General features: G+C 37.5%; 9 protein-coding genes across 10 annotated transcripts; 6 read left to right on the forward strand and 3 right to left on the reverse strand.

The window, feature by feature from the left end:
- The first annotated feature begins 1427 nt into the window (after positions 1-1427).
- Positions 1428-9442, forward strand: LOC105446972 (kielin/chordin-like protein). Its single transcript, XM_030999123.1, has 7 exons — positions 1428-1536; positions 2186-2346; positions 3972-4116; positions 7180-7422; positions 8060-8275; positions 8872-9081; positions 9399-9442. The coding sequence occupies exons 1-7, from the start codon at positions 1428-1430 to the stop codon at positions 9440-9442; spliced, it is 1128 nt and encodes a 375-aa protein (XP_030854983.1).
- Positions 9443-9497: 55 nt separating this feature from the next.
- On the forward strand, positions 9498-21801 carry LOC100890745 (putative epidermal cell surface receptor). Its single transcript, XM_011684443.2, has 11 exons — positions 9498-9734; positions 10365-10540; positions 10982-11171; positions 11673-11882; positions 13260-13469; positions 13906-14119; positions 14633-14781; positions 15224-15360; positions 17932-18112; positions 18725-18936; positions 19621-21801. The coding sequence occupies exons 1-11, from the start codon at positions 9512-9514 to the stop codon at positions 19705-19707; spliced, it is 1989 nt and encodes a 662-aa protein (XP_011682745.2). The 5' UTR covers positions 9498-9511; the 3' UTR covers positions 19708-21801.
- A 903-nt stretch (positions 21802-22704) lies between these two features.
- On the forward strand, positions 22705-27431 carry LOC100890825 (gem-associated protein 6-like). Its single transcript, XM_030999588.1, has 2 exons — positions 22705-22878; positions 25756-27431. Exons 1-2 carry the CDS (start codon positions 22712-22714, stop codon positions 26138-26140), a joined length of 552 nt encoding a protein of 183 aa, XP_030855448.1. The 5' UTR covers positions 22705-22711; the 3' UTR covers positions 26141-27431.
- Positions 27432-27828: 397 nt separating this feature from the next.
- On the reverse strand, positions 27829-30822 carry LOC755955 (UDP-glucuronosyltransferase 2B18-like). Its single transcript, XM_030999124.1, has 2 exons — positions 29537-30822; positions 27829-27868 (listed from the first exon to the last, which is right to left on the reverse strand). Exons 1-2 carry the CDS (start codon positions 30820-30822, stop codon positions 27829-27831), a joined length of 1326 nt encoding a protein of 441 aa, XP_030854984.1.
- A 7790-nt stretch (positions 30823-38612) lies between these two features.
- LOC590287 (putative ATP-dependent RNA helicase DHX57) lies at positions 38613-58341 on the reverse strand. Of its 2 annotated transcripts, none has more exons than XM_030999255.1 (26): positions 58128-58341; positions 57097-57481; positions 56115-56342; positions 55375-55566; positions 54596-54717; positions 53228-54072; positions 52279-52400; positions 51600-51795; positions 50998-51122; positions 50401-50534; positions 49848-49902; positions 49143-49357; positions 48586-48692; positions 47693-47799; positions 46619-46792; positions 45938-46101; positions 45516-45592; positions 44899-44994; positions 44255-44395; positions 43777-43872; positions 43395-43478; positions 42530-42667; positions 41812-41988; positions 41228-41317; positions 40591-40734; positions 38613-39256 (listed from the first exon to the last, which is right to left on the reverse strand). In XM_030999255.1, the coding sequence occupies exons 2-26, from the start codon at positions 57408-57410 to the stop codon at positions 39113-39115; spliced, it is 4287 nt and encodes a 1428-aa protein (XP_030855115.1). In that variant the 5' UTR covers positions 57411-57481; positions 58128-58341; the 3' UTR covers positions 38613-39112. The 2 variants fall into 2 exon arrangements, with proteins under 2 accessions (XP_030855115.1, XP_030855114.1); XM_030999254.1 differs by having other exon boundaries at positions 58004-58341.
- A 657-nt stretch (positions 58342-58998) lies between these two features.
- On the forward strand, positions 58999-67392 carry LOC588391. Its single transcript, XM_788077.5, has 12 exons — positions 58999-59192; positions 59876-60034; positions 60446-60839; positions 61230-61476; positions 61988-62107; positions 62597-62784; positions 63112-63250; positions 63962-64019; positions 64485-64576; positions 65087-65141; positions 65679-65776; positions 66339-67392. The coding sequence occupies exons 1-12, from the start codon at positions 59089-59091 to the stop codon at positions 66566-66568; spliced, it is 1884 nt and encodes a 627-aa protein (XP_793170.5). The 5' UTR covers positions 58999-59088; the 3' UTR covers positions 66569-67392.
- A 2163-nt stretch (positions 67393-69555) lies between these two features.
- On the forward strand, positions 69556-75198 carry LOC588368 (exosome complex component RRP46). Its single transcript, XM_030999760.1, has 6 exons — positions 69556-69695; positions 71653-71766; positions 72311-72432; positions 73170-73310; positions 74509-74598; positions 75096-75198. Exons 1-6 carry the CDS (start codon positions 69593-69595, stop codon positions 75186-75188), a joined length of 663 nt encoding a protein of 220 aa, XP_030855620.1. The 5' UTR covers positions 69556-69592; the 3' UTR covers positions 75189-75198.
- Positions 75199-77713: 2515 nt separating this feature from the next.
- Positions 77714-84652, reverse strand: LOC588338 (lactase-phlorizin hydrolase). Its single transcript, XM_030999689.1, has 5 exons — positions 83982-84652; positions 80605-80894; positions 80025-80256; positions 79129-79351; positions 77714-78270 (listed from the first exon to the last, which is right to left on the reverse strand). The coding sequence occupies exons 1-5, from the start codon at positions 84579-84581 to the stop codon at positions 78008-78010; spliced, it is 1608 nt and encodes a 535-aa protein (XP_030855549.1). The 5' UTR covers positions 84582-84652; the 3' UTR covers positions 77714-78007.
- A 5108-nt stretch (positions 84653-89760) lies between these two features.
- On the forward strand, positions 89761-104858 carry LOC115929743 (phosphofurin acidic cluster sorting protein 1-like). The gene is made up of 5 exons (XM_030999681.1): positions 89761-90088; positions 91615-91702; positions 94325-94414; positions 95198-95323; positions 104527-104858. The coding sequence occupies exons 1-5, from the start codon at positions 89982-89984 to the stop codon at positions 104818-104820; spliced, it is 705 nt and encodes a 234-aa protein (XP_030855541.1). The 5' UTR covers positions 89761-89981; the 3' UTR covers positions 104821-104858.
- The last annotated feature ends 28790 nt before the right edge of the window (positions 104859-133648 follow it).

Consider the following 133648-nt stretch of genomic DNA (forward strand, 5'->3'; position numbering starts at 1 on the left):
TCAGGGCACGGGCGTATGGCCGCCGCCCCCCTCCCCAATTATGAACAAGTGCCCATACGCCTGTGCCCTGGCTGAACCCATGGTTCCCGGATGTATACAGTAATGGTGTTTACATCCCAAACCCAAGAAGCTTGACGTGATGACAGGGGCCCGCCATGCTTGACTGGGTCCTTGAGACATGGACGGATGTACCCTGAATCAAGGGATTACTTCAGACCAAGGATTCATAGTATTCCTTGACCCAGCATCTTCTCTTGATGTTGTTGACAACCTCGCACATGGATGGATGGCGAAGAGTAAAGAGCCCAGATTCATGGCCTAATTCATGACGAAAGCGAGGACTCTTTAAGAACATGATCTTATTATGTTACTATTTCTGATTGAATTATATACCCGTGTATTCTCTATGTTCTGATACGATGGATGTTAATGCATTATTGTTTTTGTTTTTTAATGTAAAGAAAATTAAGCTAGTTATTATGCGCTATAATCAATTTCCGTTATTATTATTATTATTACTTATACCGCGCTTTTCCCATGAGGCCCAAAACGCTGACAATAAATTCTTTAAACAAAAATACATATAGTAAGAAGGAAAAAAATCTTAAAACTACAATCTGCAAAAAAGAAGAAGAGTGTTTTCTAGGCCTTTCTGAAGGTAATAACTGATGAAGACTTTCTAATTCTAAGTAATAGATCATTCCCGTATTTTGAAATAGATACAGTAAATTATTATTGTTATGATGATATAAAAAGCATATTCGTTTTTTACACAAGATATCTTGTTTTCGGAAGAGCAGGATTAGAAATGTTGTAACAAATAAAGATATTGACCGATCAGATTCAGTAATATGTGTTTACTATTAGCAGTATGACTAAGTACATCTTCAAGTGGTTTGGTTTTTTTTTTCACCACGTAACTTATAAGACCATAATAGACGAGGCTTTCTTTCTTTCTTCCTTCCTTCCTTCTTTGTATTGTTTTGAATACAATTAATTTAGGCAATTTTACTTAATTGTGAATACGTTAACTTTAAAAACTAATAATGAATAACGTATTAGTAGAAACGTTCATGATTCATCTAATTAAGTCAGATGGATAACTTTACTTTGCCTTTTCTAGAACCCGCTGATATAGGCCTAAAGTAGTTCAAATAGGCAACGGTTGATACCATTATTTTACCATTATAATTAGGATGAAACCACATTGCAATGCAAACTTAATTGAATGCGAATTTTAAGTGAGTTGTGATCTTGCAGAGTGTTTGGAATTAACTAATAGGCCTACAGACCGCAGAAAGCCACCGAACAAAAATCGAAATTATTGAATGAGCATTTTGCATGAATTTATGACTCGAGCTCGCGCTCACTGACTTTTCGCGCCCAGATTATTAGCTCCTTAAACATTGCATTATCGATAGCGCATAATGGCATTGCCGTCTGCCGTCGGCGAGGCGGAACGCGGGAATGTGAGGTTTGAAGACAGCGTTCAAGGCTGCTCGAGCTGGCCAACCATGACGTGGTCGATGGCAGAAAGTCAATCACATCATTCTGATTCACTTGGTCTTGCGGATGCGTTCGCGATGGAGGAAGTATAGAGGAGGGTTAGCATTACCCTCATGATAATAAAGATGCGTATTAATAACGCCACTTAAACTTAAAGAGAAGGATGAGTGCTAGGGAGAGGTGAAAAATAATTTTTGAGCGTTATCATTGTAATTATGCAAGTGTGGAAAAACATCAGAGAAAAAATGTTCCATGAAAAGCATGGCCTTCAAACGCCTTACAAAGGCGTTATTGGTTTATGCCCTTCTCTCCCGGTCCTGCACCCCTCCCCTTTCTCCACCTCAACCACCACCCGCCATAACCAACACTGTTACAACATCCGATCGTATTAGTTTCGCTGGGAAAATAGATTAATCAAAAGAAATTTTTATTCTGATTTATAAAGAGGACTAATCAAAATAATTTATACTGTTGATGATATTTTGCTCAATATAATTATAATGATAGTGAAGTCATTAAAGCTAACGTTCTTAGTTTCCAGAGTCATTTAATTTTTCTCTTACGTTTCTTCAATACCCCCTTTTTTCTCTCCTCTCTATCATTTATTTCTTTCCTCTCTCTCTCTCTCTTTCCCTTTCTCTCTTTCCACCTTTAACCATTGGTCTGTCCATCTATGCAGGTAAAATGAATCTTCAAGTGCGGAGTTCAACGGCCAATTCCATCAATCTGAGCTGGAACTCATTTCTCCCGATCGATGGTACATCCACACAAGGGCATTATGTGGTCTATTATACGACAACATTCTCTAATCATATCCAGAGTTGGCTGGGCCAAATTGAGGTTTGTCGAACTTTGATATTCTTTATGAAGGCTGCCCGATTATTCAAGATGAAAAGATGAAATTACAATCGAGCAGAGTGTGGCTTAGTTACGGGTTGTACGCGGGGGCACCTTACCACCATTTTCTGAAGAAGAAAAAAAGTGGGGAAAGAGGCGGGAAAGGGGGGGGGGGTAAAAGAAAGAGAGGGAGAGGGTGACGAAAGGACGAGAAAAAAGGTAATGTGGAAATGTGGTGATACGACCACTCCAGCACCCTCCCCTTATTCAATATGACCTTATTCTCTTGCATTTCATCCACCTAAAAATTACCGGTGCCCTCCTCCCCCCTCCTGACGCCAGTACCCCTCAATAGGAACCACGGTACGCCATTGCAAGTAGTCGTCGCCGTCATCATATTAGTAGTAGTAGTAGTGGTAGTAAAAGTTAAGAATTAGTTATAGAAGTTGGCATGATAATTACGATCAAAGGATTATCTACGAATCTTGATTTTTAGCTTATTTATGAATTATTATAACGATGACACCCAAACAATAATTTGAAAATAATGTACCAAGGATAAATCGTCCACTCCAATCCTTCAAACAATGACTACATGCCATCGATTTCAATCAAAAGAGCGAGCCATCAGCGATTGGCAACAAGATTGAGCCGCATACCAAGCACCCGATCTCGGTTTCACTTGAAGCAAGGGTCACTGAGAGCATGTAGGGGTCGCGACAAAATGGAGAATCAACGACGAGAGAGTTAATTTCTCAATCATCGTGCAAACACCCTGTTGGTACTCTGATTTCATCCGCCGCGCCCCGGTCCATGCGTTCTGCGTTAATTTTCCTCCCTAAGGTGTCGGGATATACGAGCCCTTCCAACGCTAAAAAATAAAAAACATTATTTTCTCCACTTTTCTGCAAGTATATCATATCGCATTGTAGGTCTCTTGAGCGCGCAGACGATACGAATTTGACAGTGATGGACGAGAAGAAAGCGCGCGAATGATAAGCGTGTTATGGTCATTGGTTTCTGTCTACCCTCCCTCCCGCTCGGAAACGTATATTTCCAAAGTCAACAGGTGACATCAGAAATGTTTGCGGTTTTTGGATGATTTATCTAGTTATTTGTTAGCTCAAATTGTTTCCTTCCGAATCCCTTATAGCATGGCTCTTTTTTCATAACAAATGGTGGTGACGTCATTTATGGCATTTGTTAACAAACTTTAAATGCAGACATGAACAACGGGGGAAGGGGTGGGGTAGACTCATCGCAACTGTTATGTTGGGATAGAGATATAAGTGGTATTAATGCTCAAAGTGCAATGCATGCAGCAAAGTGCCCGTAGAAAGAGAATCATATACGGGCATCACTCTTTGTGGTAAATGGGGAATACCTGAGCCCACTGCCCCCCCCCCCCGCCTCAGTCCCCCTCCCCCAACACACACATGGTACATGTATTACGATCTAGCTTTGGTTTGAATCACGGTGATACAGACTTACAGAGCTCGTGTATGGATTATGTACCCACATTATTCAATAGAATAGAGGGAATTCCAGAAATATATAAAATTGTTCAATTATCTTAATGATGATCATTTTCATTTACATTCTTTCTTACTCTTTGTCTTTCCTTTTAGGCGGGAAACGAAACACACACATCCATTAGAAATTTGAAAGACGGAACCGATTATTACTTCCGGGTGAGCTATCGCATTCCAGGGCGTGGCGTACATTTAGAAGGGCACCTTTCAGAAGTAGCCTTACATCGGACAGGAACGCCAGGTGAGATTTTAGGTCACTTTTCATGCTTTTGACCTTAACTATTTCCGTAGAAATTGAAAATATGCTGTCCCTGTATTGCAAAATAGTACGAGAATAAGATTCCAGGTCATTTGGTGACCCTCTTCTTTTTTTTTTACCATTGCTATTTTTTTGTTACTATTACTATTTTCCTAGAAATTGCAAATATGCTATTCCTTTAATTCTTGTCCAATGTCACCCGTGTTTCTTTTGTAATTTGATTATTTATCAGGATGATGACATCATAATATAAGGGTCTCGTGGTTGAGTGAATTGATGCATGCGAGCGCTAGATGATGTATCCTTGTCCGAATTCCTGCTGCGGCATGATACAGATTTGCCGCTCCACATCCAAGGGGATGTAGAACTTGCAAAACGGGATGACTTCTGCATATCAATTAATTTGTATACCCCCTGACTATATAGGGATCATGTTGGTTGAACTAATCGTTTTAAACCGTTGTTTAAATTCCATGTAAACTTTACTTTACTTCGTTGTGATGTAACAGTTGTAGATTATTTTGTAGTTGACGAGACAAAATTAAACTTGGAAAGAGGTCAAAGACTTTATGCTGCTATATTCATTAACATTATTCCCATTACGATTCCCAAAACAAAAACTTAAGGAAAGTGACCTTCTTGATTTTTCAATATTTTTAAGTGTGCAGCATTTAAAGTAATCTAAATTTCATTGTACAGTAACTCAATTGAAAAGTTATTTCTTAAGCGGGTCAACTTTGGATTGAGTAGTTCTTGACCCAGAATGCGTAGCCTTAACGGTGTTTTTTCCATCCCCAAATCCTCATAATACCCTAAAGACATTTATTGCTTGATGGGCGCTAAACTTAATCTTTCCGAAGGAGAGTAGGACCAACACCGATACAGACCGGCAGGTGCATTTCATCCCCTCAAAGTTTCGATTATTTTTGTTTTCTTTACAATAAGTCAACCCCAAGTTATGATGAGTGCAGACGTCACGAGCCAGATGTGGTATAAACGGGGGAATTAGTAGACTCAAGTATCAAGGCATACCAAACGATCAGGGGTGTTCTGGTCGTGTATAGTCGGTCATATTGTCGTAGCACCGTGAGTCTTTGGGGGAACCCCCCTGCCCTTCTTAGAAAATGACAAAGAAAGGGAAAGGGAAAGAACGAACGCGGGAAGAATCTAGGAATATCAATTATCTTAGCGGTACCTGATTTAGGCGTAGTAGGAACCCATATTCGATTAACTTATTATACCAGTGCCCCCCCCCCCCTCCCCCCTTGTCTTGACCCTCGCTACGCCACTGCTTGGTCAAGATCCTGTCAATAACCGAGACAGGTTCATTAAAAAGTTATGACAGGAAAAGTCGTGACCTACATCGGTCAAGTTATACTCTCTTAGGCCTTAGGGTCTCCAGACTCGCGTTCAGGATCAAAAGCTCTTGATACGTAATGCGTGTCCCTGGCGCGTATATGACAAGCATTTAATGCCATAAAGAATTGTGTTAAAATCGGTCTATAAAAAAAGGAATAAAAATAAGAAAGAAAGAAAGAAAGGAAAGGAAAGGAAAAACAATGGAACAAAGAAATAAAGGGGAAATATGAATATTTCATTTGTATTGAAGACAGTTTTGACCAAAAAGAAGGCGATCAAACCCTGCAATCCAGCAACTGTATTTCGTGGTCTATATGGCAATCCAGAGAACTTCCAGGAACTACTCCTGAGGCATGTAATGCCCTTGTCCCACTACTAGTATCCCATTCACACCGCTTGCAATCTTTAGTTCATCTTCGTGATATGCTGTAGAAGGAGAAGACTTTAAACTTCTATCAAATGTTTTTTTTAAGGATCTTCAATAGATGTTTTGGTTACATAGGGACGGCTGACTTGTTTTATTTTATTTTGTCAGCACGCTGTCTGATGTTTTTTCTTAAACAGCAGATTTTTGTTTGATCAATACTCAAAATATGGAGCTATTATGTGTAATTGTTATCAAAGACTGATCAGATTAATGAATCTGACAAAAAGATACATATTTCGTTATGGCATTGAGTGCCTGCCATAAACGTGCCGGTCAGTTTGTGTCGTGTCTAGAGGCTGTGGGATCATGGTCAGTGATTGGTCTCTCTGACCTCAAGTCCAGGGCTAAAAATTTGAAACGTTTGGGTCAAGTCTTCCCGCTGTGATTGCCTCTGGTGATCGGTCAGTGGGGCTGGCCTGGCATGTGGGTCCGCTTAACGACTGGCTGATGCAATGACGGCTACTGGTCATTGGTTTGATGAAAACAAGGATTATTTTCAGGACTGGCCCTGATTTTGGCACCTCAGTTTTATCCCGCAGTTATGCCTTGTGACCCAACCGCGATATGATATGACTTAGGATAATATTGCCACAAATATTTTGAACTTTAATTATTTACGATATTTTTGGTTAGAGTACATATTATTTCATTTGAGATTTACGAAAAACTCGTTTCTGGATTTCTTATGAGAGTGATTTTATTCATGTTTGGGTTGGATTATGGGAATGTTCATGAACAATCACTTGGACCAGCAAAAAGACATGTACGTATTGTATTGTACCGACAAATTTTGATAGTCACCAAAAAATTTCAAAATGTAAAGTATTGGGAGTACTACCTCCCCCCCCCCCCCCCCCATAAAAAAATCCCTACTACACCTCTAACCATGTCACTGGTTGATCCCATTTATTCAGACAATCAAGAAGGTGAACCTAACGGACAGCTTCTTTATCAAGCATGGTAGCCTTTTTATACAAGACAAGAACAATCCAAATTCGATTGCAGACATTGATAACACTAAAAACGTTTTTTTCGGTACACCGCTATCACTAATAGTAATACGATTGCGAAGTCCCTCGAAAAATCGACTCAAGGCAAACAAAATCATGTTCAGGACAAGGCTAGTAAGATTGTTTGATTTTATTTTTCGAAAGTCTTTATGATCATGATTACGTTCCCAAAGGTTTACCATCATTAAACCGACATTTCTTAACCTTTATATCAACCTCCACTCGCCATCTTTTGCAATCCGTTTACAGCTCCACTAGGTGGCTGCGAACACGACAGCAGGCATTATGACGAAGGCATGACAATCCACCAGTCCTGTGACTCGGTCTGTGACTGTCTCCTGGGTTCCTGGATCTGTAGGCCAAGGGGTTGTCCACCTAAACCCGATGTCCGTATCAACCCCGTGAACTGCCGAGAGGAACCCCACCCGGATGACCCGGAGTGCTGTACCATGATCAAGTGCGAAGAGGGTTCCAACGATTCCATTCAACCAGGTATAGGACGTTTTTGTAATGTGCTTTTTGTAAATAAATATTTCTGCACCGAAACTATCTCGCTGTCACTGCATAGTTTTCGAATGTCATTCTCTTTCCTTGGCAGAAAGCTTTCATAGATGTATGTTTCCTTACGTTGGCCACCAGAATAAAAGTGGTAAAGTAGAATAAATTAATTGACTAAGTTTTGAGTTGTTCAAGAGGCGGTGTGGTGCAATCGGGTCGTCGGTCTGACTTTCATGACCTTTGTCACACCCGTAGATTCGAGTCCCGCGCTTAGCAGACAAAGATGCAAAAATATTAATGTCGCCTTTGAAGATGAACAGAGGAAGAGAAGAAATTCATGGATTACCTCCCTTACATCAGTAAAATTCATAAAATATTATAAATACCTTATAAAATATTAACATTATATCAATATCTCATTTTCTGCCAACCCCTTTGTAATCAAGTTAAGAATTTTCAGAATTCCATCTCACAGAAGTTACGAAAGACGAATACTACACGATAATAGCTTTTAGATAATGTGTGTGACACTGATGTTCTGGTGAGACAATGTTGTCAGGTTACAAACAATCAATATTCAACCCGCATGACTTTTATATTAGTTTCCTACAATTATTGTTCATTTTACCAGCCGATTGCAACGATGGTGGTGTGCTCCGAGTCCACGGGGAGACCTACTACCACGAATGTGATGAAGTATGCTTCTGCGACAACGGGGTATCAGACTGCACCCGTAGGTGTCCTGATGCGGGCCAGATGATACCAGACCTCCAGACGTGCCCCCATCCCACGCTCCTTGAGCCGCCAGAAGGGGAATGCTGCCCCCATTGGTCGTGCCCTCCTCCGCGTAAGTAGAAAGTAAAGATTAAATTACTCGACTGAACGTTCCGAGTTGAAGATATTCTTTTTGTCTAAAAACTGTAAAACGTCGAAAATCTACTCACATGTTCTGTACCGGGTATTTGATTCAATTCCTGTCAATTTTACTCAGGTTAAAGTGTAGAAGAGATTTTTAAAATACTGTATTAAATACTGGATGGGTTTTGTCTTACTTCGTCACCAGTTCACCAATTGTTGGATTGCTAATGGTTTGGAAGATTTATGTCATAATGATTATTTTAAAAACCGTGGATCGAACAAAAAATTTGCCGAGTCCAAAAAAGCTGAGCAATCTGTGACATGTTTAATGAGCTCGACGTTATCGATCTCCTTCAAATCTTCTGCCAACAAACCAACAATATAACTTGTGAATGTCAGGACGTTTCTTTTTTCCCCTAAGGCTGATGGAAAAAGAAGATCTGGGAACTTGTTTCTTGCTCGTCGGAAAACTGACAACACCTTGTTTAGAACTGGTCCATGGACGTTTGTGATGTCGATGCATATGATAAGTTGAATAATTCTGAATTAAAAAAGCAAACCTATTTCTTCCTTACAAAATAATAGCCAACTCATGTGAGCTGAATGGCAACACCTACGAAGACGGGGAGTATTTCGACGTGGATTGCAGCATGCGGTGTCAGTGCCTTGGCGGGAGTGTGCGCTGCGTCCCTAGATGTCCGGTCAGCTTTGCCGTGTCCACTGTGAACTGTCCTAACCCCACGCGCGTTCAGCTACCAGGCGAGTGCTGTCTGCAGTGGGAGTGTGAACAGCCCGGTAAGAAAAGTCTTTTTTCTAGCGGAGGTCCTCCGATCATATCGAAATGAGTTAATTGATGGAACGCAGGATTAAATATAGGAGAGCCCGTCCAGGAAATAAAGTGCGCTCAGAACAGTGAAATGTTTCCTTCTGTGAGTTACTGACCACCTTTAACAAGGACAGAAGAGCGAAAAGTCTCTACTAATTTATTCTTTGTTATATCAGGAAACCATATTTCTACTGGATTTCTCATTTTTGTCATGAAAAGTCAATCATTGATTTACAAATACAATCCCGTTGTAAGTGCATATCGCATTGTATGCGTCTATGAACAGCTGAGCAGGTTTGTATCCACAACGGAGAATTTCCAAGACATTAAAGGAGGTTTCTTTTTACAATTCTCTCCATTTCTATCTGTTCCTATTCGAAACCAGCGGCTCCCGGATGCATGTACCGCGGTGCCTCAGGGAACATCAGCATGGCTGACGGTGACTGGATAGATGAAGGCTGTAAAAACCGCTGCCTCTGTGACCGGGGTACCCTGATGTGCATGCCCATGTGTGCCGAACCATCGCCGCCATCACCGACCCCACTCTGTCCCCGTCCTGTTGTTACCAAGCTGAGGGAGACCGACTGCTGCCGGGTCATTGCGTGTCACGATCCGAAAGCAGGTAGGTTTTAGGCTCCGAACTCTGCAGTGGTTTTCTCACTTTTATGTTTGCCACATCTGGACCAAACGGTGCCCCAAATATACAAGTATGGCACCAAGAGGTAGCTGGACTGTACAGCTCTATTGTTCATTTCATAACACTCTTGTAACAACTGTCCATCCATGACTCTCCTTACTCGCGTAACGACTGTTCGTCAGATGTTACTCTTTCTCACGTATTCTATCGGTTGTCCAATTTTTTGATAATTCTTTAAAGCTTTTGTAATGTAAAAATTCGGAAGTAGAGCAGTAATAATGCGATTCTGACACTAAGGTCCCTTTCAAGTGTGGTGCCAGCTTCTTCTTCTAGTAAGTCGTGGATTGTTTTAACACAAACTTTCGGATTGTTTATAGCTTTGGTAGCAGTAAATTTAATGACCCACTAACTTTGAAAACACATTCAAAATACCCAAAATGTCTTTTGCCGAGTTTCTCGGCACCCAACTTGGCCAACTATGAGAAGGGCATGCGGTAGCTAGCGCTCGCACCGCATTCCCGAGATTTGTTCTATAGCTTTATAACCAATTAGATTGTCTTTTAACTCCTGATGGAGCTAATATGTTTTTCAAATATTGCCCCCACCCCCTTGCAGACAGTCCTAACGTTGTCCAGGATGTATCGGTCCTCGCCTTCAACATGACGGCCGTTACTGTCGGGTTCACGCCGCCTGCCAACACGGACCTGAGAGCAATGACCGATGGCTACATCATTTACTACACCAATAGGTCTGAAAACGTCACGCTTGATGACTGGCGAGTACTACGAAAGGTGGGCAAAAACTTGAAGGAATCGTCTCTGTATCTGATAAGGAAATGTTGTTAGTGGCTCGATTAACTACCCGGTCTCTATCAAGAGGCATCTGAGTTACATCTGAATATAGTTGCCGGCAAATAAAGCAACCTATGTCTTTAAATTGGGAAAAAGCTGAAGATGTTTTTGTTTCGGGAAACTGGTCAGCAAACTTTGTGCGCCCTCCTCCCCCATAAAATTTGGTCCAATGCACTCTAACAGTGTCAACAATGGTTGAATGCGGGAAAGAAGGAATTTCTGCCGCAAATGATCATTGAAGTTAAGGGCTAAGAGTACATAATAAATTTATCTAATAATGTTTAAAAATGCCTTTTCAACAACTTTTAAGTGCCTCTCAACAAATTTAACGGGAAAGCTTTTTACTTGAATCACACCATTCATGTGATTTTGATTTTGTAGGATTTCCCTATTGGCGTGGAGATTCGCGGCCACATCATGATGGAGATTAATAACCTGATGCAAGAGACGACATATTACCTGAAGATCAGGGTCAGTATCCCAGACGATGGGGACTCTCAGCCGGCCCCTCGATGGCCAAACACTCTACCCAGTACGGATATCTTCCTTGTTACTACATCAGAAAATGAACGTAAGTTTATCCGCACTGATCCTTCTGACAGTCAATATTATTGTAGTGTCCAAATTATGTCGTAACGACGTTACCGCACTGCGATTGTTCCATTCGTTCGTAATGGTAGGTAGCCCTGTATAATGAAGCAAAATGTCATTGATTTTACGATGACACTTTGGAGTCCGTAAAAATTTGTCGGATGCGGACATTTATTTTTATATTCTTTTCAAGATGGTTTATATATTGATTCTCTTTTAGTCCCTGACACTTGCAATAGTAACGATGTGATGTATAATATACGTTGGCGTGCCAAATTGCAAGATTCTATTTTAGTCCCTGACACTTGCAATAGTAACGATGTGATGTATAATATACGTTGGCGTGCCAAATTGCAAGAGGCGGCAGTCATTTCGGGAAACTGAATCACTTCTATTTTATCCAACTAACAATATTTGTCGTCAAAATATGCTGAAATGTTCAATGATTAGAATTTTGCTCGTTCACTTCTGCTCTTTACAGCACAACCATGTACTTACAAAGATGCCGTTTACAAACATGGCGAGCGTTTCAATGATGGCTGCGAGTCAGCGTGTGAGTGTCGAGCCGGTAGAACCATCTGTCGCGAACTTTGCCCCAAGACGGAAGTGATTGCATCTGACCTTTGTCCCAATCCTCGACAGGTCATCATCAAGGGCGAATGTTGTCCGGAGTGGCGATGTTTTCCAAACGGTAGGCAAATAGTATTCGTTTTATAAACGCGTACCTTTCTATCAGTTGTAATAATTTGTAATAATTCAGTGGAAACATTACGTATATTTAAACTTATCTATGTGCCATTGTAGAGTAACATCGTAATCACAATGAACGCAGAAGAAAACTATGCAAGTAAAGTTTTATTATGCCTCCGTTACGAAGTAGCCGGAGGCATTATGTTTTCGGGTTGTCCGTCCGTCCGTCCGTACGTCCGTACGTCCGTCCGTCCGTCCGTACGTCCCGTTCTCGTGATCGCGTTATCTGAAGAACCGATTGATGGATTCCTGCCAAACTTTGGTCATGTATGTTACTTGCAGAGCCGATGAACTGATTAGATTTTGGGGTCACAAGGTCAAAGGTCAAAGGTCACAGGGCTCATTATGTATGCAAAAACAGCTCGTGATCGCGTTATCTGAAGAACCGATTGATGGATTCCTGCCAAACTTTGGTCTTGTATGTATCTTGCAGAGCCGATGAACTGATTAGATTTTGGGGTCACAAGGTCAAAGGTCACAGGTCACAGGGCTCATTAGGTATGCGAAAAGAGCTCGTGATCGCATTATCTCAAGAACCGATCGATGGATTCCTGCCAAACTTTGGTCATGTATGTATCTTGCAGAGCCGATGAACTGAATAGATGTTGGGGTCACGAGGTCAAAGGTCAAAGGTCACAGGGCTCATTATGTATGCAAAAATAGCTTGTGATCGCATTCTCATTAGAACAGATTGATGGATTCCTGCCAAATTTCGATCATGTATGTATCTTGCAGAGCCAATGAACTGAGTAGATTCATGGGTCATGAGGTCAAAGGTCATGGGCTCATTATGTATCCAAAAATAACTTGTGAACGCATTCTCATTAGAACTGACAGATGGATTACTATTTAACTCAGGACATCTTGCAGAGCCAATGAACTGAGTAGATTTTAGGGTCATCAGGTCAAAGATCAAAGGGTCATATATGTATATGAGAAATTGCTTGTAATCACGATATTCTGAGAACCTCTTAATGGATTACAATTGAACTTGAATTTGAAAAATTTCTTCTGTTTTGGTTTGTAAAATTGCTCTATGACGGAGGCATCATTTTCGACTGCGCGCAGTCGAAGTTCCATCTAGTTAGATACAGAAATAACGCAATCAAAGTGACACCTCTTTTGTAATGGGTATTATAATCCTGGTCTGTGAATTCTAGTAACCTACCACTTTGTTGATTGAAACTGATGAATAACAAACAAATAAGAATCTGAGATACCCAAACGAACTTCCAGTAACTTGATACTCTTTGATAATGTGGGTCCTGGGACGAAGCTGTTGATGTATTTGATATCACATTCCATTTCCATTTTACAGACGGTGACTGCAGCCATAGCAACAAGATTTACCAGAACGGAATGGAATGGCGGGAAGGATGTGACCTGCGTTGCCGCTGTGACGACGGGACAGTGTCATGCCGTAATGTATGTAACAGCACGACGGCCACGCCCCGACAGCTAGAGTGTCCCTACCCCGTACAGGTCCGCGTCGCTGATACTTGCTGTTTGGAATGGGTCTGCTACGAATGTGAGTAATTCTCAAGAATATTATTTTTTTAGTTACTGTTAAGATTATTATTCCTCTGATTAATAAATAAATTATGACCATATCGCGTGATTGAGTATGTTTGAAATTAGAGTTGAGGCCAGTTTTAGTATTTACTGTGTTTATGTACAGACTGTGAAGCGCAGGTTTTCTCTGTTTCATCTTCAGATATTGATGATACATTCGGGAAATGAAGAACAAAATTACTTAATGTTGTACAGCAATGATACCATCTGCTCGTTTTCGTCACTCCTGGTATGGTCGACTTTATCGAAATATTTCCTTCATATTATGTCTGAAAAAAGGGTTGTAGAAACTGCCTCAACAAATGTGTTTAATAAAAGGTCGTAAGAAAAGAGAAAGAAGACTTTCAATTCGTGATTCCCGATTTTCTTTTTTGTTTTCCTTTTTGCTGTAGTTCCACCAAGTACCAACTTAGCCAGCAAGCCTCTTCCATTGCCCCTGTCCTTCTTTCTAATCAACATCTCGGCAACCAACACATCGGCCAGGAGTGCGACCATTAGATGGCCCGCTCTGACGGACTTACAGAGACAGTATATCAGACAGTTCCGTCTCAAATACAGGGAACTTACGTACGGTGGTACACCATGGAATAGTACAGTGTCCTTCAGGTAATATAAGAGCACAGTTCACCAATATTTAATTTGTATCAAGGATTAATGAAACAGCCCTTAATGCCAGCGGTGGCGTTTCAATTATTTTACTTTGTTTTCATGAAGTGAAGCTTTCCTGTCAAGATATAAATGGAAACAACCATAAATTTGCAAAAGGATCTTGAAAGTTTTAGTGTCTGATCTGCATGGCTAGAATATCGTGGGGGGGGGGGGGGGGGGGTTCGCCCGTAAACGGATCCGGGAGTTTGTGAGTTTTCTCGAAAGGCCCTAGAAACTGTATATTGGCTTGAGGGTCACTCGATATGCAAATCGGTTGGTTTTAAATATATAAAAAGATGGCGAAAACTGAAGAAAACCTTTCAGTAGAACCAGCCGGTCGAATTAAATTTCTTATGCCAAGTTTTAGTCTTATTTCGCCCCAGTTTATGCCTGTGATTTTTTAGAATGATATAATGTATACTCTTAAATTGAATGGATAAGAAAAAACTTCTCCGCTTCATTCATTTTTAGGCCTGAGCTGCGAAAATATACGATCCTGGACCTGCGCCCAGCTCGGAGCTACGTCGTACAGCTTGTTGTCTTGATTGGTTCTTCAAAAGCCCAGGTCGGCATCCATCTACAGACCAGTAAAATTGAGGTTGACACACTCTGGTTACCATGTAAGTTTTAACTTCTCCAAAATACTCCGACTTAACAAAGTAAGCATTTCTCTTTCAGGGGCTGTAGAACGAAAAGATAACTCGTACTCGCTCTTTAATTTCATAACCGAAGCTGTCAGAACGTTTCTTGACACTTTTGTCCCAGTTTGTTGGCCCGAGAGTTTATCAGGTCTTAAGGTACAAAACACAAGGCAACGTAAGTTTTGCTATTTAGATTACTTTTCTGAACAACTATTCGGAAGATTATTTATTTCAAATCTATGATGATAATTATCTAATCCTAAATGCACCTCTTTTTATAATGTCAGAAAATATAACAAATAACAAAATTTGCGTAATAGGTTATATGACAATTACTTTTATCTTAAGTTTGTTGTCAATGTCGTAAATTTTCTTCTCCAACCCTTGTTACTGTTTAAATTCATCACTGTTTTGTCCGCAGCTATACCATACCCCGGAAACGCGTTCGACATCGAGATCTATGAAGTCACTACGACCACGGCGTCCATCAGGTGGTCGGCGTTACCGCGAGAAATCGTTTCTCATATTGTCGGCTGGCGGCTCATGGTGGTGTCAAAGGTGATTAGAAAATTGGAATGTTTGTGAGTAAGACCATAGTTTTGCAAATTGTCTGTAGGTTTGCCCGAGTTTTGGTGTAGTTTGTACTTTACATTTGAGCTATTTACATTAATATTACATCCTAGTCGTGATATTGTGTTATTTATAATTTCTTCTGCCTCTTTTCTTTTTGTTTGTTTATTTGTTTCCCTTCCCTTTTCGTTTTGTTCTGTATTTCTGTCCGAGACACATTTTCCTTTTTGTAATTCTCTTCTTCTTCCTCTTTGATGTCGCTACTCGTTCTTCATCTTCACTACCCATTCTTCATCTTGTCTTGATATATTGCATTAGTTGTCTTACTTTCGTCGTTTTCAATCCGTATTTCTAATCTTATCCTTGTTTGGTTCTTCTCCTGTCCAATATTCCATTCTCGCCTGTTTCGTCACCATTTACTACCTAGTTTTCATCCCCCGTCCAAATGAGAGTTGAGTCGGACATCTGTTCTACTGCCAATTGCCCCGCCGACAATTGCTCCTCCTAAAAATTGCCCCGTAGAAGATAAAATAATGCCACCTACGACAACAAATGCTTCGCCGACAATACTTCTTCCATGGGTTATTTTCTTTTTTCTTTTGACTTGTTTTGTTGTTGTTATTCCGGGCCGTAGCCAGCATTTTGAGAAGGGGGTGCGTTTTAATTCCCCGATCATGATGGAAAAAAGGGATAAACCTTGGGAAAGACGCAATCCTTTTTTCGGTACATAAAGCTTTTAAGTAATAGACTTTGTTTCACCAAATAGTGATTTTTTTTTCTTGGGCACAATATTCAAGGTAATATTTATTCCCTTTCGGTAAGCGATTGTATATAGCGAGAGAGAGAGAGTTTTAAGCTTTAAATCAGCCAATGAGCAATACATTTAAACAGATTTTGAGCGGAGTAATTATCTTTCGGTGGAGAACTTGCATAAGGAGCTATAAAACTTGATTTTAATTTTTAAATCAAACATTATGGGGAAGAGCAATAATCGGCTGAGCATTTGTCACTAGTTATTGCCAGAGGAGCATTCATGTCTTCAACGGGGCAATTTTGGATCAGAAATAGCAATTGTATTGTCGGCGGAGCATTTGTATTTTACGGGGCACTTTTTGGGCGGGGCAATTATCCGCGGAGCAAACGTCGGTAGAGCAACTTACGGCGGAGCAGCTGTCGGCGTAGCCATTGTCGGTGAAGCAAATGTCGGCGGAGCAAATGTCGGCGGAACGAATGTCGGCGGAGCAACTGTAGGCGTAGCGATTGTCGGCGAAGCCAATGTCGGCGTAGCCAATGTCGACGCAAATATCGGCGGAGCAAATGTCGGCGTAGCCATTGTCGGCAAAGCAAATGTTGGCGAAGCAAATGTCGGCGTAGCAAATGTCGGCGTAGCAAATGTCGGCGGAGAATTTGACGTCGGAGCAAAATGTCGGGGAGCAATTGTCACTTTTTGCGGAGTAACTGTCGGCGGAGCATGTGTCGGCGTAGCAAATGTCGGCGTAGCAAATGTTGGCGGAGCAACTGTCGGCGTAGCGATTGTCAGCGAAGCCAATGTCGGCGTAGCCAATGTCGACGCAAATATCGGCGGAGCAAATGTCGGCGGAGCAACTGTCTGCGTAGCCATTGTCGGCGAAGCAAATGTCGGCGTAGCAAATGTCGGCGGAGCATCTGTCGGCGTAGCGATTGTTGGCGAAGCCAATGTCGGCGTAGCCAATGTCGACGCAAATATCGGCGGAGCAAATGTCGGCGGAGCAACTGTCGCGTAGCCATTGTCGGCGAAGCAAAATGTTGGCGTAGCAAATGCCGGCGGAGCCATTGTCTGCGGAGCATTTGACGTCGGAGCAATGTCGCGGAGCAATTGTCGCTTTTTGCTGAGTAACTCTCGTCGGAGCATGTGTCATGGATTCCTTTCATCAACTTCATTTGTCTACCCCCCCCCCCCCCCAAACGGATGAGAGCTTATTTGGGAATCCGAGATCCTATAGAGTTCGGTTCTATTACACCTTATTATAAATCGAAAACTGACGGAAAAACTGATGTCCCGCGACTTCTCCTTATTCCGTCCTTCATAAATTATATCTACCATTTTTATGTTTTTTAATCTTTTCTATCATAATATCCCCCAATCTTTTGTCATCTTTACATTATCTTCTCCCAGCAGGATGAGAGCCGAGTATTATATTCGAAGTTCGTAGAGCGTTCGGCTCTATCGTACATGATTCGTAAAATGGCAGAAGGATAGACGTTCCACCATCGTTACTTCGTTTATTCCCTCTTGTTTTTCCCCCATTTTATGTTTTATAATCTCCTTTCCCTATCCTCCCATCTTCCATCATCTTTATTTCATCCTCTGCCAGCAGGATGAGAGCCTTTAAATATGAATTGGAGATCGTAGAGCGTTCGGCACTATATCGTACATGAGTCGTAACGTGACTGAAGAATAGATGTACCACGATCATTTACTTGTTTATTCTATCTTTTTTAAATTCTCTGTTTATGTTTTATATACTTCTTTAACTACCCCCATCTTTTTATCAACTTATTTGACTTATCTCCCATCAGGACGAGAGCAGAGTGTTAGAGTCAGAGATCGTAGAGCGTTCGGCTCTATCGTACACGATTCGTAACCTGACGGAGGGACAGACGTACCACATTCAGCTCCTCGGTTTATGGGACAACGACACCGTCACTCGAGAAGTACGATCCAAGACCGTACCTATTACCACCCAAAAACTATTTGATCGTAAGTCCATTCGATACTTTTTATTTGTAGTAGTACTAGTAGTGAGAGAGAAATGTATAGGGGTATCGCTAGACAATTTAGAATAAAGGTGTTGGAGCGAATAAGCCGACAAGGGTTGGTTCGAAATCTTCCAAAAAAGAAAGGACAAAAAGACGATTTTCAAATTTGCAGACTAGAAAAAGAGGCTTGTCAGATTTCCAAATTTACCGACAACAGGTCGGATTTCATAGATGTTTACATCTTTCTCCCAACAAGCCAACAAGCGAAAATAGGTCATCAATTTTCTTCTCTCTATTTTGACCATGGTCTGCATAAAATTTCGAAGTTGCCGATATCTGTAATTCCATGGAGGGACACATCTTGAAATACCGTTCTTGTGTTTCTTTGGTTAAATGCAAAACTTATAAGAAACTAAAAATACTGTTATTTATTAAGATGATTCAAGTTCGCAGTCTCAAGTAAAATATATATTTTCTTCTGGAACACGCGAAGCGAAACTCGACGGAAGTAAGTTGCATACAGGCAACAGTGTCTGGTTATAAAGTCGTCAAGTCTTGTTTAGTAAAATATACGTTTCATTTGTCCTTCCCTTTCATAATTATCTTCCTACAGTTCAGCGCAAAAGAGGCCTTTCGTCACCCATGTCGGCGATTGTCGGTACGATCATCGCCCTGTGTGTCTTCCTCGTGGTCGTCATCGCTTTTATCTACGTGAGAATTAAGAAGAGGCATTCAGAGAGGTACGACGTCTACGGGAGGAACGCAACGGTCAACTTCAGACCATCGAACTACGAACACGTCTACGAAGGAACGCATGAAAACGATGTAAGTCGTGATGTCTTTACAACGGAAGCTTAAAACTGCCAATGAGAGATCGAGATAAAATAGGATAAGAAGACAAGAACACATTGTAAAAGATGTCCTAAAGAAGGCGACTTGCCTAGTTCCTCCAACTCGTCTTCTGGGCTTTTGTCTTATTATTCGTGATGCATTCACTGTCGTTTCTTACGTTATTGGGTGAAAATATAATTCATCCATTGAGATAGTTAATTTTGTAAACTGTGTAGAGAGTTAGAGATATGCCATTTTCGTCCATAGTAATTTTGGGTATCAAACATAGCAGCGATCGCTCATATTTAGATATGGACTGAAGTCTTTTGTGTCATAATTTATTATTATAAATGTATGGGTATTTTCTGTGTTGAATAAAGGTTCGATCGTAACATATTGACATGTTATGAAAAATGGATGCCACTTAGCTGAGTTCAAGTTAAAGAATATTCATCATGACTATGTTCTGACGATTTCGTAGATTTAATGGACGAATGTCACTTGCCAGTCGAAATCACACATCTTTTTTTCTGTTCAATAGTATGTAATGAATAACAATACAAAAGTAGTTCTCACCAACAGGAGAAAATTCGGGGATCCGTGCCTTGAGGTTGATTTATCTTACTCAAATTTTCTATGTCTTTTTTTTTCTTCTCCTTTTTGTCTACACATATTCAGGAACAGCCTAACGAAAGACGGTTTAGTGACGCTGGTCTGCTGGAAAGCGGAAGAAGAGATAGCGAGGCTGAACTCTTGGACATTTGAATGAAGCAATGTTTGATGCGAATTAATTGCAGCAGCAGATAATGGCGTTGCCAAATGCCAAAACAGAAGGCCATAAATAGAGATTTCCATTTTCTAAAGGTTTCAATATTTGACACCAAGTTTCCGATTCGTCAAAGACGAACATTACTGATATTTATTTATTTAAATCCAACCCGACGTATCTTCAGAAGATTTTTGCGGTTTGATTTGTTATATTTATGAAGGCTACCGGTAAACTAAAATGACAGTAATGTCGACGAGTGAGGCATGCAGCAGAACATCAGTTTGATAGAGTAATAAATGAAATAGATCCGAGTCTCATGTATAAGTTTGTGTAAGTGCAACTCTAACGCATTTTTATAGCACTCAAAATGAACTGATCAGAGGTTTTCAGGCAAAGAGGTTTTGATTCAGTTTCATTGTTGATCATGTGGAAATTCAGCTGAACAAAGCACAGAGGGTTCTTTTTTTCTTTATGTGTGTGCTCTCTCCCTCTCTCTCTCTCTCTTTCTCTCTCTCTCTCTCTCTTTCTCTCTCTTTCTCTCTCTCTCTCTCTATCTATCTATATCAACGTCTACTCCTTCAGGAAACTTTTTTAGATTAATAATCCATGTGGAATCTCAAATTCTGCTTTTATATCATTTATCTAAATAATTGTTTCTCCGGATGATGATTTGATGATAGATTTGTATGGAGAAATTCTGTATTGGCCTACCATGTGATATTTTAGTACTAATCGCTTTAAATCATTTTTTAATATCGAATTAAAGAAATGTAATATTTTGTTTATTTGTGATGTTCATGCAAATCATTTTAATCAATACCAATTTGATAAACGAAAACATCTCGTATAGCTGGTAGTTTTACTGTTATTTTTTAGAACTTTTCTTGCCCATTATTGATGCATTTTATTACCCGCAAGAAGGCTCTATTTATCATATCCCGGAGTTTGATAATCATGAGGAATATTGAAATATTTGTTCTCCTCTGAAAAAATATATTTAGCCGGTCTAAATTATTGTAAACCTTTTGCTATATAGTAATGTGATATACACACCTTAAGGACTGTGATTCGAATTTTCTAGTGACGTAAATATTTTGAAAGAAAGCATATTTACATTTTTGTTTGTTAGTGTTTTCATAGATAATTATGACTTGTGTTCGAATTATCCGAAGTTATTTGCATTAGATTGCACTAACCTTGCCTTTTTTTGTCTGTGAAAGTTTTGAAGTTCTTGATTTATTATGTTTGATAAAACTAGTGGTTACAGGTCTTTTCGTTTACCGACTATTAAAAATAATGTTTTGTTTAGATAATGTGTATTCAAAGAAATTTAATTGATTTTTAGAGCAATTATATTTCAACGTATGAGGCTAATGATTAATGGGCAATCCAACATGGGGGAAAATTGTACACTCTTTTAATCTGTACATGAATTTCAACACTCTCTTCGACGCAAAGAGCTGAAACAAAATGTTTAATATATTAAATTTGAAATAGCAATTAAGAACATTTGAACATTTAATCCATACTAAAAATAATAATAAATACAATTCATGTCATTTTGTTATCGCCAATTTCCATTGGGTTGCCCTGATATGAAGAAATTAATACAAACGGAGACTTTATTTATTACTGCTTATAGTACTTTCATTGTGATAGATTATCGGTACTTTGACTTAAAGTCATTTAAGGAAGAAACTTGCCTGGAGACATGTTGGGAGTTGACTAACTCTAAATTTTGATTGAAGATTGTCTATTTATATGTTTTGTGACCAACAATCCTTTTGTATAATGTATTACTTCTCAAATTAGTGTTCTTATATAATTTAAAATTATTTAATGTTTCAATAGATACGATACAGTTCATGCGACACATACTTCGAAAAGCATGTTTTATAACTTAAAGAGAAATGCAATATAGGAAATAGCTAAGACATAAAAACAATTGTTAGGTATTTCGGGAGATAATTATGATGATAAATGTGCTCAAATTCAAACTTGTAATACATGTTGCATTGTGTTAATTGTTTCGCATTGTTTGTAAATTCTTCCTCATAATATCATAAATTTGATAGATTATGATCTGTTAATGAGTAATTTGTTTAATTGTTGTTTCATTTTCGGACAATCCTGTGTGTTTTCTTGTGTGCTGTGTCTCAAAAGTTGCAGATTTATGATATTGATGATGACAATGACGATTATGAATGATTATGATGATTGTTTTTTTTTTTTCACACTAAACCTACCGACGAATCCCCAATATTCATTTAAACTAAGTGCCCCTCCCCCAGCAAAAGCCTTTTAAAAGAAGGGGGAAATACTGTAATACTAATAGTAGTGATGGTGGTCAGGGGCAGATCCAGGTTTTTTTTTCAAGGGGGGGGGGGGGGTGAAATATACGAAATTGCGAGCGCGAAATCTTTAAGGCCCACTTAAGACCGTAAGATGCCGGTCTAAGGTACATGATGAGGCATTTCTGAACGCGTAGACTGAACATTTAAGGAATTTTCTTCTCAGCTTTTTGAGGTTCTCCCTCTAGCTCTAAATTTTGTATATCCTGTTTTTTTCGGGGAAAAAACCCTGGATCTGCCCCTGATGATGATGATGATAATAATAATAATAATAATAATAATAATAATAATAATAATAATAATAATAATAATAATAATAGGGCCGAATAACAATGATAACAATAATGATTGGAAAGAAAATGATAGAGGGGGGGGGGGGGGGCGGGCCGGGGAGATTGGAGAGACAGAGACGGATAACAAAAAGTTAATCTGTAGATGTATGACAATGATAAACTACAATGAGACATGGGAATTCTGTGTTTTTATGACTAGGCACTTTGACTGATAGTATGAGATAAGTATTGAACTTCTGAAAGGTTCATCAATAAAGTCTCCATTTATTTGTGAACACCCTTTTCGCTTTTCTTCATTATATTGTTCTGAACCATAGATGGCGTAAAACAACTTTGTTAAAATAATCAAATCAAACATGGCGGCGCCCATGGAGGAAAATGTGAGCGTGATAACAGGTGATGAATTCAGACAGATGGACCCAATTCATTTCAAAAGTATTATCTACAAACGTGTTAGAATATGTGCGGTCACGGAATATCAATATGAGGGATGGATTTATACTATAGATCCAGTTTCACAAAGGTAAGCATTGATCTTGATTAAGCAGTACTAGTACACACGTGAAACCCAATGTTGATAACAGTCCCATATACCGAAATATGAGTTGGATTGGAATAGGCCAGTTTCGTAATGTATTCAGAGACCTTTAAATCGCATTACGTAATCGGAGGGTCGGACAAGCAGAACTCGCGGTGCGTAGCAGACTACACTTTGCATGCATACCATACATGACTGTGTTCGCTATAGGTGTGATTGTATCGTTTGTTTTCGCTATTTTGAGAGAGAGAGAGAAGAAAAAGGAGGCAGTTTCAAACTTGAATACTAAATATCTTTGAGATGTGATTTTGTTCTTCATACATTTGATCTTTAAAATCGCTGAGTCTTAGGCAAGAATAATAGAAAAGCATTGCTGGTACAGAACTAGCGATTCACATCTTGCAGCTAAACCTGTTCGGCCAAGTCCCCGGTACAGGCAGCGCACGATACCCCCTCAAAAAGAAGAAAAACGAGGTCGATGATACAAGCGACATTGGCTTGAAAGCCAGTGATGAAACAGAAAGCGAAGCACCAAAATATAAGTTAGCTAGCCGATATCGGTAATTTCCATTCAATTTTGCATTTACCTTAGCTTGAATCTGAGTACAAATTTGGACGTAGAAATGAAAGAAGTGATGAACTATTTTCCACTCGGCGTTCGCACACACAGTCACCTCTGCTTGCAGAAGCGTGCGCGCGTACCACGTGTTCGTGTTCGTGTAGGCGCGATTCACATTTTCAAAATGAAATGCAATTTTACGGATTAAAAAATGTTTGTGAAACGCCTCGATTCGGACTATTTCAAGGCGGACAAGAAACGGCTAACGAGAAGCAAGCACTGACCGCAGAATCAATATTATTAACAAAAGCAACGAGAAATAATGACAATAAAGGTAATAATTATTAAAATAATATTTATAAAATAATATCGTCCGATGACAGAGAGCTAGAATAAGAATGATGAATAATGATAAACAAATAATTTTGAACGGAAAAAATGAAGAAAAACAATGAACAAGGAAAAAGAACGATAGAGCAATGGAAAAAGGGAATAATAAAAGTAATAATAAAAAAACCTTATGATGGCAAGGAAGAAGAATCAGGATGATGAATAATTTTATTGTTTAGAATAAGATTAGGAATTAAGTTTGATTTTCATAAAATAAAAGTTAATAGTATTTAACTGCAATTATACCGGACCTTCAAGAAGAAATTATTGTTATTTAAAAAAAAAAACATTTAAAAATAAAATTGTTATTATATTTATTAGATCTAGTCTAGACTTCTACTTTTTATTTGTTTATTATTTATATATTTTTTCTTTTTGTTCAAGTTGGTATGTTCTGTCTTTTTGCGTCGGTTTGACCTGTATAATCTAGTCACAAGTCGCTATCATGAGCTGCCGAGAGCTAACTAGAGGGGGGATTGTACTCGAGCTTCTCCAGGCCACATAATCTATTATCTATGGCCATCGGGAAATATCAATCGAAAGTCTTCAAAACTCTTAAAAGCCTTCAGTTTTCGACGATCATAAATGCATGGTCCGCCATATTCTCTACTAGATAATTGAATACGTCATAGGTCCAAAGTCAGGAATATCGTCAAACTTAAGGGAGGTATGTAACTAGTTCACTTAACGAAAATCCTGCCCGTTGTAATTTCCCCATACAGTCATGTCTACCGAGCGACACGGACCCCGTAGGTCAGGGGCTACGGGCAGGCTAGTCCGCTACTGCGGACGCTAATTTAACGAGTCTTTTCTCGGGTGTATACCTTAGTCGAAACTCCTCTTTTTCTTAGAAAATATTGCAGCTGCCTGAAACTCAGCTTGATGAATGGCAAGTCGGAAGATATTTCCGGCCAAAACAGAAATTCATATATATACACGCAGTTTTGATAGAAAGATATGAATGCAATTTAACGGCAAGAACCGACATTCTAATACACAATGCACAGATTCAAAATGGCGATTTGACAAAGCTTGTCGGGCTTGGTTACAGTAACCGCGCATTACGTAACCGCCGAAACTGGCCTATTGAAATTAGATCTGGATCTGGATGTGTACGATGCAGGGCCCTTCTGGGCATAAACGCATCGGTTGAGAGAGAGGGCGCGGGGGTACTTAGAAGGCTCTGTCAATGGCCTTCCTGAATGTGCTGGTTGATGTGGAGTTTATGGTGTTTTCATCCAAATGGTTCCATTCAATGATGGGAGATGGGAAAAAGGATTTGTCAGTTCTGTCACTTTTGTGCATTGTCAATACGCATTAGCATTGACTCTCTATGCTTTGCTGGAGTGACTTTTGTGTCGACTTTCATGATAGGTTAGTCATTTGCCAGAGAGTTCAGTTGATGTATGAAATTGTATGTAAAAAATCGTGGAGCAACTTTACTTAAGTATTCCCCACCACCAAAATTGACCAGACGTTCATAGGGTACATCGTATCTAAAGTCGTAAAGAGTAAAGTTAAGCCAAAAATGTAATTCAATGCCTACGGAGAGGCATGTAAACAAACCCTAAAATGTGTCCGAAATCACACCTTCCTGCACCCGACGAATATTGGACAGTGGCCTCAATGAAATTTATGCCACTTATACTCCTAATTGCCTACAAACATTAAAAATTGAAGGTAAAAATAACAAAATATTGGTGAATATCTTACCAGAGCGATACAGCTCAGCTCCCTCTTCACGTGTAGCGTGTGACTTTACAATCTCGGTACAATGGTGTTGACCTCTGACTGGAACTTCCATAAATACGCTGCTACCGTATAATGCGCTTTATGGGTATGATTTCCACTCTTTTTTATAAATTTACACAAATTCTTTTCTCAATCCCTCTTGAATCTGATCTGCATCACAGCATCATCTTGGCTCAATGCGAAAGCCACTCACCAGATGGACAGCTCCCTCTATCTGTCATTATGGGACACAGCATTACCGACATCACCGTTCTAGACAATGATACAACCAAACACAAAGCTTTACTGGATGGACTCTTCAAAGGTGACACCCAGACTCAGTCCCTGTCTGCGGGTGAACTAGCGAGCCAAAAAGAGAAACTGAAGGAATGGCTGAAACTTCACAGGGTACCAGTCAAAGAATGTGGAGAAGACAATGACTCCTTGAGTATATCGGATGTACTGGTGATTGAGCCTCCGTATGAACCCGACAACTGCCTGTGCAAGAACGAGATCATCTTGGCTCGTGTGCAGGCTCTCATAAGGAACATGGCAGATGCAACGTGACATTGGACTGAAGGATGTCCTGGTGCGTCTTAGGTCTTAATGGCATTTTTTGGACAGAAAACTGCATTTGCAAGAATATTATGTGTACTGTATAAAGGAACATGACGCATGCAACATGACATTGACTTGAAGAATTCCAAGTACACATGTATATTTGTATATTTTATGAGGTGATCAATGATTTGGACAAAAACTGCATGAATGGGATCATCAAAGCATGTGTGCAGGCGTTCATAAGAAGCATTGCAGATGCAACGTTACATTGACTTAAAAAAATTCCTCTTTGGAAGTCTTTATGGTTGATCAGGTGACTGAAAACATTGACTTTATATTGTTAAATTGCCTTACATGTATTAAACTGAACTGAAGTTTACAATATTGTTGATCAGTACATTTACTTATTCACCCTCTAAAGTTTTAGTTTTAAAATTTAAATAATACTCTTCTCTATTCAAGATTGGAAATCCAGTTGACTATCTTCCATAACAGGTTTCAAAAAGAGGTAGTCTGCGATTAGATGAAGTAAAAGCTAGCGAACTTTCATTGTAACTGCTTTCGGATTATGATAGAAAGTTTATTAAATGAGGCCATAAACTGTATTCAAAATGTAAACATACTTTTCCAGAAAAAAAGTTTGCCCTAGACATAAAAAACAAGATTTGTCCCTGGTCTGACCTAACAATGCTTACTAAAATGTTGCTGAATTAAAAAAAAATGGAAATGTTAATAATCTTATGGAAGGGCAAAAAGAATGCCTTTTCATTACATAAGCATTATACATGCTCATGTAGAAGTCGGGCCCATTGCCAAGGGAGTATAAACGTGTCGCACGACCAGATGAGAACTGACAACATTTTGCGCCAAATAAATCGCAAACGGCATGCGTTTTGCGAGTGCTCGGTGTAGGAGGGGCCTGGAAGGGATATTAACATGAATGCTGTATGAAATATAACCCTTTGTGTTTCTCTCTCTCCACTTTCAGTACCAAGTTGCCAATACAATATGTACAATAATTGACATCGCAAAGAGCCAGTGACTACTTGCTTGGTATGGTTAATGGATTTGTATTAAATCAAAGTCTCAAGATCACCTTTTTATGCACTTCTTCTTTTTCTGATCTCAAATGAAACACACTCTGCTAGTACATGTATGTGTATATTTTGTTGAATGCACTATTGATACTCTGGGTGATTCCCCAATGTAGTTATTATCACCTCATCCAAAATAAGGCCTTATACATTTGTATTTCTTCAAGCATTGCTATTTCAATAAACTACATATTTTAAGTATATAATGGTATCATGTCGTGTTTATCCATTTGAACTGCTGTTTGTAGAGCATCTATTACAACTACATCTAGACCCTTAGATAAATGATCCTGTTCACTTCTAAATCAGAAGATAAACCAGATATACAAACTAAACCAAATCTTTTTTCGGAGTGGCTTTAGAACATCGAATCACATCTGAAAACAATGATAAATATATACCAGAACGATAACAAAAAGGCTTTGATGTATGTATTGTGTTGAGACTCGGTTGAGAGAAGGTCTTGTGATTTGTATTTTCAAACTTATCCTGTTCAGTTCTAACAGGGAGTTGTGTTTTAACAGGGAGTTTAGTTTATTTATTGACACATATATTATATATATGTTTATTTCTTTACATATATATTTCACATGTTATAAATCAGGGCAATTCATTCATAAAATCTGGTCTTCCCTGAAACCTGTATAACACAAATACAAATTGACAACATTGGCGAAAAACGACGACATTTCCACATAGTACATGGGAGAAACTAAATGTATAATACATTCAGTTTCTCCTATGTTTATATTCTATTGTATAATAATTATACAATAGAATATAAACAAGGAGAAGAAGAAAGATGTTATAATCGTAAAAGAAATATCTCTTGTACACGTTTGTAATATTTATTGTACTTCAAAAGGCAGGAATTCATCTCGTTTTACAGAATATTTACACTTATTCTTTGGGGTTAGTTCCCCTTTAAATGCCGTCATAGATTTGGATAGTCGGCATTCTTGCGTTTAAGTTTTTTCCAAACCTCGCTTACAAATAGTTTTCATTCATTTATTCAATAGGCCATTTTCGTAACGTAATCAAATTTTATGCACAAATCTTTGTTGTTGCCTCGCTATAAATTATTTCATCCAACTATTATACATACTTAGGATCAATTCATTGTGTTTCAATGGTCAGAATGCGAATTGCATACATTCCTTGATGTTAGGTAGGACAATCCATAATATGCATCCTACCTAGCAACAATTAATGAATACAAATCGCATTATAACTAATGGTTCCAAGATTTGTTTCTGACTTGTTTTCAATTACAAGATCAAGCATGCGATCTTTATAATTATACTGGGTGCATGCCAAACATTTCTTTTCATCAACGAAGTCCTCGTTTTCAAAATCTAAAGACTAAATTGAACATTGCCTTTAGATAAGTACATGTATTGCAAGCAATTAATGGAAACACAACATAATTATTCTCAAACTAAAATCAAGATGTTTAATAAGTAATTCAAAAAACGTAATACAGGAAGACTTTTGGATGAACATGAGAAGAAAAAAAAAAATAACTTGGAACGTGATAGCAACTTCTTTAAAAGAAATGAACCTAACAATTTCGATAGCATTATGCGTCGGGTATGAATTATTTAGTTGTGAACTGTGTAATGTCACACAAAGAAAACGCTCTCATCTAAGAATTTGCCACATTTTTGAGATACACTATTATTGATGGACGTGATAACCTTTGAATTAGTTTTTCAAGTTTAAATGTATTTTTATCGGTTTATCCAACAGAGGAGTGTTTTGTACAAATACATATAATCTACTTCAGGGTGAGCTACAGGCTCATATTGTCAAAAAACCATTTGTACTTAAGTATTTCTTATATTCCTATATTAAACGTACTCTACTTGATGAATTATAAGATAATTACGTTTGCTTGTTACAGCTTTTTTAATACACATTGTTCTGTTTTCAGCGTTAGTTTATCGTAGTTCATTTATTGGTGTGATTTTCGAACAAAATATTAATATATATGTCAATAAAGTTAAATGAAAACAAAAATCAAATACAAATAGGCCTACAAAATACAAATATGTAGAAATTGTGAAAAGAGTACTTGAAAATTGAAATGAATGTATTATCATGGTCTATACAAACGTTTAATGAATACATGATTACCGTTTGCACAATAAACGTGCTATGTTCATATACAGTTCAGTCATGCTTATGTTTTTCGTTTTTGTTTACACGAAAACAAATGCACATGCATAATCTAAGAATTTTATAAGAGAGGTACATTACTGTCAAAAATATTAAAGTTAGCATCAATATCACATCTAACAAATGATACTGAACAAATGATAAATCATGGACGGGTGATCGCATGTAGCTTCCGCCATGCTTGATCACGTGTTCAATCCAGAATGCTGCCCGATCAGGGGCTGTCATTGGCCGGTCTTTAAAGATGGCAGATGCACGCTTCATCCTCTCACTGTACTCTGGATTCTGAAGAGTTTCCGCCACTCTTTGGTAGATGTAGTCGGCGCTCAACCGCGTCTTGTCGATGGTCGTACCGAGGCCCATCGACTCGACCCTGACAGAGACGTCGATCTGGTCACCGGCCAAGGGCATGATGACGAGGGGCACGCCGTGATAGACCGCCTCCAGGAAGCCGTTGTTGCCACCGTGATAGATTAAGAGACGTGTCTTCGGATGACCAAGGACGTCTTGGAGAGGAAGCCAAGGCAACGCCTTGATGTTTCCAGGAAGGTTCTCTGGCGGATCTGCCTGCAGGTGAAACAGCACCTTGTGAGGCAAACGACCGAGTGCAGCAATGAAAACTTGGACGAGCTCGGGTCTTGAATTAGTTATCCGTGTGAAGTTCGAGCCAAGAGAGAAGACAACGACCCCATATTCTCCAGAACCTTGCATGAAGCTTTCCAAGTCATCTTCTAAAGGTTCAGCTGGTCTTGCCGTTAGACCACCGACAGGGATAATATTCGGCATCAAGGAATACGGGAACTCGACGGCGAATTCGGTGTTGATTAGATAAAGATCAACATCTTCATGGATAGAACTTTTCATATACGGATCCAAACCGTATCTGTCTACAATCTCGTGATAGGGTCTTGAACACATGAAATAATTGAAGATGTTGCCAATCAGGTAGGATATGGTATTGCTGACGCGTTGCAGGAACGACATGTTAAAGGACAGCCCTGTTATAGGCATGGGTTGATAGGATGGATGTACTGGTGACCCAGCAAGCTGTTGCATGTAGGGGTATGATGCCAACGTAGCAACGACGACTCCACGAACTTTGGTGTTTTTCTGCTTTGAAAGGAACGACTTCATATAGATCCCACATGGCCAAACAACATCAACCAGAACAACATCCACCCCTTCTAATCGTTTCAGAAGCTCCTCGTCGCTAAATATTTCCTCGCAAACCCGACGGTTTAGATCTGCAAACAACGATACCATGAAAAGCATTTGACTAACTTGGTTCTCGGTAAAAGCAAAGTCACTCATCTGGTCATTGAGGTGAGCAAGCTCCTTGTCTAGATTTGGAAAGCTGTAGTGCTCGAACTTGAAGTAGTCCGTGTACTTCGGTTTAGCGTAGTTATGTGTAAACATGTCATCAATTAAAAAAGTTACTTCATGGCCCCGATTGACAAGACTTCTTCCTATAGGAACCAGTGCCATCATGTGACTTCCTCCTCCAAAGACGCCTACGATTAAAACATTGGCACTGTCAGAAAATGCGAAACGGAGAGCCAATACACACATGGCGGAAAACACAGAGCCATTTTTGAAAGCCATTGCTGAACCGAAAAAGTAATCTTTGAGAGTTGGACCTCGTTTTTATATTGCGAGAACGCGACAAGCATGTTAATATTCAATTTCTGCACACTTTTTATTATCGTCCGTTCGTGTATAGCAAATCTGGATGGGATAGGACTTTGAACTCATCTCGGGTTACAATAAACCTACCCTTGGACCTGTTGGACTTGTGGCCTACTTTCGAGAAATCGTCTTCTGTAAGATTGGTAAATAAAAGATTAGGCAAAGATTTTATTTAGCAGCGGGCTGCCATGAGTCCTTCAGTTCACCCCATCCTGACGCGGTGCCATTTCTAAATTTTGTGGAATCGTTATGTTAGATATAACGTATTATTCAGAAGATACTCGAGTCGCCGCTAAATATTTCCTCACAAATTGGACACAAAAAAGTGTTCCTACCCCCCCCCCCTCCCGCTTATTCCCCGGCTGGCTAAGTCGCCGCTATAAATATTTCCTCACGAATAGCCTCCCCCCACCCCCCCCCCCCCCCCCCCTCTTGCCATCGGCTGGATCCGCCCGTGCATGTTTCTCTCCCTATAAACCCTAGTAACCAGCCATTTCATTCACCTGCTTTGAATAATGGCATCTCTATAGATGGAATCCACTTTTTGTACACGAGTTCTTGCTATGTCGGGCAAGCCTCTGACAAGCATATGAGTTGTCAAGAGAAAGTCTTTTTCGAAAAGCATGCATATAATTATTATATTGTCATTGACTCAGTTCGATTCTTCTGCGGCCTTGGACGCGTCGTCCAAGCTGTTCCGTATAGATCAACGTCTATCTGCCGTGCTCAGGAAGCCAAGATAATATCACAAATATCTTACAAGACTCCACCATGCGGACATAAATCGCTGGAAATACACGAGGATATAAGAGCAGGCTAGTTGAAATTGGATCGAAGATATAGAGAAAGCAGAAAATTACCGGTACACAGAGAAGTTTTGCCATTAGTGAAGCAGCATGACATCTGGAGAAGTGCAAAATGCGATCCGAATATGTACAGACAAGTAAGATAGATATAAAAAGGTAAATAATATTATGTTGTATTCATCTGTCTGAATGAGTGATTCTCACTGATGGTTTATTGTTTAATAATTGGAATTGAAGTGAAGTGTCATACATAAATGGTGATGGTCATAGTGTGCATATGACAGTTAGACAAATTTGATGATAAATTAAAATGTTACGTTAATAACATTGTTATTTCAATCAGCGAGTTATTTATTGCATTTGGACTTGGTGGTATTATGAAATGTTATTACGAAAGCCATTTTGGACTACTTTTTTGTTCCCTTATATTATATTTCTATAATTGATGTCGCGTTTGATGAGGACGACGTACTCATATGGTTCATAAGATTAAGTCTATTGTATTGAGGGTTGAGCGAAATACTTGTATGCATTTTTTTAACAAAAGTATCTCTTGACGCCTGCAAAGCTTGTGAGAGGCTTACCAGGCATAGGAACAAAGTGAACAGTGCAAAGTGAATCCCATCCATATAGATCTGCCATTTTGCATAGCAGGTGAATCAAATAACTAGGCGTTGTGGCGTGCGCCTGTAATCCAGCTAAAAAGTGGAAGTTACAAACTGATTCAGCCGAGGACGCAGGTTCAAAACTCACGGATGGTGACGTTTAAAGGTCGGTCCCCAGACGTAAATAATCATATCTGATTGATACACGTCTGTAAAAACCCAATACACACACACACACACACGCACACACACCCACGCACATTCTCACATCAGGGCCTTTGTGGGGCACCTGATTGTGGGGTATTTCTGTGCGTTCCAGATATACCTTGTGGTCCCCTACTAGTGGGGTATGTACAACCTGGCGATAACAACCCGGCGGTGTGCTTACGATGTTACCATACAAAAGTGTGCAAGTTTTAGCACACGCTCACAAAAAGTCATTTATGGGGTACCACTTCTAATGCCCCGCAGGGCATAGGACACCGAATATACAGTCATTTGAAAGACTTTACTCTGTGGGGTCCTGAAAAAATACCCCACAAAGTAAAAATGCCTCACAAGGGGTATGTGAAGCGCACATAAAACCCCACAAGAATGCTGAGGTGAGAGCACCCATACACACACACACACACACACACACACACACACACACACACACACACATAGTTAATTGGTATAAAGGTTTGGAGGGAAACTTGCAAAAGTTAAAATACATTAGTAAACAGATCTATGCAAAGCAAGGTATTGGGTGATGGGATATAAACATCAATAGATGCCATAAAAGAATGATATTGCGACCTTGAGCTGCTGAACTTACTTTATGTATTATACAAATAATGAATGGTTATGAGTTCAATAGTGCGAATATTTTCATGAGTTGAAAGATTAACATTCTATTCAACGAGGCGTCAGCCGAGTTGAATAGAATTAACGTTAATCTTTCAACAAATTTGTTCAAAAGAAACTGATACAAATGGTTTATTAACACTTTTATTTCCACTTTGCGAAAAATCCTTCAATGAATGGACTTTGTTATCAAAGAAATAGTAATGACATAACTTTCTTGAGAATAAATACAGTATTTGTCCATGAGGGTTTTAGTTTATCTGTTCATACGCATGTTTTTTCTTCGATGTTATTCAGCTTTGCAGTCTAATAACTTATTATCCTTGGCTTTCGTCTCATGTTGTCAAACACTACAGGCGCGTAGCCAGGGGGGGGCGGTGGGGGCGGTCGCCCCCCCCCCCAAAAAAAAAAAAAACGCCGGCCAAAAAAAAAAAGAGAGAGAAAGAGAAGAAAAAAAAAGAAAGAGGAGGTAGGAAGAAAAAGGGAAAAGGAGTCGAGAACGGTACAATGAAACGTCAAAGCTTCGCGCGAGAGGGGGGGGGGGGGGGGGGGAACAGAATTCAGACAAGGATTAAGAGTCGAGAAAGGTACAACGAATCGTCTTCTTTCTCTAATAATTAAATGAAACGTCAAAGCTCCGCGTGAGAGAGGGGAGGGACTGAATACAGATAAGGATTAAGAGTCGAGAGAGGTACAACGAATCGTCTTCTTTCTCTAATAATTTAATGAAACGTCAAAGCTTCGCGCGAGAGAGTGGAGGGACTGAATTCAGACAAGGATTATGAGTCGAGAAAGGTACAACGAATCGTCTTCTTTCAAAGCTTTCGCGCTTCGCGCGGGAGGGGGGGAAACGGAGGACATACGTGTATGATCGAATCTCTTTGCCTCCCTGCACCCACTCCCCTAGGGAGCGCGCTTTGCGCGCTCTTTAAGTGATTCGCACGCTTCGCGTGCTTACTACCGCCCCCCCTAAAATGAAATCCTGGCTACGCGCTTGAAACACTATTCTGTTTCAGTTCAGACTAAGTTCTTATAAAATAAGAGGTACAATGATCGTAGTATTGGACTTTTCGACGAATACGTTCCCGGAAAAGCATGAACGTTCCATTATGCCCTCAGAATTATTAAGACTCCCTTTTATTCCCCAAAAGGGCGTTAAAGCAAATTAGCGAAAATTTCTTCTTTGTTTCCTCATCAAGAAAGTCCCAAAATTGCTCTCAGATGTATATTGATCCCCGTTTGTCCCCAAAAGGAGCGTTAAGGCAAATTTGGGGAATATTCGAAAATCGCCACTTTTTGGCAAAGATAGCAAGGGTTTAGTTGATCATTTTCAAACCTCTCCGCTTTTTCATCCTGAATGTCCCAAAATTCCCTAAGAATGATTATGACTACCGCTTATTCCCAAAAAGGGCGTTGGGGCAAATTTGGGATTAGTTCGAAAATTGCCACTAAATTTGGGGCCAAAAAATGAAAAATTTCAATCTTCTTTGTTTCCTCATCATGAAAGTCCCAAATTGTCCTCTTAATTATGTTGATCCCCATTTGTTTCCCTAAAAGCTCGTAAGGGCAAATTTTGGATAAATTCGAAAATCGCCACTTTTTTGCAAAATTGACAAAGGTCTAATTCATCATTTTTGCGCGAAAAATTTCAATCCTCTCACTTTCCTCATCATAAAAGTCCTAAATTTTCCTCAGAATTATATTGATCCCCGCTTGTTCCCAAAACGGGAGTTCAGACAAAATTTGGGGAAAATTCGCAAATTGCCACTTTTTGGGCTAAATGGCAAGGGGTTAGTGAAAATGAACGTTTCCAATTCTCTCCGTCTTTTCATCATGGCAGTCCCAACATGCCCTGTGAGGCAATGACGTCACAAACTGATAACCAAATTGGCAATTTGTGTAGTGTTTTTATAACTTCCTTATTAGTTATCCGATTTTACTCTTTTTTGTTTGCTGTTTCTCTAGTTTTTCTGCATCTATTCAAAGCAAATTATTTTTAAAGTGGACTTAGCCTTTAACAGGAAGGTAGGTGTCCAATATACATCAGAAATGTACATAGATTAAGGTTATATGACCCCTAAATCAGTAGGTCAATGCCTAAAAACAGCTTTGAGGCTCGTTCTTCAATGCTTCACTTGGGGATGGCATTGCCTTTGCAGCTAGGTCTAGCCCTATTTATTTGTATTTTGCTTTTCATGACTTCAAAGTGGGGTGCCAAGAGAGCAGGGCTGAACCTTGGGAAATAATTGGGAATTAATTATTTGTTACATATACCCAATATTTCATTATTCACAATCAATTAAAGGTAATACAACGTTTGGTATGGGGTCATGAATTCGGTTCTAATGAAGATATCGGAAGCATATGCGATCTTACAATATTCAGTGATCGTTGGTCAAGGTCAAGGTCAAGATCTTAATTAAGCTATAAAACAATGTTTCCTGACTAAAATAGATCGATTAGCTTTTTCCGTTTGGAAATTATTAATCACAACTACATATTCTGAGATTTTCATGGTCTAACACACAAAATACAAGAAAACATACATTCTATTTTTGCCTTCTACTTTATTTCATGCGATATATTAAATCAATACATTCTCGAAGTTGATGTTTCATTCAAAAATAATAATTTAATCAATCGAATTACAGCCTATATTGCACCATAATAACATTGATACAGTTCATCCATACTTCACATAAGCACATGAATTTTAAAGGCACATTGGCATCAGTAGTTACTGTTACATCTAGGAAGACACAAGGCATATTTAACACATACATATGATGTAGACTCTTGAAAACCCATACATGTATCGCCAAGCCTTCCCTCATGCCATGTGCCACTGATTTTAATATAGTTTACGATGGATCTTTCAATTCTAGTTTGCACACAAGTAGAGGATAATTCATGCAATGAGTAATGTTTTTTGTTGTTGTTATTCAAAACTTTGGGGCAGATACCCACCTAACAAGGTATATATGGATGTGCATCTCTAAATGGATCACTTTTTGGCAAAAAAATCCCAAAACATGAGGTCTGATTATGATTTTGTCCTGGAAAATCCTCCCAAAATGCTCCACTTTTAGATCTACCCCTTAATCATGGCTTACAACTTTCTTTCGACCAACACCTCACCCACATTCTCCCTGAAATGAAATTGGAATTCCCAGATGCAAAATGAAATATATTTGAAGTCTTTTTGCTTTTGCATCCGATGGGCACTCTTTTCTGGAGAAATTACATTTTAAAATGGGATTGGTTTGGAGGCTTAAGCCACATGTCCCTATCCAATCCAAATCCCAGTTCCCCCCTCCCCGGTCAATGAGCTATTTATTAAACAAATTCTTGCCACAAAGATGAAATAATAACACCTTGAATTGTGTATGTCCACATAGCAAACTCCTTCTCAAAATGACAACTTTGTGCACAAACAATCAAATTCCCTTTACACTTATCATTCCTATTGTTATTCAATGCCCCAAATACTTCCCAGTAAAACTAATGCCAGGTTTTCATTTTGAATGTAGGATTAAATACATGAATTCTGAGTGGATACTCAACATGAGATCTGACATTTTACTACAAATTTGGCAGGTACAAATATTGAATATTGCACTTACACAGATATTGGGCATGACTACCTTAAAGCATACACATGTATTGCAATTCAGCAGTAACAAAAGAATAGATATGGCAACATATGACATTACCAGTACACATGTACATATGTTGCTCATGTCAAAATGTGTCCCATATTTTTGCAATTAGTACTCTAGCAATGTAAATAAAGTAGAATAAGAAAGCAAAACAAAATTAGAACAATTAGTATGCCATATTTTCCCTAAAGTTCATTTACCATGAGGAATTTTTTTTTTTTTTAAACCAAAAGTTACAAGCAAATGATTGAACATGATTGAGAACACATGCATAAGTGGGAAAAGCCAAATAAATCATTAACAAGCAGTATCTGTGAAAATAATATCACATGAGATAAAGCAAGCACCATTACAATTTTTTGTAACACTATTACAGCATTTGGTACTCTTTATTTCTCCTAAGTTATCATTTCTTGCAGTCGTGTTATATTTCTGTTTCATGTTTATGTGTTCTAAGTTTATAATGTATAGCACATAGACAATTACATCGTCTTTATTATGTGCTGTGCAAATTCAACATTATCATCATTATCATTATTATCATTTCTGGGAGATGTCACCACCATACATGTCACAAACATTTTGTTCAAGTTCATTTTCAAGATAAAGAATTTGTTCGCATGTACATGCATGTAATATATTCAGCCCGCCAAAGCATTTTCAATAGTATTATGTCATTATTTCATTTGCACATCCAGTCCGACTTGTTTTTACTCGGCCACCAGGAGTGTTGAGCCATACCATTTTCAGATTTATATTCAGATTCAAATAAGTACAATGCATTTTGAAGTATAATGGGCATAAATATGTCACACAATAAATATTCTGCTATGACCCTCTGGGTTTGTGCAATGCTGGGTAATACAAATTTTATATAGGGCTTTTAACACTGACCTAATGACCCAACTAACCATCACAGGAAAGGGTGCTTAAGTACAAAATTTCTGAAGGGGCACATTAATCCTTTAGCAGAAGTTTCCTGAGCATTTTACTAGGTGTAAACACAGTATAACTAGGTTTGTAATAAAAAATGCAATACAAACTTATATATTTTGCAAGCATGACCCATGCAGGCAAGTCTTAATCAGATTAACAGCGTAGTAATAGAACTGTCAAGCGCTTTGGTAATTTTTAGTGCATGTAAAACTCTATATAAAACACCAGATTACTTTCATGATTATTTCATTCATATTGATCAGTCATATTATAGGCTAGAGCTTTACATACTATCTCGACACAACAACAATGAAGCTGGCTTAGGCTTCATTCAATTTTCAAGGTATTTTTTGTATATGTCAAATTAGAGTCAATGTTTGCAGACTATCCACTATTGTAAAACCAGAAACTTTCATGCATTGTGAAGGACGGCCATTCTACGAAAATTTCTCAATTTGAGAAAGTTTAGTCTCGTCTAAATTGTGATTCAGTTTGCGGCATGAAACTTTCATGAATCTTAACCACTTGTAAAACTTGCAAACATTTCCCCCATGTGAAAGTTTCTGGCTGATACCTTGGTCACACCGCCAAACTGACTCCATACTGACCGATTCTCTTTCATTAGTCGCTATGTTCATTTTTTTAATTTTTTTTTTTTTTTTTTGGGGGGGGGGGGGGTTGGTTTGTTGTCTGTCTGCTGTCAGTGTCATTAATGTGAATGGGGTACCACTGTATACCCTCACTGTGTACTGATGAGCTGCTATGATATGACTCCCATAAATTAGAGACTGCATCTACACACTGGCCGCCATACCCTTTACTGGGTATTAATGAGCTGTACCGTGGCTCCTAGGCCATGACTAGTTTGTAATTGCAGACTATTCTCCAAACTTCCCAACCCAATCACTGTGTACTGATGAGCTGTACGATGGCTATTATGATACGGCTCCCTCAAATACAAGACTGTATCTGAACACTGGCCGCCATACCCTTAATACTGGGTATTAATGAGCTGTACCCTGGCTCCTAAGATATGTCTAGTTTGTGATTGCAGGCTATCATCCAAACATCCCGACCCAATCACTGTGTACTGATGAGTTGTATGATAGCTGCTATGATAGGACTCCCTCCTATCAGAGTCTGTGTCCAGAGAGTAGCCACCATACCCTCACTGTGTACTGATGAGTTGTACGATGGCCGCTATGATGCGGCTCCCTCTGGGGCAGGTCCCTAGATCCATGTCAGGTTGATTGATCTTATCAGCCAGGAGTTGATCCAGCTCTTTTCTCAGCGTCCTCATCAGCTCACCAACCTATTATGGATCACAAAAAAACTAGATGGAATTCGACTGCGCGCAGTCGAAAATGATGCCTCCGTCATAGAGCAATTTTACAAACCAAAACAGAACACATTTTAAAATTCAAGTTCAATTGTAATCCATTAACAGGTTCTCAGAATATTGTGATTACAAGCAATTTCTCATATACATATATGACCCTTTGATCTTTGACCTCATGACCCTAAAATCTACTCAGTTCATTGGCTCTGCAAGATGTCCTGAGTTAAATAGTAATCCATCTGTCAGTTCTAATGAGAATGTGTTCACAAGCTATTTCTGCATACATAATGAGCCCATGACCTTTGACCTTATGAACCAAAAATCTAATCAGTTCATCTGCTCTGCAAGTAACATACATGACCTAAGTTTAGCAGCAATCGATCAATCGGTTCTTGAGATAACGCAATCACAAGCTGTTTTTGCATACATAATGTGCGCTGTGGCCTTAGACCTTTGACCTCGTGACCCCAAAATCTAATCACTTCATCGGTTCTGCAAGTAACATACATGACCTAAGTTTGGCAGCAATCCATCACTCGGTTCTTGAGATAACGCGATCACAAGCTGTTTTTGCATACATAATGAGCCCTGTGACCTTTGACCTTTAACCTCATGACCCCAAAATCTAATCAGTTCTTTGACTCTGCAAGATACATACATGACCAAAGTTTGGCAGGAATCCATCAATCGGTTCTTCAGATAACGTGATCACGAGCTGTTTTTGCATACATAATGAGCCCTGTGACCTTTGACCTTTGACCTCGTAACCCCAAAATCTAATCAGTTCATCGGCTCTGCAAGATACATACATGACCAAAGTTTGGCAGGAATCCATCAATCGGTTCTTCAGATAACGCGATCACGAGAACGGGACGTACGTACGTACGTACAGACGTACGTACGTACAGACGGACGGACGGACGGACAACCCGAAAACATAATGCCTCCGGCTACTTCGTAACGGAGGCATAAAAAGAAGAAGATCAAAACGAGATACACACTAACCGGCAGTGGCAGTTCCCCCTAACTGTGAACTCCCCTCCCCCTCCCCCCTCTCCCAGTTGCTTGTAAATTGTAAATAGTTGCTTGTAAATTTCTCTGACTTGTGCCATCCCCCCACTGTCAAGACAGACATCTGCAACTGAACTTGGCTTCTAGACAAAGAGGTTCCTTAACTAAAATGTATCAACTTTGTCCACGAAAGATTTTTTTAAAGTACTTTAACATCAACAAAATATTTCTGTCTTGTTAACATGAATTTTACGTAAATGAATAATACCAGATGATTGAAGTAGAGCAATATCTACCTCAATAGACTTGACCCGGAACTGAATCCATCCGTTGTCAAGGGAGATGATGAACTCTCCAGCCTTGAGGTCAATCTTGAGTTCACATCCTCCAAAGAGGAGCAAAGGGTAGACGGACACCATGCTACAATCACGGATGTACACCTGGTGAAAAAACATTCAATGCAATTTAACAATTATTGTAGATAAAAAGCTACAGTTTACATCACACATAAAATTGTGTGAGATTGTATTAAAAACATATCATAAGCTCAAACATGGAAAGCTTAGTACAAATGCATGTAAATAGATCTAGAGACATATAGTACGAAGCCTTAAGAAAAGATGTGTCCTGAGACAACAAAAATTAAAGTCTATACTTTTGGCTAATAGTCCGAAACATACAGGGTAGAGAATTTTACTCTTGGAAAAACAGATCTTGTTAATCTACATTGAACGGGGGACTCCCCAATAATCAAGGAAAACAAATTTCTATCGCAATGACCAAATAACATGAGAATTATTTACAAAGCACAGCAATAGCTCTTTACTAATCCACTTTATACTCAACCAAAAGACCATTTTCGTAATGTAATCCAATTTAATGCATAAGTCTTTGTTAAGTGCCTTGTTACAAATTACTTTAAAACAATCATACCTTTGATGTTTTGACTTTCTCCAAGAAGACAAGGTATGGGCTCTCAAAGTGCCTCACTCCAAAGTTGACTGACTTTGGATGGACACTCACCTGTAAAAGAGACAATTATCAAACCACTGTTTTTATAGTTACCAATACCATGTGTCCACAAGAAGCAGGGGTCAAATGATATATATATTTTTTGGAGGGAACAAATGTATCTGGACACATAAAATATCACTCTGGTATACATTTATTTATGAAACAACAACAAAATGTTTTGTTTCATACCTAATTTGCCTATGAATATCTAAGATAACCAAACCATTCCAGTATAATAATTCATAAATAACACTATAATCACTGCTCTATTCTTATACTGATGTTGTGATAAAGAGTGTGATTCTTAAGAAAACATTGAATTTTCCAATACTATAGGACTTTTTCAGGCACAACACTTAATAGTTAGAGTACAAATCTTGTCTGAATTTTGGTGAAACTGATAATCAACAGACCTAGTTTGATCATAGACATAGTGATAATCATGGGGGCAAGAAAGCTATGTCTTGGGGGAAAATGAAAAACTGACTATTATCATATCTTACATATCCATCATCTTTGGTCTTGAATTTGATTTCCTGGGCCTTGGGGTTCATGGGGACTGCTCCTGCACTAGACTGGGTGTACTTGGCCTCTGGGGTCAAGACCTGGACTACGTTAGGATAGAGGGCAGCGCAGAGCACCGCTACCACCAGTTTGTCGTTGCTGGCATTTACATTGATCTGTTGGAAGAGAGAGAGATTGTGACATGTATGAAAATGGAAGAAAAGGGGGTGACAATGAAAGCTGTAGAAGTGTCCTAGTCAAGTGGTTTAAGCACTTGACTTTGAAATTTGAAGGTCGTGGTTCGATCCGTGACACAGCTCTAATGTCCTTTGGCAAAGCATTAATCTACATTTGCCATACTCAACCCAGGTGAGGTAAATGGGTACCTGGCAGGAATTAATTCCTTGAAATGCTAGAGCACTATAATATAATGCAAAAATCTTTGATAAGTGCCATGTGACAAAGTATTTCATTCAGCTGTTATGAATAATAATTGTTTTTCAATATTCAGAATACGAATTGCATACATTAGATGTTGCTAGTTAGGACAAGCCATGTTTGTCCTACCTAGCAACAATTAATGTATGCAATTCTTACCATTGAAATATAATTATTCATATTCATTAAAATGGTCTATTCGATTTGAACCCTGGATCTTCCAAACCAAAGACCGCTGCTCTTCCCACTTCTCTTCTATCGCTATTTTTCCTGTCTCACCTGATTGTCACAGGATTTGATGATCATGTCTCCGTAACCGTTGGACCTCCTGTCCATCTGACGACCGGTAAGGTTCAGGCTGACAAAGCCGATGCTGCTGAGTAGCTCTGCAAACTGATGCTTCATACTAGCTATCATCTGGACACACAAACAAAGAGGAACAGGAGAAGACATTTCAGAACTATTATTCCTCTTTATAATAATGATAATAGCTCACATTTATAATGCGCCTAATACTTTGTTTCTAGGCGCAGCACATATTATTACCCCGGTCATCGGATTCAGGCTTACCTGCAACACAATGTATGCACATTTTCCACTCCCTGGTGAGTATTATCTGTCTGATTTATCTTTCTGAAGCTTGAAGCTTGCTTGAATTAAGGGTTGTGTTCCAAAAACTTTAGGTGTTTTGTTGATTCTACCACACATCCGGCAACATTAGAATAGCTATCCATGATCAGTACCTTTGAGTACACTACAAGAATCTTTAGGACTGAGGGAGGCAGTTGTACCCAAACTTAAGAACCCTAATAAGATACAATCGCTGTATACTTCTATTATTATTATTATCACGTATTTGGCTTCACCTATGCCTGGGGGGCAAAAAGCCAAATGAATCACTGTAACCCTTGAATCTCTCCTCCCGGTATAACTGATTGGGGCTGTGCAGATAGGTGGACCTCTGGGGTTTCTCCTTTCTCTTACACAAATATTGCAGTGGGTTAGTAATGTGCAAAGGTGGTGACCCTCCTAAATGGGACTTCCATTTAATGTCCTATCTGACGGACAGAGGGTTTTCCACTGTAACATAGCCTGCGTCTATGAAACAGGGGAGGGGCAACACACAAATCGCCTCCTTACATACCTGGAGTGTTTTGACTGAAAGAAAGTTCTCATGACAGAATCTGTAGCTGAAGTAGTTGCTTCGTTCAATAGCTGTGGTCCAACCCTACAAAAAAGAGAAAATTGAAAAAGAACATGCCAATTAAATGAAATCATTTTCAGCTCCAATCACAGTCAACATGATGGATGAAAATAACAATCTTTCATTCACTTTTTAGAAGCAGGTATGTGAAATTTTGCTTGTGCGATTGTACAATAAATGATGGATAGTTTCAAATTCATGCTGCTTACAAACAACTTTATTACAGGGAGCGATTCAAACAAAAGAGTTATTCCTGAGGTTACAATTAGCTTCCAATTGTCAAGCGATGTGATGGAACAGCAGAGGGTCTGTTCCTACTTACCGTGTATGCTCTCAATAGGGTCAGGTGATCACTGTTACCAACGGCAAACTCCTGTCGCTTTTTGTCGGCCTGGTCTCGCTTGTCGAAGGGCGCCATCTACATATGGAGAAATTCAAGTTGAAGAAACAAATACAATGTGAAGAGCTAATACAAGAACAGTTATCACACACTGTGGTCAATGTTCTATGAATTCTGTTCAACCCAACGCTTGATTTAAAGTCATGTCTATAAACTAAAGGAAAAGATGGACTTTGGCTTTGATAAAACATGCTTTGTTAAAACATGACTTTAGGCGCAGGGTTATTTTTAAGATGTTAGCAGAATATGGCAATATATGTTAATGCTATGAAGCTTATTAAACCCAATGTACACATCTTAAAAACCATTTATTGAAAGTATGCTTTCCATTTACCTCACTTAATTGAGTTTGAGTATCTAATTAACGATGACTTTGGATTGATAAAATACTCTGACTTACAAATGGTGATCTGAAGCTGAGGCTGGCTGCAATGGTCAGGACTGGATCCAGGCACTGGAAGATGGCTCCAAAGAGCATCAGCTTACCAATCCTCACATCCACAGGTAGAGAGGCAAGATGGTAGCCCAGAGGTGTTAGATCCTACAACACCAAAGACAGACACAATTAGCAACAACAAGAATGTTAGATGCTGCTTATAAGTATTGGTTTGCATGGTGATATACAGTAGGCTTGCAGTTGCACCATGTGAGAGAAGGAGAGGATTGGGGAGTCCTGAAAAGGACTCTCGTTAATATTTCTTTCTTGAGAATGTTATAGACCATTTCTCTCTACTGCGGTATACTGGGTGGACTTGCTGGGGAAGAGAGGGGCTGTTAACACTACTGCCAGCAGATCAGATGATCTTGAGAGTACTTTATGACCAGATATAATCATGTTGATGTGCACTCCCTAATCTTGATACCAGAAAGGGAACATACACTTCAAATGATCTGATTATTATACTGATGTAGAATCAATGGTCATGACAGACTGCTATTCCACATTTTGCCTGACAACCAATATGAGATATTCCAACTGTGATGGAAAATGTGATGTTTCCAAGAGGAGGTCCCTCAAAATAATCCAAGAAGTAATTAAAAAACCTGATCTAAAGTGACAGCTCCTAAGTCTTGTAGTCTCTGAATGGCATCATCAATGTTCTCATTCTTGGGAGGCTCCAGCAACTTGTTTAAGACTTCCTGAAAAAACAAACAAAACAAAGATTATTTACTTACATGTACATGTATGTTTCCAATATGTTTTGGAGTTATCTATCAAGGTACAAGATCGCTCCACCAGAGCCCTATACATGATGGACTTTGACTGATATCCCTATGAATACATGGGGTGGAGCCTAATCCATCAGTCCACTGTATCTTGTCTAATGTTACATCTAAATCAGGGTTCATTTCATGTTAACAAAATCCCCTGATTTTTTCCCCCTGATTGAATTTCAGAAATTACAGGATCATTAATTTATTCCTGTATGAAATGTCTTGATAGAAAACCATCCACTGGACATGCAGTTTGGACACAACACAAAAAGTAACAGACTTACTACTCTCTTTGGGGGCCAATAAAATTCCCACACTTTCCTGATTTTTTGTCCTTACTAAAGAGATTTTTCTCAATTTCACTGTGGAAATAAAAGGGTTTTCCTTGATTTCAAGGATAATCAGTAAATCTCAGAGTGAGAATGTGTATGGACACGACTGAATACCTTGACATGGTATCCCTGGAAGACGTCCAGGATTTTGATTCTCAGTAGCAGCTGCTCCAGGGGTATACGCTGAATCTCTGCACATGATATAAAAAAGAAATATATTTACTAAACATGGCTGCAAAGGAAATATTACACTTCAATGGACCGATTATTTACTTTCATATTTGCTATATACTGACAGGGATCAAAATTTGTAGAGAATCATATAAAGGATGGAAAAATTATCTGTACTCCTATCATCCTATTAAATACTAATTTTTGTCAAAAACTGGTAGAAATGAAGTATGAGTTCATGCGTTAATAATGTCCTTCCAGCTCTAAGCAGATGATATATATAAGTGATGTCAGAGATTTCCTTAGATAAGTTGGTTGCCGTGGCAATCACGGTGATAATGCTTTCCCAAACTGTTCCTCCATACCTGGTAACTGTTGATCCCGTAGTGCAAACTCAAAGGTGTGGTTGGTGAAGAGATGGAAGCAGACTCCAGCCGTCACACGACCTGCTCGACCTCTACGCTGCATGGCGTTGGCCTTGGACACCCAGACTGTTTCTAAAGACTCCATCCTCTTACCAGAGTCATATCTGATTTTTTTTTTAAATAATAAAAGAAGAACATATTATGTCCGATTAGACAAGTCTCATTTTAGATTTTGTGATGTTAAAGCCCGTCTGCACTAGTTTGGCCAGTAGGAATTAGACCTCCCTGCAAGGTCACTGACAGTTGGTTATCTCATCAACTCGGCTCTCAATTAACATAAGAAAAAGGGGATCATGGGGGACCAACAGGCACTGATGAGGCATTGTTTGCTGTATAGAGGGCGCAAGTAGCTATAAGTAGTGCAGAGGGGCTTTAAAAGACAGGTGGTCACTCAAGAAGATTTCTAGTCCTCTATTGATGCTATTGAACATTTTTCTTCAGTTAGTCTCTTGTCATGTACATGAGTAATCACAAATATATTTGTGATTAAAATTACTTTCTATGTGAGCTGATCACGTTACTCTTGTTCATCATTCATCTTGTGACTTAACTCTAGAATAATTTCAGAAAATGTAATGTAATTTCCTACAAGCTTATTTTAATACTTATTTTAATACTTACCTCTTTTCTTTCATCCTGCCAGCATCAATAACAAACACAATGTCATCGATGGTGATGGACGTCTCTGCTATGTTGGTTGCTATGACGATCTTAGTGATGCCTTCCTGAGGTTTATCGAAGGCAGCATTCTGATCTTCACTTGAGAGGGATGAGTGGAGAGGTATCAACTTGTACCTGATAAAGTAGGGGGATGCGATATAGTGATTTAATTTCAAATTCAAATTTATAATTTACATTTTGAAGTAACAAAATACATCATAAAAGTGATTAGAATTTAGCAAAGAAATTACAGTACAGGAATAGCAATATTGTTTTCATGTGAGGAAGTGAGGAAGGAAGAAAAACTTTTTGACATGAAATGAAACAGAAAAAAGAAAATAATTCAAATTATTACATATTAGTTTAGTACAGAGGCCAAAACGTATACCAGTTTATTATCAGTCTATCTTGTGAAGATATGAATGTGAACATCAAATGCATGTGGGTTCTTTTAATTTCTGTGCGAGAAATCTACAATCAAGACTCAATAACATATATATTACCTTACAATCTAATTATGCAAAAATCAAATGTATTTCCATTTTTCCAAAAAACTGATTGTATCTTATATTGAATTGTATCTTTCTGTAAAATAAGATGATGGCAAAGATATGACTGCTTCACTGAGATATCATTGATTGAAGGAAATACACATAATTATAAAGAGATAGGACTGCTTGCATACCTGCCAACATTTGAAAATGAGAATTAAGAATTTTTAGCACGGTATGTCTTCGAAAATAAGAAATCTGTACCATTAACAGGCGGTAAATCTGTGCAAAACTGCCCAATCTTGCAGCCCTTCAGCGCACGCAATACATGAACTCTCACATCGCGGCATATGGTAAAACAAGTTTTATTTGGCTTAAGCAACACAAAAAACAAAACAAACAAAAAATTGAAAAATTTTGGGGTCCTAAAAATCCAGAAAAACAGGATATTCCGGATTATTCGGGAGGGTTGGCAGGTATGTGATTGTACTACTCTTTATGAAACAGGGCCCAGATGAGTCGATCATAATAAGATGGAGCTTACTTCTTAGGTTTTCTTGGTCCACAGAGAGAGCTTTGAAGCTGCTCGTAGAGGTCGGTGATCTCACCAAGTCCAGGTAGAAAGATGAGGATGGCACCATCCTTGGGGTACTGCAAGAAATCAAAAAGGTTACAATTGAAAAATGAGTATTAACATGTAAGCCCAGCATTGTATTATGAAATGCAACATACAACTTTGTGAGAGAGAGAGAGGGTTAAAGAGTCCTGGAAAGGATTCTGACTCAGTAATCTTTCTTGGGGATGTGTGTAGTCCTGAAAATACAACTTTTTCTTGTATGAACAGTACTAAAAACCATAAGCATTTGTTTAAGAACTCAAAATGTGGGTATACAAATTTTGCATAAAATGGTGAACAAATTTCATCAAACATATTTCCCCTTAAATCAGAAAGCATCATGTGGGACTTACTTTTTTGGTTGAGCTCACAACGATATCTCTTCATACTATGCACATGTTCACAAATGTCTTCTTTAAAAAACTTAAATTAATAGATTTTTCTTCCCTACTAAACCAAAGGCAGGTCATCTTATTCAGCAGTTCATAAAAAGCCATGATAAACATGTGATTGCATCGCAACTGTACATCATTATTCATCTAAATAAAAAAAAATCTGTAAGGTTTTGAGGTTATCCATAAACCCCTTTGACCCAAACAATATGCATAAATTTTTAACGCGATAAAGTTAACAACAAAATTATTTATTCCCCTTGTAAATGTGATTTTTTGTTTTTTTTTGTTTTTGTAATTCAAGAATGAAAGGTTGATTGGTTGAATAAAAGCCTAGTTGAATACTGTTCACAAACTTTAAAAAAAAATTGGTAAGGGTATGAATAATTTAGTTGTTAACTGTAGCTGATTGGTTAGAACTGAACTGACCTGATGATCACCTTCCACCATCCATTTGACGAGATCTTCTATCAGGTCATTGTTGATCTTCTCAGCGTCAATTGTAGCTAATGTTTTGATGGTAGACATCTCATAATCTATAGAAAATCACAACAACCAACAAACTCAAAGTCAACAAGGCAACAAAAGGCTGGCCTGGGCCCCATCTCATACAGAATTGCAATTGATCCAAATCAATCGCAAATTTGCAGTACCCTATCCACTTAAAGGTATAGACCAGTTTTGGAAACGCCCCCCTCTCAAAAAATGAAATGTTTGACTAATGTTTTGACTAATATGCGATGATACAAATTTTGCCAGGAAACCGCCTACTAATTGATATATTTGGTAAATTTTATATCTATCCGGACCTGATAGATATCGCACACGTGTCGCGTAGTCCCATATAGATCTTTTTGTGTACAGTGCTTGTAACTTAACCAAGACTGGGCAAAATTTCTCATCATTTTGAAGATTCCAGAACCTTGCAGTACACACCAATACTTATATGTTAGATGATCAACCTTTTCTGCATTCTCTACACTCACCTTGATATCTGAGGGCCATCTGCTGCAGCGTCAAATTGGCATCTCTCACATTATCCTTGGCGGGGTTGAAGGTCGTTGAAGCAAAGGCTTCAGAGATTTCCTCGTCAAGGTTATCATATCTGACCTTGCCCATGGCCCTGGCAGACGCTTCAGAGGGCTTGGCGTTGCTTCGCTTGACCGGCCGGGCCAGGGGTGAGTTCTCGTCTAGGATGTATCTAGAGGGAGAGAGACACACACACAATGATTAGGAGGTTGAAACATAGTAGTCAGTTGTAGAATGACTGCCAAACTAATACTTCAAGCATCCTTTATCACTGTAGTCGGATGGTTTGCATATTAAAGGTAATTCCAAATAAGGAAAATGTGCTTCATCAAAATGCTGCAATACACTCTTTAATTAAAATTTATGGAAGATAGAAAATGTAGAAGTTGAAATCAGAAAATAAAACAAATTCTCTTACTTCTTTGACCCTCCAATGTGCACAATATGATTTTCCTGAAGGCTGGCAATGGTAGCAAATGAAATCATGCTTGTAAACATTTGATACCCAGTATAAAATGGGAATCAATAGATAATTTGATACAAGCTTCACAACAAATTGGAGTTACAATTTACTACTGAAATAAAATACCCGACAAACGAATCCAGACAGTTGCAAGTACGAAACATGTTCGTAACTGTACAGATTCAAAACTCCTCCTTACCCAGTGTATTCTATCGCATCTTCCAAAAAGTACTGATCAACAGGAAAGGTTTTACCTAGATAAAGGAACAAGAAGAAATACATCACCAGGGCAACATGTAAACCTCTCTCATGTAAAAATTATTCTTAAACAGGTAATGTGATTAGAAAATGTATATAAATGTGAATAATGTAGTGCAAAAGATGATGCAGTGTATCACTTTTTTAAGCTTTTGTCCTAACTGGACTTCATCCAAAATAAAAATTGTTTAATTAGACAGGTCATGTAGTTATGTAAATAATCTAGGTGTGGATTGGACCAATATAAAAAGATGAAAGGTTACAATTTGTCCTACTTGGGTTCTGTGCACAGGTATTATGTTCTCGTTTATTTCCTTCATACTCCTGTTTACCCACAGAATACCAAGGGGAGGGAAATTTTTAAGATTGATTGTATACATCCCAGCTGTATGCAGAGTATCTTGAGGCGATTGGTACCCTTTAAATTTGAAATCATAAGAACTGCATGGAAAATGCATACTTAGATGAAATCAGAATGATGCCTGTTGACTTACCAGGGATGTTGATGACTGGACAATTAAAGAAATAGCTGGAGAAGAGATCAGCATTCAGGGTAGCACTCATAAGAATGACCCGTAGGTCAGGTCGCTGTGGCAACATGTCTCGCAGAACCATCATCAAGAAATCACTGGATTTCACAAAGACAAGATTTAAAGTGTTAATGACTTTATTTCTCAAGCATCAACCTACATCATAAAAAATTTCCCCTATGGATATCTTTATTTTATTTTATATCCGCCTTGGATTTCTTTTCACCTTAATATCATAGTATCATCATGGCTTTAACAACGACTGTTGATCTGTCTGAAAAAAGTAGGTTTTTAATATTCAATGTTTCTATCAATATGTCTCTCTCTCTATTAAATGACAGAACAATGCACTTGCTTGCTCATCTTTCTTCTCCTTCTCCTTTTAAACTACACATATCATCTCCCCTCTCACTGATGCTCTCATAAACTTCATTCACAATGATTGATTGATTGTTTCCTTTCCCCCTCCTCCCCTCTGCTCCCTTCTCCTCCTCAACTCCCAATCGTCTCATCTTTCCTCGTTCGTTCACAATCATTCTCCATCTTGACATCATCTCTCACCTCTCTTCACTTCTCTCATGGACTTCATCCACTATGACATGAGAGACTCCGCTCAAGACAGGATCACTCTCCAGTCTCCTGAGTAAGATCCCCGTAGTACAGAACATCAGTCGAGTCGAGGCAGACTGCAAACGGAACAAAGCACTCGTATATAAGTTATCATATCCAAATTAAATCTGGACACGTTTATTTATATGAAAGCTTTGAGAGCAAATATATCCCGAGGATTCTCAAGGGGACCTGGAGTTTTAAGTCCTATCCAAGGGACTAAGTAAAGGAGGACTAAATGCCTTGCTCAATAGCACTAGTGCACGGGTCTTGGATAGAAAACAGATAGAAAATATGGATCTTGGATTGCTGTCCTCCTACATATTCTGTCAGGGAATTTGAACTGGAGGTGTCTTATGGGTGGCCCTTTATTTTTTAGAGCAGAGACTGAGTGTGATTTCTAAACCACTAAATGGGATTATTGTTTATGTCCCTGTAGACATTTTCTGTTTGGAAACCAATATAACACCAGGACAATTTCAAGCTAGAGATCAACGTGCCACTGCAGACATATCTTTAATAGTCAAAATCAAAATCAATCACTGCAGACATACCTGTTTATTTTCTAGCCTGATCTGGTAACCCACGATATCTCCTACTCTGGTAGTTCTCTCCTTAGCCACCCTGTCGGCCACTGCAGTGGCTGAGATCCTCCTGGGCTGGGTACAGATGATGTTACTTACATTCAGACCTTTACCATACATGGATTCATCAAGGATGAACTGCGGCACTTGGGTCGTCTTACCACATCTGAAGTGAAAAATGTACAAACAATAATACGAGGGGGTGAGGAGGTAATCAATATGCAACAGAAAAGAAAAGCAAACTTTGGGTGCTAGAGAGCTAAAAAAAAATGTTTAGTGTGCAAGAGTCTGGAAAGCTGCAAAATGCAATCAAAGATTGTAACTATATCCAGTATATAACATACATGGACACATGAAAGATGATTAAGGCTGCACACAGAAATTAACTTCCGTGCTGATACAAGAGTGAAGATTACTTACAGAATCGTTCTTTGTCATTAATCTTGCTATACCTCTGTAGAGAGGGAATAATTGAAACCGATATTTTGAATGTGATATGGTAGCCTACTTGTATGGAAACCAAAAACGTATCTATCAAGAAAATTTGGTAAATGGTCCTCATTAAAAGCAACCATCTGCATTCAATGACCGAATTTTCAAAGCAATTTTCTTTCAAAACTTAAAACTTTGGCTATTTGGCTCATCTTACCCGGTAGACCCACTCACAACGAGGACCTGATTCTTGCTCAGGGTATCCAGAATATTGTCCTGTTCTTTCCATGCAGGTAGAGCCTCTCTCCTTTCCAGCATAGACTTGTATGAATTGCTCATCTGTAGATATAAAGAGATGATGGTTGAAGGGCAATGCTCAAAATAAAGAGCCACATAGGGGCATTTTATCCCTCCTACTACTGTAAAGCCCTCTCAGACTTTATAATAGCCTTCAAAATATCCATGTTGGGATCTCATCTTTCAGTTAAAGATAAGAAAAATATCAGCAACTATATTTAAGGATGGTGAATTGGTAAAACTGTGAGGCACAACAAAGTTTACCTTTTATCTTGAAGAGGGAGACAAACCAGCATTTTAATGAATATTAATGGAGCTCTCTACATACATGTAGGTTGTAAATGGGTGACTTGCTATCAAGTTCAAGGTAACAAACTTTCTTTGATAATAATAATAATAATAATCTTTTAAAGTCCACTCCAAATTTTATTAAGTTAAACTCAAAATGGAAATTCTTTTTGCCCAATTGATCGTGAGCCCGGCAGCCACTGAGCAGCACCAGATCGACATTGCTCTATCCCTTATTGTTGAACGCCAAACAAGGTAGCAACAACTCTCGTTTTTTAACGTCTTTTGGTATGACGCGGCCGGGGTTCGAATCCACGACCTCCCGGTTGTGAGGCGGACGCTCTACTGACTGAGCCGACACACTGGTCTTACCATCATCTTTGTCAATGGTAGAATACTCATAAGTGTACCGTTATTGCCACATCTCAATGGCCCAAGGAAAACCTTAGCTATAACCCTACTCGGTCATACATGAATGTCCAATATAGAGGTGTCCCTAATTGTATCCTACAGGATATACTTATATGTCCCTCCAACTACAAAAAAAAATCTATTATTGAATATTTTGTTTGTATATGAACCTGGGCCTTCTTGAATTGCTCCTTCAGCCTCCTATTATCCCTTTCTTCATCTCGCTTGGTCCTCTTTTGTGGGACATACAAAGTCTTGCCAAGGTTTTTTGCTCCTTCCCTTCCCGCCGGCACCTCTGCCTCTTTCACTTCCTCTGCTGTAGCTCCTGCAGCAGAGTCGGACTGTTCATCTGGAGTTCCTTCTTCATCAGACATCTCATCAACAGGTTTAGTCCTTGCTGGCAATCTCCTGGTCTGAAACGACAGAGGCTTGCCATCGAGCAATGTCTTCATCTCCTCCTCGTCTTCCAGGATACTGACGAAGCTAAACACAGACGGGCTCCCGCTTGGCGAGTGCTCCGTCGACTCTTCCGCCAGCCGCTTTGTCACGTTCAGGCACTTCGCCGCCTGAAAGTCAGGATGGGTGGATGAAAAGGCAATCACGGGAGGTTGCCATGGATACATGTTTTTGCTTGGGAACCGCACCTCCAATTGATACCACTTGGTGTTGTCATCTTCCATCATATCTTCAAACTCGTTATCCCCCTCGTTATCCCATGTAGCCTCGTGAAAGAACTTGCATTTCGATCCAAACCTGCAGTTGCCCTCTTGGTAGAAGTGGCAGACGTTCTGTTTTCTCCGGCGAGTGTCTCTGGCTTTCAGAGCCGACTTCTTCTTCTCATTCTTCTGGGCTTCCTTGAGGGATTTGTTGATGTGAGAGAGCTTTAGTCTCAACGTCCAGACTTGGTTAGGGATCCGTTCAGAAAAGTCTGATTCGTATATTGAGCTCAGAGCAAAAGCTTCTTCTTGCCTCTGCTCCATGAGTGACTCGCTGGTGATACTGTCATCAACAGCTTCTACAATACAAATGTGAAGGTTATCAAACTGATTAGGTAAAGGCAATCAGCAAGCAAGACAATGATAAAGACATGAAAAGAAATTCTGTTAACTATGTACATCATCTGATACTCAACTGATTTTTATAATTTGGATGGAACACGCAGAAGCACAAATAATAAAATATGAAAATACAAACACATGAATCCTCCTGACTAGAATCAGGGACAAAGCTCATTTGGTTAAATACAAAATAGAAGATATTCATGAGGTATCTCACCATGAAAATCTGAAGGTCAAATATTGCACTAACACATTGCATCACACAGAAAGAGTAACTAGATTATAGCCCTGATGTTACTAGTACCTTAGAAAATCAAAATGCTATCATCCAGATTTTCCTTTATGAGTAGGCACTGTTAATTGTTCACAAGTTACATAAAACTTTCTGGCAAGTATTAGCATAATAAAACAATAAGAATGACTGTGGGATAAATTATAAGATAACCATAGCTCCAAAAAATAGTTTGTCCCCCAACTCACCTTGGTCAGTAGATATTGCATAATTGTTACACAAATCCTTGTAGAGTTGTTCAAGAGCTAGCCCTGCATCACCATCATTATCCTCAAGTGCTTGGAGACTCTCTTTCTTTGGGTATCCACATCTACAGAAGAAAACAAATCATATTTTTTAACATGGACTTAAAACTAGTTAGAAAATTTCTACCACTGGGTTTCAGAAAATACACACACAAAAAAAAAATTCTGGCAACTCATTAGTGGTTTTGAGCTGAAGGGTCACCATGGTGAGTTGACATTTGCTCCAAGCTTAAATTTTTCAACAATTTTGGGTCAAGGCTTCTGGGTTAGGTTTAGGATTAAAAATAGGGTCAGGTGTAGTGTGTGCTTCAGGTAATAGGAATTTGATTAGAGTAGGAGATTAACTACAGAGCAATAGGCTATTTTTGTAATTTAATCAAAATGAATGCACAAATCTTTAATAAGTGCCTCGTAACAAATTATTTCATTCATCCTTTATGAATAATTGTATTTCAAATTTTTAATAGTCAGATTGCAAAATACATACATTACGTGTTGCTAGGTAGGACAAGCCATAATATTTGTTCTTCCTAGCAATAATAAAGGTATGCAATTGGCATTCTGACTGTTGAAATACAATTATTTGTAACAGATGAATGACAAATTTGTAATGAGGCACTTTTAAAAGATTCCTGCATTGAATTTGATTGTATTACGAAAATGGCCTACTGTCACCGGAGTATATGCCCTATGGTTATCACAATTTTCTGATCGACACTAACCTGATAAGTTTCTCAACAGCATATTTACTGATCTTCTGTTTGTCCTCTTTGTCTTCTCTATCGTCCCCTCCTTCCTCACGCCAGACACCCATAGGGGCAAAGCTTGAACCAGCAGCCTCTACCTTCAAGGAGTTGTCATCCGTCCAGAAGTGACGAGAAGTGTCGTAATCAAGCTCTTCATAGTCTTCCAATCTGAAGGATGAATCAGAACAAGATGAAGAAAGGCTGCAATGTTTTCCCCAAGAAGATCTTCTAATGACTAAGTGCAAAAGGGTGGACTTTAACAAATTAGAGAAACTACATTCCTTGATTTTCTTCCAGCAATATTTCTAAAGGTTTATTTTCATAAATTGTTATACCAAAAAGTGTTGACATTCGTCAGGTATTGTATTTGAGGTTTGGCAATAATGGTTGGTGATAATTGAAAAACAAAATTCAATCTATCACACCCAGTGGTGTCACAACGGGGAGATTTAAGGGGTTTGTGCCCCCCCCCCCCCCGATGGCAAAAAAGAGAGAGAGAGAATGAGAAAAGCATGTGGAAAAAGAATGAGGGGGGAAGGGAATTAACATAAAAAATAAGATGATGACCCCCTCCCCAACCCCCTCTCCCACCCTAATCAATTCACATTTTATTCACCAAGTGAGACTGGTGCCTAAACCCCCACCACCCCCCCCCCCCTCCCAATGGTGAAGTTTCCTCAATGTCTGGTTCCATGCTACTATGCAAGTGATCTTACCCCATGTCTAGGTCCAGGTCTACTCCATTGAGTTCCCTCAGAACATCCTTGACCAGTTCCTGGTTCTCATCACTCATGTGAAGGGACTGCATCTTGACCTTGGCTGATGGGTAATTGGTCTTGCGGCGACCAGGTCCAGGAGGAGCCTTGGGCTGGTAGGATTCTGAAGAGGCCTTGGGCTGGTAGGATGGAGGGGCCTTGGGTTGGTATGATTTAGGGGCCTGGTAGCTGTGAGAGAAACACATTTATAGAGGCAATGAGCAAATGGTCATTATCAAATTGGCATTTTGAGTGTCGACTTGTCACAATGAAATGTTGCTGATGGCTTGCATTCATGAACAGACCTACAGACTAAAAATGAAAACAAAATACAAGCACAAAACCAGAAAAATTAACTCTTGAAATCCAATATCAGATTTTATGTATTAATATACAGCTTAATAAGTGGTCTAAAAAAAGGAGGACAATTAAACAAAGAGAGTGAAATGTTATGTGTGTATTCCTTCAAAGTTTGTACCCTTGTGCTAACTCAGTGGCCCAAATTCACAAAGGAGGTTTGTCGACAAACCAGGTTTGTAAAAAACGTGTAAAAACGCGTCATATGATGCACGAAAACCAAGGTTTGTCGACAAACCTCCTTTGTGAATTCGGGCCAGTGTGTCTCAGTATTTTAAGACTATCATTTGCCTGTAAGAGAATTAAATATAGTATAACTATTTGAAAGTGTTTAATAATAAAATTTCTTATCACTGTCCTATTATTACCGCCAGCATTAGTGATTAGACATTTGATAACATACCAAACAACAGTCATGATCAAAAAAGAAGCTTTTATTGGCGTGAGTGAAGTGACGAAACTAGCGAGTATTCTTCCTCTTCTTAATCTACTTTTCTGATACTACTGACATGCATGTAATTGTTTGACACAGAACTTTCATCAAAGAGACAGAAAAACATTGTTGGAACAGAATTGCCAATAATACCTTGATGTCTTTGGCTTGTTCTGTTTAGGCATGAGTACAAAGTCATCATCATCATAGTCGTACATCATAGATGAACTCTTGCCCTTCCTTGCTCCTGTGTCTGCCGCGGGTCCATGGGGCCTTGCATTGGCCCCCTGCTGCTGGCCTCCACCCCCTCTTCCTCCTCCTCTTCCACCACCACCCCCTCTCCCTCTTCCTCCTCTTCCCCCTCCCCCTCTCCCTCCTCCTCTTCCTCCTCCTCCTCCCCGATTTCCCCGGCCTCCTCCTCTGTTGGGTTTGCCACCCCTCCTAGCTCCTCCTGATGGTTGGCTCATGATGTTCCCCTGATGTTCTTACAGCACTGCAGACAGTTCAGGATGCATTGTCGTCTTAGTTCTTACTTATCCTACAGGAACATAGGGAGAAGTTCATTACATTACAACAACAACAACAAAAATCAAAGGCACATGTTATGTTGTTTGATGATAGCTCACTACTAGTAGATCAAACACAGTTATAGTGATAGGTCTATCCCCTTTATTATTGGTTGAAATTGAAATACATGTATAATAAAAACTTTAACAATAACGTAACAATTAACATCCATGAACCACATCAAAGACATCTATATGATTATGAAAGACATTGGAAAAGATGGAAAAACAATCTTAGATTAATTAACATTTAACATGAAAATTGATTCATGCTTTAGATTTTTCCTCTATTATAAGTAGTAGTATTACCTAACTTTACTCTACTCAGTCCTTTTCCTATGATAGAGTTTGAAATTTCTAAATTTTCTAAATCCTTAATCTTATCAATATCATTTTTAATTCTAAAATCTTATCCTAATTTCCATCATCCATCCATGGCCAGACTCCACATAGATCTAATTAATCATGTTAAAATTGTTCATTTGACAACAAACCTGACAGTGTCAATAATAAGATCTCTCATCCAAGATGATACATGATGAGGTTTACTAGATCTCTAGCCTAAAGACTAAGTGAGCTTTCGTGTAGACCCTGCACACAAAACAAATTTTCACTCACTTCGTGAATGTACCGGTAGTCGGTACTGTGATTGGTGTGATTCACTATGCAATGCAATGCAATACACACACAGGATGCAGTTTGAACCCAATTGCGCAATTGCATCCCCAGAGTTTCGGCCGTGCTGCCGTTCAGCGTCCCTAAACTACGCGCAGGAAGGAGCAGACCAATTTAGCGTTGAACCTACGTGAAATATAAGGTACGGGACTGTTTTATCATCTGTTGCCAGTTTTGTGCGAAGACGTACATAAACAATAATAAACTAATTTTAGATTTTTGTTATATTTTTACCTTCTGAAAAAATATAAAAATATATTTCATAATTTTATTGCATAGTGAAGTTTTTAAAAATGAATTTTTAAAATCTATAAATTCACCGAGGGAAAAATTTCAATTTTTACGAAGCGCGCGCTATACAAATTAACGTTAACCCGACTCTAGAATGGTGTAGGCCTACATGTATGTACAATGCAATGGTGATCAAAGACGCTGCGCCTGAGTCTGAGAGAAGAATCTACAACAATTGACTAGAAAGTGCTTGCTTTATAACATTAATATACACACTGCATGTTGGAATAGTTGACTCTGAGGTTACATCGTGAAATTATCTATCAACATTACATGCAGGCTAAACAAATGGCCCGCGCCCAGCTCCAGCAAGTGGATGTGTGGTGACTGAATTGAAATGAATGATTGACTGCGAATGCGATGACAAGTGCACAAATCGCAGACAGTCAGGACAACAGTTTGTGATTATTTTGCCATTTCGAATGGTCATTGCCGGTTAGGTTCATTTACAGAATTAAGTGATTTCTACCAGTGAGCCTGGTCCAGCAACTGGGTGACCGACTTCTCACCCCTGGCCTGAGTTTGACTTTGACTCGAGATCGAGACTGAACGTGAGAACAAGTTGAGCTGCTGACAAATCAGTCTTCTGACTTTTGAAACAGAAACAAGTGACATGATGGAGCCTAAGGCTAAAACTGAAAGTAAAACAACCAGCACTGGTGTTGAGTGTTTCGCAGTGTATTCAACTTCAAGCATGCCAGTTACTGTGAATCTAAGGTATACCATCTTGGCATCTCAAAGTTCAAAACTCGGCTAACTTTGCACTGGCAGTTTGAGTTTAACTAAGTCTAAGAACATAAAGTGTCATTAACGTTACTGTATTCAGCAATAAAGATTTCTAGGCCTAACTAAGTAAGACAGAGTCTAAGACTAAGAGTGACTTATCAAAGTAAGACTAAAAGGGCTCTTTGAAATTGTCATTAATATTGTCATGAAGGGGTTTTGGACTAAGTAAAAGATCATCAATTTTTGCAAGATGATTTTCATTTTCCAAGTGGTCTAGAAGTAGATCTGGTAGTGGTACATCTAGAAGTTCCAGAACATGTAAATTGTAAACAATTTTCACTTCTGTTGGTGTTTGGTTTGTTTTGTGGTGTAATAGATATCAGATCTGCAACATTAACATTTATCAGTCGGACATTAAGAGAACAAAAATGTATATTATCTAGTTTCATGACGATTTAAGGGCTAATCTACAGTGTAGTACGTAACTACTAGAGTCTAGATCTAGTAGTAGATTTATCCCTTTTTTTTTCTTCTAAAGGATAGATTATAATCAGTCAAATTTTACTTTTATCATCAACTTAAAATGTCTTCTTTTTTTTAAATTATAAACTTTAATTATTATGGGTAATAATTAATATGAACGTAAACTATCCTCCCCTTTAAAAAAAACACAGATCAACACATCTACTGCCCTGTCCGTTTCCTGAAATGGTAGCAGTGTTTGCTGTTTCTTCAGAATCAACACACAAGGATATTTCCCTGAAGGCAACCCTTGTGAATCATGAAAACAAGGAAGAGTGTTTGGATGTTGGATCAATCACACAAGATAGCAGGTAAAATAACTGAAAAAATCAGGAGGGCAATTTTTTTGGAGTAAGCATTTTTTAATATAAAGGATATGATGTATTCTGTCGCTAAAGTGAAGCCCAACTTTGCTGATATGTTGTTCCGAGTGAAGGCAGAAAAACAAATCTAGAGAAATTGATTTATAAGCAAAAGTCTGAGAAGATGCGCACAAATAATGATAAATTCATCAGACTACTTCAACTTACTATGCAACAAAACATTGAATAATCTTCAAATTCTCTGTTTTTATTCAAGACTCTTTCATTGGAGACTATATATGCAACACAATATTATCTATCTTAGACTTAAAGGAGGGATGTTGTTCCTTTAATAAAGATATATTTAATGAGAGGAGAATTGTGATATCTCATTTTCTCTAATCTCAATTCCCAATTCAGAGCATTTTGCTGGCAGCCACACCTAAGCAAAGGCTTCACCATTCCATTGAAAGAGCATAGCTACCATCTCCACATCGATACCGCCAAACAGGAAACCGACCAGAAAGCCGAACAGGAGGAAATCATGATGGAATCTTCACAGACTGAATCTCAGGATATCACAGAACCTCAAGAAGTCATAGACTCACAACCAGAAGCAGAAGTCACAGACTCTCAACCTGAAGCAGAAGTCACAGACTCTCAACCTGAAGCAGAAGTCACAGACTCACAACCTGAAGCAGAAGTCACAGACTCACAACCTGAACAAGAAAGATTGTGTTCTATGACAACACTTTCAAGTCCATTCGTTGAAAGATCAATGAAAGAGGCAAAACAAAATGAGGAGACACCTCAGGTATTAAACTTCAGAAAAGTTTCAGTTATAACCCTTATAATATATTGTAGGGAATTCAATCCTTCAAAGTTTCCATCTATTAAGTTGAAAGATGGTGTGAGCATCAAGACTAGATTGTCCACCATTGTTGTCGAACATAACCTTGGATAACTTCACTCTTTGTTTTCTCATGCTGCCCTGACATGGCTATTAAGATGGATTGGTCTTCTTGACTTTTGAAAAGATGTTCATGTGTCAATGCATGCTGCATCATATTAAACATATAATAGTTACAAATTGTTATAAATGCAAAAAAAGGAGGAGGAGGAGGGAGGATTATTCGAAATATTTTGTTTGTCTGAAATGGACTGGCATTTCTAAAGGAACTCTTCCTAACACCAAACCCCACAGGTTCAAGTCCAAGGAACACCACAGCGACCACCTCACCTCTCCCACTCAGCTAGCAAGAAGAGAAAGATGAAACATGGAGAGAATAACAACGAGGGTACTCCGCCAAGCTCCAGGAAGAGGCAGTCATCGAGACAGAGGCCATCACCGACCTTAATGTCATCACCGCTGTCATCGAAGGTGGTCACCTCGGACAAGCAAAATTCAAAACGTCCCCAGACCCCAGGAAGGAAGAAAGAAAATGATGCAGGTATAGAAAGCTGTAGTTCAAATCTTTCATTAAATGAACACTTCAGGTATATATCTTGAATCAGAAAACATATGGAAGATGTGTTATTACACCACTTTTTAAACGTTATGCACAGAAGTTACCAAGATTCACAGAAAGCAGCAGTAGCATCCATTATATGTATTTCAACATTTTATATGAGTGATATAAACAATTAAAAAAGATGAATCAATAAGGGTAGTCTCCATTATAAAATTATATACCGTAGTGCATTAATCATCTTTGCTTCCTCTGTTTGAGGTTTTGGCAGTAATAGGGACATATCAAGTTTGGAGAGCCAGGCAATGGCATCGTCTATCACAATGTTGTATACCTACCAAAGATGCCTCCTGCAATTTTTCTTAGCACAGATTCATGAACAGTATTCGATAAGGTGTGGTCTAGATGACCATTGTAGTCGGCTGCACTGTTTAGAGAGTTCCATTGGGAAGTGAATTGATAACATGTTACTCTCTTTTCTTCTTTTTTTCAGAGCCTAGTTCCAGATGGGGCCATACTCTGTGTGATGTAGGCAACCGCAATTGCTTGTTGATTGGGGGACAAGGGCACAGACAGACCATCAGCAAGGATGCCATCTGGATGCTTAATACAGGTAATGCACTATTCTTTTTTTTTAAAAGTATGCTCTGATCATTGATCTGTTCTGTATAAACGTTATGCTTTTTGATGTAAATATGTTCATGTTTATTCAGGGCCCCATGGAAGACCACTACTTATTGGTGAATGGGCTACCCTGACAAAAGATTAAAAATAAATAAATAAATTGATCGTGTTCACAGATTTGACAAATATACCATATTTCAAGTTTAAGCCGTTGTTTCAAGATGAAGCCATTGGATTCTTAGCCGAAGACTTCTGAGGCTGGAGACCATGGAAGATGTGATACCAAAAGCAAATCCAATGGGTCACAAAGGTATTTTTTAGTGCTTTTCACGATATCACCAGTCAAATTGAACTAGTGATTAGTCTGATTACTGAGTTTGAAGAAGATCAACATTTCAGAGAACTTGATGGTGCTTCATGCATCCCCAAGCCCTGTGTGAATTATGAATTCTTTATAAAAAAAACTGCTTCCTCTTAGAAACTGGTGACTGGAGCGTGCCAGCAATCGAGACCTCTTCAGACAAGTTTCCCTCCCGCATGGGTCACACTGCGACCTTTGACCCTGAGCTCAACAGCGTGTTTGTCTTTGGGGGATCCAAGAACCTACGTTGGTTCAATGACATGCACATCTTAGATCTTGGAACGATGAAGTGGTCACTTGTTGAGGTAAGAATCAAAGCATGAATGATACATATTTACTTTTGATTATTCATTCTTGTTTACTTTAGAAAGCTCAACATAATTTGTTTTAACATAGAGAAAAAGTACACTTGATTCTGTTTCCTTGTGTAGGACATGCAAATCCTGTACAACCATCCAAAATTCTTTGCCAGGTAAAGTGAATCTGTTTTAGCTGATAAAAATTATTTTTGAAAGACATGGCTTGGAACAATATAATATTCTCTACTTCATGTATTTCTAATATTTTGTTGACAACAGGCTTTTCTAAAATAACTGTTGATTTGCATACCCTCTTCTCTACCTCCTTGCCAGGCTGCTGGCGTAGCCCCTACCAGAGCGTATCACTCTGCAACCTTCTTCCGCAAAGAACTCTATGTATTTGGTGGTGTGTACCCTAACCCCGACCCCCAGCCTGATGGTTGCAGTAACGATGTTGTCATCTTCAATCCAGGTAATTCAGCAATGCCTTCCAGTAAAACTGCAAACATTTTGGCCATTATTGTCGGGTCATGAGTCGACAGAAGAATGTCACTGCAGGGCTTGCACCAATTTACAACAACCTTGGATTTGGAAAGTAAAATATATTATACATTATACCATATTCTAGCAATATGTTATAAAAGGATTGTTGATTTTATATTCTGCAAATATATGTAGGACACTTTTCTTTAATCAGTAGGATAGAGCTGTCTCAACAGGCATCTTTGCCTGGCTGCAAAGTGCAGCATCCTTTATTGCTTTTTGTGAGAATATTAGAGACTTATTTTTTTGCATCTGACCTGATTGATTGAAATTTTAAAGAAAATTTGATAAAGAATATGAATGGTGGTGGTTATTTTACCTGACTGCTAAGAAAGCATAAATGCTTGTAAGTAAGCAACCAGACGGCCGACGGCTTTAGGTCCTCTCTGAGGGACCTGGTAATGAGGATTAATGCCTTACCAAAGGGCACTGGTGCATCGCCTTGGTTTCGAACCCAGGTCACCGGATTACAAGACCACTGCTCTACCGACTGAGCTATCGCGCCTCCCTATAATATGAACAAGTTTAACTGTGTGAGTGCCTTGAATGTTTAATCCCTTAGTAATTTTGTCTAGCAGAGTGGTCGTTGGATGTATTTAAACCAAATGTTCATGTATACTACTCTTTTTTCCCCCCCTAGAATCTGAGAGTTGGTATAAGCCGGTAACCATGGGGACCAAACCAAAAGCGAGATCAGGGTAAGTTTAGCACAATTGGCATTCCATACAAAATCATATATGAACCACACTCATCATTTTTATACTGCAACAATTTCAGATTGTTTTTTTCTTCATTTTACTCGCTTGGACAGAAGGTCCATTTTAAGTAATAAAATTTAATTTTGTTCTTTAATTTTGTGAAACGTCTTCATGCATATGGGCAATTCAGCAAATATGGATCCATTAGAAACAGATACAGAATCTATTAAAAACAAATAGAAATGTAAGGAAATTCACCTCCTTGCTTCTTTGCTACATATGAAATTAAATTAAAATTAAATTGTTATGGTGCTTTTGCTGTAGAAATATGCCCTTATTTTTTAAATCTAACCAGTTGACCTGGAACATAGCAAGGTTCTTTAGTAATATATTTAGGTGATGCATATTAACTACCAAGTAGTATGGTAATGATATAGCTACATTTGCCTATGATTTTATTTTCAGCCATTCTGCTACTCTCCTTGGGGATCAATTGGTTATCTTTGGAGGTTGGGATGCTCCTGTTTGCTACAATGATCTTCATGTATTGGATCTATGTGAGTATAGCTTTGATATATGATGTGATATATGATATACATGTATGTGTCATATCGTCAACTATACTGTCCAAATATATTGTATGTAGATGTCCACAAAGACATCGGATGTCCGGCAATATTCATTGTGTACAAATACAATATTAATGAAATCAAATCATAATTTTTAAAGTCTAGGCATCTATAGAGGAGTAAGGTCTTGTGGATAAATCAGCAAAATGGGGATCTCATGGTATTTGTTTTAAACCCTGTCATAGCACCGAATGCTTGATGATTGCCCGGCTTAATTGAGTCGGGAGTAATTTTGTGTAACTGCTATGGACAATATTTGTATAGAAGCTGCACTGTATAAACAAGAATTATTTTATGAACTCACAAGTTTTGCATTAAACAATCCTTCATGTTTATTCTCATCTCGGTATAGTGTTATGGCATCGACATATGACATCCTATTTCATTACGTTTCAGTATATACATATATATTTCACAAATGAATATTCCCTCTTGCAGGTCTAATGGAATTCACTTCCCCCAAGATGATGGGGACACCACCCTCTCCAAGAAGGTATATATACTTGATAACTGCTCCATTCAGATGAGTAATAAAAGGGTGCCAGTTTGTACTATCATCCAATATTTGATTAACACCAGTTAAAGGAGACACAATAGTTACTGAAGTTACCTAAATTTATTCAGGCATAGGCTCTGATTACATTGCGATGCCAAAAACATAGACTATAATAACTGTGCCTCAAGATGGCAGTATAACACTATGGCGCAATATTTGATATGCAATACCGGGGTATGCTAAAAAAAATACCAGTTCCATATTCATAGTTACTTTGATCTGTTACTGTATGTGTATCCTTTAGAATATACAGAACACTATTAGTCATAAAAGTTAAAGGTAATTATTACTTGTGTAGGAATGGAGGCATTATTGGGCATGCCATATGAAGGATGCAAGTGTGACATCTTAATTCCTTTAATTACTGTAGTAATCAGTCATGAAAGGTATAGTGAATTTTTCAGGTAGCTCCTTCAGATCGAAGCATCAAAAGACAAGTGACAAAGGACAATTATTTTCCTCCTTTCTTTACAGTTGGCATGCCTCCATTGCTTTACCTGGTAACAAAGTCCTCATCCATGGAGGATACAATGGAAATGAAGCTCTGTCTGATACATTCATCTTTCACCTTGGTGAGTAGCACATCTATTAAAGTCTAGTCTCATCTGTTACCATGGCAATTAAACATGCATGGTGGTGATCCATCTCTAAACATCCGATTGATGATGATTTCTAAACGTAGTTAGTTATCAACATTTTAAAAGAAGTGTTAACTTTGATGTAAAAGGGATTGGAAAATTTGATACTGATTCACAGACATAACTAATATACTTAAAATATAAGGAAATATTTATTCACCATAATTCAACATAATTGTTGCATGCTCACAGTTTTTTTTCTTCAAATTGAGTATGGAAGTGTATGTTGGTTCGAGTAGAACTTATCATTTCAAGATAAATTTATTGGCATATTTCAACCAACAGATGTTCAAGTTTCGATCTATCAGTTTATTTCATTAATAGTTTTAACATGATGCAAGCAAAGTTACATACTACAGCTCATCAAATGATGAACCATTTGAAGCAGACATGATGAACGTAATTCATTTATATGGGAATCATTGTATAGAGAAGATATGGTATAAAATTCAAGATAGTTTGATTAAATTTCCTGGCTTTTTTGTTCTCCTTCAAGATACCTTTACTTGGAGCGAGGTGAAGCTGCACTCCAGTGTACCAATCGGTATCAGAGCAGGTCATGCTATCACCAGTTACCATGGTATCAAGACTGCATCCAAAGAAGACAAGGAGAACATGCTCATGGCGGAGTCTCTTGCTATCTTCGGCGGGGGTGATAACGAGGACAATTTCTTTGGAGATCTGATCCCGTTCAGCTGGACATACTCAAATTTCCTGGATTTTTAGAAATTGACAAAACACAATTTCTTGTTCTTTCTTTCTGCTTTGATCATCAAAAATGCTGTTTTCTTTCACAAGTTTTTTCCTATATCTTGTTGTCTTGTTTGTCACATTCCATTATTTCTTCTCCATTTGTTTATCGTCTTCAATTTCTCTCAAGAAGTATCAATTTTTCCTTTTTCTATTTTTTGTTTCTCCATTCTTATTGTATTCACTATTGTTTCTGTTTCATATAGTTCTATCTTTTGTTGATCAGTCCTTCAGTTTTGGGTTTTTGTTTGTTTTACATAGAAATAGACTGTCTTCTATGATTCTATCTAGTATAGATGTTCATCACCAGAGACGTATATGAGAAAATGGTGGAGTAAAAACTTAAAAACTAACTTTTGAAATGGAGCATTAAAGGTCTCTCTTAAAAATTACTGTTAATTAATGAATTTTCAGTACCTTGATCAGCATACTCAGGCATTGACTTAGATTAGGTTATGAGGAGGTATTGTTAGAAATCCTTTGATGCTATGTGGGCAAGTGTGTCTCATTTACCTCATTATGTGTGGTTTTTTTTTAAAGCATTGTGTGATATGTACATATCTACCATGATTAAATAATGAATATCTATTTAACCAGGGTTGCAAGAAATATGATTGTGTAGTTGTATTTAATGAACTTGGAAAACTCCAAACGCTTTCCTATCAATATCCAACAGACTGTGTAGTTGATGATTAGTGCCTTACTTGAGAATTGGTGCCTTACCCTATGGCATCGATGCACCACTTTTAGTTTCAATCATACACCCTGTTTCAAGACATCTGTATTCCAAGACTGCATGCCATACTCCAATGCACAAGCATGGTAAAGACAGTGACATGTTGCTTTTGTATTTTATTATTTCAATGTGGTATTGAAATTATATTTTTCATTGCATTTGTTCCAGAATATGTTTGGTCACTTTAGGTTAGTAGTGTTGGTGTATATTTTTCAACCATACCAGACAAGAAAATTCATGAGTTTATGAGTTGGGTTTTGGATAACTTCCTAAAAACTCTTTTTGTACCATCTTTCTCTTTGTACACTTTTGTCCATTTTTTGTTCTCAAAGCATAAGAGCATTCCTTAATATTTAGCATTGTCAACTGTAAGGTTTTGCTGATTATTTATCTACGTCTTTCAATGTTTTGACTTGAGTAATTGTCTTAGATCTTTGAATACAATGGAATTGTGCCTGAAATAACCATTATACCCATCAATTAATATTGTATGTGGATTTTATGTATTATTTCATCCAGTCTGTAGATCATAAATGTCAATTTGTTGATTGATTAATACCAGTGATTCCATTTAATTTTGTTTAAAGATTGCTCTCTCAAATATCTATGCCAAATTTTCATTTTTGCTTAAGTTATAACATTGAACAAGTTGATACCTATCTATTTTTCTAAATCCTTTATGACTTAAGGTGTATTCTTTCTTTTTTGTATGATTCATATTCATTGGGTTTGTTTGTTTTGTTGGTAGAACTAATGTTCCTTTGAATGTAATAATAGTTTGGTAAATATTCTTTTCCAAGCAGCATTGTCTGTCCATCTCTATACTGATATATATTTCCATATGTAGCAGATAGGCACAAGATCTACCAATGAATAATCTCTCTATGGAATTGATTGTGAATTAAAATTTATTTTCAGAAATAGGTACTTGATTACTTATTTACATCATTTACTTGTGAAACATGATCCACATATGTTCTGTATAGTTTAAAAGGCAGATAATCCTAATAGAATACACAAACCCTAATAAGTGAAGTAATTGATTTTTTTCCCCCTACAAACAAAAAAATCAAAATGAGCGCCAATGAACAAAAAGGTAAGATCACTGATGGAAAATTCAATTTTATTACCTTATGAGGAGTGAACCAAATTTTGTTTGAATTACTCTCATTGAATTGGCCTTTATTTAATTTGGTTAAAATATGTTATGTTTGACTTTGAATTGTACATCTCCTTGTGTCTGCATTGTATTATATGTAACATCTGTATTCAAAGCATCGACGTGTTTGCAGTTGATAGTGCATCAATAATGTTGCAACATATCCTGTCAATGTCATTTCAGTGGCTAAAATCTGTTGTAAGCAGATCAAGCATAAAAAGTCACAGATATTGTAAATAGTTGTACATAATGTATTATGGTCACTCACACTTTATTGTACTATATTTGTTCCTTGATGTTTTTCTTTGTATAATTTTTGGAAAATTGTCTAGCAGCTAGACAAGTTAATGTGGGTTTCTTCTGTAATTATGATTGGGGTGTTGAAGAGTAATAAAGTGACAGATTCAAAATAATAATGATCATACTGTGTGCTCATTGTAATTGATACTTATATGATAACGGATAAGCGTAGTTCAATGAATGGATTTCCTTCATTAATTCACCTTTGGGTTTTCTTCCATCTTCCTAACTTTCTTGACTTGTGTGCTGCTACATAGATACAATATAAATCAAGAAAGTGAATGTGAAAGTGAAAGTGAAGATAGAGAATTGAAGTTCTATATGTATATCTCTTGAAGATTTTAAGAGGGTCATGAAAAATGGTGAATTATGAATATAAAATGTATATTAAAATCAGCTTTAAGCAATAAAGTATCACCATATAAATATGACGGATGTCATGAATTTATGAAATGTGCTTTATCATCGGCGCCTATATCAATGCCTTCTATATTTAAAAAGTAATATTTTTTGTGATGAGATTTAAAGTTATATATGACTCAAGTCAATGCAAAGACAAAGGAAAAATTAAGGTTAAATATTTCTGGATAAAAAAATTAATTAAAGGAATTTGAGTGATGTTACAGGGAAAAATTCAGTATGTATTTTCTACAAGGACAAAACTAAAAGGTAAAGACAAATTTCAAATTCATCAGCTTCGCATGAAAATTCAGTATAATTATACTTTTTTTTAAATTGGCTCTTTAGTTTACACGGTGGCGTTCCATACTTGTTGTAGTTGGCATGCACGTGAAAATCCGCAAAAATGACTTCCAATCCAGAAAATAATTCCTCGGTCGAAATTCGACCAATTGGGTCGTTACAGAGCTGCATTTCTAAACCAGATGGATCAGCAGTGTTCACTCAGGGTAAGAAATTAATGTAAATAGACTGAAATATTATATAAAGATCTAGTTTTATTGTGCCTGTCGCACTGCTCGCTAATCGGCGGTGCTCACCTTCATCGTCCCCTGAGCTCGGGCGCGGAGGCGAGTATATATAGGGAGAGGTATGCAGGTGTGAAAGCGTGCACTTGGCTGAGTCAGTCTGCAGAGTAGACCGAAAGCTTCAGTCTCTATACCGTCGGTTGTTCCACTGAGACTACGTCTGGCTCCACTAGACCTCCGGTTATAGAGACAGAACGATCGCCTATGCCAGCCTATGTTGAAGATATCACGGCTAGATATTAGCTGTTAGGCCCCTCCCACAAACATGAACAAACTTGCCACGGCCGTATTGTTATGCCCCTAAAAAACCCCAAAATGTCATTTTACCTCGTGCATATCCAATTTTACATTAGGCCTAGGCTATAATACATCGGTTCCACTTACTTACTTGATTGAAATAATCCGTTTAATGGTCCCTTTTAAGGAAATTATGGGTCAAAATCGACATCCATGTTGAAAATCTTGCAAGCCGTGTTAAACTCTCGCTGCCATCAATCTCATCCCTTCTAGTCTACGCCGAAGGCAAAATGATTATGAAGGAAAAACTGTGCGCCATCTACACGTTCGTAATAGCGTTATCACAGTTTTTCCTTCATAATCACTTTTGTCGGTTGTTCCACTGAGACTACGTCTGGCTCCACTAGACCTCCGGTTATAGAGACTGAACGATCGCCTATGCCAGCCTATGTTGAAGATATCACGGCTAGATTTTAGCCGTTAGGCCCCTCCCACAAACATGAACAAACTTGCCACGGCCGTATTGTTATGCCCCCAAAATCCCCCAAAATGTCATTTTACCCCATAATTTCCTTAAAAGGGACCATTAAACGGATTATTTCAATCAAGTTAGTAAGTGGAACCGATGTATTATAGCCTAGGCCTAATGTAAAATTGGATATGCACGAGGTAAAATGACATTTTGGGGGATTTTGGGGGCATAACAATACGGCCGTGGCAAGTTTGTTCATGTTTGTGGGAGGGGCCTAACGGCTAAAATCTAGCCGTGATATCTTCAACATAGGCTGGCATAGGCGATCGTTCAGTCTCTATAACCGGAGGTCTAGTGGAGCCAGACGTAGTCTCAGTGGAACAACCGACGGTAAAGAGACTGAAGCTTTCGGTCTATCTGCAGAGCAGCCCACGTTCCCTCTTAGTCTTGGATATGAAATTTCATGGATTTGCATTATTTATTTTTTTTGGGGGGGGGGGGAGGGGGGGAATTAATCTGTTTTTCTTTTGTCATTTTTATATTAAATATGCTTCAATTAATTCCTTATTTTATTCAAAATTGTAACTTACTAATGACATGAAATGGTCATGATGATGATGTTGTAATTTGAATTGTGTCATGTCACTCATCCTTACTTGACTGACTTTGTTAAAATTTAGTCAGTAAAATAGAAGATACAGCGTGTATGTCATGGACAGGATGGTAATTGTACAGTTGACAAACAACTTTGTAACTTAGTTTGTAAAATGTTTCTTACAAATTAAGACCAGCAAAATAAAAGATTTTGTCATGTTTTGACACTGACAGCTTTGATGCATGGAGGTGGACTGTACTAAAGTAACCAAACAGGAAGAAGAAGAAGGAAAATACTTTCAACTTTCAATAAAGTTGTATAAAAACATGGGCCTGTTTGACTAAATACTTGAAATTGACTTGAATCTATCACAACTTCGTGTCAATCATGACTCAGTACTAAACTTAAGGAGAGAGTGTTGTAATTTGTGATTGGAGTACTAGTAATCTGAATCAATCACCACACTTTATAAGATAATAATGCGACATACTCTATTATTAGGTTTTTGTCTGTTTAAGAAATTGAAAGTATTTAAATTGCATTGAATTTGTCCTTTGTTATGTTTGTACATGTAGGTGACACATCTGTGATGGCAGCTGTGTATGGACCTGGGGATGTCAAACCAAATAAAGCTCTTATGGATAAGGCAACAGTAACAGTTACATACAAACCAAAGATAGGAATATCAGGTAAGGATGAATGTCAGATATATCATCAGAGTAAACTGTAAATAACGTATGTTTTTCATTCATTCTAAAGAAAGTTATGAAAACAAGTTATTTGGGAGTCTTGAGACTTGGCACATTAAAATTTTCTCCCTATATTCCTCACTAGATAGACTAGATGTCCTTTCCTCTACTTTACCTCCATAATACACACACATTCTTTTTATTGTACAAACATATTCTGTATTCCTTCACTTTGTCATGAGTATATACATTTTTGTTCAATATTACTGGATGCAGGTGAAACTATCGATAGTTTTACAGATCTATCTAAATTTGAATTTTCCGAAATGAAGAATTAGATTACTTAGAATGGTCGCAACTAATTGGAAGATTTTTATTCAATATTACATGTAGACCTATGTCATATTTCCAGTATCATAAAAATGTATATCATGCACAAAGCAGTTAGTGGGAAAAAGCTTTCAGAAATATTGATACTTGGATCAAGTGAAATAGAGCTACATGCTTATTTATACAATATTATGATGTGTTTTTCATTGATCAGGTGTGAGAGAGAAAGCCCTTGAAAGGATGATAAGGAATACATGCGAGACTGTACTGCTAACCACACTCTTCCCACGTTCTTCTGTTGATATCATCGTTCAGGAGATTCAGGATGCAGGAGCCGTATCCTTCATAAATTATAATGCAATATGAATTTGAACACAATTGCACCGTACATAAGTATTGGTATAAACCATTAAAAAAAGACCTGTGGCAGACCTCACAAAACCTGGTAAGAGAGGTTAGAAGAAGGCCATCTGGCCTCACTAATGCAGATGCTGAAGACCGGACTTCGCCATTCAGTCAGCTTGTTTATAAAGTTTAGCAAATGGCTGAATATGAAGATTGTTTCCTTTTTTCTTTCTTTTCTTTTCTTTCAGGTTACTTTTACAACAAAATTTAATGTAAATCATGAGTAGAAATAAATTTTGTTAAATTTGTCAATGACTTTAATAAAATCACGTTGAAAAGATTTATACATTTCAATTTCCAATTTGCTACCCAAAACTAGATAATACTTCAAAGAAACTCTATATTTTTGTTATCGTATTGGTCTCAAATGGAAGTGTAAAGTAGGTCTCCTTTTTTGTGTTTGTTTGAGAGATGCTATTAACGTTTGCCCAATTGTTTTAATTGTTCATAAAAATTTTCTCAAGCAACACTAGTAGCTGATGAAATGCCACTCACTTTACACTACACTGTTAGTCAGTATTTTCATAGAATAAGCAAGATTGAAACGTTCCAAATTGGTTATCTGATTATATAAATTAAACTTTCTATGATCTTTTTCACGATGAGATATACAGGTATCGTATTTGAGCACTACTGTTGTAAATGCCTTGACCTTGAATCACCATCAGCTGTTGGCATGTAGTATCAACGCAGCGTGCCTAGCCATGATCAACGCTGGCATACCCATGAAATGTACTGTCGCAGCTTCCTGCTGCATGATGGGTAAAGATGAAGAACTTATTATGGATCCAACCAAGGAACAGACAAAGGTATGTCTTTTTTTCAGTCCTTTTTTGTTTAATATACTGCCTAGGACGAAAACACTTGTACAGCTGTAAGTGCCTTGGTCAGTTTATACTTGTAAGGGTAATTAGGCATCAAACAATAGTTTTGTTTTTGTTTTGTTCACAAGTGTACTTATTTCAAACATCCTTTGGAAATAAGTGCTATCATATATTTCTAATAGACATTTTTTAATTTGGCAAGAGATTCGTGTATGATGTGGCTCAATATCATTCCATGAAACAATGCTATGGGCTCATCAATAATAATTGTTGATGCAGGGAATTGTTGAAAGTTCATTTATGTTTCTTATTTTACAAAAAGAAAAGGAGACGTTTTGCTTCGATGATGGAAATTCTTACAGGCCGATTTTTACATCTATATTTTGTAGCTATTTTTACTTCTAATGAAGAGGCCTTCTTTTTAAAAAGCTCTTTTTGAGAGAAATCAAATGCTTATTGGTCCTTTTTTTCTCATCTCACAATTAAATCATTTGAATCACAAAATATAATGGCAGAAACAAATTGTGGCATGGCTACTTCACAGGAGCTCAATATTTTCCTATCTTCCCATATGTATTTAATTGCTTTCTAAGTCTTGGTCCCTGTCTTGTCTTGTGAACTTTTTGGAACACCTTGTTTTTCCATTTTTCTCATGTATTTCTTTTGTCTTCTAGGCTTTCAGAATACTGGGAATACCCACAAATCCAAATGTATCTTACTATTCATGAGCCTCAGTTCTGAAATTTTTATTCTATTGTGAACATCTTATAAAATGAGTGTCTTCATTGTGAGTTCTTGAAAGATTTGCCGGCAAGCAGTAGATGGCAGGTTCAAGTCATGCTGGTTTCAAGATTATTTTTTTTCTGACTTGTTTTTCAATAACAAATCAATCATTCGATCTTATTTACATAGTGTAAGCCACAACTATGTTTAAATAGTATGTATGTTGTATTAAATTTGAATTTATCTGCCAAGGGCCATTGACCAATAATTTCTAAATAATTAAAGTCAACACCCTTTTGGCTCTGAGCATGCGGAAGCTTTATTTATACCCCACCCCCCCCCCCAAAAAAAAGAGAAAAAAGTATGTGCCTTTTACTTATATATTTTTGTTTATAATAATTTATTCTTATCTGTACAAAGTTTTGATGTGTCTATAATTTCATTTCATATATTTATATAGGATGCTGAATGTGTATTGACCTCAGCCATTGATAGCTCAGCTCATAGTCTCATAGCATCGAGTATGCAAGGGAGCTGTTCTGTAGAACAAGTAAGTGTTCAGGATTTTTTTTCCCTCAACTCCTTAAAATCAACCTAGGATTCAAAATGAAATGGAGTATGTATTTTTTTTATCTCATTTTAACAAGATGTAGATCATTCTTAAAGAATAATAATTCATCAGAGTATGTCCTCAATATAACAACATTTGAATATTTCATTTATATTTTCATGATCTCCTTTTGCAAAATAAATGTTTTGGTCTTTTCAAAAGTAACATAAATGCAGGTTAAAAATGATGTTTATCTAGAAATGTACAGTCAGTTAAAAAGATTAATTTCAATCTATGTAAACACATTTACTAGTATATAATTGTCTTTGTTCTATGATGTTTTCCTGAAAAGAGGTCCTCCCTGATTGGTCCCTTTCTCTCCTGCATTGTCTTCTCTACCGCAGTGCAGCCTGACTATACAAGGGATGATGATATCTTCCTTAAAATGTAATATTAGTATTTTTTCTTCAACTATTTATCTTTCTCACCTACCATAGTACCACAAGCTGATGTCAGTCTGCCAGAAAGCCTGTGACAAGGTGTTTGAGTTCTACCGAGAAGCGATGGAAAGGACTTTATCCAAACCTTGATGTCCACACTGATTAAAGAAGGCTGGGGAAGTAAAACCCCATTCAAAAGACTTTTATCAAGAAACTAAAGGATGTCCCAAAGCCTCTAGGAATGTAGGAGACAGAATTCCATCAGTGGTTTGGGTAATCAGTGTTTAGTTTCTGCATCTACCAACTTTTCGCAGGCAAGCTTTCACCAAGTCATGTTGACTTTGTCAAGCCAAATGATTTTTTCCCATTGTTCCTTGCTGTCTGCTGCCTACAGATATTTCTTGGCCATCATAAGTGATGAGAATATCCAGAATCTTTATTCTCTGTGGAATTAAACTGGTAATCCAGATGGAATAACTTTCATTTTAAAAGTATTAACAGTCAAACCTGCTTTAGTGACCACCTGTCTACAAAGACCACTTTTTGTGTTTCCTTTGGACGGTCGCTACAGACAGGTTTGACTGTACATGTATGTCATTTATTCAGTTCTGAATTGAAGAACAAGTATACTTCATACCTTTGTCGGCCGAGGCCCAAGGGGGAGGGGGGGGGGGGTATTCTGAAAACGATGTTATCTCAATTGTTTGAATGTCTGGGCCAAGCTGGCCGTGTTCATGTAAATTTTAAAGAGACATACACGCAAGCACAAATGGTATGTGTTGATTCCGTGCCATTTTAGTTTGTTCAGATAATTAACATAATTTTCCCTTACATAAAAGATAGCATCGTTTTCAGAATATGGCCCCAGAAGTAAGATTCAAACTCATCCCATCCAATGTAATGTCAAGTAATGAGACTTGACGTAGTATGATATCTTGAAGGTAAAGTCATGGATATATATATATATATATACATTTTGTTCCTTTTGCATAGAGATGGCTTAAAAATAAGACAATATAGGCCTTGAAAGTTATATTCTTGAGGACAAATAAGTCTAAGACAAAGTTTTGGAATAACCATTTAACACATTATTCTCTTGTGAGAAGTCCCAATCGCACTTCATTTTGTCATTATTTAACATGAATAGAAACTAGAGAATTGCAAGCTTAGAAACAATTTAATAAATAAGATATTCATATCCAGTGAATACATGTTTCATTGTATAAATCTATAACATTTGCCCTATTTGCCCCATCAGAAAACGTTGTTTTAAGGTTGTAAATTGAGACATTTAATCTTTTTAAAAATATGGCTAATGCGGTATACTAAGGACAGTTTGGTAAACTGAATGGTTTTTTTTTTTTACGTGATGGAGACTTGTTAGAGATGTTTAGATGAATTCCTTTTTGTAATAAAGAAAGAAATGTGATGAATTGAATTGTTTTGTTCTTCAGTCTTCACTTATAAAACAAGATGAATTATACTACATCACCATACCCCCTTTCATTTAGCTAAAGAATTAATTTCTTGCCATTGGCAAAACATATGCTGCATATCTACCGTGTGAGTCAAAAAAAAAGTTTACATCCAAGCGTGAACACATACCACACAAAAATGGTACCAAATGATTTGGGATAAAACACTCTTTCATAAGAGTATAATGTATAATAATTTACTGTTCATAGATCATCTTAAAAATAATTAGCAATTTTCTAGGTGTAAACTTTTTTTTGACTCGCACTGTAGTGTGATTACAAATATGTCCTACATTTCAAAGGATTCTTCAAAAATCATTGCTCGTGCTACCCTTGATGATGCCTATCCATTCTTTGGATTGTCTCATTGTTGTATGTAACAAAGCTTCATTCTATTTTAATTGCCCATATCCCACTTTCAAAAGTGCATCAAAGTATACATATTGTCATTGAATAGTCCCTTCAACTCTTCTTCTCTCTCTCTTCACACTATCTCTGTCTCTCCCTTCTCTCTGGCTCTCTCTCTCTCTGTCTCTCTCAATCCCCCTCTCTCTCTTGCCCTTCTCTCTCTCTCTCTCGCCCTTCTCTCTCTCTCTCTCCTCTCTCTCTCTCTCTCTCTCTTTCTCTCTCTCTCTCTCTCTCTTTCTCTCTCTTTCTTGTTGGACTTATTTGTTTACACTTTTGCCTCCTGTCAAATGAAAATTATGTTGAGATGTTTTATGTTATGTTTTTTGTGGGTGAATGTTGTTGTTGTTGTTTTTTTTTGGGGGGGGGGGCATCCCACTACATTCCAGCCGATGCCCCCACCTCACCCCCTTAAACTCCAAATGACATACCATCAGTACGCAACTCCAAAATTTTGTCCCTTTTTCCTCAATAGGGAATGCAGGAGTCAAAGGTACTCAAAATGTGATGACCATTTTTTTGTTTTCTTTTATGCTTGTCAGAAATGTTGTGCCCCCGTTTTTACAAAATCCTTGATTTGCCATCAATATTTTTGAAGTTGGGTTTCGCCCCTCCCTTTGCTATCTTGGTGCTGCCCCTGACTGCTGCAAACTGGACTGCTGTACTCCATTAATGTTATATTCATCAACATGGATTTGTGTTTTTTCCATGATCAGAATTCCCCTTTATTATAAGGTTTCATTAAATACTAAACAAAACAAACAATGGAAAGAAAAGAAAATAACAACAGATAGGTACAGTAATAGCATATACATTTAATACCTATTCAACAAATTTCAGCTTTATATTAAATGAAATGTAAATACAAGTTCATGTTATTCACCACCGTGTTCACATATTATTTTCCATTTCTTTTGATAAAGCGCTATTTGTGATTGTGGACACTAACTGCATATTATTTTGGTCTACAATTGACTTTTGCTCGGGTGAAAAGTACAATTTATTCTGTCACCTTTTTGTAATGTAAGGCATCACATTATTTGAATTAAAAACAGAGCAGTAAACTACAGAAATACATTTCAATTTATTTCACACAAACAATTTAAAAACCAAGGCGGTAAGACAGACGACGAATGTTGCGCCTTGTAGACGCGGCGCTGCCGAAAACCCGTTGTCGGCCACTAGTCCCGTCAGCCACTTTGCAGAGTTTTTCTGCGTTCGGGGTCTTTCGGGATCGTCAAAATCTACGTAATGAAGTCCGAAGCGCTGGCTGTAACCCGAAGTCCACTCGAAGTTGTCCATGAGTGACCAAGCGAAGTAACCGACAAGGTTCACGCCGTCTTCCTTGTAAGCTATGAAAGACAGAGGAAGAAAAAAGATGAGGAGTATGACGTTAAAGACAAAACATATTTTAAGTGAAAAGAACACTTATTAAGGGAGCACATGTCAGAGGTGAAAATTGGCACTTATTAAAAAGAAAAAGGGGCACCTAGCTATCAGATAACAGGGGCATTCATGAGAATGGGAAGGCGCTCTTATTCAAAAGGATATGGGGCACTCATCAGAGAGAAAAAGGGGCACTTATTAGAAAGGGAAATAGGCACTTGTCTAAGTAAATGGGGCACCTCTCGGGTTTGAATAGGGGCACTCCCCAGAGATGAAAAGGGGCACTAATAAGAATGAATAAGGGGCACTTACTACAAAGGAAAAGAAGAACTTGTTAAAAAAAGGGGTATCTCTCAGATTTGAAAAGGGGAAATTATCAGAGATGGAAAGGGGCGCTTCTTGTTCCTGAAAAGGAGCACTTATTATGAGGGAAAATAGGCACTTATCAAATTTGAATAGGGATATTTATTGGTAATGTGAAAAAGAGTATTTTTGAGATGGCTATTTAATTATAAGAAAACTTTCTTTTTGTATCTACTTGAAAATTTTCCAGCAAGTTTCCAAAAGTAATATAGTAGGTAATTTACAAGAAATAAACTCCGATGAATAATATGCGGAGGTTTTATCAGATCCTGCATTAATAATAATAATAATAGTTCGTTCTTTTATAGCGCATTTCAGGACCGCATGCCCTCTCAAAGCGCTTTACACAATGCTAATATCATTACCCTGGTCATCGGATTCAGGCTTATAATATGCGGAGGTTTCATCAGATCCTGCATTAATAAATAGATATCAGGACATGACTTCCTAGAAGTTAATACCTTTGAGGGCTTCGTTGATGTAAGAGTTGTAAAATGTGGTCCTTGTGTCATCTTCAAGGTTGAATTCGTCGGGAGTAGAAATGCCATTCTCAGTGATGTAGATGGGGATGTTGTCGTACTCAATCTTGAGCCAGTTTAAGAGACCTCTTAAACCCCATGGAGCCGGTCGGAGCCAGTCAGAACCAGATGTTGGCCAGTTGTCCGGTTGGTAGCGGTAAACATCCTACACGGGCAAGAAAAGGAAGCATTATTATTGTGACTTAGTACAGAGGAAATCTTGGGACTTTTGTATCATATCATAATTATAAGACATCAGGCCCATATCCATAAGACTTTCTTGAATAATTATAACAATATCGCTGAGATTTGGCGCGTGTACCTAGATCTTTAGATAATATTTTTTCCTTCATTAATGAACTATCAAAAAAGGTAAATTCGTAGATTTGTGACCACCATTTGTACGTCCATTGAGAAACCAATGCCAGGAATGGCTGGATGAACTATAGTGGCATGAACGGCCTGCCATAATTCAAGTCTAATTTAAGTCGATCTTGGTCATTGTGAACCAAAAAAAATGTTTAAACAAACTTATGAACATTATGTTGAGATATTTTATGTTATGTTTTTTTTCTTTGGGTTGTTTTTGTTTGTTTGTTTGTTGTTGTTGTTTTGTTTTTTGTTTTTTGTTTTTTTTTTGGGGGGGGGGGGGCACATCCCACTACATTCCAGCCTATGCCCCACCCCACCTCCTTGAACTCCAAATGACATGCCATAAGTACACAACTCCGAAATTGTGTCCCCTTTTTGTCCTCAATAAGGAATTCGGGAGTCAAGGGCACTCAAATACCCCCCGGTATGCAACAAGCCTAATAACCTAGCTATCATCAGGTTCTTACCTGGTCACCCTCGTAGTTGGGATCTCCTGCAGGTTCAATGCGATGTCTGCACACTGTCGTGGTGTAGCTGTTCAAGCCAAAGAAGTCTCCGGTCCCCTTGATGTACTGCTTCTCCTCTTCGGTGAACACTGGTAGACGGGACTCGGCGAGGCCCTGCTCCTGACTCTTGTTACCGACTTGCCACTTCATGACGTCGGGATAGTCGCCATTCTTTAAAATTGGGTGCGCAAACCTATATAGACAAAAATAATGACAATTAAGATTTGGCTCTAATATTATTTTATGGGAAGGCGAGGTTTTCAAAAAAATGGACCACCGTGTGGGGGGGGGGGGGATATAATTAGGTGAGAGAGAAAGAGAGAGAGAGAGAGCGCGCGGGGGAGATGGAGAAAGGGAGCGTGTAGAAGATAACAGTTTGATAGTTTCCACACCCCCTTCCAATCATCCGCCCCATAGCGTCCCCATGGTTTGACCAACCAACGCCACCGTTTTCCTGGTCAAGGAAATCATCCGAGTCTGATTCCATGATAAGGAAACATTTTTTTTTTTTTTTTGGGGGGGGGGGGGTCTGAATGCTTACCATCCTGCAGTGAACTGCATGTATCTGTCAGCAGCCGCTACATCCACCTCTTTATCGGGGAACTCCGGCATTCCAAAGTCGGTACTAAGGGTAATGGAGACCTTACCGCCATACTGAGGGAAGTAGTTAGCCCTGTAAGTGTTGTATGCCTTGGCATGGGCCTTGATGATGGTGTGGGCGGCACGGTAAGGGGCGTAGCCAGGACTGTAGACACCAGGGGCGAACACCCCTATTCCATAACCGAGCCAGGTCACCACGTATGGTTCGTTGAATGTGATCCAGAGGTTTACCTGATAATTATGAGGGGTGAAAATGAGTGTGAGGGCACTTTTTTATTGAGTGGCGTATTTAAGTTTCTCCTTTGGGATGGTACATTTACAAATTAAAAAAAATAAAAAATAACATAATGATCCGGGGGCGGGGGTCACGGTTTCCCTCCCCTGGCCAAAAAAATAGGTTGAAAAAGTAACCTTAACTTTTACCTTTACAAAAAAAGGAAAGAAGACGGGCCCCTCCCCTGTTTTTGTTGCTCAAAGGAGGGGGTGGGGGGTTGTTGAGTAAAAATAAAAATAGAGCTCCATGCCCCCCCCCTCCCCTCTCCCGTCTATTCGGCCAGCCGACTGAGTCGCCGCTAAATATTTTCTTGGGCCCCTCCCTCGCCGCCGGCTGGATCCGCCCCTGTAACATGGGGCAATACCCCTATACCCCTCCCTTGCATTCTCCACTATGGTGATCAAGACCTAGTCCCATGAAACAGTGAGGTGCATTCATTGGCGTATAATATAGGGGTTGCAGAGGGGGAAGGTTCACCGGGCGGCACTTGAAGGGGCGCGCAAAAGATGCAAAACTAAAGAGGGGGAATGGGAAGTAGAAATTTCAGTAGGATTTTATGTAACTAAGAAATAGAGTTTTAGAAGCAATTGAAATGCGAAAGTTTGCTAAAGCTCGGATCATTTTACGCCCCGTGGTATAATATGTAGTGCCTATAACTTATGTTTTTTTAAGTCAGTTTTGCATTCTAACTCACTCTGCATTGCTTCAAAGCATATCGATATCAGAATCTTGATGGATAAACGATAACGTGCATAAATTAGAGTTTTCAAAGGTTCAACCTGCGAATTTTTTTCCAAAATCCAAGCTAATTCATAGCTAAATCCCTCGAATATAATTCGTTAAATATGCATCCCGGACGTCGGAAGAAGTCAAATACAATTTGTCAATGTCCAGTTGCTGTGCCATTTTATGAACTTTGGTTACCAACACGGGTTAATTTATTTAGTGAAAAGCGAGGAAATCTGGTTTATCATGTTTGAGCGCAATGTTGATGTTTGTCCCTGGTGTTCCATTCCCTATAACGTGGCTGGATGTATCTTACAAACTTAAACATGAACTTTAGGTCTTTACAATGTGACATAACGTTTACATTTCAAACACTGCGAGATACTAATGATAATGATGCTTTGTTCTCACAAACAATCTTTTTTGGAGACGTTCATTTCTCGGGAGAAGCATCATCATGAGAACTATCGCGTTGATTGTATTTTTAAGTGTGAATTGATAACTTTTTCAGAGATTAAATATTTACTCATCTACAAGTAAATACTTGAACCCATCCATCACCAATGCAACTGTAATGCGTGTTTAATTTTGTCAAAAGTGCTTTGTGCAAGCCGCAGCCACAATGTGACTTAATCTATCTATCAATCATTCTCTCTTTCTTTATATTTCCCACTTCCTTTTCCTTGAAATACTGGGTACAAAATGTTTCATGAGGGTAATTATGTATCCTCTCAAATCTATTTCTATTTTTTTTATTTAAAATCCCAACTCGGTTAATAATTTGCCAATTTTGAAGAATTATTCTATAATGTTGACTCTAATTGGGACAATATATTACCCAAGGATAAAGAAAATCCCCGAATTTTGTTAGATACATAATTGATTGATTTCGTGCTGAGCAAACTGTTACCCAATATTTTTAAGAATGATGCATGTTCTGAAACGTTCTGGTAATTCCCCGGGGGTTCTTTAAACATTTCATATAAACTTTTCTTGTGCATCATGAAGATTGTATATGCTAATTAACGGAGGCGTTACGTCAATATACCTATTCCGGAAAGTTATAATAATTATATCCCACATTTTCTTTACGCGATTTATGAAATGGGGTCGTTAATACTTTATAGTTCTGGTACATTCAAGGAGAGACGGTTATGAAGACGAAGCTATGTACTAGTATATGGTAGGCAGAACATAGTTATTGGCTAAAATGATTATTGTGATGAATTACATCCATAAAATGGAAAATGTATATAGAGAGTGCAAAGTTACGTACGTGTGATTTGGGCATTATCAATTCAGTCATCTGACATGTCATATTTTCATTATTTTGTTAGTCAACATTATTATCAGAAAAATAGTTTAATCCAGTTGGTGTTCAAGCACAGGGTGGTACATTATTTTATTGCTCATTAAAGCTTCTCTCTCACTCTCTCTCTCTCTCTCTCTCTCTCTCTCTCTCTCTCTCTCTTATACTCGCGCTCTCTTTCTTTCTCTCTCTTTTTCTCCTTCCCTCCCTCTCTCAATACAATAGGGATTTCTTAATATCTGTCGTCGATTCAATTTTGTTTGTGATAATATATTATCCTAATTATCAACCTCTGATAATATTATTATGGTATGACATTATTCATATACCTGGCAACCACTAATGTATTCGCAATCTGACTATTGAAATACATTTATTCTTAACAGATGAATCATGAAATCATTATTATCGAGGCACTTTACAAAGACGAATGCATTATATTAATTTTGGTTACATTACGAAAATGGTCTATATAATCCAATGACCGGGGTAACAATATTAAAAGTGCAATGTAAAGCGCTTATAGAATAAGCGCTAATTAAATGTGACTATATCAATGATCATCATGGAACCACTTTATTAAACATAATGCGCCGCTTTGCATAAGTTCAAAAATAATTTGCAAGTATTTATGTTATAAATCACTCTATAAATCCGCTTTTTCATGATCATAGAACAAATAAAAACTGTGTCGGTTGGAGATTTTTTAGGGGGATCCATCAAGAAGATGTCGAATATTATCGAAATTTTAATGTTTTTCAAAAGGGATACAATTATTTATATATGCTAACAATAACAATGAATATGCACGTAGATGTTCCGAATAGGAATGTTCCCTGCAGCTATTTCGTAACCACTAACACCTCCCTCCAACAAACAAACACAAATACAATAATAATGATTAATAAAAAAAATTAAAAAAATAAAAAAATAGTGATAACAATGATACTAATAGTAGTAATAATGATGATAATAATAAAAAATGAAGCCCATTATTCTCCCTTAATACCTTAGAGGCATATTCGTTGAAGCACAGGTTTGCGTAGTCGTTGAACAAATCGGTCAATGTGTCGTTTTCCCATCCGCCGTAATCATCCTGCAAGACCTGAGGAAGATCCCAGTGATAGAGGGTGACCACGGGCTCGATGTCGTTGGCGAGGAGCTCGTCGATGAGGTTGGTATAGTAGTCCAAGCCAGCCTGATTAACGCCCCCGGCGAGTGTCCCCTTGGGCAACACCCTCGGCCAGGAGATCGAGAAGCGGTAATGGGTCAGTCCGATGGCCTTCACCAGCTGGATGTCCTCGGAATACTTGTGGTAGCTGTCGCAGGCGACGTCGCCGTTTTGATTTTCGAAGATCCGACCGTTGTGTGAAAAGGTGTCCCAGATGCTCTCGCCCTTGCCGTCCTCATCCCATCCGCCTTCGACTTGGTAGGCGGAGGTGGCCGAACCCCAGGCGAAGTCGTCGGAAAACGTCCCCGTGATCAAGGTGTCGCGTTCGGGATCATTGAAGACATCGGGGTAGGAATATTCCCCGCTGGCAAGATGTAGAGATAGGACTGTCAAGATAATGAAAAGACTGCTCTGTATGTCTTTACGATGGGCAGCCATGTTTGGTCATCACCATTCACCAAACCAACCATAAATCGTTAAAATTATATCGTGGAAAAAGCCCTGAATGCATGGACTTGAATTGACTTATGGGATGTTTTCCTGCAAGCTTTGACCTTTTATAGCTCAGACAGGTTACATAATGATAAAACACTATTGACATTGAAGAGGGGGAGTATCCCGAATAAACATACTCCATTAAGTAACCCCAAACTACTTGTATGTTGAAATCTTATCAAACAAACTCATACAGAGTGCAGTTGCCACCAGTATATAGAGCTTACCTAGATAAATGATCTGATATAAACTTGCAAGAACACCAGGTAAATATAATACGAATCCACAAAAGTGTGTGTGCTGTGGGCTATAACTTAAATGGATGATCAGGAAAATACATTCTTCCCCTATCCATCCATCTCAAATTCTTCCTTTCAGTTGTATTTACTTCTGTGTTGTTCTTTCCATCGTAGCAGTAAAATGTGAAAAATGAAACAATCCATTATACCCATGCATATAACTTTGTTTCTCGAATCGTTTAAAAAAGAACCTACGAAATACTAAATAAAGTCTGCCATGATTATTTTTTAATCGTTTCCCACCACATTTTGTTTTAGAAAAAAATTTTGTTATCTTCTATTTTGTCTTATATATTGTCCCCTTTGAACCTGCATTATTATGTTGGTGTACAATTCAGGTTAATAACACTTTGGAAGGTTTGTAATTTACAATGTTGCGAAGAGTATAACCCAGCGTTAAAAATTGAAAATTTATATGAGTTTTGGACACAATCATCAAATGAATTGAAAATTTCTGTCTCGATTGTTTGCCCTATTGCCCCGTGACTAATCATTATTTTTTGGTGTTATATATATTCTACTAGTTTTTAAATTATATTTACAAGGGATGAGAGAAGGCGGTTCCATTCTACGTGGTCGAAATACATTTTCAAAATACAATCAAACGTTTGAGCAAATCATGTGGAGAAACATGTTACAACATGATTATGCTAGTAGATGATTCGTTATTCTACATCGGATTGTCTTTCTTTCGTAAAAACTGAGAAGGTTCAAACTTCAGTTTGTTTACAAAGAAAAAAAACATCAACAATTCGATCCATGCTTTTGAATGTATAAAAATGTCAAAAAATACGTGACTATACAATTAAATTTAATTCAATAAACATTTGTTTTCTTCATATTATAATCAAATAGAACATAAAGTTGCCATGAAATATATATTTGCATTGTAGGAAGGGGGCGAAATTTACTAAAAACATGGGGATTGTTGCTGGGGTCGCCCTAACAAAACAAAAAATATAAATGACATAATAATTATAATCTACTTAAAATAATTATACAAATAGAGAAAGCTAATTATGAGAAGAGGGAAATGGGGAGAGGGAGGACACTCAAACAAACATTATTGAAAAAGGAGAAAACAACTGATTTAATATTCGCTAAAAACAATATTTTACAAACATTACATTTTTTATAGCACGGGTAAATGTAGGAAGTGAAAGAGTTTTGGACCATTTGAACGATTTTCTTTTGTTGAGACGAGACTGTTTTATGTCTGGGAATATAAATGTTTCTTATACAGACTTTGTATAGGGTGGTCATATGTACATGTACATCAAGATTAAAATCAAATAAAACAGGATTTTTTTATAGAAGGATTGAAAATAATGTATAGACAAGATATTTCTGCTAAGAATTTCCACTTTGATATGAGAATGTTAAAAATAATAATGTTTTAGCAGTGTATCACAATGAATGCAGCTAAAATGCAAATCGCCCTCTGCAATCCCCTCCTCCAATTGAACTTATGTTTGACTGTTCACAACAACCACCTTTGGCTTTTAATCAAATCATCACCATATAAACTTCTTTTTATTAATTTGTCACCAAACCTATATTTGTTGATAGATAATTCTGAAATAAATAGGATTGTAATGTTCAGAGGAAAGTCACTTGAAGGACGTTTGATGTTCCTAGATCTGGGCCAGTGTCAAAATAAATGACACAGTGAGTGTTCTTGAAAAGAAGCCGATAACAGTCGAGTACACAAGATAACGATTTGTATAGGATTGAAGTTCAAAAGAAGAAGAATCGGATGACATAAAATGAAACGTGACGTCACTTGGGCTATACACGTCGGTTTAGTAAATTTTAAAGAAAAGTGATGAGAAGGCCCGAGAGGCGGACGCGAGGGTCTTGTGGGCTTTGTTGGCATAGCACAATATTGACAATGATAATATAAATCAGGGGTGGCGGAGCGTCTTTCCAAGTTGGAGGGGGGGGGGGCACCAACAAAAAAGGGGCACCAAAGCGAAAATGTATCATTTTTAGACACTGGTAGGCTCTTTTACCCTTGTACATTATGATTGGATTATCAGTTATGATTTCACTGTTTTATGTGGTCCAAGATACTACTTAACCATCATACTTTGTAGAAGGGTATGATGGTCTGGATTTTAGATTTGTGAGGTCGCAGTGCAAAAAAATTACACCTTACCAAAAGGAAAAAAACAATCCTAATCATGAAAGACTGAAAACATCTATAATAAGTAACAAAATTATATTAACTATATACCTATCATACCTATCATTTACTGTACCTGAAAAGAGGCACTAACCTGAGATGAATAGGGGAACTTGTGAGAATGTAAATGGGCACTTCATTACAAAGGAAAATGGGCATTTGTCGAAAAAAAGGTGCACCTACGAGATAGTGGCATTTATCAGACGTGTAATAAGGGGTATTTAAGGGAAAGAGAAGTTGCCCTTCTTAAAAAAGAAAGTGGTATTTATCAAAATGAAAAAGGGAACTTATTAGAAAGACAAGGGGCACGTGTCAAAATAAAAGCGGATACTAATGAGAGGTGAGAAGGGGCACTCATCAAAGATAATAGGGGCACTCATCAGAAGGGGATGGGCACTTGTTATAAAATAAAAGGGCACTTGTTGAAGTAAAATTGGCTCCTCTCAGGTTTGAATAGGGGCAATTACTATCGGTGAAAGCGGCACTTATCTTATCAGAAGTGGTAAGAGGCACTAATACGAATGTGGAATGGGCACCTATTATATAAAAATGGGCACGTATCTGAAGTAAAAGGGGTAACCTTTCCTATGCAAAAAGGGGAAATTTAGGGATACTTGACAAAATTGTGTGTGTGGAGGGGGGGGGGCACTGTGCCTCCCGCCCCCGGCTCCTCTGGTATAAATATTTCCCTTAACCACCTATCCTAACTCAATAACTCCATTTGATCGACACCGCGTCTCCGAAACTAGGGAATATATAAATTTGCTAATATTTTTAATACAATAAAATACTAAAATGTAAGATCCACTAAAATTTATGCACAAAAAAAGAAATGCATGACAAAACTGGTTGCTTGCAGTTAAGTCTTTAGATAAAGACAAAGCATAAGAAGAAGAAGACTGAGAAGAAGAAAAAGAAGCAGCTGACGAGAAGATGGAGAAGGTGAAGAGGAAGAGTGGGAAGGAGAAAGAGAAACCGGATGAGGAGAAGGAAGAGGAGGGTGAAGAGAAGAAAACAAAGAAGAAGATGGAGAAAACTATAGTGATCAAGTACTATAATTCATTTCCCTCTGCACTTATCTTGCTCTGGATTTTAGTATATTCGATACTTATCAAGTCCGTGTTTGGCTTAAGATTAATGGTGTATAATGTTTTGAATTTAACTCAGGAACACATTCTTCCAAAATTTATTTTGTGAGTACTGTCTGTTTTGAACGCAAGAGGGCGACATTGCATTTACCCATTGAGATCCATTAGGCACAAAGAGCAAAACCTTTTTTTAAATATAAATATATCTCAATTGACTCAATGATTAGGATCTATGATTATTTTCTTAATTTCAAACCCTGATGTCAAACAAAGTTGTTGAATGGAAATCGACTAACATAATTTGATCATGCCTAATTATTGAGTCAATTGAGATATATTTATATTTAAAAAAGGGAGAAGAATAGAAATAGCATTATCAAGATGCAAGCATAAAGGCTATATGGCCTACAGGTATATCGGCGATTGTGTATTGCTGGGACATACATGCATGTACATGTAACTTTATTGATACTTCAACAATAAAGGAACAGAGAAAAAAAATAATAACTCTGAAAAGTCAACATGGTACTAATGCAGATTAGGAAGCCACATGATGTGATAAATGTTATGAAATATCGGGAAATAGTAAATACTAAGTTCTTTTATTTCTATATTTCTTTCTATGACCCATAACCTGAAGGCCGTTGGGGCGACAATGAATTGAGACAGGCAGGTTCTCCATCATTTCCTTCTTCACCTGTTCAACTGATTGAACTGAGAGATCTTATTGTGTAGAATTTAGTAAAAAGGAGTTAACCAGCGCAGCTGTATATATTTTGTATAAAAGCTGCGCTATATAAGTATTATTATTATTATTATTCTAGTTAGCTGCTAGTTTATTTCACTATAAACCAACAAATTAATATTGCATGAGATAACCTTTTAAGACATTAGAGGTAATCCAGACAAAATCCAATTAATATCCTAACACTGTCACCGTAGTATTTGGATACAACTTTTAATATCCCAAAGAAAATTATGACGTGATGATGACGACAATCAACGACCACTTTGTTAATAATTCTTAGCGAACTGAGGTTTACTTCATTTGCTGCCCCCTCCCCCTTCCCGTTCCTCAGTTATCTTTCTGTACCCTTCGTCAAGTGCCTCAGTTTTTAATTCATCTAGCCCTCTCTTTCCTTTTTTTTCTTCTTCAATTAAAATAAAAAAATTATTTATCAAACAATTTCAATGTAACATAATCAAAGAGTAATATTGATATTATAAATTGATAACAAAATATTTACAATAATAACTTGATAGGCCCCGTGAAAGCTGAAAGCGGAAATGTATGTGGGTCAATTAGATAGCGCTGTGTCTTCCTTCTAGTAAGGACCCTACATATTCTATGCTTGTATTCTTGCTCATTTCATAGTCCGTGTTTCATTCCCCCTACCCTCCCCCATCCCCCCCCCCCCCAACAAAAAAGGGAAGAATGAAAAAGAAGGGGAAATAAATCATTCAGTACGTACGCGTACGCGCTCGTTGACCCAGCTGTTTTTCAAATGACCCACATACAGAATCCACAGTATGAAGTCGTAAATAAGTCCAGTAGGCGGTACGTGCTGCTACCTGAAGCACACAGTAGTTGCATCCCGCGTACGAATAACTGTGAAAGACAAGCTGTGATTTTTTTTTCTCGACATGCACGGTCCAGAAACGGGATGGTTCACCCGTTTTTGTGACTTTACTCTTACTCTTTGGACTTATACTACCATGAAGCCCTGAGAGTTAGCTGGAATATATTTACAATTACTAAATTGGATTTACCATGGCGGAGAAAGTGATTAAAGTTGGGAATTCAGCGGGCAAACCCGTGCCCATGAAGCTGTTCGCGACATGGGAAGTCGAAAGGACCTCGCCCAACTGTATCCCGAGGTAGGCTAACCGAATTACGCTATGATGACACACTGAATCGTATTGAGTTAGTGCTTGTGCTTTTTTCGTTGTGGAAAGCCCGTTTAACGTTATGTATTGTGAATATCTATCCCTGGTACTAGATGTACTTACTATGCATGGATGCTGGTAAATATTTAGACGGTCTAGTTGTAGACAAGGATCTAGTCTAGAAATAGTAGGAAAAAGAATTAGAATAGAAACGTAACCGGCCAGTTTCTTGGCCAGAGACAGTGTGACTTTGCCTTGGATTTATGGATTTGGAAGGAGGGGTTCCAAAATTAAGGCTAGACTTTAGGCCTAGTAGTAGTAAGTAGTATTTCTAGTAAAAATTCAAAGACAAGTATCTCACAGATAGATGTTTTCATCAACATGATCAAATTCATGGAATTTACCAGATGGTTGAAAAAACAACAACAGTACAACACACAAACAAACAAAAAACAACAAACAAAAACCATAGGCCATAGGCCTAGACTCTTCTAAAACTAGTACTAGTAGACTTTATTATTAAAAAATAAAATTCCCCTAAAGACTAAAGGGCAATTCAACCTTTGTAATATTTGTTAAAGTTAATTTTTGTGAATGCAGAAAAATAAAGTAAACTACATTGTACCTAGCCTTAAGGGCTCTCTCGAAATGTTTTTTTAATGATATTATTCGAGAGAGCCTTAAACGGCTCCCATACCCCTGCACGGAGAGGCATGTAAACAAAACTCAAAAGTGGTCCAAAATCACACTTTCGCGCACCCGACCAATATTGGACAGTGGCTTTGATAAATTTTGTCCGAGTTTTGGTCTTAATTAGCGCTTTAATTTCAAAATCGGATCTAAAAATAACAAAATAAGAGCAATTTTCTTACCAGACCGATACAGCTCAGCTCCCTTTTCACGTGTACCGTGTGAATTCACGATGTCTACACAATGGTGATGACCTCTGACTAGCACTTCGTAAATGTGCTGCTTCCGTATAATGCGCTGAATAACACTCATACAGCGCATTATACGGAAGCAGCACAATTTACCCACAATTACGGAAGTGCCAGTCAGAGGTCATCACCATTGTGTAGACATCGTGAATTCACACGGTACACGTGAAAAGGGAGCTGAGCTGTATCGGTCTGGTAAGAAAATTGCTCTTATTTTGTTATTTTTAGATCCGATTTTGAAATTAAAGCGCTAATTAAGACCAAAACTCGAACAAAATTTATCAAAGCCACTGTCCAATATTGGTCGGGTGCGCGAAAGTGTGATTTTGGACCACTTTTGAGTTTTGTTTACATGCCTCTCCGTGCAGGGGTATGGGAGCCGTTTAAGGCTCTCTCGAATAATATCATTAAAAAAACATTTCGAGAGAGCCCTTAAGGCTACATTGTACCTACATTCTACAATGGTGCAAGTTTGAAATAAATTGGACACAAGTTTTTGAAATCTAAGATGCTGCATGTACATGTATATATGCCATATTTCATTCACATTTTTTTTTACTTGCTATTCATTTATTATAGGTTGTGTAGCTTGCGGCTGACACGGCTAGTGGTACACAAAGCTTTAGAGAGTGATCTCAATTCTATCATTATAGCTGTCAGAATGCAAGTGAGTATGATGAACTGATCTCATTACTTTATCATTTGTAATAAAACTTGGAGGAGGAGGAGGAGGAGGAGGAGGAGGAGGAGGAGGGAGGGAGGGAGGGAGGGAGGGAGGGAGGGAGGGAGGGAGGGAGGGAGGGAGGGAGGGAGGGAGGGAGGGAGGGAGGGAGGGGGATGATGAGGAGGGGGAGGGGATTGTTGTTGTTTTATTTTTACAATGTACATTTTTAGAAAAATAGCCCTCTGCTGAACAAGTTATTTAGTAATATGTCTCTTTGATTTGATACTGCCGGAACATGTACAGTTAACAACTAAATTATTTATACCCATTGTAATTTCTATGTTTTGTGTTTAATTGGGTTTTTACAGAATGTGTATCAATCAGATATGATTATTTACGTCTGGGGACCAACCTTCAACGTCAACCATCCGAAAGATGTTTTTTAAATTCGTTTGTTTCTCGTAACTCAAGAATGAAAGGTGGACTGGTTAAATACTTATCTTTAGAATCTTATCTATAACACACTTTAAAATAATGACAAAACTTGGTTAAGGCTATCAATAATTTAGTCGTTAGCTCAATATACATTTAAATGAGTCTTGGGATTTGGATTTCTTTGACAAAGGACACTTGAAGGCTACTTTTTATTGATTAGCTTCCAAGGCTACTTGTACATTGTACATGTAAGTGTTGCACTATTGTGAGCATTTGCCATGCCAGAGTGTACTGTCAATGAGTGTATGACATCATACTGGTTTCCTTACTTTCCTTGTAACAGTATTTACAATTTGCAATGTTTTATTTTGTTGTAAACATAAATGGAAACTAGATTATTATTTTTAATTTGTTTACACATCACTTCCGAATCAACAAATATGTACAGTTGTACACAAACATTTCCTTGATTGGTTTTGTGAAAGAAAAACAGTTTAACAGCTCCATTCCATTTTGGAATTGAACAAGATACTGTATATGTTGATCAAGTGTACAATTTATTCTTTAAATTGAACCGAAGGATGATCTACTATATAGATTGAGTTCTAAGTAATTCAGGGCTCTACACCAGCTTTTTAACTGAAAATGTTGACATTTTTTTTTTTTTTTTTTTTTTGGGGGGGGGGGGGGGGGGTCTGGAGATTTTTGGTAGTGTAGAATGTTGATAATTTTGTGTGTCTTGTTCAGAACACATTGCCTCTTCATAATTTCCTCTTCATAATTTTCAAAATTGGTGTTTACATACATGTATATAAACCTGTACTCAATTCAAAGTCATGAAAATATTTCTAATTGATTTAAGTTCTAATGGATAACTTGGCCACACTATTAGTCTCGTCCAAATTAACCCATTGTCTAAGTTACATATTGCCTAAATCTTGATGTACACCCCCCCCTTGTACACTGTAGATCAATGAAAGAGCCCCTCCTCGGGGTCCTCCCTTCCCCCACATTCAAAATATAAACAGAACTCATACAGGAGCCCAATTAACTAGAAACCCCTCCCCATTTCACAAGCGTACACTTGCTTGCTTAGCAGTCAGGTAAAACAAACAAACAGTACTTGGTTTCAAGGAAAATTAGTTTGCTACCATGTACATGTATGTCTACATGTAATATAGGTGGCCATGTTTACAATATCATGATATTGACACTGATTCTTCTCTGTACAGTGTGCACTATTTGATTATACAGTGCTTTGTCATGCACATATCGTAAAAGCAAATATATGAAAATTAAAGTGAAAGGTCTTGACAGATTCACAATGGCTGTTGTCTGAAACTCTCAGATCACGAACATCATTCATGGCCATGACTTTCTCTTCAATTACCCTGCATAAATGTAGACATGATGTAGACACATGACAGCTCTGCAAAACACTGTCTAAAGTGCAGTGTTAAAGAAGCAAGGGCTTGGCGAAGAGTGAATCACTGATATGGATTCATTGTTATGGTGAAGGTGAAGAATGAGTGATTGTCTAGATAGAGGGTCGCGCTGAGGTCACCGTCTCCCTAGTCTAAACCCATTTACACGTTCTTGTATCATACACTCATGTACATGCACATACATTATACAAGATCGTAGATGTTAAATTAAGAATGATCAGATATTAATAATGTGCAATTTACATTATGTAGGCTGAATGTACATTGTATCTGTCCTCCAGTGTTTTAACATTATTTTGTTGAGCAACACATGCATGTCCATGTACGTGTAGAAAGGTTCCTTGAATCTTGATAAGCAAGTTCATATAGACGTTCATGAAGTGTTGACAGTATCACATATCCTTGTACATTATCTATAGGTCAATGTCCATGTACATTGTAAATGGACTGTTAACAATATAATTATGACTCATACAAGTACAGTGTCATTTACATGAGTATAGTAATGCACTCTTTGACAAACATAATTTATCTTTCTGTTTAAAAAATAATTAATTATTTCTAGATGTCAAACATGAAGTGTACACTGTATTCTTGAAACAATAGTACATTGTACCTACAATTGTATGTAATTAATTTCAATTTAGTCTATAAAGGATTCTGTTCCTACCAGTTATTGCATCACCACTTAAAGCATTTGATTAGAAATGTTGAATAATCTGATCTTCTATTTTTATTTCTTCAGAGTTCCAAGAGGACATTGCGATCTAACGAAATATTTTTGCAGCATGGCAAAATTCTGGACACAGTACTGGATCTGTCATTTTCATTACAGGTAAACTTACAGTTTACAACCTTACATTACAGGGTATTGTAATATTGCAAGTTTGGCCAAGGCCGAATAGTAAATGAAAGAAATATATAAGGCCTCTCCCCACCCCCAACAAAAACAAAGAAGCTATACAACACCTTCTGTAGGAGGTTGTACAATATTGCAGTTTAAAGCTGAATCCAAAAATGTTTGAAGGAAGATTCTAATGGATGTTGACAATCTCACAGAATTCATTGAAAAAACATTTCCTGAGAGATTTCTGATGATACTACTATGATTTCAAGGTTATTTGTACTTACATGCAAATACATTTAACAATTATTATTGAAGTTAAATATTTGTAAACATTGATGATTTTGAAGAAAGCATTAATACATGTAGATTTTCTTTCTCAGAATCTCATAGTCACAGATCTTGAGAAGAAAATGGTATGACTCTCAATCAAAAGGTTGATTGTTTGAATCTCTGCCTGGTGCAGTAATGTACATTATGTCCTTCCTTAGGCAAGGCATTCTATGATTTGATGGATATCTACAGTTGTCTCTTTGTCCACCCAGGCATTCAATGGGGATACCTAGCAGGATTTGATCATAAAAATCCACATTGCGCTGACAATCACTGTCGTAGCTAAAGCTAGGATAATAATATACAAACCTCTCTAGAAGTGGAAGTGCATTGGGATATTATTTCATAATATGTTATGCGCTAGATTCTATATGTCAACTGCTGAATAATACTTTTGCCAATCATCCCAAATGAAAGTGTCTTTTTGCTTTTACTTTGCAGTATCCTCATTTTCTGAAGCGTGATGGAAACAAGCTCAGGATCATGCTTCAGAGGCGGAAGCGTTACAAGAACAGGACGATACTGGGCTACAAGACGTTAGCTGTGGGACTCATCAATATGTCAGAGGTAAGAAGAAGGTTTTCTTCTACAAATGTCTTTAGTTAAAAAATGCTAATCTAAAAAGAAGTAATTTTACAAATGTTTTTTAGGGGCTATGCTGTTTTGATATTTAAATATCGAAGGCTGCATTGATTGATTTTATTCAAATATTGGAGGAAAAAAAGAAAGATTTTCTTGTAAGCTAAGAAAATAATTTGAACAAGGTTGTGGGAGTGTCGTGTTCTAGTGGTATAAGGCGCTTGGCTGGAGATGCGAAGGTCGAGGGTTCGAATCCCGACACAACACTAATATCCTTTGGCAAGATATGAACCTGCACTTGCTACTCTCCACCCATGTGTTAAATGGGTACCCGGTAAGATGCGACCGTCCTTGTTGGTCAAACAGTTTTTGAGCGTCAAGTAACGCCAGGCAGGAATGCTCCCCAGGGAGTGGAGATTGTGCACACAGTACAGTGTATGTGCGGGCAAGCACTGAATCCAATGACCGGGGTAATAGTATATTTGTAAAGCGCTTAGAGACATTTGTATTAAGCGCTATATAAAAGCTAAATATTATTAATAGTTATTATTAACAATTGAAATTATAGTCCAAGGTCTACATGTAGTAAACAGCCCTATTGTTTTACTACACATATATTGTGTTGTAGCTACATACATGTGTACATGTACATGTAAACATCCCTCAGCTATAGTTGCAGGCGTATGGAGAAAAGATAGATGCACCATAATTAAGAACAAATGTTTTTAGAAAAATAAAGACCATATTTTGAGAGAAATAAAGACCATATTTTTCTGAATTGTTGAAAATAGATGTACATGTAGATACTTCAAATGTTTCATTGAGCTTTGGAAATATTGATTGATATTCCCAAATTGGCCTTGTGTAATTCATATCATACATGTGCTAAATCATGATGTTGACAAATTATTTAAGTCACTGTATTTAACAAAATAAATTCCTGCAGCTGGTACTAGACATCTACATGTACAGTGTAGGCTAAATGTAAATGTACAAAAACATGCATTAAACAACTGGATACATGTAGCAGGAAGTCGATACTTAGATATAAATGCTTCTCAAAGTGCTCTTCAAACCAATTAGAATCAAAACATTAAACATCATGTTTAACAATGAACACATTAAATCAAAACTAAACCAAGATTAAACATGCACATTTACATGCAGTGTTTGACGATGCACTTTAAACAACTGGATACATGTAGCAGGAAGTTGATACTTCAATGTAAATGCTTCTCAAAGTGCTCTTCAAACCAATTACAATCAAAACATCAAACAACATGTTTAACAAAGAGCACATTAAATCAAGACTTGATTAACCAACCAAAACATCTGAAAGAGGCAGAGTTTAATAATATCAATTTTAATTTTAATTTCTATCTGTAGATATACAACTTTAAACAAAGGAATAGAAAATGTACATGTACATGTACAGTACATGTGTGCATGAATCAAATTCAAGATTTGTGTTTACTCCAAACAACATGTTGAATAAGGAAAAGGTGTTTGACTTTTTGGTCCTTTCCTATAAATTAAAAAATCTTTGCAATAAAGGAATAGTAGAGAAACCAACTTGACGTGGCTATCAATCATGTTTATTACAACTTCCAGGAATGACTGTTGAAGACATAATAAACAATTCTAGTTCTTTCACAAAGTTCCTTATTGAATGTGATTCATTCGTTTTAAATTGTTGCTATCATAGTGTCAACAACCATCAATACATTTAGGTCTTAGTTACTTGTAGTAGAAGCACTTGAAGTATATTTAATCCTTCTCCGAACTTCTACTATGATGAACAATACATCCTCAGCCTTCTGAAGACTCTGTCAAATATTGACATAAGCTGATTTGATCTGAGCCTTCTGAGATGATCTGTTTTCTCAGTATTCCAGTAAAGTTTGATCACCTCCTGTATTATTTAAACACTGCTGCTAGGATCGTTTACAATGCAGGCCATGGTTACACAACTAACCAGAATTCATTGAATAGATAAGACAATCGTAAAATATAAATTTGTCTTCAGCTTGAGATATGACTTTATGGAAGGTGAAATCAAATGCACAATTTTACTTCTTCAGATAATAAAGTGAATATTAAGATATTTACACAAGTATCAGCAATCTATTGTCAAACTGCATTGTATGATTTCAAAAGGAACAATTTCCAACATTTCTCAAATTTGTAGTTTTGATGTAGATGCCCAAAAGTAATGCAAAATGAGATTTAAACTTATTTAAAAAAAAAAAATATCAAGAGATTCATTCATGAGATTTTCTTCATGATTGTCACTTCTGACACATCTTTAACTGGGTATATATTTTCTGGGGTGGCTAGCATAGAGGCAATCAACCTTCAGGCTATTAAACAAATCCTTACTATATGAATGAGACATATTTGGGTCAGTTTACACTCATAATGTCAATTGCACTAAAACAAGCAGTGAAAGTTTAGCCAATAAACCTTCAGGGTGTTTAACATAATGGGGAAATGATACCCTTTCACACACACAACCCTATAAAGCTGTGTGGTATGTGGAGCAAGGGGTCACATATTTACAAACACTGGTTTACCCCCATGACCTCGTGTGAACTGAGGTTATGGATGTGACCCCTGTCTGGTATGTGACCTTCCAATTCTTTCCTCCTGTGGACTAAAACAAAACATCGTTAATGGAAGCCCTGGGGTTGCATGGTACAAATTACATGGAAACTGTACTTGTGTATGTCTACAAGAATACATACATGTACATGTAAACGTACCTTGGACACAATAAGCACGTACATGTAGATGCTTCACCATTATAAATGATCTACATGTACATGTACATGTATGAGGCTTGTTTACTGTAGTAGTAGTAGCCTATTTCCATGCTCATGAAGATGCACTCTATCTCTCCAGCATAATGTACAATGGATGATGTTGTCTAAACAGGGCTCCACACTCTCCTTTTAGCGGGATGTAGATGGGCCCCTTGTACACATTTTATTAATGGGGAAGAGGGGGGGGGGGGGGAGGGGAGGGGAAGAGTTGTCTGGATACAAATTAGAGGGGCATTGTGTTCTAAATGTGTAGGCTTGATAATTTCAAGCTGTGATGTTAATATAGGCCTACAGGCATTGATCTATATTGTCAAAGTAGATCAATAAAAGTGTTCTCCATTCATTCATTTTCTGTGCGTACAGATGTATTCAAATCTAAAAACAGACATATACCGGTATAAAGCCTCGAGATGTATGACATGTGATTGATTGATTGGTGACATGTTGATGATATACATCTACTCCATAGATACATGTACAGTACATGTCCATAGAGACCTACACTGTACATGTACATTTATTCTGAATGCACCCTACAACCATACAGATTAGAGTAGTAGTATGCTGTGTCATAATACTGGTCTTCGTCAATCCTTGATGTTGAGTAGTACTGTACTGTACACAATGCAGTTGACATGCCCACATGTTTTGTGAGAATGTACACTGAAGGGACCTCAAGCTGTGTGCTCATGAAGCCAATGTAGTAAAACAGTTACATGTACGTTGTACATTGTGTTAGTAATCTCTCTGTTCACCACTTGCATCTCAAGTTTCTTGGCCCTTTGATGTACATTGTGCATAGAGGCGAACAAAGAAATTGATTTGGTTAGGTAGAGCAGGGAGGTGGTCCCTGGGTGAGTTGCGTGTCCTTGAAAGTGGACTAGATTGAGCCAATGAAATTTAAACTTGAAGTTCAATTTTAATGTTTTTGATAGCCCAAGGTTAGAACCAAGAATTGTGTGGACACACAAAGCATTGTACCTGCTGTTGGAACTATTCAAATGCTCTGTTTATAGTCTTGACTGTCTCTAAGTCTTCATAATCAGGTAATGCTTGTGTGACCTGACATTTGCCTTGGGCTTTTTCTGTCACCCTATTATGTGAACACTATTGTATCTCTTTGGCAGGACAAAATATAGAATTGTACAAATACAATTTCATTTCTGTTTCAATACACTATTTACATGTACACAAAAAACAGACTTTTTGTTGAATAATCACCTAATACTTTAATACTGTATGTAACAACAGTCAGTGGAGTCAGTTTTGCTGTGTGATTTTTTCTAATAATGGGGTGTGACAGCCCTTTCAGTATCAGTAGGTTTTCAAAGGGGGTCTAGACAATAACAACTAGGATTTACAAAACAGTTACAAGTCAATATTTACAGAAGAGAGAGAGCGAAGAGGAAATCAAGTAACAAACAAACAAACAATACCAACTGAATAATAAAGGGATACAAGTACATGTACAGTATGCAATTATGATGTGTATACTGTCATATAATCATACAATGAAAATTATGAAATGTCATAAGCAAAAGGAAACCAATTTGTTCCCTGGACATTTGAGCGAGCCTGTTTGTGGACACATCCAGGGCTAGCAGGTCTACATCATAACACCTACTGTGAGCAAATCAAAAAAATGTTGCATTGCCATTTCGCCCCGTTTAATAACACAAGCGAGGCAAATATGTGTGTGTTCAGTATGTAGGCCAATGCAAACATTGAGTCTCCACATGTCTGATTTAAAGTTTCTTTCTTACTAGTAGTAGTAGTAGTCGGTAGTCCCTTTAAATTCTCTGTACTGACTGCTGTACAGTTAAAAGCACTTGGAATCTTGGATATTTTTCCATAAAGATACTTTTATGAATGATAGAGACACAGACATTTTCACAAATTATTGTTTTTATGATAATCAATATATCCATGATGTATATTACATGAATTGTTGTGTTTTGTGTCATTCTCATTAATATAATGGCTTATAAAACATGCACACTGTTGATCTACAATTTATGTAGAGTACATGTACATGTATGTATCACACTGAGGTGGTCAAGTTGCTCTATTGTGACATGTTTGACTGTCTTTTCGCCTCAAGCTTTTTAACAAACAAACAACAGGAAATCCTTTCCTGCGTGTCTTAGATGTCATGTTCCCACTTTCAGTTTCATAGTTCACACAGTTCACACCCACAAACTTGCACGCTATTATTTGCACGTATTGTAGATCTGTCATGCACAGTTGTCATTTTAGCTTGACGTTTCCGTTTTGTGAAACTATTTCATTTTTGGAATCAGATACTAATTTTTTTAATACATACTTTCAGTTTGGGATTGCCAATACTTCATGAAGTGACTTTGATAGAAGAAATGTACATGTACAGGTGTACATACATGTAATATGTCATCATCTTTAAATGCGTTAAAAAAAAGAAGATTTTTTGTTTTTTTGTTGTTGAATTTAAGGCCATCCCCTCTTGCAAAATATATATCCTGTGAGATTGGAACATCAAGTTAGTAATGATAACAAAGTTTGGTAAAATATCCTTTGCAAATGATTTATAATTTCAAGTTTTTCCCTCCAGTACATTTGCAAAACAAAATCAGTAAACAAACTCCAGAGAGATGTATGTAATACATAATACATAGATAATCTTTTTGCCTCAACTTCTATTTAGCTTTTCAAAGCTTCTAAAACAGGAATAATTCTATACTTAATATTTAATTGCTTATTATGTCATTCAAACAAATTATATATTATTTAAACATTATTAAAAAAAAAAAAAATTACATATTGCTTTAAAGATATTTGCTTGACATAATGAAAATTGAAAGCTATATGTAGTTTGTACATGTGGGTGGATTTTGCTTTCAGTTGCTGATTGCCAGTAGGAAATATGAGCTTAGAGCTTTCACGTTGTACAAACTATAAATGTAGGCCTACTCCAAAGAAATCTTCAGTAAATGTACAGTAATTCTTCTGTGTATTCGGTACTAACTGTAAGACTATTTTACACTACACTTCAACTTTTGTCTTGCTTTTGTTCTCTAACTGAACTCTCACTTTCCTGTGAGCAAGGATGAGAGATTGTATGTTATTACTTAGAATTTTTCTATGACCTTGTACACATACTTCTATGTATAGGCTATGTCATAACACATATACTGTAGGTTAAACAGTGTTATTATTATTATTATTATTTATTTGGCTATACAAATCAGAAATTCACAGTTTATATATATACAAAGTCAACAAAATAAATACAGAAATCCTAGAAATGATAAAGAAAGAGAAGGAAATGAGAAGCGAGGGGAGGAAAGAAATGGTTACCTATGGGCCAGGGTTTGCAAAAGTGAAATGCTTCACTGTTGCCCAGAGACATGCAAGCCCTCAGTCGTGTCCATGCTGTATTTTGCATATATACTTTACCACCCCCATCCCATCTCTATTTCATGGTATATTATTTAATGCAATTGTCAGCCATTGCCGTTTGGCCAATTTGCAGTCAGGTGATACTATACTGTATGATGCATTAATGCGAGACCAATCAATAACTATTGCAAATCCCCTAATCAATATTCCAGCAGTAATTTGTCAAAGTGACTCTGTGTTAAATGCACTGCAGCAAGTGGTTATAGTAGTTTAAGCAGAAGAGAAGGCCATGAATATAAATTACTTTTATATAATCTTTTATGGTTACTTGATGTTGCAGTTCATTTTTTTTATTTTTTAAAAGTTGTGATGAAATATAGCTTATAATTTTCTAAAAGGCTGTAGTTTCCCAAATTCTAAATGAGCAGAAGGGTAATTATGTAGAAGAGCTTTTTTATTAAAGGGAACACAGGTCTTAACAATCTCTGACAAGCTAAAAAGGGTTCTTATATTTTTAGGGGCAATGTTTTGACAAATCACATGGTATTGTGTACATGTACCTCCCCCCCCCCCCAAACCCATGATGCTGCCCTTGATTTATATTTGTTATAGATGCCTTAATATGCACTGTACAGGGTGTAGGTCCTAAAAGAATGTGCAAAATTCTACTCAGTCCTATATACATGTATATTGAAGCGATTGTCATGTTAGACATACATGTACAAATGTAGCAGGATTAAAACTTTAAAGCTGATCTTGAGCTCTGGTATTGGCATCGTTTGTCGAGAGAACATGCCAACATGGCTATAATTCATTCTGGATTGTTTATCCTGCAGTAGATTGATTGTTTGAACCAGTAAAATAAAAACAACCTGGGTAAAACTTGCTGGAAATCATCTTCAGTAAAAACCACAACTCTCATTTGCACATAGTGACCTGTGTTTTAAAAGCAAATGGTGTCGGGCATACTTACTTTGAGTTCCTTATCTTTCTATGCTCTTCTCAGCCCTTATACATTTTCTACCAAAATCGTTTGGCACATGTACAGTGTATGTCATTTATTTGTAATCTTGAACATTTAGTGTAAGTTTTACTGTGAGAATTTATTTTCTATCATTACCAGAACTCAAGCTTATCTTTAAAGTTGATTTTTTTTCTTCAGTGTAATTAAAAAAACACATTTCCCCAATCCATCTCATCTCTTCTATGCAATGAGTGGCAAATCAATCTATTCAATTTTAAGATGGAACTCAACATTTACAGTACCTGTATAATGATGAACTACAGTACTTATTAATGTAGTGTCTCTGAAATAAATGTAAAAAGCGTAATATTCATTTCATATTAATTCAATGTTAAAGCAGATCGAGCCACTTATTAGAATATAAATATTACATCTTCAATTGTAATAGTACACATTTAAACATACTGAAAGTAGGGTTAAAAAGAAGATGAGAAGAGTGACTTTGACAGATATGTTTTGATATTAAATACAGTGTTTATGAAACCAAAACAACAGTTTTAAATTACAGGGAAATGAGGATAGATCACAGCTACACTTCAATGAATTAAAGTGTACACGATAATGCGGGCTTTACCATTTCTCGGTTCACTAAAATCCTTGAGAATCGACCCTGGTTCTAGGTTAAAATGGAATAAATAAAATCCTTTCCCTGATGATCACTCTCAGCATTATGTTAGAATGAACTTTTCAACTTTTGACAGCTAGACCAATTCATTTCCTGCTCGTTAGTAAAGCACAGGCTTTATAAATACAAGCCGGAATGTCTGGGCTCTAATAAAAAGGTTGTCGAGAGAAGAAATACGGGTTGGCATATTGAGTTATTGACTGACTACTGAAGCTTCTCTTAATTCATATTGACTTCTCCTATATTGAAACATTTCAGAATACTTGTGTACGTTTTGTGTATACAGTATGTACTGTACATGTATGATCTACACTCTATACATGTAGGTACAGTTTGTGACACATTTAATTACATGTAGAGCTGTATCATATTTCATAAACAGTTCAATTGTCTTAAAAGACCAGATGGTTTTGGTTTCCCTCATAATTGATTTCTGTCATAAATGAATGCCATTCACCCTGACATTATTAGCACCAATGTACTTTTATAGATAATGTTATTCATAGAATACCCCAACCCTTTTGATAAGAAATTGTATTGGGAGGAGAAAAATGATGTTACAAACATTAATATAAGTCATACCAATATGTGCAAAGTATACTTTTAAAGAGTAGAATAATAACATTTCTGCTTTGAAATGTTGCCAAATGGTTAAATCAAATTATAAAATAGTAAATGTGTTCAGATCCAGACGGTTGATTTTTGGATGGCTTACATGGGCACAGCAATATTGAATGGTGCTAAAATTGTAGGCCTGCCTACTTTATTTACAGTTATACAGTCAAACCTGCTTTAGTGACCACCTGTCTACAAAGGCCACATTTGTTGTTTCCCTTTAAAATGGTTTTTCATTGAATCATGTATGAAAGGAACCTGTCCACAAAGACCACCTGTCTACAAAGGCTACTTTTTGTGTTTCCCTTTGGTGGTCGCTATAGGCAGGTTTAACTGAACAAGCCTCAAATTGTTTGGTAATACTTGTAATTTAAAATGGAATATTGCACAGCATGATTATTGATATAAATATTGGACAGTCTGGGCACCTGCAACTTACATTCGAGTGCCCGAATATCACATGAGGTGTCAGTCGCTAAAATACTTTAAAAATAATTTAAAAATTCATGGGGGCTGCAGTGCATCCATTCCCACCTTATACTCCTACAGAACAGTACATGTATGTCTGTGATAGTGAGTCAACGGGAAACCAGGTGCAAATCACTGCAGTGCCATGTTCCACACTGCCTTGACCCAGATATTTCTGAGTGGTCACATGCATTATAATTCTTATTTTGAAACTGAGTATTAAACAAAATATAACTTTTCCTTTCTGTGTGCTTTCTACTAGGTGCTACAACAATCAAAAGACAATGAGCTGAGTCTGTATGGGAAGGAGCATGGCATGGCCAGGGATAAGGTGGCTCAGGTCACCGTTCTAGGACTGTCCAGCCAGCCAGTGGACCAGGTCAAGAGAGGTAGGACATGTTTATATTCTTTTGCAAAGTACAATATGTCCCTGGTACGGGGCTCTAGGTCCAGTCAGTTGGTGGGTCTGTTCAAGATCTATAGGTGCAACAGGACACAGTGGTTTTTTTTCTTTTTTCTTCTAAACTACTGTATAGCCATGGTTTATGAGGTCTGACTCCTTTGAGCCCCCTAGACTATCCAGTTAACCTGTAGTCCAGGGAGTTACGATTGATCCAAATCTATCGCAAGTCCTCCAATCAATCGCAAGTTTGCAATCTCCTATCTCTAATGTACATAGTTGCGATTGATATCAATCGCAAATAAGTTGCGATTGATATCAACTCTTTGTAATACAGGGCCCAGGTCTAAAGAAGTAAAACATAATATGATATTATTATGTTTCAAAGTTTAATTTTGGCCTGAGTTCATTATGTCTGGCTCTATTGACCCTGTAGAATAGGTTGAAGAAATAAAACATTGTATACTTTTGTACATTATTCATTCTGTATAGTATTAAAAGGAAATAATATCCTAAAAAGGGAAATAAAAACAATACTGCTGCTTCAAATAGCTTCCTCATAACAGTAACATTATGGTGACTGTATAAGGTACATACTGTAGATGATTTTTTTTTTTTTTGCGCTTTGCATGGTATGCTCAAGAGGCATCACAGTACCTGAATGCCTAGCGCGCATTAACCAAAATATGGTGTTTTCAGTGCACAAAGGTACCTTGGCACAAGCTCAAATCTCCTGCAAGTTTTGCAGAGATGCATTACAGACGGAGCAATCTCAAAAACCTGCATCCCTTATTATTTATGGCTACATATTATCCTTAGCCAAGAGATCCCTACCGCTGTAGGGGCATCTCTAAGCAGGCAATATATATTCCTGTCCATGCGCGATATGGGGCATCACTGATTGAGGCGTGCTAGTGGATGCGGTCTTCAAGCCGCAGAATACAATTTGATAAATGACATCTTCTGTTTGCAGTGGTATTAACTGGTTTAAAGTGGGTCAATTGAGTCCTCTCTTGCGTGGAGTTATCATAAAGACATACATTATCTGGACATTGAGTGCGTACCTGCGTCTGTGTAATCATATCACAATAAATCTCAATTTTTAAATTAATTTTTGTTTGTATTAAATGAGTCTTGATTGCTTTTTTTCTTCCCTCAAAGTGAAAGGGCTTGAAAGTGTCTTTAAGTGGGAAAAAACAACCATTAGTTGTCTAATCACTTTACAGACCCTTGTACTGAAGGGTTGTACGTTTTGTGCTGCACAAAGATTCAATCAGTTTAATTTTTGCCATTACAAGAATTGGGTTATTGATGTAGACAAATGCTCATGTAACCCTTTACTCATTTGATGTAAGAAAAGAAGTCAGTTTAGTCAATAGTGTCTGACAGTGAAGTTTAGAAAATAAACAGGCTTCCTTGCATAACATGAATATTAGGACGCTGCTTACATTGTACGTTCAAATTTCACAGATACATGTACATGTAGGACATATGTGATATGTTCATAATTCCTGCAAAGTTCTACTTCTTATCCATTGTCGATGGGAAAAAATGGTCCCTTTGTTAAGTCTATGGAATGAGAGAATCCGGCAGTCATTGTGTTAATTGGCAATGAGAGATTTTAAAAAAAAATCCAACTTTTCTTTGATAACATGGTCACACATCAAGTTCATGTTTTTGTTCAAAAGGTTGCTCAAACCTCAGGGTTTTGTATTTGACCTATATTGTCTATTGCATGTTCTGAATTGTTTTGATGCTTCCCTGTAATGGGGGTGGGGCCCTCAACTTTGCAGCAGCATGAATTCTATACAACCAAAGTTAATAAACCTATTTTTTTTTGCACTAGGGATGATAATTCGCAATTGAAAAACAGGAGGTTTTCCCCGATCAATTAAGTTGAAATTTGTGGGTGCAGGTGTGCTTGATGATGCAGTGAACTTGATATCAAAGTGCAAGCAACTTCAAATTCCATCTCATTTCATTTCCCAGATTTAAGGGGTAGGGATTGCTTGGGTAATGCACACCTGCAGTATTCAAGGACACAAGGTATGATCGAGGTGTCGCTGAAAAATCTGAAGAGGACTGTCGTATTAAAGTGATTTTTGAAGGAAGCATTCCCATAACCTGCAATGTTGCCTGTTAGGAAACTAATGCCCATTTGAATCAACAAAAAAAATTCCTGCAAAGTTCTACAGAATTTGATGTTGGCTGCAAATGGGACATAGTAGGATGAGGGCCTATATTAAAAAGAATAGGGTATGTATATGTACAGTATGCATGACCTCCTGCAAAAGAAAAGAATAGATTTCACAAGAGCAGTTAGTGATTCAAATGTAGCTCTAGTTATCTATTATAAAAAAGAGCTCTTGGAAATTAAAGAAAATAAGCACTCTGGTTTAAAAAAAAAATCTAATTTTTGGTTTAGTGAATCCCAAAGGAGCTCAAATGGATGATTACAAAAGTTTTCTTTTTTCCCCTCTGAAAACCTGTGCATGTACATTGCATGTACATTGCAATTACTCACCTCAGAATATACAGGGCTGATTTTTAATGCATGTATTCATTTGTGAACACTACTTTTAATTGATGAGTGCGAAGCCTGGCCTTGGGGGTATAGTATCATTTTCCATTAGCTCATTCACATCACTGAAAACGTAGTTCGGTGTCGATGTAGATGTACCAGCATAATACATGCACTCATCTGGTTGAATGAAGATGGGCGATCTGATTACACAACCAGATTTACAGTAGTGTAGATAACATACATTGTACATGTATCACATGATATGTAGAGTACAGTCTTAAACTTGACCCTTATTTGGAAATCAAACCCCAACCCAGTCTAAGTCTGCCCTTAGACCCTCAAATTTTGAAGTTTTACATCTATTTGGCTAATGCCTACAGACCCAGTCCCCCTTCCAAAACCTTTTGAGCAGATATAGAAAATCTGTGTTTTAACATGTGTTTGTTGGCATGTACAACTATACATGTACTGCTATAGTAGTAGTGGTCTGATATTCCAATTTTATATCAAGCCATAAGGCCCATAAGATAAGTATGAAGTACATCTTCACCTACAGTACACTCCAGTTTCTGTTCATAAAAACAGCATGTTGAACAATGAAACCAACAGCACAAAAATGTAGCTGCTACCCCCTCCATCTCCTCCTCCCCCCCTCACCTCCTCCCCCTAAAGCTAAAAAGAAAATTCACAGGCTGTATCGACAGGTAAGATCTTAATGTAAAGATTTCTCATCTGTATACATGTAACTCTACTCAGCACTCATCGGATTTCCTTTAGGAGTGATGAAGTATTTTTTTATTTTTATATCAGTTTAGGTTTCACTTTCTTATCCATACCTTACAGGTATGTTATTTGCCATTTTTACCACTTTCTTGCAACTACATGTATATAATTGTAAACAGTATCACTACCCTACCAGCTACTTTTGTTACCTGCATTTATTATTGACAATTACTTCCTAATTTCAGGACAGTTCAACAAGGAAACACCTGTCTAAAAATTGAGCAATACAGACATTTAGTCTCGGAAGGACAGTAAACAGGCATTGATTTCACTAGTTGAATGGATATAGTGATTAGTGACCCACATATGAACAGTAATGCAAGCCCTCTAATCTAGGAACTCAGAATCTAAAAATGTAAATTGTTTGCTGGGAAGAATCGTGGGAAAATCCTAATTTGGATTTTGTTTTTTGAAGGAATGCATTGCGATTCAATAAAGAAAAAAAATTCTGTTGTGTGTTTGAAAAGGTATTTTTAATGATATATACTTGTAGTATACAAAAGCATCAAAAATGCATTATTGTCTGTTGAAAGCCATAAGGGCATTAACTCTGTGTTTGTAGTACATCGTATATGAGGTAATGCCTTTCTGGGTTTCAGCAGTCATGATTTATGTATTCTATTGATGGAGTTTAATACACAATGTGCAAACTTGATGGGAAGTATTTGTCAAGATTTATTCTTGCAGTAATTCCTTATTTGCTTCTGTAAAGAAGACTCTTTCACACAAGAAAAAGTATGATTTCGTTCGCAGGTAAAAACTTATTTATTTTGGACCTAGTTATACGTGCATGTACAAAATCTTCTTTAACTTTTAAATACCTCTTTCACTGACCTTTTTGTGCATATGAAATGCATGGCAAATAACTACAAGTATTCATTTACAAGTTGTTCATCTGTAATTGAAATACATGTATTTATTGTGCTAAGAATCTCAGAATCAGTGACATTTTTTTTGTCCACACGTGCAAAAAAGTGAGTTTCTGATCATGTCTCAAACTTCAAAAAATGAATGTTTGAATATGGCTACTTTCTTTGTGTTTTTGTCAGAGAATTTGGATGTGTCCCCCTCACATTTGAAGAAGGATTTCGGCCCATGCGCAATATTTTGATAAATGAAACTCGCCCCTCTCCTTATTCAACAAGCCTTATACAGGCCGTCCTCGGCTTGCATCAAGGTATACATTTTTACTCCAGGTACTGCAGAACCTCTCTGTTATTTTATTCATACAAAAATATTAAGGTTATATTTCTTCCTGTCATTGGTAATTTGATTAGCCTGAATTCATTTCCATAGGATATACTCGGTCTGAAGCTCTTCTGAGCGGTGCATTCCCAGTACTGAAATGCAAGAGAAAAGTCCCCCAGTATGTGTATTTATTACGTTCCTCTGTAAAACATTTCATCAATGTCTTGTGTTTGTCGTTGTTCTTTTGCCTTTGACATTTCAAACTAATTTTGCATCATATGGATTTCAAAATGTAAAAAAAGTCCCTTTAAAACTGCTTTGTTTGGTGCGTGGGAAGATTAATGTTTGTAAGTTATAGTATTCACGTCATTAATATTCCAACATTTACCCTTGCTTCAAAGTTGATGAACCCATCCAAAGGCGTGTCTAATGACTCTTAATCCAGCTTTCGCGATGTGCATGAAAGCATTGAAAAACATATCGGTGTGTGTTTGTTTCTTAAGAAAATGGTATCCCAAACAAAATGACGGTAAAACGAGATGAAACTCAGAGCCCGGGGCTGTTATCCAGCTCACCAGCTTTTATTTCCAGACAGCGCCACAGCCTCACAAGACGTGGCCAAAATGGAATTCATGCGCTCCCTTTTCCTCGTTGATTATCTCTGCCAGGCATGGGCCCAACATATGCGGAAGCGTTTGCGGGGCGATTTATATTACCTTCTGAGGGCACTTTGCGAAGTTGAGGAGAGATCTGGCGCAGTTATTAATGTTTCTTCTCACAAGAGAGCGTAGTAATCAAATCTGTGTGGATGCAGAGGGGTTATTGGAATTCATTTTGTGAGATTTTCTTTGCATGAAGATGAAATTTGTACATGGCTTCTTTAAGGGTGCTTGATGAATTACACATTGAGCATTCCTTAATAGAGAGAGGGAGAGAGAGAGAGAGAGAGAGTAAGTAATCAGACTTGGACAATCATGATACATAATAATGCAAACAGGTACTTACATGTACGGATAATCACTTTGTAGGCAAGCAAATTAATTTGAGATGGGTTTGAAATTGAGTTATCCTCATTTAATCTAATCTTTGTAATGTTTATCTCATCTTCAAGTGCATCGTTTCTTTCGGTGCTTGTCGTAATTTCTTCGAAAAACTTGCGTCTATTAAAGTTAAATTAATTACAATTTAAAAATTGCTCAAATGGTAGAGTACTGAATATGAACGCTGATATACTGAGGCATGCAAAGTAATTGAATGATTAAGAATAATGCAGAATTAGCTCATAAAATACAAATTATAACAAACTCTTGAAATGTGGAACAACTACATGTATGCATTGATGATTTCACATTTTTTTATCAGTCATCCTTGCAGATGTTCCTGCTTAAGTTTGTTTTGCTCAAGAAAAGTATTCTTATGGAATATTATTTGTAAAAAAATCATGTTCCTTTTCCAGCTCAATTCTCTAGTATTTCAACAGATGTACGTGCTGAGACTTTAGCATTGCCTGTTAATAGCTTGTTTCACAAAGTCATTGACTGCATGGTATTTTGCTTTCGATGCTGAGCAACACCAGATATAAGATCTGTAAAGGAAGAAAATGGAAATACATTTCCTCAATTGGTGAGGAACAGTAGCTTAAAAATTTATTTTTTAAAAGTATTATTCTCTCTTTTTTTCTCTCTCTCTTTCTCTCCCCTTCTCTCCCCTTCTCTCCCCCTCTCTCTTTTTCTCTCTCTCCCACGCTCTCTTTTTATCTGTGTCTATTGGGAACTAGGAACACTAAAATATAAATTGAACTTGAAGTTACATTTAGATGGAACTTTGTTTATGTGAACCCACCCATAGGAAAAAAGGAAAAACTGTGCACATTCATACAAGCCATCTTGCTAAAAAGAGAAAAATATGTCCAGCATAAACACAATACACGGTGCTCCTCTCGCTGTCTCTAAATGGCAGAGTTGAATTGTTAATTGATGTCCTGTTCCCGCATTGCCTGCTACATCCTAGGGCTATTCCGAAGATGATATACGACCCTGAGCTGCAGTTATGACCCGTTTCTGTTTAGCCAAAGCTTTCTCGAAATGATCACTGTTTACGTAGCCAACTGACATTTCTGGATTTGCCATGTATCATGAAGGCGTTCCGGGGGAGAGAGTTTTTCAAGTGTGGTTTATTGGCCCACATGTCGGCACCTATTTTTATGCCCAGTGTATGGTGTTCCATTAAACAAGTGCTTATTGTCATTCACTCTAAATATCTTTTGCAAACATTTTGTTACGATACGATTCAACAATTTGTGCAGCATACTCATCATCCATAATCAAGAGAAAACAGACAAAAAAGATTTATCTTATTATCTTTCCCATTGTGAAAAATATACAGATAATTGTTTTTCATCTTTAATTTATGCAGAATACAAAAAATTAGTATAGAGGCCATTCTGCTATTCATTTTAATAACAGTTATCATTTGCTTAAAACTTTAAACATGATTTTTGAAGCACCTGTAGATAGATTTCTCTATAGTTCCCCCTACAATTGATTTAATTTGTAGCTGAAATTGTGAGATAGTGTCTTAAATGTTATTACACTCTGTATCATTGATGACTTTTCTTTCTCAATCATCCACAATGCACAGAATGTGGGGTAAACAAAAGACAAACGGATGGCCTAGATCATTTTCATTAGGAATAATATTTAACAAATATTGATCGGGATCTCTACCACCTTTTCATTCTAATCATCATCGGAGGTCATTCCTGTCTATTATTCTTGCTCTATGATCCATCAAATTACACAGGCCCTCCAAGTGAATTAGTCCGACCAATTTCCTCAAATTAGTGTAGGAGCACGCTACAGTGCGTCCACTGCCTGAACATGGCCGTACAATCGGCTCAAGATCCTAATTAGTTTAGACGGTGGGATTGATTACCCTGAGAATCGACCATGGTCATTAGATCTAGTTTGACAGAGACCTTTCTGCGCTAATTGACATCAATTGTTTCACCGCAATCAGAAGGATAAGGATTCCATCCAGATCTGTTGGCAAATCTTGAGTATTCGTTTCTGGGTGTAGTTAAGAATGAATGTCTAGCATGCAAATGCCTGTGTAAGTTCTTGTACAGATCCCCTTGCAAATTGCACCCCTTAATTCTCCTCGACGAATATCTATGGAAATCTACCCTGCTTTCAGACTATCAGAATTCACGTTATACATGAGCATGTAGCTGTACAATAAGGCATTGCCTTTTTTGTAGTCTGAACATTGTATGAAAAAAAGTATAACAATTAAGTGACATGCATGTTTGAGCATCATCTCTAATGCTAAGTTCACACCGACGCCGAATTGATGGCGAATTAAATCGGCGAGCAAAGCGGCGGCAAAGCGTAACAAAGCTTAATTAAAGCGTAAAGACCGTAATAGAGCGTGAGAAAGCTTTGAGCAATTCGGGACATTCGGCAAGAGCGCCAACATTTTTTAAACTGTTTAAAAATTTGAGGCGATCTGTCACGAATTGCGTAAAGCGGGGAGAGCGTATTAAAGCTTATCAAAGCATCACAAAGTTTATCAAAGTTTTGCTCAAAGCGTAGGAAAGCTTAACAGAGTTTAACAGAGCTTGGTTCAAAGCGGTGACCCCACTTTGTACGCTCTGTCACCAATTGACACGCTTTGTTAAGATGTCAGAGCATAACATATCTGAGGAGATGACGCAGAATTGATCGCCGATTTAAAGCGCGACATTCGGCGTCTGTGTGAACTGTGCATAACGAAAAGTCGATAAAGAATCAGGGTCCAATTCAACTTCTAACCCTGAACGTCATATTGTACGAAAATCATATAACTACACTGTAGGCAGGCCTTATGATTTTACACATTACAGCTGTCATGTCCATTAAACCTCTTCAAAACGAGTAAGACGTTTCTTTATACGTTTCTTTTATCTAGTCTGTACTATGTATGCCCCCTTTACAATGATTTTCATACAGCGTTTTTTAAATGTGAGGTTTGTATAAATTTCTTATAGTCTGATCAGATATGTTTCACTGAATTCCTACAGGGCTTGTGATGGCCCGTTACGCAAATGTGTATGCACATCGTAAGAAAACCATCCAGCCCCTCTGAATTCCAAATTGTGTCCATGGGCGAAGCAGAAGTGGTAGTTGCGCATTCATGAATGCAGTATGGGGGCATATTAATTCAGGAGCAAGTATTCATGAGTCCAATTCCCTTGCATAATGTAATGAACATTCTACAACGTACTGTCGCAGTTGTAGTTTAAAACCCCTGCCAGATCACACCATTCCCTGTCATGAGAGCACGGTATTTGGGTTATTTGTTTATTTTTGGGGTCAAAAAGGTTCATTTGAACAATATGGATTTGATTTTTTCCTGGATAGTAGATATCATAAAAGTTGTATATCATACAAAATTCATTAGTTACTCTTTTAAAACTACGCGGTATGTGATATGCCATATGAGAGGCCCCAAAATTGCAGACATTTTTTTTCCCCTTTGAAAACAACAGGGATTCTGTGATTATATAACATGGATTAGTCCATGTATGAAGTTCAAATTAATTACATCTTTTGAAGGTCTTGTTATCTCTTTTACTTGGAAGGCTTCAAGATTAAAATCTAGAATCTTGACAAATTTCAATAATTTGATAACAACTAATTATTTAGAGATGCTACTCAAGGAATGTTATGCTTAAAAAAACAAAGAAATGGAGGAAAATAAATTTGGTCTCATTTGATTACTGGGAGATAGTAACATTTTAAGGGATCTTTAAGGGGCGGTGAAACAAGCTTTTTCTTTGATGCAAAGCGGGATGTTGTTCCATGATGTTTTATTTTGCCGCTGAAAATGTTTTTTCAGTTGACATGTGGATGCATGTCTGAGGCAGAGACTGTGAGAAAAAAAACAACCTGGAATGGAACTTCAAAGTTCTGTAATTATTCATAATGATGTGAATTAGTGAGTGGAAGTGACAATATTATTCTATTACTGCCACCAAATTGGACCTAAAGAGGCTCCTGTTTACTCTGATGAAGAAGGGAATTTTCGGGGGGAAGGTTATGGTAATTAAGCCATTTTGAGAGAAGAGCGCATCATGTGATATCTCCTCATAGGGAACATCCTGGTTTGCCGCAACTGCAAAATAACAAGGACAAATTGCGAGGAATATTCTCCAGGCTATTTTTGTTTTTCACATATATTAACCCTTAAAGGTCCATGAGCATCAGTAGTGTTTGGGGCTTTTAGAAAGGAGAGGTTTAATTATGGTGCATGCAAAGAAAGGGTAGGAATTAAATTTGAATTGCTGCCATTAAATATGATCAGAGGGAACGCATTTATGAAGATGAAGTTCCCTAGGCAGATAATTAAGTGTTCAATATCAGTTTAAATGTGCAATCATCACCTGATCTTCAACAAATTATGAATATGTGACTTGTTTGATAGAAGGAAATCATCTGTTCATCGCCAGAAGGGTATTAACTCTGTGTTCAAGCATATGAGTTAAGCCATTGCCAACTGGAACCGGGTGGTTGCTGTATTAAGCCTATGGGAACTAGAGAATTCAGTAGTCAACGGGTTAAAATGCTTTGGGCTCATAAAAAGAGTAAATGTCACACTTCAGAGTCTTAGAGCAATAAGCAATTAAGTAACATGCCCATTGTACATCGAATCAAGTTTTTGAAAGATAATTCCATTACCACAGACCACCGGTTATAGTACTTCATTAGGCCCAAGGCATTTAATTTTGTCAACTGGAGATGCATTTTCAACAAACCCAGGAGTTTTGTGTACCTGAAAGTCATCTCCCTCTCTTTCTCTTTCTCTCTCTTGATCTCTCTCGATCTCTCAATCTCAATCTTTAGTAGATTGTTTTTAAGCAGAAATTTGATTGTACTCAAAATTCATACCAAAACTACAACTGTACAAGATGATCCTTATGCTACATTTATGTACATGTTTAAGCTATACTGTACTTCTAATTTTTTTCATTTTAAACAGTAATTTCTTATTCTACGGTCAAATAAAGAGGTTGGCATTAAAGATGACAAGTTGAAAAGACAAATTTTCAGCATTAGTAAGTTCATATCTTCAGCTGATAAGATAAACATTTTATCCTTGTAATTATTTTATAGAATATTCTTCTTGAAAATTTTCCATTACCTGGTACCTTCATATACCTCCTTGATATCATATATATTCTGTCTACTGACTGGAGAAGGGCATTAAAAAAGGGTGGGTAAGATGATGAAAGCTAATGCCTTTCTGACTCTCAATCAGGGCTCAATGGCTATGTGGGTCAAGCGCTTAAGGGCTATCAGTATAATACTACTTTTGAAGATAAAAAAAAAATGAATGCAACATGGGGAAATTGTTTTGTAGATGATTTGTAGATAAATGCATTAGTTAACTGCAGTAAGGAATACCTAGAGCCGTACCCCGTATGTACTTGTACATAAGACAACACTTTCTGTCAAAGCTACAGTATTTTATCTTCAAAATGAATGTTGGAGTGATTTTGTTTTGAATAGTCTTTTTAGCTGTGGAAAATTAGGAATATATAATGTATACAATGATATGAAATTCTGTACCAGTTGTTTTGCAAAATGTTCTGTGTAGATAAATTCATCTACATGTGTATCTTGAAGACTTGAACTAATAGTTCGCAGGCGATGATCACACATGATAGTTGAGCGGTATCAGATAACTTAAATCGATATCGTCCCACGCATTCACTAATGCGTTGGATGAGGGCAGATGGGCAAAACGTCTCTGGATTAGAGTGCATGGATATAAGGCATAATTGACCCACATCTGACTGCAAGAGTAGTAGGCTAAAGGAATAAGGGGATAGGATGTGCTTAATATCTTTGGATTTATTACCTATTTGAATCCAAAAGGCCATTAACCCACACACTACAATGCAGAGTTAATCCTTTTTTTGGCTCCAAATAGACAATATTATCATATCATTCTTAGACTTTTAAATGCTTTGAGAATTGAATTGTTGATTTATGCTGCAGGTAAGCTGTCAAAAGCTTGCATTAATATTCATAAGTTTAAGGATGAAAGGATAAGACTCAGAACTGTATTAAACTTGAAGAGCATTGTTCGCTTTTACAGAGCATTTCTTTTTTGCTGTCAGCAGTGTATCTTTTCTTTTTTTACCAACTTTGTAGAATCTTTTGAATGAAGTGTATTAAGAAACTGGATATTATGCTGTAATAAGCATGAAAGCCTATTCAGTAGATGTTTTATCTTAGGTATGATCTCTTTCACCAACTTTCTAGGATCAATCCATTTACACTATTTTTCATCGTCATCATCATCGTTAGCCGTGTAATCCGACTGTAATTCTGTCATTCAGATTGATTAAACTTCCTGGTGTTCAAACCAAACAGCAGCAAACACCTAAGAAGTACCTTCGTTGTTAAATAGCTTGGCATTCTCATTAGCCTGTCTATTGACTCAGGGTGAACTCACGGCCCTACGCCAAGGGAGACCTCTCCCCGAAGCCGTGTAATTTACAGACGGGTCAATATCGGCCGCGTCCCCCCTTTCCCTCTCCACGGCTTGCCATGAATATGGAGGGATCACATTGATTTTCTCTCACACTGCCTGCAGTCCCAGCTATCCAATCGGGAGCCTCATAATAAATAAAGCTGCGATCCCGACCGGGCAGGGGTCGAGGCTGTTTACATGCGTAACCGTACGCGTGGGTAGAAGGGAATGCTCCGATTCTGTGTCAGTGCACATTTCACACTCTTCTACACGTAATCACGCGCTACATTGCAGAATTATATTCACATCAATCTTAGGGCTGACATGAACCTTGGAAGATATGTAGGGAAAGAAGAGATACCTTTGTTTACTGATTAAAAACAAACGCAAAAAGAGGAACTATACTGTACACTTGTGTCAGTGAAAGAAATACTTTGGAGAGACAGAGTGATTAACTCTATGAAGCTCAAAAGGTGCTCTGGACATCTCAAAGTAGAATTGGTTTAAAGTACAAAACAAAAAGTACCGGTAGGAAGAAAATGATTTGATATGATACGTAAAACTCAACTGCAAGAATATCAGGGATACAATTGTCATTCCAAATATAAGTTCCCATAAACAAGAATATTTGATATTAATCTGCTCAGAGCATTATTGTCAGAATAGCACAAAGTCAACAAATCCTAAAATATTGACAAATTCTGAAATACTAATTCATCCGCTCTAGTAATACATGGTTGATTTTTTTGTGAGGACCCTTTTTCAAAGCATGAATTTCATACTCTTTCACCATTGTGGCACAATATTTACGTTCCATCACAAATTAAAAGTCAGTCATAATCTCTCATTATTCATACGTGTGTGGGCATACACACTTCTCCACTTAATTAGGAGCGACTGGAAGCAACAACATTAACATACATGTGTATGTACATGTGATGTTAGCGATCACCTTTCATGGTGTTAATTGGCGTTGATAAGGCGTAGAAAGTAGGCGATGGAAATTGCCTCTAGCTGCACTTGGTGTGGCCAGGTGTATTTGATCTCAAATTTTGAAGCGGTGTTGACCACCTATTAACTCTTTATGCGCCACTTAAAAAAACCCCCTGTGCCACATTCTTTTAGGGTCACACATTTCGAGGGAATCTTTATTGACTCTGCTGAATCAAGAGGCTATAACTCTTCACTGGATGATCATGATGAAAAATATTGTGCAGCAAAGTTGTAGACCGGAAAACGTGCTTTTCGATGAACCGTCATTTGTTATATTTTGAATTATCATTTTTATAATAATCATAATTATATAATGTTTAATTTTTCTTATTTACGGCAGTTTTTTATCCCTCTAGAATTTCTTATTTAGCAATGATAAGACATCTTCAAATCGAATCTATTAGAAAGGTGGACTTCTTACCTTTCTTTACATACCTTGCTCAAGTATTCTAACAATTCAGAAGGTTAGTATTTAGGTTGTTGAAGAAAAGAAGTTCAATAGGGAGAGACTTGAAAGTACCCCGCTCAGCCACCCTTGACAATGGGCTAATCTGCCCATTGAAATCCCTATTACCCCAGGTTATTGTCAATGTCCGGTTTAGCGGGGCATGAAAAGGGACGTCGTGGGGATGTTTTTCTTTGTTGTGCCATGATAAGTCAATAAGAAATAAGAGAATGTTATTGATTTTGCCCACTGGTATGAGCATGTAAAAATGGTATAGGCATAATATATTATATGTGATATACATGACATAATCAGCATCTTATTGAAATGTCTCATTATGAATGTTCACCGCATCTGTTCTCTCACCTTCTTTACCCCTCAATAAAATTGATTTCAAGTACATTTATCACAGCCATAGATATACAAAGAAAGAATGAATCAATCTTAAAATATAAACTATATTGCATTGTTTTCCATTTACTTTATTGTGAGAGAGCTTATTATCAGAAATGATTGACGAGTGGAGTATGCAATGAATAAAATATGGAGAACGGACGTGAGAGACATTATGAGAGAGAAATAGTGATATGAAATGAAAGGACTTTACTGTGAATAAAGATTATAAGAGAAAGAGATAAAGATGACGGCAAGACAGGATACATATTGATACGAAAATAACAATAATAATGAGATAGAGATGACGGAAAGAAAGAGAGTAAACACTGATAGCATAAGAATGAATAAAGATAATAAGAGAAAGATATAGAGATGACGGCAAGACATAGGGTACATATAGATAGGAAAATGATAATAATAATAAGATAGAGATGACGGAAAGAAAGAGAGTAAACACTGATAGCATAAGAATGAATAAAGATAATAAGAGAAAGATATAGAGATGACGGCAAGACATAGGGTACATATAGATAGGAAAATGATAATAATAAAAAGATAGAGATGACGGAAAGAAAGAGAGTAAACACTGATAGCACAAGAATGAATAAAGATAATAAGAGAAATATATAGAGATGACGGCAAGACATAGGATACATATTGATAGGAAAATAATAATAATAATAAGATAGAGATGACGGCAAGAAAGAGAGTAAACACTGATAGCATAAGAATGAATAAAGATAATAAGAGAAAGATATACAGATGACGGCAAGACATAGGGTACATATAGATAGGAAAATGATAATAATAATAAGATAGAGATGACGGCAAGAAAGAGAGTAAACACTGATAGCATAAGAATGAATTAGGATAATAAGAGAAAGATATAGAGATGACGGCAAGACATAGGGTACATAATTATAGATAGGAAAATGATAATAATAATAAGATAGAGATGACGGAAAGAAAGAGAGTAAACACTGATAGCATAAGAATGAATAAAGATAATAAGAGAAAGATATAGAGATGTCGGCAAGACATAGGGTACATATAGATAGGAAAATGATAATAATAATGAGATAGAGATGACGGCAAGAAAGAGAGTATTACACTCATAGCATAATAATGAATAAAGATAATAAGAAAAAGATATACAGATGACGGCAAGACATAGGGTACATATAGATAGGAAAATGATAATAATAATAAGATAGAGATGACGGAAAGAAAGAGAGTAAACACTGATAGCATAAGAATGAATAAAGATAATAAAAGAAAGATATAAAGATGACGGCAAGACAGGATACATCTTTCTTTCATTAGTTTTATTCATTCTTATTCTATCACTGTCTACTCTCTTTCTTGCTGTCATCTCTAGCTCTTTCATTAATTTTTATTCATTCTTATTCTATCAGTCTACTCTCTTTCTTGCTGTCATCTCTATCTCTTTCTTTCATTATTTTTATTCATTCTTATTCTATCACTGTCTACTCTCTTTCTTGCTGTCATCTCTATCTCCTTCTTTCATTTTTTTTTATTCATTCTTATTCTATCAGTCTACTCTCTTTCTTGCTGTCATCTCTAGCTCTTTCATTAATTTTTATTCATTCTTATTCTATCAGTCTACTCTCAGGGAACACTTTTATCACTAGAGTCTTCGTCACTGCTCGATTCGTCGGAATCAGAGTCCATGCTCCATGCTTCCATAGTAACAAGATCTCGAGCCTCCTCTACACTAAACACACGTTGACGTTTTCCAGCAGGTGCCATCGTAACATCAGTAAAAAAAATCCAAAGAAAACCGCTAAATACACGGTAATTTCGAATGTAACACTATGAAGAAAAACAGTTTACCGGAAAGTGTGCGATGTATACAATGTAAACAATAGTAAACGCAACGCGTGGCTACACACTGCGAGCGGTATTATGAATGTCTAATTGACTCGTATACATCTGTGCAAAAATGCGAAGTTGGCACGCCTACGTCCGTGCAAATCGGCGAACAAAGCAAACAAAGAGTTAAACATGATTAATAGTAGGAGTAGGATTACCATCTACTTGTAGTATTCTGAATGACTGTAATACAGGGTCAAGCACTCATTTGGCTGACAGATATTTGTATATGCCTGAGTATCTCTTGTGTCATAAAAGGATAAATGTCTTGAAAGGTAATCTCTACTGCCTTTTCTGTTTGATTTACTTCACACATTTCCCCCGGCCCCCCCACTCTGTGAACGGAGGGATAACATGCGTGTTCCGAAACTCTCCGGCTCTTAACAAAAGAAAAAGGTCTACCCGTATTGACTTTACACACCAAAATTTTGCAGAAAGGGGGGGGGGGTTGCTAGGAACATGCATATGCGTACCCTAAATAACACCAAATGGGGGGGGGGCGGGACATTTCCTTTAAAAAAGTTTTATTGATTGACTTTTCTTTTCATCATTTAATTTTATTCAGTCGAAAAAGTATTTGTGAGATGATTTTATTGTCAGTCCTACAGTTAGCATGTGGGGAGGGGGGGGGGGTCTTCAAAATGTAATGGTTTTTATTTAGAGAGAGTGCCCCCCCCAAGTTTATATTGGTCATCATTGTTTTCTTTTAGCTTGAGTAAGACCAAGTATCTACATGCATCTTCAGGATTTTTTCTTCTCTCTCTCTCTTTCTCCCCCTCCCCCCCTCTCTCTCTCTCTCTCTCTCTCTCTTTCTTTCTTTTGGGATGCTTCAAATTTTATGCTGTGTAATATAAATTAATGAAGGGGCAACTGTCCCCTTTGCACCCAAGGATCTGCACTCTTGTGTAATGGTAACTTATTGGAACTACGTACATTGTGTAGAACCAGCCAGACAGTTACTCATTTCGGTTAACGCAAAATATAAACATCCTTTCTGCTCTGCGGGAAGTTGTTTTTATTCATGTTAGATCCTGGTTTAACTTTATGAGTGGTTTTGCAATTATGCTTGAGTCATGTCCATACCAATATTGAAAGTACCATGGCCTCTCTGATTGTATCTAAAAAATAAGTCAGTTGAACCTGTGAGCCATCCTGGTTGCACTTACATTTAGATAATAATACAGGAACGATCTACAATTTTCTTGTACTTTTACTTTTATTTGGCAAAAGCAAAATGTTGTGCAAGATTTCTAATGATTAGCATTGATGTTTTGATACATGTAGCAATGGCTTTTTCCTTTACCCCTTTCAGAGGTTTCTCCAAGGACATAACCTACAAAAAAAAAATCACTACAACAACATTTAATTTCACCCCCTTCCCTTTGGGGGTCTTATTTTGCAATGCCCACCGTCGATCAAGTTAAAGACCACAATTCTCTGTGTCACACTTTTCTCTTTTCCGCGGCAACAAAGCTGAAATTCAAGGTCCCCTAATCCATGCTACCTTCACATGAATAGCCAGCTTTTTACTAAGTGGAAACCGACTGTGGCAACATTGCTTTTCAAGGTCTGATGACTGTACCCAGAATGTGTTATTTTTTAACTTTCTTGTCTATTCAACAGCCCATTTACATTACTAGACTTAGCTACATACATAACAAAAGATTGAGCTTTCTCAAGAGTGCAAATAGCGAGGCATACCAAAATGTTTCGCCAGTATTTACCTTATAAGGAGGTGGTTTGCTTTATGTTATCCTTAGTAATGCAAATGAGCTTTTGAAGTGGTCTGGCACTCAGGAAGTTTGTTTTATCCCCACCCATAGGCTTGTCTTCATTTATAAAGAGAACATTGAGGTAATAATTTGTGGGCTTTCTCATTCTGTAAAAACACTCTTATTGGAAAAAATATTATTATAAAAGCAATGTCTCATGAGAAAGATTGCACTTGAAATGCTCTCTCATTCCAAACATGATTAGAAGAACTCTAGACCAAATTTTAGCTTCTTTGCACGTGTTTTAGCAACATGACTATTGTACTAACAGTGCTGACATTATTGAATGCTCCAACTTAAAAGGAATACACGATATGCAAGGTGGCTTAAAAACATGGGCCATGCAAGCTAGGATCCACTAGTACGCTGACAGTGTGCAAAAGGTCTGGTGGCTTTTGAAATGAAAAATACCCTAGTCTCCAAATCTACCTTACCTTTGTAAACCTTACTTCAACCCAGATACATGGGATTCTGCACTCAAGCGATGACAACATCATTCGTTGAGAGCCAAAAGGGCATTGAAACAGTCAAAAGTGTGTGAATTATAACACCCTTCTGGCTCTAAACTGAAGATATAATGAAGCCTGTTCAGTTTCCCTGTTAAGAACTCAAAATTTGGGACCTACATGTTCGATCAGAATGTTTAATGCATGACAGGTCTTTAAAATTTTCAGTGTCTGCCCTAGAAGTGATTGATGTGGTAGTGGGTTTCTCATAACTAAAACATGCCAGTGGATGCAAATACATATTTTGTGTCCATGAAATAGATTGCTTTGACGTCAGCGCTTCCATGTCGTCATTCTGTGGCAGGCAGTATTTTTAAAAATGTATTTATTGCGATAGCTTTACCAGCGAATGAAAGCGATGGGAGACATAGTGAAATTTAATTTTCCTTTCATGTCGAACAGGCAGTGGCTTTTGGGCGCAGTGATTTTGACATTTCAGTGCACTAGCGCTAATCACTTTTCCAGGGTTTCCATGTGTACATTGCAAACATTCTTTTAAGGAATTCTGTCATTATTTGATATAAACAGAGTTGTACATGAATTTATCTGAAAATTTGAATTGAAATTAAATTGAATATGAAATGTACATTACATACAGGGTACTATACACAACTTTTTTATTGAATAACATCCACATTTTATACATATTTCCTGACTTACGCCTCAAATTTTGGATTGAACCAGAGATATTTACATAGCTCCACTGCTCGCATTATCAATTTAGCATGCATACATGTATATGGTAGCCAGCCATGCTGAAGTAATCAAATAAAATGTGGGTAGGACTTGTTCAACTGAAATATACAATGAATACAAAGTGAGATTAATATTAAAAAAATGCCCACCCAAACATTGGGGGTTGTGCCATGGTTTTACAGTATTTACATTTCTATGCTGATTTCCGTTCATCCAGGAACAGAGTTAGTGCAACCTAATTTGATTAGGCCCAATTTGATTGCATTCCTATCTTTAGCATCAGGTTGTCCCAGTTTTCATGTGGATGACAAAATTATTTCAAATTACTTAAAAGTAAAACCCATATACAGCAAATATAAATATTTTAAATGGAAATATAAATATTCAGTCACAAACATCCTGTATCAATAGAGAAATACATGTATGCCCAATGTTATTACTAATTGATTTTCGAGTGCACTTCATATTTTCTATTCGAGATGAAACTTTTAGAAATAAATGCAAATTACACTTTATTTGAAAAATTCAAAATCACAAGGTGTTTATTTTTCAAAGTACTTTCTTTGCCTAAGTATTACAACAATATATAATGTCATTTTTACTGTGATTGGAATCAAATAAAGTTCAATTACAGCAAAACAATATCAAACAGTACCTGTTTTGAAAGATATAGAATAATTTATAACTATCAGAAATGAGGGCTTCAGGCTTTATTTATGACTGACTGCTGGGACCCCAGACTAAGTGCCTGAGGAGACACGAGAGCTCAGCGGCTCTCAGCGGGGCCTGAGGAAGTAAACAAGAGTGTAATGAGAAGTGTGAACTGTAAAACAAACACTCCTCCTGGCCGATCCTATTTCTATAGCTGACCTAGATTGGGAACCCTCGATTGGGAACCCAAGCTTTCATGGTTCTCGGGCTCCGTTCCCCAATGTGCTGTGTCCATGGGGGAGAACAACTACGACCATTTTAATCCGAGATTGATTTTGAGTGGGACGCGGCTCTGGGACCAAACATGTTTGTGTGATTTTAGAAAGTATTGTGTAAAACTTAATTTCTGGTTTCTTAATATTTCTGTATCATAATTCATAGTGGAAAACTGATTTCCATTGGGAGCATAGGCAAAAGGTTACAGGAGCAGGAAATGAATTCTTCATTCGTTCTTAGAATTTATAGAAACTTACAAGTTTGAAAAAGATGTCTAAAGGTTTTCATGAGGTTCCCTTCTACCTAGCCCCCTTTTTAGTCACTGTTAAATATATATTTGGCTCTTCTCTTTTTTTTGGAAAATTTAATATTTTAATCATGTTTCTTTAAGCATATTAGAGTCAATAGGTTGTAGTTATTTCGGATTTGTGTTCTGATAATTCTAAAGGGAAATTATTCCCCATGACCATAAGATAAATGAATTTGCAAAGTTTTATATATTTCCAATGGAACTGCAGGGATTTACTAGGGATTTATTAACAAAGGAAGATTACTTATCAAAACCAATTTTTTAACATACTAATTTACAAATGGAAGCATATTTTTTTACGGAGAAGAAAAAACAAGCCAGAGAGACTTCTCTTAATAGCATGGAGGGAAAATATTCAGAATCACAACTGAAGTGAAATATTTGATGCAACTCATAATTCCTAGAGACAGCTGATGAAAATGCAATATCCGTATTTCGAACTGGTTCACCAAAATGCATCTCCAGTAAACACTGGTTTGATTGATGTCACTTGTAGTTTTACATTACATTCTTCAATAGTTTGTAGTTAGATTCAGTTAAACATTTCAACATTAGAAAGTCCTTCTTCAAATGGGCTTTTTAGTGGGAGCAAATGATACAACTTGAAAATTTTATCTGAATTCCAACACCCAAAATATTGAATTTAGCCATTTGCTCATATTGAAAATCTCACTTCTTCCAGTGGATGTACTGGGCTATCACAAGTCCAGTGAAACCTGCTTCACCGACTACCTGTACATAAAGACCATGATTCTTGTTTTTTTTTTAAATAAAGGGTCTGCAATGAAAAGTTACCCGTACAGACCACCTGCCTACAAATAATTTCTTGTCCTTGAACAATATTTATATACAGGGGTTTTACTGAATATATCCCCAGCGCAAGCTATGAATAATAATTCTCAGCAGTCAGTGAACTAGAAAGCTTGGCTAATATAATCATGATTGAGTGCATTCCCCTACTGTGACAAGCGCCCCCCCCCCTCCCCAAACTCCCGCACCTCCCTAGTGCGAAACCTGGTACCCAGAGAATTGTGACTCCCAGCTCCAGCTCCACGAAGCTCGGAGACATTTTGGAGGAAATGGCTAATGGTTTACAATGTCCTCTTCAAAACATCCTGTATCTTAAAGTGATGAGTCCCTCAGTATTGTAAAAATGGTAGCAGAATTCAGGAAATATTATCCTGAAAGGGAATATGTAATTGTCATTTATGGAAGTATTTGTTGTGCTTGTCTGTAGTCTAGAATGTTTCAGAATAGTGTAATCGATTGCTTGAAAACAGCGGAACTTGGAAAAAATGGTGATGTTGCTTTAAATATTGTTCTCTCTCAATGCTTCCTGTCTTAATGTATTGAGTCTTTTATATGATAAAATATTTTGGTTGCTATCTTCTGGGGAAAATTCTAACAAGAGGAAATTTAGAATAGTCATTACTAATGACCACAGTGGGAATATATGAAGTGCCTGTTCACACACTGTAGTCTCAAATTGTTATTCTACATTACACTTTAGAAGACTTTGGAAGACTACTCTGAAAGACACTTTTGGGATAGGATAATGGTTTGCTATGTCACCAAGGGTTAATTGACAACTATCATAAATACCAGTCATTTTGAAAGTCTCCTTGAACATTATAGAATATTGTAGGGCCCTTGTGTTCTGTTTACCAGTGTGAGCCAGTGTAATATTTCTCACAAAATGCGCATCACTTATAGAATATGTCAAAACAACAGTTTGGATAACAAAATACATATACATGACTGATTTTCATGATGAACTTGCAGTCAGTCTTATCTTCGGGCTGAATATTTCATTTTCTTCAAAACAATATATATTTGACGCATTTAGAGTCTGACAGCTAGCCTCCTATTTTTTGTCCCTGATGAATGTTTGGTCAGGTGTCTACATCTATTTTTGAGTATGTCATAGAAGACCTTTTTACATATACATGTATATACAATGTATATATATATATCCCAGGTGTATCTAGGGCTTCTATTATAATCCAGATCAATCCATGAGATATCTAGTGACAATAACACCTCATCCAATATCTCCAGATTGATAATGGATTGACAGGATGTGAAAAGCAATATAAGCATCCAACCTCATGGGATCGTCATGAGGTTCTATTTCTACATGCCCACATAACCATGACGGTGGAATGGAGGTCAGTTGAGATGCGGGTACAATACAGATGCAGTATCTTCAGAAACTGAAGTGTTCATGAAGATGGATTTCAAGAAATTTTTGAGTTATCTATACTAAACAAAGGTTCTGGATGATTCTAAATGATTGAGAGATCGAGATGACAATTTCTATATTTTCAAGCCCACACGACCATCTTGGTAAAAAGGAAGTCACTTAATGCCTATCAGCTTGTGCAATACGGATGCTGGACAATTTCTATATTTTCAAGCCCACACGACCATCTTGGTAAAAAGGAAGTCACTTAATGCCTATCAGCTCGTGCAATACAGATGCTGGATCTTCGGGAAGTTTGTCTTTGCGAAGATAAATTGAGTGAAGTTTCTAAATGCCTTCAAAGGCATCACAGTGAAATGGAGGTCAATTGTCATGCAGCCACGGTACAGTTGCACTGCGTCTTTGGGAACTTGATTTTTTGCAATGATTTTCATGAAATTTCTACTAGCCCTCATATCCATCATTGTGAGACACAGGGCAATACAGATTCTGTAACTTCATGAACTTTATTTTACAAGAAGATAGATTTCAGGAAATTCCTGCATTATCTACTGATATAAAAAGTTTTGGAATATTCAAAGTTTTTGGGATTGCCTAGATTCTATTCCTGCGCTCATACTCATGCACAAATATTTCTATCCATGCAATTTTGATATTGACAGAAACTGTGTGCCTGCAGTTCCACTCTATGCAGGGCTGTCGTTTAAAGCCGGTAACCGGTAAAACTTGCCGCCTATTCACTCGTTTCTTACCGGCTATAATTCCTATAATAAACCTTGCAAAAATCACAGAAAGTAGATCTAAATCAATGCTAATCCAAAATTTCCTTAATTTCGTCCAAGATATAATTAGTGCCGCACATACACGGCCGCAGTCGACGAAATCCCTTACGATCACGAACGCGACGTCGTCCGTACTTACCTAGACCTATCTATCTAACGTTACATCGCAGTTCTCCCCCCACAGCGCGGCGGCCAAGCCCGCCCGTCCCTACCCCATTGCGATCCCGATGTGCACGCGAGAAGACGATGCATGCACTGCACAAAATATATACACACTGATCACAACAAAACTGAAGCTAGCTCGCTGTAACCAAACTATCCGTTGCCGATTTGATATTTGAAGATCACGGAAACCGGGGCCTATACACGTGCGTGCAATGTCTAGAGACAACGTACTTTAGATTCTGAGATGCGCAAATCGGCAACAGAGTTTTGAACTCGGCTGAGTTTAGGCCGGCCACGGCCGGCGGATCCCCGCAGCTAGCTCGCATGATATATGCAGGCTCGCGCTCCGCGAATATTCAAAACTAACTTCCGATCGCAATCGGAAGCCAATCGGTTAATTCATTTATTTTATTTTCATTTATTTCCTTAAAAAAGTTGAATAAACAAATATACAGTGTCTTCACTTTGTCAGGAAAAACAGTGATATAACATTATAAAATGAACAGGAACTGAAGTAAATTCTTAAATGTATTCAATAATTTCATGTCAAAAAAAAATAATTAAATGAGAATTCATATGGGGAGCTAAATAAAAGTCACAAGTAAACAAAAAATCAAAATCTAGCCTCTGCTGCCCATTATTTAAATACTGTACATGTATTCAACAAATCATGATGTAGAAAGATTGAGTATGGTGCATCATCTCAGTTTAATTAAAAATTACAAAGTAATGGTACAAAGTGATAAATAATTATCAACTTAATAACTTTTCTTATAAGTTATGATTGTTCATGTAATATTAAACATGAACAGTATGTGTGTTTATTACAATATATGTGTAATACAAGGTAGGAAAGATAACTACATATTTTCTTCTTAGGTATGCACCATTGCACGATTTCAAGTGGAAAATCCCAAAAGGTCCCTACCGTGGGAGGGGGGACACCCCCCTCCCACACCCTTCCCCCCTCGGTCGCTTTGCTCCCTCGGGCTTGGTCGCTTCGCTCCCTCGCAGTGATGGTACCTCCTATAAAATTCAAATTACCTCCTTCAAAAATAATTAACAAGACCCCTGCTATGCAAGTCCCTTTTTCGAAAACGTTGATGTTGTGGAGACACTGCTTGTTCTTATACCCCAGGCATACTGACAAGACTAACATCAGGGCCCTTTTCATAGAAATTTTTATCAATAACGAATGCTAAATATCTATGACAAATTTGATCTCAGTCAATCAAATGCCATGATTTCAGTAGATTATCTATTGTAACTTGTTATTGACAACAAGTTTCATGAATCAAGTACTCTGGTCGACAATCGTTAAAAAATAATATTACCTTGAATGGCCAAGATTTTATCAGTTCTCATTTGGTTTTTAGTCGGCTTAGCAATAAGACCGGGGTATTTCATGCTCTTGCCCACCCCTACACACACCCACACAGGCACACACACACACACACCCACCCGCCCACCATCTCAGTGAAATACCGGTCACTTGCTTCCTCTCCTTTTCAGACTCGATTCTCAGTGATGGGGAGAAACGCGGCATGGTGATGAATAGATAGCGATTGATGAGACATGTTAAGATGAAACAGGGCACACATGTTTTGATCATCAAAGTCAAGTTAGGAGAGGATAGCACTTACGAACAAAAATTGTGGCCGTATATGATGGCTGACTGCGGTCCAAAGCCACTCAAATCCCCTGGTTTGTCAGTGTTTGAGTGTATAGATGTATGCATGTACATGTTTATATTGGACACAATTTGTTCCCATTTTCACGAAGTGACGGTAGCGAGGAAAATCGCATACACTTTGCGTGACTTTTTTCCTCACTACCATCACTTCGTGAAAATAGGGACGAATTGTTTCCAACATTGTGAATATTTTGTTGTTGGATACACAGGGTAATGTTTTTGGAAGGAGGTGTCAGTTTATTATGGGAATTCATGTCATTTTTATCCGTGACAAATTTCAACAAGCACAAGTGTATTTGGGAGGTATTACAAATTCATGAGTATACTCTGTAAGCTGTCAACACCACATTCCTGTATGAATGCAAATGACTATTTGAAAATACCTGATTATAGCTTTATTTTTAGAGGATACAATTATGATGGGTCTGTTTTTCTAAGCTAATTGGGCTTGGATATGGTGAAACACTTTGCATTATGAATGACTATGTTGATCCACTTGGGAGTAATCATTCTTCCATACGATGCCATTCGAGTGAGACCAGTGCTCGTCTACTCGAGATGTAGAATCATTCACTCTATCTTCATGTATATCAATGAATGAATTGATTTTCCCCCCGCATTTACATAAAAAATAACATAACAATCAACACGATATACATAATAATTATTAACAACACATTAATGACATAATAAAAGTTAGGAAGAAAAAATCAACAAGAGCAAAAGCAGTAAAAATTAACCATTATAATACAAACAAATTACTGTAAATTTGGGGGAGTATAAAAAGTCTCTCTGCTTCTGCCTTTCTTTCATAAACATGTATCTTGCCATCACTCTCTCTCTGTCACTGCCTTGATATCTCTCTATTTATATATCTCTCTCTTTCTCTCTATTTATATATCTCTCTCTTTCTCTCTATTTATATCTCTCCATCTTACCTCCCATCTTTCTCTCTTCATCTTTCTCTCTCTTCATCTTACTTTCCACCTTTCTCTCACTTCAAGTCGTTATGTATCATGGGAGTAATGGCTACTTCATTTCATGCCATTCAGGTGAGACCTACGCTTATCTACTCAAGATGCTGAATCATTCACTCTCTCTCTAGCTTTCTAAAGTTTCAATGTCCCTCTCACATGATTTCTTTCCTTTTCTCCCTGTCATCTTCCTTTACATCAGTTTCTCAGCCCATCTCTCGCTCTCTCTCTCTCTCTCTTTATCTCTCTCTCCCGCTCTCTTCAAATTTCACACTGTGGGTTGGATGTCCCTATCTGAGGATTCCATTCTCGTGCCCTACTTGATCTTCCTCTTCATTTTCTCTCCCCATTCTCCCCTTCCCCGTTCTCCCCTTTCCTTTATCTCCCTTTCTATCTCTCGTTCTCTTTCTTTCTCTTTCTCTTTTTCTTTCCCGTACTTCTCTCCCCCTTTTTCCTGCTCTAACACCCTCTCTCTCCCTCTCTCTCTCTCCCTCTCTCATCCATCCGGCATCCACGTCTCTGATGGGGGATAAGCCGATAGCTTGTTTCTCTTTCGTACATTCTGAGATGAAAGCATCGTCCACCAACTGTTTCTTGTTTGGCCGTGGAGTATACATCCCATGCATTTTTCACATTGCTCTAATCATGTCAACAGAGGGGGATCAAACTGAGATTTAACCCTATCAATCCTGCGAGCTCGCAATCAACTGTTGTCTTCATCAATGGTAATCGTCCCAGTTCTGACAATGGTCATTCAAGATTGTTATGTGGATTTAGCTTTCTAAATTGTGACATTAGATAACAATTCTAGTTTGTCTCAAGATTGAAAAGGCAATGGAGATTTAAGTAAAGAAAGAATAAGGAGTGAGATGGAGGGTGAGAGGAGGATAAGAGAGAGAGAAAGGAGGAAGGCAGGAAATAGCAAAAGGACTGGGCCCATGGGCAGTTTACAATTCATAGAGAATGAACATCAAAGACAGAGAAGTAGGGAAAGAGGTAGAAAGAGCAAGAGTAAGAGAGAAGGGGAAGGAGAGAGAGAGAGAGAGAGAGAGAAAGAGAGTTGGAAAGAGATGGAAAAACATTCATCATTCTTAATCCTTCAACAACAGCAATGAAGCACTCTCCATACACATGAAGTATATCACAATCTATGAGTTTAAATTTATCAATGCTGGGAAAGTAATTTGCAAAACAATCATAAGCTTTATCCGATAAAACTGAATAATAGAATAACTTGTAGAATTTCCAATATCCATCTCCCAGACAGTTTGGATTGTTGTGTGAAAATGACGGTTTCATGGGATGTGCATTGTAGGTAGGGTTGTCTTGATTCACCACGCTCACTTGGAACACATGAATGTGTTTTCCGCTCTTTCTCTCTCTCTCTCTTCATTTTAAAACCCCTCTTGGGTATGAAACGATACCTGGTTGCATAGAATTGAGGGCATCAGCTGTCCCCTCTGCCTGTTGCCAAAGCTCTCTGCTTCCTTCTCCTTAATGTCAAGGCTTCAAATTCCTCTTCTCTCCCCGAATCCGCGGCACTTCGCCGTCGTCTCCGAAGTGCCGTCTTTTGCACGAAACACTTGAAGTGTGGGCTACGACACACGTCGATAACGAAGTGTGGAAGTCTGTTGTTCTTCATAATGAAAGGAGAGAAAGAGCTGGCATCCAAGAGAAAGTTATTATTAGAGTATGTATGATAACAGCTGCATTATGGATAATGGCTACAGTCCTGCCTAACCTTCAATATATCTCTGGATTGGGAGATGGGCTATTTGTAGGATGATAAGGTGCACATGCTTTTCACTCTGCTCTGTTGATTCTGAAAGCTCTTATTGAATTCACTTTAAATACAATTGCAAATGATATTAAAGATAGACCATTGATTTGCTCTTTATGTCTGTGTAGTGTGTTCAGTATTTATATCTATATATCTGTCTCACTTTATGCAGTGGCTTATCGGGCATAGGGACATACACCTCTCTCTACTGGCTCCCCAAGTCTGGAAAGCATTCTACACCCCCTTATTTTGTCCTATTCCTGGAAACATGCCAAGCTTTGCAAACCAACAATCGATTGAATTTAAAAGAAGTTCAGTTATTGATAACAACAAAAGAGTAACTTTCTGCAAGATTTCATATCTATTTTTTATCATGTGACTAGAAAATAGATTACTGTGTTAATTACAAACAGTTATCTGAAAGATTTGAGTGATGTAACAAAAGATTCTGACACATTTATTGATGAAGACAACATGCTCTTTGGAATATGATTTATTTAATCAAACGTGGCCAGCCAGTGTTGTTTCGCAACCATTCTTTATTCATGTCAACATCCCTCAACAGTCTTGCCGTATTTACGTAGCTACCAATCTTTTATCATCACAGAGCAAGTAAATGGGTCCTGCTAAGTGCACGCTCTCTTTCTATCTCATTTATGGCAGGCAATGAATATTATGATGGGTGTCAGAAAAGTGGAGCTGGTGCTAATACGCTGTCATGTGGAGTCATATTGATTGTAGCGAGATAAGAAAAATACGAAAAGTGGCCGAGGGGGTTCAATATATATTCAGCGCTGGCTTTATTGGTCAGAGAGATAGAGAGCACACAGTGACCTGTATTCAGTCAAGTATACTATTGTAATTGCTCCGCGTTTTGTGAAGCCATAACAAAGAAACTTTATTACATTTGCATATGTATTTATATATAAATATATATATATATAGATCAAAACTAAAAAAAGCATATATGCAAGAAATATATATACATCCACTAGTCTATAGCAATGCATCTGATCTCACCTTTTTGACAGGTACAAGACAATTTATCAGATATATCACATAGGTATCATAATATCAATGAGACAACTCTGTAATTGGTTGTCAATTATGTTAATTTCTCGTGGATTAATGAGGTGATTCATCCAGCACCAGTGTCATCAAAACTATTGATACGCTCACGTACAACAGTTAGAGGCTTGGGGATTTTTCATATCAATTTTCACGCACAGTTTAATTGTTTATGAAATACGAGAAGTTGTATTTGCCCATGACTTGGCTGTGTGAGTCATGACTATGTTGTGTGTTTGTTGAATCACCAAGGTCACTGTCATTTTAATAATGTTTGAACTTTGTAGTACTCTAATCAAATAGGCTTGGCAATCAGAGCTGCATGGAGATAATAGACTTTTGCATAACATGCTACATGTATGTAAAAT

This window comes from Strongylocentrotus purpuratus, unplaced genomic scaffold (assembly GCF_000002235.5).
Source record: "Strongylocentrotus purpuratus isolate Spur 01 unplaced genomic scaffold, Spur_5.0 spur5_scaffold_5, whole genome shotgun sequence".
Taxonomy (NCBI): Eukaryota; Metazoa; Echinodermata; class Echinoidea; order Camarodonta; family Strongylocentrotidae; genus Strongylocentrotus; species Strongylocentrotus purpuratus.

Bases quoted from the DNA above. Each gene is read 5' to 3' on its own strand.
- LOC105446972 (XM_030999123.1), top strand. From the start codon at position 1,428: ATGGCATTGCCGTCTGCCGTCGGCGAGGCGGAACGCGGGAATGTGAGG. The intron at 2,347-3,971 runs GTTTGTCGAACT...CTTTCCTTTTAG, and splicing joins GTTGGCTGGGCCAAATTGAG to GCGGGAAACGAAACACACAC. The intron at 8,276-8,871 runs GTAAGTAGAAAG...ACAAAATAATAG, and splicing joins TTGGTCGTGCCCTCCTCCGC to CCAACTCATGTGAGCTGAAT.
- LOC100890745 (XM_011684443.2), top strand. From the start codon at position 9,512: ATGTACCGCGGTGCCTCAGGGAACATCAGCATGGCTGACGGTGACTGG. The intron at 11,883-13,259 runs GTAGGCAAATAG...TCCATTTTACAG, and splicing joins GTGGCGATGTTTTCCAAACG to ACGGTGACTGCAGCCATAGC. The intron at 15,361-17,931 runs GTGATTAGAAAA...ATCTCCCATCAG, and splicing joins GGCTCATGGTGGTGTCAAAG to GACGAGAGCAGAGTGTTAGA.
- LOC100890825 (XM_030999588.1), top strand. From the start codon at position 22,712: ATGGCGGCGCCCATGGAGGAAAATGTGAGCGTGATAACAGGTGATGAA. The intron at 22,879-25,755 runs GTAAGCATTGAT...TCTGCATCACAG, and splicing joins ATAGATCCAGTTTCACAAAG to CATCATCTTGGCTCAATGCG.
- LOC755955 (XM_030999124.1), bottom strand. From the start codon at position 30,822: ATGTTTACACATAACTACGCTAAACCGAAGTACACGGACTACTTCAAG. The intron at 27,869-29,536 runs GTATCATTTGTT...TGTGTTATACAG, and splicing joins CATGATTTATCATTTGTTCA to GTTTCAGGGAAGACCAGATT.
- LOC590287 (XM_030999255.1), bottom strand. From the start codon at position 57,410: ATGAGCCAACCATCAGGAGGAGCTAGGAGGGGTGGCAAACCCAACAGA. The intron at 51,796-52,278 runs GTAAGATGAGCC...TTTTCACTTCAG, and splicing joins GTTGTGAGTGGGTCTACCGG to ATGTGGTAAGACGACCCAAG. The intron at 46,102-46,618 runs GTAAGTATTAAA...AAAAAAAATCAG, and splicing joins GGCAGGATGAAAGAAAAGAG to ATATGACTCTGGTAAGAGGA.
- LOC588391 (XM_788077.5), top strand. From the start codon at position 59,089: ATGATGGAGCCTAAGGCTAAAACTGAAAGTAAAACAACCAGCACTGGT. The intron at 60,840-61,229 runs GTATTAAACTTC...CAAACCCCACAG, and splicing joins AAAATGAGGAGACACCTCAG to GTTCAAGTCCAAGGAACACC. The intron at 65,777-66,338 runs GTGAGTAGCACA...TTCTCCTTCAAG, and splicing joins TACATTCATCTTTCACCTTG to ATACCTTTACTTGGAGCGAG.
- LOC588368 (XM_030999760.1), top strand. From the start codon at position 69,593: ATGACTTCCAATCCAGAAAATAATTCCTCGGTCGAAATTCGACCAATT. The intron at 71,767-72,310 runs GTAAGGATGAAT...TTCATTGATCAG, and splicing joins ACCAAAGATAGGAATATCAG to GTGTGAGAGAGAAAGCCCTT. The intron at 72,433-73,169 runs GTATCCTTCATA...AATCACCATCAG, and splicing joins AGATTCAGGATGCAGGAGCC to CTGTTGGCATGTAGTATCAA.
- LOC588338 (XM_030999689.1), bottom strand. From the start codon at position 84,581: ATGGCTGCCCATCGTAAAGACATACAGAGCAGTCTTTTCATTATCTTG. The intron at 80,895-83,981 runs GTATTAAGGGAG...CATAATTATCAG, and splicing joins TCAACGAATATGCCTCTAAG to GTAAACCTCTGGATCACATT. The intron at 79,352-80,024 runs GTAAGAACCTGA...TTGCCCGTGTAG, and splicing joins CCAACTACGAGGGTGACCAG to GATGTTTACCGCTACCAACC.
- LOC115929743 (XM_030999681.1), top strand. From the start codon at position 89,982: ATGGCGGAGAAAGTGATTAAAGTTGGGAATTCAGCGGGCAAACCCGTG. The intron at 90,089-91,614 runs GTAGGCTAACCG...CATTTATTATAG, and splicing joins TCGCCCAACTGTATCCCGAG to GTTGTGTAGCTTGCGGCTGA. The intron at 95,324-104,526 runs GTAAGAAGAAGG...GCTTTCTACTAG, and splicing joins GACTCATCAATATGTCAGAG to GTGCTACAACAATCAAAAGA.